At 37.7% G+C, this 132,755-nt stretch overlaps 2 protein-coding genes across 2 annotated transcripts; one reads left to right on the forward strand and one right to left on the reverse strand.

Annotated features, from left to right (window-relative positions):
- The first annotated feature begins 17,418 nt into the window (after nucleotides 1–17,418).
- On the forward strand, nucleotides 17,419–91,833 carry ATXN7 (ataxin 7). Its single transcript, XM_070936841.1, is given in 14 exon segments — nucleotides 17,419–18,165; nucleotides 18,168–18,218; nucleotides 18,221–18,265; nucleotides 18,268–18,378; nucleotides 22,375–22,443; nucleotides 52,046–52,150; nucleotides 76,449–76,704; nucleotides 77,907–78,166; nucleotides 79,236–79,318; nucleotides 81,259–81,524; nucleotides 83,216–83,414; nucleotides 83,983–84,104; nucleotides 84,928–85,897; nucleotides 86,965–91,833. Coding segments are annotated over 14 exon segments (2,613 nt in total). The 5' UTR covers nucleotides 17,419–18,107; the 3' UTR covers nucleotides 86,983–91,833.
- A 2,960-nt stretch (nucleotides 91,834–94,793) lies between these two features.
- PSMD6 (proteasome 26S subunit, non-ATPase 6) lies at nucleotides 94,794–105,479 on the reverse strand. The gene is made up of 8 exons (XM_070936848.1): nucleotides 105,216–105,479; nucleotides 102,406–102,611; nucleotides 100,223–100,368; nucleotides 98,360–98,579; nucleotides 98,139–98,247; nucleotides 97,155–97,323; nucleotides 95,504–95,581; nucleotides 94,794–95,133 (listed from the first exon to the last, which is right to left on the reverse strand). The coding sequence occupies exons 1-8, from the start codon at nucleotides 105,358–105,360 to the stop codon at nucleotides 95,037–95,039; spliced, it is 1,170 nt and encodes a 389-aa protein (XP_070792949.1). The 5' UTR covers nucleotides 105,361–105,479; the 3' UTR covers nucleotides 94,794–95,036.
- Nucleotides 105,480–132,755: the final 27,276 nt, after the last annotated feature.

Here is a 132,755-nt window from a genome sequence, read left to right on the forward strand (position 1 = left end):
GGCTTTATGGTTGTGGAGTTTTCGTGACTACAGCGTGAGTGGTTTTTGCATTTATATATATAGATTATTAGTCAATATATTCTATTAATATTACCTATTACTGTAGTACCTACCGGTATTATTCTAGTACAATTACCTATATACTAAGCTTTATACTATTACTACTATGCATCAACATTTCTTTCTTCAGCCTGTTCTGCTAAGTCCCCTCTCTCTGATATTTCTTCTGTTTCCCTTAGTGGCCAGCATGTTGAGTTCTTGCATCTTTTTTTACATTGTACTTTGTCTTGCTGGGCCTCTACACTTATTCTCCTCTCTTTTGGACCATCCACTGCTTCTGAAGTAAAAACGCTTTCTTTACAGAGTAAAACACTGTTTTACTCTGTTTGCTGGTGGCTTAAGATACTTAAGACATATCTCCTCTGTACTTCTCCTGTCTTCCCATACACCCATGTCAACGTTGCAGCTTTATTGACAACTTTTGTGATTTCCATAGTTCCCTATTGGCTTCCTACAAGCAAAGTCAATGGGGAAGCCGGCAGGAAGTCAGACATCATAGTCATGTGAGGTCCTCACTTAACAATGCATGCAGTCCTTGCTTAATGACAGCAATCTGGACTGCTGGAATTTGCCATTGCTAACAACACGATCATATAATATTCATATTTAACAACCATGTCATGGAGCAACAGCAATTCCAGCCCCAATTGCCACAATAAGATAAGAACTACAATAACAGTATAGGAAATGTGTATACATAAATAAAGCAGTCAGCTCAATGAACCTCATTTCTACAATAATCTAAATTATTTGTTGAGTGCTGCAACTGAAAAGTCCGATTCTTCCAGCTTCTTTGTGAAAAAAGAAAAGGATCCTTTTTAACTTTGTGAAATCAGATTCCAAATGTAGTTCAAGGGAGAGTCAATTCCAGAGAGAAGGAGCTAACTGAGAAGAGGCCATATGAAATATGAGGTGGCCACTCTGCCCTGTGAAAAAAATTAAATGACCCATCAGCTACATTGAAAGTTGCAAGTTAGTGTCATCTTTTGGACTAACTCTAGACCCAGTGCTTTCAGGATGTAGGTTGTCAGCATTTGAGAGGATCTAATTTTGGTGATAATGCTATTCTCTGTGCAGCAGAGGCATAATCTGGAAGGAATTATTTTCTATCCCAAGCAATGCAGGACATTCTCAGATTGCTTATAGACAGTACAGATCATCTCCAACATTCATCTCCATAGCAAGTGTGTCTTTTTGTGATGAAATGTAATGTTGCTGGAAACATGTGATTCTGGTACTTAGAATCTACAAATCAATTAAGGTTTTAGTAGCATCTTTTGATAGCATTGCTGTTTCTCCTTTTTTAAAAAAAAAGCTTTTTGTAGTTTATCCTGTTACCATTCCAGGACCAGAATCTGAGGAGTTGCTCAGCTAAAATAAAACCTCTTGCTCTCTCTTCTCAGAAATGATTGGTTGGACAAATACTAAAAGGATTCATAGCTGTGCTTTCTCTCCCTGAAATTAAACTATTACCGAAGCTTGCATACCTTCTGTGTTTAATACTCTTGTGATGAATAAACTGCATAATAAAATCTGAACCAGATATATTTAGTCTGAAATCTTATACCTTGTCTTTCAGACATTCAGTCAAATGATTAAGTGCAACATACATACTTAGCGCGCTGTTCCCTTTTAGGGGAACCAGTGATATGCTGAGTACAGAAAAGGAATGAGATGCAATACGAAAAAGAAATTAAATGAATCATACGCGCAGAAAAATAAAATACAGTTCAAACTAGTTTAACCATATATACCCACAGATGCATGGAGTAGTTGATCAGAGTCATGATGAATGGGTGCAAGTCAATATCTTGATAACCATGGCATATGGAAGATTATGAACTTGAAATGTGAAAAGAACATATGAAAAAGAATAAGAATTAATAAAAAAGAAACCAAATTGATGAAAGAAGTAACATGTTGTGTGCTTATGAAAACTAAGATAAAGGAAAAGGAAAAGGATGTGATTGATTTGAATAAAGTTGGAATCACATTGGAGTAGAATTGGTAAGTAGAGGCATGAAAATATAATTTATTTATGAAAAAAGATTACAAAATGTTTGTGAAAAAGCATAACTTAGTGGCATCCAGATTGTTGTATGTATGACAGTAAGGATTCCTAAAATGGTGGTAGCTGCATGTTTCCCTTCACTGAATTACAATAATAAAAAGATCAGAAATTTGGGGAAGCAATTTAATTTTATTAAACATTACATTTAAAAAGGATTAAAATAATGCAAACTAAGAAAAAGAAGTAAAAAGAAAGTGCAGAAAATAAGGAACAAAAAGAAAAGGAAAATAATGCAGTAAAGAAAATGAAAAATATTTAAAGAAATTATCTCCTCTTCATCACAAGTATGAACAATTTTAGTAACTTATCACCTCATAAAATACAACAAATGATCTCTTCTCCCTATATTCAATTTCTTATCTGTAAACATGCCTTAAAGCCTCATTGTTCAGGTCTCATCAGTAAAATCCATTAAGAGTTACCAGAGATAACAATATACCTATTTTAACTTTGATTAAATAAACCAGCTTGATATTCCTTCCTTTTATTTTTAATAATTTTGAATTTTAATCCCTTCACATAATGTCCTAGAATTTCTTTTGACTCCTTTAGTTCCTTTGGACAACATTCTTCAGATCTTTAATAAGTTCTTTTTAACCCCAAATAGGTAAGTTATCCACATCACTCTTGTTAATATGAAAAGATTTGTTACTTGTGCATCTCATTTAATTATGAAGACATCAGTTGGTTTCATTTGTACATTCAGCGTACCATCTTTTTCCACATCATTATTGTAGCCAGTCCTTTTAAAATCCACTTTCAGATCAGTCTCAACATTATCCAGTAAAATTTGTTACTTTTTTGTTAGATTCATTTCTCTAGAGTCATCTACAAGGTACACTGTTTTAAGAGGCAACTTTTGTTTTCTAAGAAGGAAACAAAAAGGCCAGGACACATCCCCTTCAGCAGCCCACAATCAAGTAGGATTAACCCCAGGCAAACAGTTAAACATAAAACAATACTCTAATCAAGAAACTATTGAAGAGAAAAACCATACCCCTATTAATACCAGCTACTGTATATAAACAGTGAAACCCATACTCAATAGCACTGATGATGTTATCTAGTTGGGTAACAAAACAGCTACAAGCAATCAATTAAGCTCGGAGAGCACCAATGACACTCTAGTTCAACTCTGAACCTGTCAGGCCTGCCTCCATTCAAAACCCAAGAAAGAAAACCCCCAACTCCATTGAGACAGAGAAGAGGTACATTTACTGAGTTTGAAATGATAGCAGCGAAAGCAAGGCAAGATCTGATTCAAAATGTGCGAAAGTTACAGATTGAAAGTTTCCCCAAGCCCTTCCCCCCAGGGTCCAGTGCTGAGGGTCCAATCAAAGTCCAGTATGATGTTGTGTGAAGCTCATCTTCAGGTATTTCACCCATCTGGAGTCCTAGGACGGTTGGCCTTGGCAGGGTGTAAACAACTCCACTCAGTAGCGCAATAATTCTTGAGAGCATACCAGTTCACATGGGACTTCATCTCACCAGCTCACTTCCCCAACCCAAATACCATGCCCCCCCCTCCCTATTACTATGGCAGCTGATAGCAAGCAAGCAGCAAACTTAAACCCCATGCTGACAGAGCCATATATATTCTCTTCTATTAGATTAATTTCTTAATAGAAAGGATGGAGAGTGAACATAAGATTATGGAAGCTATTAGGAAAAGAGTGAAAAATGTATGGAATGTATGTTAGTGGAATGTATGAAAAATTATGTTGGGTGGAATGATGAAATGAGCAGCTCGAGGACAGGAAATCGATTATTATTGTACAGATGCTAGAAAAGTGACCATGAGAAAGACACAGCATAGAATGTATACTGAAAAAGGGATAATTGCAAAGAATATAGTGAAGGAGGTAAGGAATTGTTAATGTGAAAAGAGGCAAAGAAAATGCAGAGGTGATGGAATGTGTTGGTAGATGAAAGGATAGAAAGAGATGAAGAGATGCAATGAATGAAATAGCTTTAGCTATATTTTCATTTTCTTAACTCATCTTAATTTTTGTCTCACTATTTCTTCTTCCTTTTCTGTTCTTTATATAATATATTGAGTGTGATGAGTACAGTATTTGTGTGTGTGTGTGTGTGTGTGTGTGTGTGTGTGCGTGTGTGTGTGTGTGAAGAAAAATATCTTTAGAAACTGTGACTCAGACGACTATCCTCAAAACTGGTTTTTCCTGTATCATAATAAATTTATGATAAATTCCCAAGAGTTGAGCAGAAACTGTATATTAAATTAAATTAAAACCTAGTGTTGGGTGTACATTTTCATACAAGGTAAATTTTACCACTCTTGCATTTACTGAATACATTATTTTATTGATTCCATATTATTTCTCTAAGATTATTAGCAGCCTTTGTTATTATTCAAGTGCAGTGCATAAATAGTATTTTAAAGTAATAGAAGGTCTTTATAATGACTCAGCTACCTCTTTCGTTGGGCAGTTGACTAAGCAAATAGGAGAAAAATGGACATCTCTGTCCATTAACAGGAATGGGTTATGGTTTTTATAGGTGCATGTTTATTTCATTATATATAGCTAAAACCCTTTCATATTTGTTTCATTACATCTCATGCAGATGTTTAGGGATGAGTGTTTGTAGTGTCATACAAATTTTGTCACTGTCCCTCCTTATCTCCCACCTTCCAAACACCTATCTTTTACAGTACAATGTTGAAAATGATAGTACCAATTATTCACATTTAATTAATATGGCACAGCCAGAAATGATTATTGGGCCTGAGTACAAGGGGAAGCAAAAATATGGACCCCTATTTGTACCAGGGATAAAAGATTTTAGAGGGCAAAATGTATGCCTTATGCCTTACAGATGCATAATTCATCTGAAAACCTCTCAGTCTTGTCTACTGTTAGAGTGTAGTCCTTAGAATTTAATATGAGCCCTAGGGGTGATCTTGCATCCAAGAGAAATTTTAAATTCCTGATTTAACAGATAAATACCAGTAATATAGATGTTGTTTTTATATTTTCAGTAACATTTAAAATAAGAGAAGGTAATTTTATACAGTTTTATTTATCAGCTGAAATGAAATCTTTGACATAATGAAATGACATATTTTCTGTAATGTTTATTTTTTTTTATTTTATTCTGGAGGGTAAATTACTCATTGTATTTCAGGTATGCAAAAAAAGAGTTAAATCAGATAAAGGGTAAAATAAATAGTGATCATTTCAGCAAATCTCTTACTACAGAGTGCATCTTGACTAGCTGTTAAAATCAGGTTAGATAAGATCAAACATCCTTCTGGAATCTGCTCAAGTAAAATTTTAATAATAAAGATTCTTAAGTAATTGTGTGGGAAAGGAAATAGTGGTTTTTGTCTATCTGTGTGTGTGTGTTTGCTTCTTTGTTTTAATATTGTTTTTCTATCAAATATGATAGAAATGTATATTTAAAGTTAAAATTGAATATGCATAGTGTTCTGGCCATCTGAAGATGGAATAAGTTTAAAAACAGAAGTACATCAGGCACTGTCTTGGTCTGTATGTTGAGAATGATGAAAATATATTTATACAAGAAAGATAGAAATAAGTGATTTTATTTCATCATAAGCTCTTTGTTTCACATGTATGGGTTTTGTATGTCATTGTGTTCCACAAAGTTCACAATCTTTCAGAGCTTTGGGAATTTTTGGCAGGAATTGTATGCACTATGTAAAGGTGGGGCTACAGTAAATTCCTCGCTTTTATATCTCACTTAGCAGCTTCTTTTCTGTAATTGTATCAATATTTGTTTTGGTAAATAACTCCATTACTATCCAACTCTAAGAATGATCTATGACTGTTTATTCAGTGATTGTTTGAAGTTATGAAACAATGATGCTTCCAGAACCTTAGCTGACCCACGTTTTACCTCTCGTGCCTCCCCTCACACACTTGTGCACCTTCCCTGACTCTCGCCACGCTCTCACACAACCTCCCCCCCAACTTGCACTGCACAATTGCATACCCTCCCCCAATCCTTTTGGTACTTCCCTCTGAACATCCTCGTTCTCCCCTGCCCAATCAGCAGCAGCCGCTTACCTGCCTATCAGCCTGGAACTGACTTTGATTGTGGGAAGCTGTCAGAAATTTACCTCGCCTACAACAGTAGGATTAGATTAATGATTGCAGCCAGCACTACAGGGATTTTTGTTGCTAACCAGTGCAATCATACCCCTTAATTATGGAAATTCTGGTCCCAAAGACTATCTCTATGGTTAACATGGACCCATTGCTACTGCATAATCTGGGAAACTTGTCCATTTTAGTCTCCACTTTTACCACCTCTTAGAAGATTTTGTTCTTTATTAAGCTTTCATTCTTGAAGCAGATCTAAGACATCAATCCTTGGGTACCACATCACATGCACAAATAAAATGTTTTCTGATTCTGAAGACCAGAGCCCCCCAAAAATGAAGAGAAAGAAGAAACTGAAGTCAGGGTTTTCAGTTCCATCCCTTTGGTATTAGTTCCGGTGCATCTGCAGCTTCTTTAATTATTGGCAATTCTCTCCCATTTACCTATCCCATTCGTGTGACAGCAAGGGACCAATAACACAAAATTCTCTTGTGTTGATTCCATTTTAAAAGATTTGGGACCATTGGTCACTTAACCAATGTTCTTATCTAGGATCGCCTTCCTGATCTCATGTGAGCTGTAGTAAGTCTTCACCAGATTTATTTGTTAGATTTTTTTTTTTAATCTGCCACCATTCCACTTCTTTCTGCATGTCCTGGGCAGGGTGCTATTATGGAGTGCAGTGATCTTATAAAAGTATAATTACCTCTTGTCCCTGACACAACTTCTCGATTATAGTACCACAACAAACATAGCTAGCATCCCCATCAAGTGTCTACAGTGATTTCTTGTGTATCTGATATTCCACTTGCTTTGGAGAAAGCTGCCACAAATTACTGAATCAGGATCAGTCTGTGGCCTCACTTATGTTTCATGTTGGTTTGTCTGTCTGTTAGAGGCATCCTTGCCGGCAGTTCCCTACTTGCCTTATAGAGATGGCTGTAGTTTTATTGAGGAGCAACCATTTTTAGGATACATGTGATTATGACTTGACCTTCTTGTTGTTGCTGTTTCCCTTCCATCTGTCATCCAGATGCCAAGGTTGGGAAATATTCTAATAATATTTCGGCATACATGGATTATGGCATGGCTCTTTGGGCTTGTATCTTTCCATACAGCACCTAATTTTTCAACTAATACAGGATTCAGCAGCTCTTGCTGTCCCTGCCCTACTTAAAATGGTCAAAGAGTCACAATTTCTCTAATGCTTAATATGTTAATTTTAATCTATCGCAAAGCATGTTTTAATGATTATCAGATAATCAAATCCCTTTAAAATTTGAGTGACTCATAGGAGTAGCGAACAATATGATTGTACGTATGAATTTTGTTTCCTAGTTTCAACCTCAATAAAAAATCTATTTCTGAATCCTCATTATTCCACAATGAGTTGATGCTCTGCAATTTTAACCACTGAAATGATGAAATGGAGGGCTCTTTTCTCTCTCTGCTGGAATACTGATTGATTCATGACATGTAGTACTGTAGTGCTGGCCAGCCTAATGTGAAATCTAAATTGGCAGGGGATAAAAACTAACGGGTATTAGGCTTTTAAAATCATTTAGATTTAACAGTCGTCCCCCTTCCCTCCCCCCCCATCATCTAGTTGTAGAAAGATATATTTTTGTAGAATGTGGAATTTTGGACAGCTTTAATTGGTTAAAAAAAAAGGATTGAACGTAATACATATAAACTGAAAAGAAGGAAGCGACAGAAGGATCCCGCTATATAAACATGTTGTTCTGTGCCTACAAACAGCTACTTAAGTTTTCTGGGCCTTTATATAAGCTGCCCAATACTAGTTAATGTACTGTATAGTCCTATAGATGCATATGGTACTTAAAACTACATGCCATTGAATTCAGTTAAACCTTCTCCTTATTGAGGAGGTAAGGAGGGTCATGGGTCCCATGTCACCCCTGGAAATTTCTGATCAGAAATCTGAAACTACTTGAGTAGTCTCTTCTGTTAAATACAACTGTGATTAAATAGATGTCAGGTATATTTTTCAGTTGGTGTATTTAAATAGGACCTTGGATGATTTACTCTGAACTTTTTAATTGCTATGGTTTTGATTATATGTTTTAATGTTTAATTTCCTATAACATAGCATTTTATTATATATCAAAAAGTGAGCTTTTCTTTTTTTAAAAAAACACTGATGTGATTGAGCATAAGTTATTTTCATTTCATATTGTGATAATTAATACAGTTATTTTCTTTCGTTCACTCTCTTGATGCTTGCTTTCTCTTGTATTATGCATACTCTTTGCTTTCTCAGTAGAGGGCATGATCTTATTAGAGCTCAAGAGGGCTTGAAAAATCCTTCTTAGGAAATATTCATTGACAAACACTGTTAAACACTACATCAAAACTCAATTTCTCACATTTGCTTTCCACTTAAATGCACAATGATCATTCAGTTACATTTGTACAAGTCCCACATGAAGACAAGTTGTTTCTAATGACTGCATATAATAATAGTAAAAAAAAAAGAGAGAGAGGGCAGATTGTTATATTCTAATAATAAAGAGTTAACTTAGCATTTCCTCATGAATAAGCCTGTGACTGATTGACAGATTCTGAAAACGTGTCCTATCTGATACTCTCGTTGAGGTTCCCCCCCCCACCCCCCTTCTGTTCATTCATGTCCAATTCTTGGAGACTGCCAGGACAAGTCCCTGCAATTTTCTTGGCAAGGTTTTTCAGAAGTGGTTTGCCATTGCTTCACTTTCTTTTTGTAATTGATGAGATGCATTTGTTACATGCCTATTCTAAGAATGAGACCGAGAGGACCTGTTCTAAACTTCTCTGTTATCTTGATGGATTTTATGTTGCATAATGTTCATAGTCTATTTCAAAAGTAGTCTACTTTCTTTTCTTTTCTTTTTTTGTTTCACTGCAGTGCTTCCTTCCTAATTAAAGTTCCAATTTTTGGTTTGAAGTTGTAGCTAGCTACTCATGATTTGCTACAATTCACCTACAAGACTTACGCTGGATATCTGCCATAGTGTACTCTGCCTTCATGTAGAGCAGGGGTGTCAAACTCAAGGCCTGGGGGGTAGATCTGGCCTCCGGGATACTTAGATCTGGCCTGCGGGGCCACCCTGGAAACAGCAAAAGACCGACCCATAGTGCCAGCATGCCAGCAAAAACGACCCATGGTGCCTCTGCCAGCTCAGGAGGACCGCCTGTGGCCGGAGGTCGTCGCAGCCTAAAATAGAACTTGAGAGCCTGTTTTCATTGGCAGAGCGCTCGGGCCACCACAGGCGCCCCTGACATGAGTGATGTCAAGCTGGCCATGCCCACCCTGGCCCCACCCACCCTGGCCCCCCAAGGTCAAACACAACCCTGATGTGACCCTCAATGAAATCGAGTTTGACACCTCTGTAATAGAAGACCTTGTAGGAGACGACCAGGCTGAACCCGAGGGTGGGGTCAAACTTGTCATCAGTCATGAGTTCTTGCATGCCCACAAGAAATCTAAATCCAACCCACCTTGAATTCCTTTTTATTCTTAACTCCCTTTAATTTCCTTAACCATTGTAGTTCAGATTCTTTTAGAAAATTTAAGCTTGCAATAAATCTTTATACTCATTTGAACTGCCTGAATCTCCTGATTTCCTAGCACTTGACAGAACTTTCCCAAATTCAAGTTTTTTGCAATGTGAGAAGCTTAGAAGCATTTTCTCACTTTACATTAGACATTGGCAACTGGTCACCACAAACGTATTGCTTCCACTGTCAAGTTGGTGACCATTTTTATGGATCATTTAATATAGATCTACAAGATAATTTTTTTTCCTTCTATTCAGACACATACATTCCTGCACAATACAACATTTAATAAAAGGTTTAGCTCAATTTAGTCCAAAGATTCCTAGGCCAATATAAACCAAATCTGGACTCTCAATGTCTACTTTTTATTTATATATATATTTGGGGGCAAGAAGCTAAAATAACTCATTTAGTGTCAGATATATCTGTGAGTTGGTTTACAAGCATTAGTGCTATTTTCTCATTGTTGCGGAATACAGTAACTTCTCTTAGTTAAACTTAATTAATTTATCATGTATTTCAGAATTGGAATTGGCCTCATGAAACACATAAGACATGTGTCTAGTGTTGCACATATCCACAGGTACATATAATAAAGCACAAGACATGTTACGTACAGAAACTTCATTATTTGACAATTTAGCTTCAGTGCATTGAAGCTGTAATATATTGAATTCTAATTAACATCAGCTATAAGTAGTCCTTTACTTACAGTACAACCGTAATTGTGTCCACAGTTATGCTTGTAAATGATGATATTTGTTAAGTGGGTCATCATGTGGCTGAGCCCTTTCTTGGAGCAGTCTTTAATTGAACATGATCATCAAGTGATCCCATTGTTCACTAGAGGGCTTTTTTTTTTTTTTGCCAGAAACTGGAAATAAACAACAATTGTAAACACAGGTTGTTTGTTGAGTGCCCAAAATGGGGTGGAGGCCATCAGAACTTCAATTCCAGCTCATAAGTAGCTTTTTTGTGGTTTCTTGTAACTTTGAACTGTCGCTAACTGGAGACTAGCTCTACTTATCATAGTAGCTGTTTTTAAAAAGATAAATAACAAAAAAAAAAAAAATGCGCAAGCAAATATCACTTTATTCAACAAGTTAAGCAGTGTGTTATTATTTGCTGTTTTTGCTATTAATTTCCCCTTAGGAAATGAATCTGTTTTTCATAGAAGAGCCGTGATGACACAATGGTTAGAATGCAGTATTGCAGGTTAACTCTGCCGACTGCCATCGGTTCGATCCTGACCTTAGGAAATGAATCTGTTTTTCATAGAAGAGCCGTGATGGTGCAATGGTTAGAATGCAGTATTGCAGGCTAACTCTGCCAACTGCCATCAGTTCGATCCTGACCGGTTCAAGGTTGACTCAGCCTTCCATCCTTCTAAGGTTGGTAAAATGAGGACCCAAAATGTTGGGGGCAATATGCTGACTCTGATTTTGTCTTCTCCAATATCCAATAGGAAATCAGAATAACTTCCTCCTCCCTCATTCAGTCATATGTTTCTTTTCAATTAAAACTTGACAAAGCTTCTCTTAAGTATGATTTCAGTGTTTGTTAACAAGAAGACAAACAAATCTCTCTCTGCTCAGGGGATTCTGGTTCTTTTGGCATTTTGTGTTGTCCTGCTTGATGTCCTTCAAAGCATCCCATTTCTGAAGACCGTCTTTTGTTGTATGCTCATTGAATAGCTTTGCACACTTGTTACTGCATGTACCATTTTCACAACACACTGAGTTTCTGTTGCAATTTGGACTATGGATTATTACATGCTTCAATACCAATTTATGCAGCTCTGGATCTTCATTTGAGTTGTTCATTATTTCAGTTTGAACAAATATATCCTAATCTTGTGGTCTTGGTTTAGATGCTTCCTCAAGCCATAGTAGACAGTGCAAATGAGGCAGACCCCACTTTTGGTATTCCACACTTAACGCTTAAACCAGTACACCTACCAAAGACACTATGTGCCCCAGTGAGGTACTTCAGGATCAACTTTCTCTTAAAGTTGAGTATTCCTCCAATTAAATCTGGGTGATCCAATAAATTCCAATAAAAAATACTGTCCTATTTCTAGCAAGTATGGATTGCATATCATGATAATGATAAATGAAGCATTGTCATGCTTCTGTATATACATCATGGCATCTTCACATTATTCCATATATTTTGATCCACAACAAATGTTAAAGAGAGAATGATGCATCTTCTAATGTTTCTAAAATCATCATCATCATCATCATCATCATTCAGTGTTATCAGTCAGACCTCTGTTTGATGTTGATCTCAAGGTTGCTTGATTCATTCATTTGAAACTCAGCCTCTCACCTGTAATCTTAGCAGTCATATCAGCCACATATTGTTGGACTATATCTCTTTCTCTTCTAAAATTATTAAACTCAAGTTCTCATATTTTTTTATTATTTTTTCCTGGAATCTCTATTTTTCTTCTCATTATATAGTATACTTTCAAAAATATACTTTTAATTCATATAGTAGAGTTAATTTGATGTCTTTAATGAATCAATTGTCAAGTATCTTCAGCGTTTACAGATGCATGATGAGATTACCCCATAGCCAATTACCTCAGTGAAAACCAGTAGCATATTTCAAATAAAACATGATGTGTATTTTGTGTAACAAATAATTTTCTGTCCCTCTGTGGTAAACAATAATATGTGTGAACTTTAAAACAATTGCAAAATAATTTGTGAGACCATAGATTCTCTGTAAAGTACATTTTTCCTCCTTTCTGAGTTAGATGTTAAAGAATTTCATCTTCTTGCCACTTTGTTTTGGCATAAGATAGCTATAAATATCGGCAGAGGGGAGGGCAAAGTTATTTTGGAATGTACAGCCACAGTTTCTTAATCATTTCTTGTATCTTGTACCCAAAGTATTGATGTAATGCTATGCCAGAATATTTTGAGTGATTATAAAGTTCAATAGGTATAAGAACTACTACCCTAGCAAAAAAAACATTTTCTCAAATTAGCTCTGTAAGTATTTGAAGTTATTTTATCAGGTGTAGTAAAACAGACAAGTAACCATATTAAATATTTCAATGTGTTGAGAAAACTCATTTATCAGAAAGAGTAAGACAGAAAAAAAAAGAAAGAAGCAAATATATAACACTGATAGTTTGTTACTATTTCAATTGTTTCCATGAAAACTACAAATAGGAGAAAAATCTTTTTCATAAAGCTCGACATTAACTTTTTAGTAAACAGCTTCTTATATTAATTAATCTGTAATTCCAAAATTTACTCCTTGTGTATTTCTTTTCACATTCACTTTTAGTAAGAGATTCTGTGAATTCTGGAAAACTACTGTTACAATAATAGTTAAGGCAAAAGGACTCCGTATATAACCAGGATTATGTTTAATATATGTTAAATCTGATTGAAGCCTACATACCGTAGAAAGTGTAAATATCATATAAAGTTCCTGTCGCGATCATTTGTTTGACTATTTCTTTTTTTTGATGTATTGTTTTAAATAAATAAAAAAAATTAAAAAAATAATAATAGTTAAGGCAAATGATGTAGCAATTCCAATGGTCAGGAAATTAATTCTTATTTTAATTTCTAGTTCAACTGTTTTGAAAGTCATTAATCAGCAACAATGTTGGTCAAGTTATTAATTAGCACATAGTCATGTCAATTGCTCAAAATTCACAAATTGATTACAAACATATATTCCTACATTTGTCAAAGAGTAATCATATTCCAATTCTTCTTTACTAAGTGCTGTCTAAACCTTTCAGTGAAACCTAAAAAGAGTCAGAGTTATATAGATGGTGAATCTCTGAGACCTGACTCGCATTGTATAGGAAGCAAGACCTTTCTTGTAAGAACTGGGACATTTTAGAATATCCAGTTAGGTTAAATAGTACAATAAAACAAGATTATATATAACCTATTATATATAGGTTAAAGAATAGTAAAATAGTAAAAAAGAATTTACTTTTATTAAAAAGTAGATAAACAACAAAACTAAAAAGTGGGATGTTTGGAAGGGGAGTAAAACAAAACCTTTTTAATGGAAAAACTTTTTAAAATAAAGAATAATGATCAGAAACCATGTTATACTTGTGGTAGAAATAACTGTAAATGCAAAGGAGTTATACTACAAGCCAAACTCATTTGAATAAAATGAATATTTTCAGAAGAACTATGCTGCTTATTTCCAGAAACAATTTTCATAATATGAGAAAAAAAATTCAGTGTGAATTGCTATAAAATACTGTAAGGAAAGAGTTCTTAAGTTAGTATTCCAGAGTTGGCCCAGTCTTTTTTGACAATAGCATATTCTTTTCTGCCTCACAGGTTCCCTTTGCATCAATGCCTCTTCTCAGCTGTAGGCAGTGATCACTGACAATTGTCATTCAGGGAAGTTCTCCCTCTCCCTCTCTCTCTCTCTCTCTCCTTCTCTCTCTCCCTGTATCTCTGGCTTTGAAAATGAATGGCTGTATTTTACATATCATTCTAACCCATGGTTTGTTTATACCAGTGGTAGCGAACCTATGGCACGCATGCCAGAGGTGGCACACAGAGCCCTCTCTGTGGGCATGTGCGCTGTCGCCCCAGCTCTATTTTGGGTCTGCCGCGCATGCGCACACATCTCCCACTGACCAGCTGGTCTTTGGGTCTCTGCTGCGCATGTGCGGGTCACGCATGCATGCACCCACGCCTTGCTGTTTGAGTGGGGTGCGGGCACTTTGGGCACTTGGTGTCTAAAAGGTTCACCATCACTGGTTTATGCAATGGTGGATTATCATGATGTGTGATAGTAGCTGTTACGTTTGTAAACTGTGATTTATAATTCTAAAATTAAATTCAATACACCTGATTAAAAGTCAATTGAAATAGAGTCTTGTAAACTTGTAATATATGCTGTTCATACTGATTCCTTCTCTCATTCTCTTCAGCTGCTTTGCTGGCAGAATAGTGCTATCTAACTCTAGCTGGCATCTCACTGCTAATGTATCCCATAAGACTTTAGAGTTTGGTAATGGACCTTGGCATTCAATATTTGTTAAGCTTAAACCATTACACAATTACCTGTACACCATGAGATTTGAATGACATCTTAATAGTTTTAACTCACTGTATAAAAGACAGTGAATTATCTGAAAGGATAGTTCATGTATGCAGTAACTTAATTCCAAATATTTGAATCCACATAAATGGCAAAATATTGTAACTTAAATTGGACATAAATATGAATGCTGCTCTACACAGTGGTTGGTTACACATTGACTTTATTGTGTAGAATTATCTGTGGTGTGGATTGTGTTTATCAGCTAGAATTTCTGAACATATGATAGTACATAGAGATTCATAATGTTGTGCAGGGAATCCATGTAACAAGCTGCCTTATGCAAGTGTCATATGAGCAAGAATTTATATGCTTACTGCATGAAATCTATTTCAATCTGCATTTATTAACTGGTTATAATGTATAAATTAGAATTAAATCTTTCTAATTGAGATAATCTATTTTGAATAATATCACATTTTTTTGTGTTTAGGCCCTTAAGATAGCCCTCAAACATTCTTAAAAGTTTGAATAATATAAAATCCATCCTTTGAATTTATGCTTGTTATAGACTAGTGTCCATATACTCCAAAACATTAATTTATTTAAATTGAATCTTATAATGATTCAAGTCTTGTGATATTTTGATGTATCTTAAGCATATTTTAAATACCTAGGCAAAAATCCCTCTATGTCTATCTCACAATACTTAGGTAGTAGCTGCTAGGGTTTCTCTTCAGATTGTATAAACCATCTTTTTTTGTTCCTTAAACTTTATTTTTAAATTGTCAGTTCATTCAATTATACTTGAATGCTTTCAATTTTCTCTTAAGATTGCTTTGAGTATCATTTAAAGCCTGTTAACTTCTAGTGGAAATAAAATGCCAATTTGCTATCTTTACAATCTTGCCCATTTTATCGTCTAGTCACTGTTATTAGAAACTACTAACAATTTTTGAGACAAAGTAAGACATATGGAAATATTCTATTTTGATTTCTGTTCATTTAAAATGCATTCCTGGTACAACCGTCGAATGCCGCATAAACTATTTGTTTCTCAGTAACTAATCATTGGAATAAGTGATATCTTTCATTGGATTCAATGGACTTTATTTTTGAGTAAATCTGAAATCGGGATCAGCCTGAGCAGCAGATTAGCAACTGGATATTAACATCTGAAAATAGAAATACATTTTAGGGCAGTCTTGTCCGACTTTTCCCCCCAGTTTTTGGTACAATTTTGATTCCTGATATTAGGAATAATATCAGGAATAGTTAACTGCCGAGGAATAATAAACAGGCAATTGAGTCCCATTCCATTTCTAGAAGAAATGTTTGTAGAAATGCCAATCAAACTTGTTCTTTGAGATGCACCATGGATTTCTTACAGCTCCACAGAAGGTGTTGAAATTAATTTCTCATAATCTATCTGTCAAGTGAGGGAAATATATATGCTTTGACTTCTTTTGTAAGTGTTTAAGGAATCACTTCATTTAATCTACTGGAACAAAATACAGTTTAAAAAAGATAAGTGCAGTTATTGTGAAGCCTGCCAGTTTAAGATCTATGGAGATTCTCTGTCATCCAGGTCATGGTTGTCCCCAAAGTGCTTTTTTCTCAAGAGGTAATTGGACTTTCTGGTTTTTCTTTGAAGACCTTTCGCTTCTCATTCAAGAAGCTTCTTCAGCTCTGACTGGATGGTCCCTTTCCCATCATCCAGTCAGAGCTGGAGAAGCTTCTTGGATGAGAAGCGAAACATCTTCAAAAAAAAAACCCAGAAAGTCCAATTGCCTCTTGAAAAAAAGCACCTTTGGGACTCCCAGTTTAACAAACCGCCATCTTATATAAAGTAAAATGTATTTACAAAATCCGTCTACTCTGAAGTAGAAAAACAGCAAAACTTCTTAAATACGGTACATCTGACAAATTGTACCCAAAAATGTCGTCAGATTTCATTTTCCTATTAAGAACTTCCCGCAGCGAGGGGGCAAGCGGGTAATAATTCTTCCTAGTCATCTTTAAAGCTTTTACTAGGGAGTGGGGGGGGATTAAAAAAAACACAATTTTTTGTTGCTTTTGCTGCTGCCTTTTAACCCAGGCGCCGGATTTGTCAAGCCTGTTCTTCGCTCCTGATTTTGACAGATGTAAAAAAAAAAAAAAAAAAAAACCAACCCTCGGTGACTTTAGCAAGCAAGCAGGAGCCTAACTTTTTTCTTATTGGCGGATCGATGCGAAGCGATTTAAATATTAAATGAGACCTTTTAAGGCAAGATCGTCGATGACATTAGTGGAAGGAAGGTGTCCGCGAGTGCGTGGGGGGGGGGGGCGACGGTGGGGGGGGGGCGGGAGATGAGTTGCATAGATGAGGTTAGTTTCCTGCTTGTTTCCTATTCAGCCTCCGTTCCTGTGCTTGACGTGAAAACTTTTAAGGTGGGAGGGAGGCGTCTTGCGTTAAGGTAGCCCTGAAACGAACCAAGACTATTCGCGCAACCAAGGGCGTGGGTTCAATGTGTGTGTCAAGAGATGATTTAAAAAAAAAAAAAAATGGGAGCGACTTCTTCGTAAAACGAAACCATCGGACGTTGCGAGGAGGGGCGATCGCCGCCCGGACTTCCTGGGCTGCGGGGTGGAGGGGGGTGGGTGGAGGAAGCCCGAGGTGGTTCCTCTCTTGTCCCTTTAAGACCCTGTCGCTGCGAAAGGAAAGGAAAGAGGCGGGCGCAGTTGTGATGCTCCCGGACTTTGCGAGACGCCTAAAATAAACAACTTCCTTTCGCTGTGGAGTTTCGCGACTTCGGGGCTGCGCGAAGTGCGATGTGGGAGAGGGCGAAGAGAGACGCTTGAGTTGGGCTGTTGGCTCCCGGATGGCCGTCTGGGGACGCCTCCGCCTTGAATTTGGACGGCGGGTTCCCGACAAGCACTTTTCCTGGGGGGCTGCCGAGTCGGGATCTCCGATGCCGACGGCCGCCTTAGCGTCGATCGCCTTGCCTCCCTTTCTTTAGCGCGCCGCGGGGAGGAGGAGAAAGGAAAAAAGAAAAAAAAAATGCTGGTGCCCTTCCCGAGCTGAGAAGCCAACCCGGGGCCGACAGTTCATCCGGCTTGTCGGAGAGATTAATGGGAAACAAAGGCGATGCGAGGCCTCGCGTTGTTATTCCCGGCGCGGTGCCCGTAGCGGCAGCCCCAGATTCGGAGCTCGGCGAGCGGGCGATTCTTTGGGAACTTCCTTAAGCGGCGGTGCCACCTTAAAGAAGCCTGATGACTTTTCTCGTTACATTGTAGCAGCGGAAAGAATGTCGGCGCGGGCCGTGGCTGACGTCAGAGGGGAGCAACGCAGAGCGGCGGCGGCCAGCAGGCAGCAGCGGCGGCCCCGGCACGGAGGAGGCAGCGGCGAGAGCGGCCTCGGCCCCGCCACCACCACCACCATCCCCGCCAGTACAGCCACCGCCACCAGCGCAGCAATGGCGACCGTCGGGGAGCGCAGGTCCTTACCTAGCCCGGAGGCAATGCTGGGGCAGCCCTGGAGCCATTGGGTCGATGCTGCTAAACTTCACGGGAACGATGGTGAGCAAGCGAGCGAGCGAGCGGGAGTCCCTTCTTTCGTGGGGGAGGGGAGAGGGGAGGGGTCCGGCCGGCAGCGAAAGGGTTAATACAGCTGGTTGCCTAACGCTCTTCTGCCGGAATTGTCTGAGAATCTGTCCCAGAGTAAGAGGTGGGGTGGGGGACCCCTAAAGGAAGGCAGGGAGGGAGAGTTAGCCAAGAAGGTCCTGTTTATGCCTCTTACTCCACCACGCACTACCCTGTCTCTATCCATAGGTTTATACATAGGTAGGTCACTCGGGGAAATCTTGCCCAGGCAGGTGGCAGTGCCTAGCTGACCTTGGGTGATCATAAAATTATAAAACAAAAAACGTGTGCTCGATTGATCACCTCAGGGATGGGAGACCACCAGGAAATCCCAGAGCTCTCGGGTAGTTTGGGATTCATGTATTTATTTTGAAAAAGTCCTGGAAGAAGACAATGGTAATTCATCTTCACGTTCCTGCCAGGAAAACAGCATGGAGGGATTTTTTTTTTTTTTTTTTTGTATGAAAGCAACAGGAGTTCAGCTTCACTGGAAGAAGATTTTATATTTAAATATAAGGGCATTTTCTGTTCTTGAGGTGTTCACTTAAAAAGAAAATGATAACGCTAGATCTCAGGTAAGTCCCGCAACTCATTTATCATGGCAAGCAGGAGAGCAATTGTCTGTTTCTTGGTGTTTTTATTTCTGTTATGATGACATCCCATAATGCAAGTTTGTTTCCAGTGGATTTTGGAAGTCTATTGTACTCTTTCTTCAAATCACACGAAGTAGAAGACTTATAACTGTTCCTGTCCTCTGTTTAGAAATCAGTGTAATGAGACTCCAAGAGTATTTAATATAACATTAGCGAACATGATTTTATTTAGTCATAAGAGCTATAGCCCATCACCGTTCTGCAGGACTCTCAATGGTTTTATAGAAATATACAACCAAAGATATCCACGGTCAGTATTAAAACAGTATAATCTTTAAAACAAAATATCCGAATAACAGATATTTTCAACTTCTTCTGATAGCAGTTAAAAGTTGGAGCTGAGCTAAACTTAAACTCTAGTGGGAGGCCTTCCAGACCCCTGAGCTTCCCCTTCCCCCATAGTCTTCTGAAAGTGGGAAATCATTAGCTGCTTCTGGGTGAGATAAAATTGGTCAGCCTGATCCTAATGAGTGAAACACATTCCTGAAAATAATGTGATATGAAATATAAAGAGCTTTATAGGATACAACTATCCCTTTAAATTTGGTTATTTTTATTTATTTAAATTTGTTATAGCCGCTCATACAAAACCAAAAATATCCATGAAAACAGAAAAGACATAAAACCACGCACAGAAAGCCCAGCCTAAAAGAATCTTAAAAGCAATACAAATCAAATAAAACGGGGCTCCCCAGAATACAGTAATATTATAATGTATATTACATACATTCAACCAAAGCCAGGTTTCAAGTGATTTCCAGAACCGTAGGAGAGAGGATGCTGCCCTTCTTTCTGAGGAAATGCTTCTCCAGAGGTTGGGAATCATGACCAAGAAGACACATTTCCTTGATCTCACAATATGACAACAATTAATAATAGTTTAAGGCAACCAAATGCCAATAGGAAGCCAGGACAGGATCCAAAGCTGTTTGTACTTCTCCCGGAAAGTACCAAATAGTACCCAACCTGCTACATTTTGGAGAAAATGAAACATCTGAGTGGTCTTAAAGGCAGTCCCAAGTAGAGTGCTTTGTGGTAATCTAAGTAGTAATGAGGCCCTATGTTACTGTAGCAAGATGTCTTGCCTCAGTTGCCACACAAGTCAAAGCTGAGCAAAAACTGCCCCAGTCATAGCCTCCAGCTGCTGTTCAAATAAGAGTCTTGTGTCCAGGAGGACCCCAATTCCACAGGCCTTCTCTTTCAGAACTTAGTGCTTCCATATCTAGATACGTCACTGGAGTAGCCAGAGAACAGAATGGCCTTCAGTCACCAAAATAAGACATCAAAAGCAGAGCGTGGCCCAGGATAAGTTTCATCAACATACTGATGGCACTGGACCACCAAATGATTCTCCCACTTTCATGTTACATTTGCTATGCTTAACATTATGCTAACTGTGGGTTATTTGGTATCAACAAGCTTAGTCCTTTGGGTTTACACAGTCCTCCTGTTTTTACTTTTGTTAACTTTGCCACATTCAGTGAAGCAACAAACTAATTAAAAACATCCAAGTTAAATTTAAAATAAATCAAAGTGATTTCTAGGTAAGCTTATTAATGTTAACTTATAGTTCCTGGTTCAGAACTACAACTAAAAGTGGAAGCAAAAGTGTCCTACCTGTTCCTTAGCTACAAGGGAAAAGGAGATGAGACAAGATAATGTAAATATGGGCAGGAAGGTTAATGTGCTCCTATAAATCATTCTTATGATAGAAATGATATTCTGGATATGTTTTATTCTGGATATGCTTGTGAATACGAGTTAAAATATGGAAAGTATTAATACATCCAAATACTGAATGAGCTATTTTTTCAGACTTAGAAATTTATCAAAACTATCAGACCACCTGGAGTAAAGAAAGTTGTGATGTAATACATAATATCTATCACATGCATCTTTGAGCAGCGAATATAAGAGGAAGAAATATAAGGCAGTTTGCCATACAACAAAAATGCAACTACAACCTGCAAAACTTTATTTGGAAGAGAATTAAGAAACTAAAACTTTTCTTCTCAAACCTGCATAAAACATGCAACATTTCAAATTGGCCATATTGTCTCGTATACTCTGGCACCGAAGAGGTATGTCTACCTCTTTAGCTTGTGAAATCAAGGCCTCTTGCTAGGTTGAAAGTACTGCTAAAATAGACAATATATTTAGGAACTTTTCTTTATGCCTCACATCCCGTGTCCATGTTGAAGGCATTACCTGGAACGTCAATACCACAATTGCTCTGCAAACCTATTGGTAAGACAATAGCTGACAATAATCTGCCAGCATGTGGGACAACTGATCAAACGCCTATTTTCCATTGAAAGCTGGTGAACGTTCAGGAGCCCTACAGAGCTGGTCCTTCCATCTTTAGCTTTTTCTACCCTACAGATTCTAACACTTTACAGCATTGACAGTTTTTGAGATAAGCACACATTGATCTTGGCTTCAGTGAAGGGTAGATTTAGTTTGACCCTGAGAAGTTTGGGGAAAATGCACCTTATAAACTTGTTTCCCCTCAAATTTATGTTGCTTATAGGATTTGAGGAGGAAGTTTGTGATAGGATGTTTGACAGTAGGAATTCTAATTGTCCTTTTGAGAATAAAAACAGTGGAGCTATGAGGTGAATCTGCCACTTGTTAAATAAATGGAGGATGTTGATTTGATTTCATGGTTGTATCAAAGTCAGGGCCAAATTTTGAAAGAGAGCATCTTTCCAGATGATGATTATTGCCTAATAACATTTTTAGGCCATTTATAGCCATTCACCAGTGTATAGATAAAAAGAGCATATAACACTAATCAGTTTTAAAATACCTGAATGAATATGTTTGAACCTAGTGTTGGAATGGCTAGGGATGTCACTCTAATTCATATTCAAAGGAAAGCATTTCAAAGCTAAGGAGCCACTGCAGAGAAGTCTCTCTTCTGTTTCCAAAGCAAAGTTGTATGCAGAAAGTTGATTTTTAGTTCTTATAAAATTCTTTTTGTAACAGATGTTTCTTTTAGTATTTGACTTCTAGACCACATGAAATCCTTTGTTATCTATGTTTGTTATATAATACTTGCAAAAGCATCTATTACATGCTTTTTGTATTTAAGAACTTTTTCCTATCAGATGAATTTAAACCATTTTATGTAAGATGGGGAGACACGCAAAAGACAAATTCGTTTTATATCATTATTGCACTGAATGCTTTGGATTTAATCAGACTATAATTTGCCATGTAGATGACACTCTAAAAGGAACTCTATAACATTTTTATTTTGTTTGTTACATCCTCACAGGAGCAGCCTTAGAAGAAAATTTCAAGGAGTATGGTAAAAACCGAGAAGCGATGCGACTTTGTAGGGAAGGTGAGTTTGATGTAGACATATTTCCCACTTCATATGACAACCAGTGAAACATACATATATGCACAATCTTATGTGGGCCTGAATTTGCAACCCTACATTATTACAAACTTGCACTTCTGGAGATTATTGGAACCTTGTATTTGTCTGAAATAACTAACATATATTTATGTTAGTTATTGCAGACAAATAACATACATTTACATTTTTCAAAATTTCTAAACATTATTAACGTTATTTTATTTATGAGTTATTTAATGTAATTTTGTATTACATTAAATACATAATGTAACAACAAAAGCTAATAGAGTTGATAGAACTAACTGGTTTTGCCTTTTATATGCTAACTTGGAGTTTTCATTGGTTTGCTCGTCTTATAATAGATTTGGCTCTATGTAATTCTTAAAAGGTCATGCCGAATGCTGAAGCTGCTTTTCACGGGACAGTTGGTTGTTTGCCTAGCTACGTGGTATGCAAGGAACAGATCAAAAAGTAGAGGAAGAAAAATTCTGCATTTTTGATTAAATGTTATTTTTTTCCAGGATCTAGTTTGAAATGGATAAATCTGTTCGCTATAAAAATTGATAAGCGGAACACCACTGCAACAGCTGTCTTGTAGTATAGCTGTCTATGGGAAGTATTTAGAGGCATAGGTTTCATGTTTAATAGATATTTACAGCATTGCTTTCTAAGAACTCGTTTAGTTCATTTTTAAGCAACTTAAATTGACAATCTACCTCACATTTCAGTTACAGGTTTCACATTTAACTTTGGTATATGTACAAATGTTAGATGAATCAGTGCCCTAAGAATAAGGTTTAGATTTATTCTTAATGCATTGAGTCATCTTAATTCATAAAAAGTTAAGAGGGAGGAAATATTTATCAACTTCTGTAAGTCTCTTGTCATTTTCCCATTTATCTTTTTCAGCTTTAAAAAGCTCCTTGTGTTGCAGTCATTTACTCCATCCTCCTGATCAAAGTATTATTCCTTTTTATATATAAAAATCAAAATGATCAATAGGCTCCAAGTGTCATCATAACATAGCCTTATATAAAGGGATTATGATGTTCTACTGGTTTCTGAGTCATGTAATTTTTGCAATATTTGTGAAGTTTTCATTAATCTATAAACTGATGTTTTCATGAAGATGCCTGAGCTATTCATTCATTTCTATTTTGGACCTTATCTCTGTATTTGCATTATATCCCACTTTGGTTTAGGAGCTTAAGATAAACATAGCGCGCTTCTTCCCATTTTCCCCAAACAGCCCTCTGAGGTAGATTGGGCTGAGAGTGACTGGCTGAAAATCCCAGAGAGTTTCAGTGGTTAAAGATAGACTTAAATCTGAATCTCTCCAGTGCCACTCACTTTCACCATTATATAGTCTTTTATTTGTTTATGTTTTTTGGGCTGGTTGTATGTTGGAAGATACTTTCTTGCCAGGTTTAATAAATAGAATTGAGTAGCACTGCAATAGCTAAGTTATTTTTAATTTCTCTTACAATCTCATCTTACTTACATCAAAAAAGGTTCTTGCAATGCTTTTGAATGGATCTTTTGCATGGTCAGTACTTCTTGAACCTTACATCCTTTCTACAATATTCTTGCCAGTTTAGCTTTTATGCAGCCATACAAAGTTTTTTCGCAGGGAATGTTTATTTTTTAAAATATGTTTATGATTACAAGAAATTATGAAATGAGATTAAAGGATATCTAGCTGCCCTGTAAATTTATGAAAATGTTGTCGGCCTTAACGCCTCTTGAAATGTTATCTAAAACTTTGTTCTATGCTAGAGAAAAGTGAAAAGTCATTACAAAAAAAGATAGATGTGTGCTCTGCATAGTATCTCAGTAGATATATTTTCCCCTCTTAATTAAGGGCAGGTTGAGACTAGGTACATACACAGTGGAGATATGAGCCATATGTTCAATTGTATAGAATGTACATTACATACCCTTTTTAAAGCTGTATACATAACATTTGTTTATATTTTCAGCCTCTTCAAGGGATATAATTATAATTAGATGGTCTCTTGGTATTTTTGATCTGTAACAGTACACTTGTTGCCCTCTTGATATTTGATATTTCTTCTTCATCTTCTGAAAAGCTAAGATGCAAAATAGATCATGGACAAGCCTATTAGCTATCACATGGTTGCCTTATTACCAATTTTGCAATTTGTTACATACTAAAATATTTACACTCTACATTATGTAGAATAGTTCAATATAACTATTTTGCTATCATCTGGGCTAAGAGAAAAAGCATTTAAATCCTCCCAACTAAAAAGTTCTCTGCAAAGCAGTAGTTGTAGCCTCCTTACCCAACAAAAAAATCTTCCCCTTCACTGTTTTGTGTCTGAAACATGCTGTTCGGTACTTACAGTATTTAAAGGAAAAGGGTTTTCTTTGCAAATCATATATATTTATCTGTACAAAGTATTCTAGTTATCACAAATACTACTTTTGCTGTCATTTCACAAATGAGTCTGTGGGAGATGTAGTTCAGCAGAATGGGATAGAATCAGGATTGTTTGAGAAGTAAGATTAAACTGGCTTTTCAGACAGACAGAATATCAAGCAATGATTTCCATTTAATTACATTGTTCCTTTTCAGTTTGACAAGTTAACAGCAAACAAAATTACTACTTCCTGCTCATTGGACCTGTAAGTGAGGGTTGATTCTGAAGGTTCTTATACAAGAATTCCATAGAAATGTGTGTCTTGCATTCAGTAAAATATTGGAAATGCAGCCGTGTCTGCGAATGCTTAGAGCTGCAAAAGAGAGACATCAAAATATGTTTTGAACATAAATATGAGCTTCACTGTACAAGAGTAACAATTTAATCTGAAGTTGACCAGCCGGATACATTTTCAAGCCCATGCTCCTTGTCATAGTTCTTAATAACTACCTTGGATTTCTTTAATATCTAAATAAGTTAAGATACCCTCTATTATGGTTCTAAAGTCTTTTTCATCTTGTCCTCTCCAAATGTATTAGACAACTATCGTAATGCCTATTTAGTTACCCATTGAGGATAGCTGCTGTATAAAGACAAGTGGCAATTTTGTAAACACAAAACAGTTGTTAGGCCATATCAAATCAAATCTTTATTATAGTCATAGACCAACATAAGGAGGGTGGTAAGTAACTAAAAAGAAGCATGAAGAGCCTAAAAAATATAGATCATGAATGAAACTAAAAAAATAATATATACATACATACACACACATACATGTGTACAAAAATGTTATACACACACATACATACGTGCATACAGAAAATTAATACATAAATTTAATATACACACATATAACACACACATTAAAAGTATATACAAAAATGAATATCTAAAAGAAGGGATAGGAACATTAAATGGATGTAGGGGAGCATAAAAAAACTGCAGTTTTTATGAAACACTATCAAGTTACAAAGCACGAATCTAATTTATAAAGTTGAGACTCGGGTACAGACCATCATTGGACAAATTTTGAGCACTGTTGCACAGAACCTGGCAACACTATATGTTGTGGTAGAGCTGGTATCTGAAATCAACAGGGCTACATAAAATTGTTTTGTGCACCTTGGATATTTATGTATTCGTAATGAGATGTGGTGTACGAACATCTCTGTAGTGCAGAAACTGGAGAAATACATGCTCTGTAGTTTTCTGTGTGTCCATGTTGTGGCCTGTCAGCGGCCTGTGCAGCTAGTAGCTGATTCCAACAGCGAGGAGGCTGGTGTGGTGCGCCAGCAGCCTGTGCAACTGGCACTCGAGTCAGACAATGAGGAGACTGGAGAAGATGTGGTGCCAGAGGCGGGGATTCAGCCAGGGCCTTCAGAACCTCCAGAAGCTCCTTAAGTGAAGAGGATGAAGCGGAGGAGCCTCTTCTCGATGCACTGATGCGCAGAGCTGCCAAAAGGCAGGAGTGGCTCCTCAGGAGGAGGTTTCCTCGAGAGTAAGGCTTGGGGCTAATTGGCCACTCCCTTAGCCTATTTAAGGAGGAATGCCGACTGAATCAATTTGCAGGGAACAACTTCGTTCACATACCTTTGTGTCTTGTCTTGCTTATCTTATCAGCTTCCTGCAAATTGCTTCTGGGCATTCTGCCAACCACAGTAAGCTTTCAGTATTATTCTTTGAATTCTTGGCGGCTGTTAATGCAGTTAATTAACAGCCGTTGTTGTAAAAAAACTGGTTTATTTAGTAAACTAAGGTTTGAACGGACTTCGTGTGTGCTGCGTTCTTTGGGGTCCATAGCTGGGGCAGAACAGTCCAGAGTCACAAAGGTGTCGTCTTTCTGAGTAAGGAACTTTCCTGTATTGCCCTTCAAAGAGAGCTGTGGGGAGGACATGACACCATGCGAAGTAAAGGGCCTTCTGTGTTTTGGTACTTTAAGTTTAGTTAAGTATGCCGTAATTTTCCAGACGATAACAGTTGAAAAAAATGTTTATTTGGGCTTATTATTTGTGTGTTACAGAACTAAAAAAAAATATTTCTGAACAAGATGTAATCTCATTCTTTCAGAATTATTTTGTCAATGCTCTGATTTCGATTCTGTAGTTTTTTTAATCTACTGAAGGGAATGGCCATTAGCAGTTAATGCTGTGTATGTCAAAGCAGCATCTCTTCTCTCTCCCATTAGAAGAAACATGTGTATCAGTTTACAAACCAAGTAGTAATAGATGATTGGTAACATTTTTTGCTCTAAACAACAGGATTCTGAATGACTTTTTTAAAAAAAACCATAATGGGGTGATTTTGATTTTTATTCTGTGCTTTTCATATATCTTAGCATTTCTAACTCCAAAAAGTTGCTATACTTTTAATTTATTATTAAAACTTTTATGCTGCTCATCTCGTTGAAGCGATTCTAGACCGCTTACAGTCATACAAAAATCATATTTAGCAGGATGCTGCATTGTATGTGATATTCCAGCTGTTGGCTATTATGTTTCCCTCTTTAGCAAAAAACCACTAGTAATATATTTAAAAAAAAAAAAAACCATTTTGGCGTTCAGTGGTTAACTGGATGCTAATAAGAAACCCACAAGCAGACATGAAGAACATGTTTTTCTTCCCATTCATGTTTTTCATAACTGATATTAAAAGACTTACTAGAAATAATATATTAGGGTGGTTGAATATGGGGCAAAAGTATTATGAATTATTGCATTATTTCACAAGTACTAAGGATTCCCAGAAGATACATTAAAAATAGCGGTAAGGGAAAAATTAAATACAGAAGTTATTACACACATACTCTTTTGTTTTATACCTTCTTTTGTTTAAGGCCAACTAAATTCAGAATATGCTTTAGAAAACAAATTACCAGTGTGAGCACATTAACTACAAGCATGTAGTTAAGTGACACTCTCAAAGGACTGTTAAGACCATTTTTAGTTCACAAATTGCTGCACAGCATGGATCAGATATTTTTGTAGAAGCTCTCTTAAATAATGACCTAATTTTGACCCAATTAAATTCCACTTTTTTGTTTTGAATTTGAAATAATTATGTGTATGCCAGCAACAGTATCCTTAATGAATAAAATGCTTGATGGTAAGTGTTTAACACTTCACACATTAAAGCTACAGTTCAGTGAAAAAATAACATTACTAGAGTTATCGTCTGTTGGATTATTTTCTTTATGAAATAAATCAATCAAACATTGAAGTCAGACTATATTGTACATCATTGTGGCCCACATGAAGGTCTGATAACCTTCAGAGACAAAACTTCAAAAAAAAAAAAAATTGAAAGAGAGCAAATATTTATTCACAACCAGTCTATACACATAGATATGTTACTTTTGTAATTATACAGACCTTATCAGTATTTTGGTGTCTTGCATAATTTCTAAAATTTTGCTTTAATTTGTTAAATAAATTGATAAAATTACCCCACCTTTCATCTCCAATGGCTGAAACAAATGATTGCATTGAGGTTAAGTTTGGCAAAAAAAGAAAATATACCACTGACTTTAATACAGGTAGTCTTGACTTACAACTGTTCATTTAGTGACCATTTGAAGTTACAACAGCACTGAAAAAATTGACTTATTACTCTTTTTCACACTTATGACCATTGCAGCATCGTCATGGTCACATGATCAAAATTCAGGCACTTGGCAACTGGCATGTATTTCTGGCAGTTGCCAGGTTGTCCTGGGGTCATGTGGGGAAGCTAAATTCACTTAACAACCGTGTTACTAACTTAAAACAACACCTGTGGCAAGAAAGGGTGTAAAATGGGGCAAAACTCACTTAAATGTCTCACTTAGTAACATAAATAATGGGCCTAATTGTGGTCATAAATCGAGGACTACCTCTAATCAAATTTTAATCTGTACATAAAACAAAACAGTGATAGGACCTTGCAGATTTATGGTACAAAATCCTTACTTTGGAGATATTTCCATAAGATAATTACATTTAAAGCCATTTTTTTAAGTGGGAAAGATGAATTTGCTTATCTTGGTTTTATTTTTCAGACTGCCACCTATTTTTTTCATTTCACATTTGGAATCTTTATAACTGCAGCTATAAATTCTGAATTTGTCACTAGATTCTCAGTGCAGGGCAGGAGCAAATTCTGAGTATGTATATGCCATGAGACTTGTTCACCCAAAGGTGGAGCTCTGTCATTACTCTCCCTATAGGCTTAGTCTTGGCAAGACACATTCTGACGGTGATCCAGCGTTGCAGCACTAACTAGGAAATTTGAACATAAAAAGCTGGGGCCTTTTAAGGTTGCACCCCAACTCCTTTGTTTGTTTGATTGATTGATTGATTGATTGCTCATATTTGCGTAGCCACCCACGTCACAGAGACCTGCTTTTGCAATCAGACAACTGGCTTGTCAAGGCAGAGTGGAAGTTAGAAAATGATTCCAGCTTCTAAGTTTAAACCATGAAATTTAGGATGAACACAAAGCTAGGATCCTGGCATAACTTGTTATGAGCTTTTATTTGGATAAGTTTGCTGTTGACTTGCTCCAGGTAAGAAATTCTGGTCTACATTCTACTTTGCAGATGCAACCTGTCTCCAGATTGTACCCACCTCCCTCCCCCCTTAAACCTGCTCATCTTTCCCAGTACATCATGATCCACAGTTTAAGAACTTCTGGCTTTTAATATTTTTAGATTGCTTTATAGCTATCAGATTGTAAGGTACCGTAATTATACAAGACAATGAAAAGGTCTTTGGACTTGGTTTTGAAGATGGTATTCACCCATACCTTTTATAGAATTGATGTGGTTATAGATCTTTCATGACAGTGTAGTTGGCTTCCTATAATATGTATGATATTTCACTGCTGTGCTTTGCGCTTGAAATCTTTAGAAAAGAATTTAGTTTACACACAGTTTGTGGCCTCCTGCTTAGATTAGCTTGTCAGAAATTAGCCAGGACAAAACTACACCTTGGACAAGATAGGAGTATTTTGATTTGGCACAAATGCAGATAGCAATTTTGAAAAAGTGACCTGAAATAGTTGCAGTGTTGGAGTTGCTAGCTAAAATAATCTAATGATAGTATGCCTACAGAGGAAACATTTATTTAATACCTAGAATTAGTCAATTTCCTCAGTAATATTTATGCTACAATCTGAAACTATTAATCAGGTGCCTTTAATCCAACTGTTTCTAAATTATACTGAACTACAGTATATTGTATAAATGTTTGTTTGTACAACGGACATTTGAGAAGGCAACATTTTGATCATTAGAGACTATACTTTTAAAGTAGCTCCAAACCCAGTGATGTCATGGATGAGGAAAGTGATGGAATTTCAATAGGCATGTAGTTGTGATGGTAGTATATTCTAATTCTCATGGGCTTACTGTGTGAACCCAAGACTAAGTTTACAGTTTTTAAAATTAAGTTGTGGTGGCATGATAGAGCTCAGTATCTTAAAGCACAAAAGGCAGTATATGAAGAGATACGATTAAAGTAAAGACGGCTTGCAAAGATAAAAAGATATGAAAACATATAATGAATGATGCTGCATTAAACTGACAATATTTCCTAGGTATATTTCCTTTTTTTAATTACCCCAAATCATAATTTGGGAAGGGGTGTTGCTGAGCTTTGAGTAGTATTGCTTTCTCCTATCCTGATTGATAAGCATACATGCAGGCGTTTTCTGTGAAAAGGGAAATTACAAGTCTGAGAAATATATTGATGAGGAAGAGGAGAGAAACTGAAAGAAAAAAAGGATTTAAGAAAATAACAGAGTTGGAAGAGACCTTGGAGGTCTTCTAATCAGATCCCCTGTTCAAGCAGGACACCCTATACTTGTGATGGCGAACCTATGGCACGCGTGTCAGAGGTGGCCCGCAGAGCCCTCTCTGTGGGCACACATGCTGTTCCAGCTGCTCCAGGTTGTCTTCGCAAGTGCAGGAGCGCCGGAAACCCAAAGACCAGCTGGCCGGTGTGCAAGGTCACCAGCCAGCTGGTCTTCAGGTTTCCGGCGTTCCAGTGTGTGCGTGTTACGGTTTGGGCACTCGGTGCCAAAAGGGTTCGCCATCACTGCCCTATACCATTTCAAATGGTTGTCCAATCTCTCTTTAAAATAGCAATAGCACAGACCGCTTCATAGTGCTTTTACAGTCCTCTCTAAGCGGTTTACAGAGTCCGCATATTGCCCCCAACAATCTGGGTCCTCATTTTACCCACCTCAGAAAGATGGAAGGCCGAGTCAACTTTGAGCCTAGTGAGATTTGAACTGCCGAACTGCAACTAGCAGTCAGCTGAAGTAGCCTACAGTACTGCACCCACAACTTCTGGAGGCAAATCATTCCACTGATTAATTGTTCTAATTGTCAGGAAATTTTCCCTTACTTCTAGGTTGGTTTTCTCTTTGATTAGTTTCCATTCATTGCTTCTTGTCTTGCCTTCAGGTGCTTTGAAGAATAGGTTGACCCCCTCTTCTTTGTGGCAGCCCCTGAGATATTGGAACACAATTTAGGGGAGTGCCATCCTGATTTAAAACCCAAACCATACAGAATCAGGCTACATAAAAAATCACTTTTCTCCATAAATGTTCATAAGATCTTTTACATATGTTGTTTCAGGCCTAAGATGAAGTGAAGTGATTAAGTAGTTTGAGGAATGCCTTTTTAGAAATGACATCTTGCTTACAGTTGGGCTGGTGATTCTTTTCTTCACTATTTATGCTTTTTTAAATCTGAGCCCTTACTTTGAAAATGGCATATTAATTCTCAGATTGCTATAAGTAAACTTTCTTTTCTTTTATTTGGATTCATAAAGAAAGTTTATGGATGACAAGCACGTCTCATTTGTGATTGTTGCAAGCAGTCTTGAGGGACCTTTGGCCAGTGCACTAAATATGGCCTGTGCAAATTCCCCATCCAATGTTCCAGTTACTTCTTTCACTTTCCAGATCACTCTCTGTTTGCATTAAAGAAAATGTACCTCTAATGTTTAGAAACGTTATGAGCATCCAGTTGTAGATTTTCCTCTTCTACCTGGAGAAAGGTGTCCTGTCTGAATTCTGCACCCAAGAATTCCTGAGAGCTAAGCTGCTGATTGACTCAGCACTTTAAAAAATTCTTCTTAGACATACACAGATCTATTCCCTTTCTGTAGTGAAAGAAAACACTGATGGCATAGAGAAAGACCACCTAAGAATCAGAGAGTGGCTCAAAATCATAGAGCTTTGGAAAGAAGAACAGTACGCTCTCATTGTACCAATTGTCTAAAGGTTCTCCAACCTGTTGTGGATGTGGAAGAGCAGGAGAGCTATCCAGTTTTAAGCCAGATTTGATGTCCCATTTTTATTCTGTCACATCTTTCTGAACTGATGATGCTGATAAGCATCATTGTTAAATAAAGGTCCTTAACTTACAACAGTTCAAATCCTCAATTTACAACAGTTCACTTAGTGACCGTTCAAAGTTACAACGGCACTGAAAAAAGTGACTTTGGACCATTTTTCACTGTTGCAACATCCCCATGATCACGTGATTTACATTCAAATGCTTGACAGCTGACTCATATTTATGATGGTTGCAATGTCCTGGGGTCATATGATCACCTTTGGCAACCTTCTGGCAAGCAAAGTCAATGGGGGAACCAGATTCATTTAACAACCATGTTATTAATTTAACAACTGCAAGTGATTCACTTAACAAATGTAGCAAGAAAAGTCGTAAAATGGGGCAAAACTCACAACAAATTTCTCACTTAGCGATATAACTTTGGGGCTCAATTGCCATAGGTTGAAGATTACCTGTATGCTTCCACATTGATATACTACATTGGCATATTTGTTGGAAACAAAGTCATAAAAAGCAAACCGTGCTGATTAAAACAGCACAAAATAGAATAAACACAATAAAACTAAGACAAATTTTAAAGAAAGGGTTTAACGGAGCAAAAATCAGAAAATTCTCAATTGTGAAGAAAAATACATGTTCTTCTGTGTCTGAAACAAGCATGATATTTCCAAGTTATCCTTTTACTCCTCAAATGAAGTTTGGTTTAATCTGTTATGAACAGGGTGGATTTGATTTAAATCGAGTTGATTTAAAACACAATTTAAATCATGATTTAAATCACTAGTAAAAAGGCTTGATTTAAATCAACTCGATTTAAATCATAATTTTTAAAGAGCAACTGTCATCTCTGCTACTCCTTTGACCCACTGTTGACTCACCGATAGTCCCAGTGTTGCAGAATATACAGCCTCATGCTACATAACTAAGCTCCATTTCATGCTGAATAAACTAAATTATTTATGTATCTTAAATACAAAACTATCTTACGATAGATTTTTACCCGAAAAGTTTTTTATTAAAATAAATTCAATAAAAATCAAAAAAATCCAATTTAAATAAAAAAAATCCGATTTAAATTAAAAAAATCTGATTTTTTTGATTTTTTTAAAAAAATCATTGATTTTTATCCACCCTGGTTATGAACTTACTGGAATATATGTTATTACCCAACGTAATGTAATGATAGTAACTTTAAACTTAATAAGATTCCATGGGAGGCTATAGAGGGTTTTATGATAAGGATCATAAGTTATGCTTTCTTGGAGTTCTGCCTAAAGTGAACAGTTCTATGAGACAAACACTTAGAAGTATGAGGTATGTGAAATACTTCTTTATGGAACAATAATATACTAGTATAGTTCAAAGTGCTTGGCATGTGTAGATTGTTTTAAGATTTAACCCTCTAAAATAGATTAATATTAAGTCTATAAGGTAAAAATACACTTTTAACAGTATTAAAAATTAGATATCTGTTTCAAACTGATGCTGCAGCTACTGAATAGATTACAGTGGTTTAATTTAGACAATATACTTGTGCAAATATGGAGAAGTTCAAAAACTGGGCTCAATTTTTATGTGGTACTAGGTACCGCATGAGGTAATTTAAAATAGGGCTGTTGGGTAACAGACTTTAGCTATAGATGATAAAGGAATTTATAAAAACAAATCTCTAAAAAAGAGAAAAACCTCTCAACATATTTGATAATTAAGAGAGATGACTGGTAGTTGTTTACTTAGAAGAAGATAATTACTTATTAGACTGGTATTATAAACTTTCTTACAGTGTCAAGGATACCGATGATAACTGGGAAATAGAGTTCTTGAAATCTTAACACAAACTAAAATATTGGGCATAGTATAAAAACAGCTGATGCTTAGGTTTAATTGACTAATTTAGAGGATGGGCTCTATAGAAAGCATTTTACTGACAACAAAAGTAGTTGAGTTGAAATATTTTATTTCAGGCTTCTCTCTTACCCTTAATGTATTTGTTTATTTGAAAGGAGCTGGTTATTAATCAGATGCAGGATTTCCAGAAAGCTCTTTAAATTTTCCTGTTGTTCCATCTAAAAGTGACCCCCCCCCCCCAAAAAAAAAGTACCAGGAAGTACTTTTAAATGTGGTTGAGGGCTAACTGATGGAGAAAATAGTTCCACCATTTGGCTTTAGTGCTTTCAGTTTTTTTAAAAAAAATCTCGAAAATATTCTAACCAAACTTGCTTAAATGTTGTATTTCATTCCGCTGTCATCAGTGGTTTCTCAATGGATTTGTTCATTAATTAATTGTAAATAATTCACAGCCTCTAACTTTGTTGTAAATTAATCATGCGTAATAACCAACAACAGCTAAGAAAATCTTCTGAAAGATTTGATCCAGGATGAAAATATGAGCAAGCTGAGCTATGGAAGTCTTGTTCTGGTGTCTGGAAGCGATAGCAAGAGGACTGAATTTGCCTAAACAAGAAAGAGTTAATTGTTAACGCCGTGGGAATCAAGATTGTTTCTCAATGGGGTGCCACTGCCCCTGAGAGAGCAGCGACTAGGGCTGATTAGGCAGGTGGAGGCAGTGGCCAAGCAGGCTTTTGTCCAGCTTTAATTGGTGTGCCAGTTGCATTCCTACCTGGAAGACAAAGTTCATACAACAGTGGCTCATGCCCTAATCTCAGCTGGAATACTGCAACACATTCTACATTCTGTCTTTGAAGACCCACCTGAGTAAGTGTAAAAATGCAGCAGACCAGTTACTGGCTGGTGTTAACCTGCTAAGATCACATTACACCTTGTTTTTTTAGGCCCTTATTATCAGTGGGTTTCTGGATGCAATTCAAAGCGCTGAAAAAAGACTGCCTTAATTCATTTTGTGAAGAGAAATGGTAGCTAGGAAGTACCTTTTCTTGCTGCTGCTCTGACATTGTGGAATTCTCTCTCCTATTAGGGTTTGTTCCATCACTTCTAAAATTCCATATGAAAGCCAAAGAAAGACCTTTCCCAAAAAGTTTAGAATTGAACATTTCCTACCATCATTAATTGATTTTACTTTGAATTCTTAATATTGATTTATTTGTTGATAATGATTTTTGTTATGTTCTTTGCTTTATTTCTCATCATCACTACTATTATAATTTATCTTTTTGTTGCTTGGATTAATTATTGATTGCCTTTATGCTGCATTAAGTACCACAAATGGTTTTTTTCCAATTGTTGAATAAACCATTGTGAATTGGTATAGAGCTAGAATAAATAAATACGGAGCAATAGCTTTCTCCATGAGATGGAAAGTAAATATCCATTTCAACTCATTTTTATAATCAAATAAACATAATTTAATTGATTTCTCTGTTTTTTTACCATTGTACTTCTGTCTGACTTCTCACTTAAGAGTTCATCCTGTCCCTCCTGAATGATAACATGGACTCTAGTCCATGAAAGCTTATGTCATAAGGATTTTTTATTGTTTTAAATCAGAATACTCTTAACAGACATTTAACTGTAGCTGAAATTTAATTAAAAATATTCTTAATTCACCTTCTTCTTCTCTCTCTTTCTCTCTCTCTCCCTCTCTCCCTCCCTCCCACCCTTTCTCTCTCTCTCTCCTTCCTCCATCACCAAAAAAAAAAAAAAAGGAATTCAGTATACATGCCAGAGGAGTCAGGGTGAGCATCTTTCAACTGAATCCATAAAATATACATTCGTAAGCAACTATATAATTGTCATAATTATACTTGGAACAGTAAGGAAGAATGTTCTTATAAAAATCCCTTGCTGCAGCTTTTTAAAAATGTTCATTGTCTCCTTTCCTATTATTATATTACTACTGCTGTTCTTTCTGGTTTGCAACTGTATGCATGTATTTACAAATAAAATTGAGTTGAGTTCAGTATGGCTTGCTTTTCGGTATGTGTGGGTAGGATTATAGACTTAGGTATGTAGGAAATTCAGCTGTATCATCTTAACCTCGTTCAGTAAATCTCATAAGTAGATTATTACTCCATTTCTTAATATTTGGTCACACAGGGAGGAATACAGACATTTATGTTCAAGTTTCCCTCAACTTACTTTAATGCTAGTTTAGAAAGAAAAGTTAAAATTATTTTCAAAATTCATGTGTAAATATTTATGAACCCAGATTACCTAATCGAAATTCCTTATTCAGGGGCAGTATTCCATCCATGTGATAACCCTGTTTTGAATCCTAAACCCATTCAAATCAGTCAGTTATAATAGGACTCTGTTTACTTATTTCCCACTGCAATCCCTATTTCTCGCTTGTACATAATCTGGTAGTCTTGTCCCTTTTAAATGTTGGTAGTACTGCTGCAAATGTAGCATATCCTGTCAAAATAGAGCTGAATAGATATTTCTTGTATTTTTTTAAAAAAAAATACGCCAGCAATCGTTTATATACTTATATACCACTTATATACCACTTTTACAGTGCTTTACAGCCCTCTCTAAGCTGTTTACAGAGTCAGCATATTTTCCCCAACAATCTGGGTCCTCATTTTACCAACCTCAGAAGGATGGAAGGCTGAGTCAACAGTGAGCCGGTGAGAATTGAACTGCCGAACTTCTGGCAGTCGGCAGTCAGCAGAATTATCCTGCAGTACTGCATTCTAATCAGCCTCGGACTGGGGCTCGACCAGACCACGGCCCTAAATACTTTAGTTCTTTAGTTCATTTAGTTCATTTTTTGTTTGCAACTGCATTACTTTTATTTTATTTTAGTTTTAGAACTTTTTTTTCAGTGCGGTTTAATTACTAAGAACATTGTTTAATTTAAAATAATTAATCAGAGTTTTATTTAAAAAATAAAATATATAAACCACAGATATTAATTTAAAAAGCTATAACAGCATACAGATTTGGAATATTTTCATATTACTTTCCTAAAAGGTTATGGGAAAATAAAAGCATCTATATCTAATGTCAGAAAGATAACAAAGTAAACACTTGATGTGTCTTATTTTAGGGCTTGTGTGGAAGAGACCCAATAAGGATTACAGTATGGCATTTCGATGAATCTGGAATCTTTCTTTCAGATATAGGGAGATCCTTCATATTCAGCCAGTGAAAATTATTCCTAAACCTTTCTCATATTTTATGTTGCCAAACCAGGTCTCTTCAAACCTATATTTTTGCCTATAATTTGTTTACAAAAATTTTTAGTGCATTCATACTTTATTGATTTCACATTAATCTATCTAATTTTATCTTGTTTGTCCATTGTTCTAGCCTTTCCACATGGTTATAAACGGGTGGGTTCTAAATTTTTTTACTACCGGTTCTGTGGGCGTGGCTTATTTTGTGGGCGTGGCTTGGAGGTCATGTGACTGGGTGGCCATGGCTATGTGTATAGGGACTACTCAGAGGGCTGAAAAAGGCATTCCTGACAGGTCCTCGCACTTTTGACTGGTCCTCACACTTATGACCATCCTCACATTTATGCCCGTGCAGCATTCTTAACAACCATGTCACTCATTTCACAACTGCTTCTCTTCACCATGGTGACAAGATAGGGCAAAAAACGTAAAATGTGAGGACAGTTGTAAGTTCGAGGACTGGTCAAAAGTGCGAGGACCAGTCAAAAATATTTTTTTCAGCCCTCTGAGTAGTCCATATGCACAAAAGGACTACCCAGAGGGCTGAAAAAAGTGACTTCTGACAGGTCTTCGCACTTTTGACCAGTCCTCGCACTTATGACTGGTCATTATTTATGCCCATTGTAGCATTCTTAACAACCGTGTCACTCATTTCACAACTGCTTCTCTTCACCATGGTGACAAATTAGGGCGAAAAATGTAAAATGTGAGGACAGTCGTAAGTTCGAGGACTGGTCAAAAGTGCAAGGACCAGTCAAAAATAACTTTTTCAGCCCTCTGAGTAATCCATATGCACAAAAGGATACAGCAAGAGAGAGGGAGGAAGGAAGGAGAAGAGAGGGAAAGAAGAGAAGGGAGGAAGGAAGGGAAGGGAAGGGAAATTAGAGTAGGAGTGAGGGTAAGAGAGGGAGGAAGAGAAAGTAAGAAAGAAAGAAAAGAGAGAGGTGGTAGGTTTGAGGAGAAAGATTGCTGTAGAATAAAAAAGATGAAAGGGAAGAAAGGCAACCCCAAACAAATATAAAGATATTAAGATAAAGAATGAATTGTTAAACTTTAAAAAATAAAAGAGAATAAATATGAATAAATAGCAATAATTAGAAACACACATACAAACATACAATGCATTTTCTTTGAACAGAGAATTTGGCCGGTTCACAAATTTAAACAGTGTTTAGTCATTTCAATTAAATTTACAATTTCTATATTTCCTTTTTGCCATATTTATTCCTCATCTATTTTTTAAAAAAACCAATATTACCCTTCATCCTCATCTCTAATCTTAATCAAATTCAATTTTTCCCTTCTATTCTATATTATACCCCTTCCCATTGTCATCTATTTTTATATCCATCCTCACATTGGTTAATTATGTAATATTAGTTGTTTAATACAAATTCAACATTTTAATATAAATCAATTAGTTATATAACTATCTTTTTTGTATATTAATCAATATGAACATGAATATTCCAATTATTTCCATGCAATCCAGTTTCTTACAAATCAATTAATTATATTTACCAAGAATAATAAACCAAATAATTTCCTCCATATATTCCTCCAAACCACTACTTAACCATTTCTGCTTTCAACACAATATACAATTAATAGTATCTCAATTATTACAATTCCCTAGTTAAATAGAGCTTTTTTCTTTTGTGTTTTAAAATCTTGAACTCTCCTCTTTTGCCCTAAATTTCCCATTGTTTGCCCGAATTTTTTTGGTGAGCAAAAAGAAAAAGAAATCTCTCCCTGCCTCATTTTGTCACATTGCAGCAGAGCCTGCTTTACTTTCAGTTTCGTTTTTTCCCTAGCATAGCTACTCATTTGTTTTAACACTGATCAGCTGTAGGGCGGCCCTTTGAAGCCCCGCGGCAAGAGTTTAAACAGTTTTTTTTCCCCTCTAGCCATCAGATGGGACTCAAGAGGCAGCAATAGATTGGGAGTGGGGCCAAATAAAGGGTAAAAATAACGGGGTGGGGTGGAGGGGCGGGGGGGAGAACCGGTTTGGTGACGTCATATCGTCACCGCTACCGGCTCGCGGGAACCGGTGCGAACCAGGAGCAACCCACCACTGGTTATAAATCTTTTTTTTTTGTTACAACTCTTGTTAATACTTTTGTCTGCATATCACTTGTATATTTGATAAATATACTCTATATACCTTCATCCAGGTTGTTTATTGGATGATCATTGAATCTTAGCTATGAAATATTAAAAACAATATTCATCAAATATATGGTGTAAGACATTGGTAAGAAGCAGATCCTCTGCTGCTACCTAATAGCATAAGATCTCTTTTTAATAGACTAAGTGGAGACAAGTTTTGTGTTAATCATAAGTTTCCACCAAATTGGAGAGTACTCATACTGATTTGTGTCGTTTGTATAAAGATCTTATTACCCGATTATCACAAATTAAAGCACTTGTGTCAATTTATATCATTTGTGTAATCATTACACAAACATTAATTATATCATTTGAATCAGGTAATGATATTTCTATATTGAAGTCATTACTATACATATATGATGCAACTTACATCATTTAGTGAGTTAATGTTCATTGTATAAAATGATACTACAGAAATGATGCTAATTGCTGTGGAAAATTGATCTGTTCCATGTCTAATCTGTTCTATCGGGATCTGGTGAATTGAGATTTCATTGTAATATTTGCAAGCACAAAAAATAATTTTAAATCTTTGTTTAGGGAAAAATATAAAGTAGGCAGTGAATTTTTTTAAAGCCTTGATTTATCTGTAAATATTTAAAACTATGATCACTTAATAGCAGTTACTTTAGATTACATTTTTAAATAAAGATGCTGAGAAATTCAGATTTGTCCAACTTTCTTTTTCTAAAAACCTGAAGCCTAAATACATAGGGGTTTCATGGTAATAGTTATTGGAAGGAAAAACCCCTCTGATTTTAGAGTTGTTTTACAATTGTATCTCCTTCAGTTATCAGTATTTATTTATTTTTCAGTTTATTATAAAATAATTTAAAGCAATTAGATCATTGTTAGTAGCTACAATTCCAAATAATTCTTATTTTTAATTATGACTAGACAACCCATGACCCCCCCGGGTCATCTTTCAGAACATATTTCCTTACCAGATTCCTGATTGCTTCAACAATGATAGAACTCATAATACATTGCCTTCACTGAAGAAGTTGGGATGGATTCAGAAATGTATCTTACTTGCAAACAGCCCATGTTGAACTGAGTAGCACTGTCAAACATCAGCAAAAGAAATGTTTTATGACATTTTGTATTGTGTCATAAACTGTCTTATGATAATATTTATGTCACATAGGTCTTATAGTTTTTCAAATTTCAACTTCACAGGAATTATGGGTCCCATATTTTTTACTTCTTTTGTAAGTTATCTGAGGTACCTTGGTTCAAAATGTTTTGCCCTATGGTGTTCCATTTCACACAGTTAAAGATTACAGGAATCAGAGTTTCAGTACTATATAGATTACTATTATTCAAGCAGTTTGTTTTATATTACTTTGAATTAGTATGTATTTTATTTTTACATATGTATACTCTTGTAATATTCTTGCCTTAAATGTTCAAAAAAGTGATGAATAATTCTGGTATGTAATATACATATGCTGTGCTTTGCCAGCAGCTCATGAAATTTGCTATGCATATTCTATAAATATTTAAAGCAATTGTACATTTGGATATATTGACTGTTGCAAAGCTTCTTATAAACTCTTTTAATCAAGTGAGCAAATTTTAGAAATGGTTTGTTGGAGTTCTGGAAATATATAAACAAATCTAAGGAAACTTTTTGAAGCATCAATTCCAGTTTTCACCTCAGCAGTTTCAGTTTATTTTTCAAAATACCATCAAATCATCTGTTGTAAAAGAACAGATGTTTATATAAAACCAAGCTACACATGGCTCTCATTATTCAGTTCCCTTTCACTGTTCAATTTAACCAACTAATGAGATTGTGAATATATGTGAATTAGTTTGTTAGATGTGGTGCTTACATTTGTCTTCTTCCTACCATGAGGACTATTCCCATTTTCTTCCTTTTCTCCTTATTCGGGGGCAGATGTTATTGAGCACCAGTTTTTGAACTTCTCCATATCTCCTTATGCATGTCCTTCTCACTTGGCCATGATAGATCTTGCTAGGTCAATCCAGTCAAGAGTCTTGCTGGTTTCTCTGCTATGTACAACTCTTTCGTGAGGCAGGTGAGGCATGTAGTGGCATTGCGATCCAGAGACATCTGCAAGGATAGCATGAGGGATCCTCATAGAACCAAGAAGCCAGTGTAAGTCATATATGATTCTATCTGTCTATTTGAACAAGGTATTTTGAAAAAGGCAAAATACCGCAAGGAAACCATATGGAGCCTTTCAACAAGGCTAACCCAGTAAGAGCTTCTATGATCAAACAAGAAGTGAGATCAAATATGTGCTAATCCCAGCCTTAAAAGATGTACTTTAATGCATGCATAGAAGGTCATCCATCATTTTCTTTATGTGTGAAAATAAAAATGTCAAATCTGTGGCTGTGGCAAAAACCTCTATATGTATAAAAAGATTTATTCTCCGAATTGCAGATACATGAAATCAGAGATAAAGAGCGAGGATAATAAGAGCCACATTTACTGCATAATTAGAGTAGCGGGTTTTCGCCGAAGAGCCTTTTGTAAATAGTATTAACAGGCTCCAATCTTACAATGTGAGATACAGAGACAAGAATCTTAAGAGTTTGATGTGATATGGAATTGTAAAATAAGATGAGGGGTTTCTTTTTGAGATAATGGATAGCTTTGTACTCTTCATAAATTGTATAATTATGCAATCTGTCCAAAGCAGAACAAACTGCATAATGGAGTCACTTTTGAATGGTAGCAAAACAAGTCTCATATTTTCATTCAAAGTAGTAAAGCTCAGCTGGTAGTTTCACCATTGCATTGCAGCATCGAGGTACACCCAAAACTTACTCTTTAACTTGGTAGCAATAAGCTGGGGCTGGCCATGTGGTCAACTGATAAAACATGGATTTTGGCACTCCTATTTTCTCCCATAATGTTTTCACAATTTGAGCTATGTGTGGTCCTCATTCATTACTACCTCATTCATTTAGTGACCAAAGTTTCAGTGATGCTGAAAAAAGTGACTTATGACATGTCCTTGTGCTTATCACCGTTGCAGCATTCCTAGGGTCATGTGATTGTATTTTGGGCACTTTGGCAACTGGCATATATTTAAAACAGTTGCAGCATCCCAGGGTCACATCAGATTATTAATATCCCTTGGGATGATGCCGAAGATGCTTTGAATGATCAAAACTGCTGGAAAATACTTGCTGCCCAGTGTGCTTTGATGAGGACCTAATGACAATGATGAGGGTAGCATCACCATTTATGACCTGCCCAGATGACTTCTAACAAGCAAAGTCAACGGGGAAAGCCAGATTCACTTAACAGCCATGTTATTATTTCTTTAACTGCAGTGAATCACGTAAGGGCTGGGCACAAAAAGTACCGGTAATTAAATTGGGCATTGCTTAGTAAAGGAAGTTCCAGTCTCAATTGTGATTGTAAGTTGATGTCTACCTGTATAGGAGAGTGGTTGATGTTATAACCCCACACCTAAAATAATTTGGAGACAGGAAAAGAAAGAGTTTAGTTTTGCACAAAAGCACAGAACGATGTTTTAATTGAAGAGTTAATATCGGGGAATTTATTTTAATTATTTATTTTGAACTTTTTCCCCAAAAGGCTTTCTGTTTTCACACTCAGTTTTATAATCCAAGAAAAAAAAAAAACCCCACAGAAATAAAAAGGTGGGGGGGAGGAAGAAGAAAACAGACAAGGCAATTTTTTGTAATGTTCCCATTTTCTTACAATGACCAGCTGAAATTCTTAGAATTTCACATGTTTCTTGCTGTTCCTTCCAATTGCCGATTGCCTATATAGAACATTCCAAGAAAAACTGGTAGGATGCAGATTATACCCTTATCAGTACAAAGAAAGAATGGTGTATCTGTTCTTTGCAATTCAGTTGAAATGGGCAATATCTATGAGGTGGGGAGAATTAGACTGATAAAAGCAGCTATGAGGTAAAAATCAAGGTTTTTTTTAAAAAAAGTTTTTCACTTATGAATGCTTGTGACTGCCAACAAATTTCAAGATCACTTACTTTCTGTACATTGGAAAGTTATTTCTTTTGTCTAGTCCTAATTACCAGTCTTGCTACCAGGGTGCTAGGAATACCTAATTTTAATTGCATCTAATTCTATATTGAACTGACAAACGGCTACCCAATCTTTTCTTGAACAATATACAGTGATAACCCACAACTTTAGGAGGCAGGTTGTTCCATTGCTTAATAGCTCTGATAGTCAGGATATTCTTCCTTAATTCAAGTTTGGATCTCTCCCTGCACAGCTTCCATTCATTGGTTCTTCTCTTACTCTCTTTTATGTTTTGGGTAAGCAGTCATGAAGATCATCAAGCTGCAAGCCATGAAGGATCATCAGGTTCTTAAATTGTACCAGGAAACATACAACAAACAATAATGATATTATATGACAACATTGGGTTATCCTGGTTAATGTGGGCATTTTGCACTTGTTGCAGCTTCCAGGCTTAGGAGTATGCATTCTCAGTAAACTTAATTTTAGCAGGCTGTATTAATATTGTAAAACATATTACTTCTCACAGCAAACTCTGTAATCTCTTCTGAGACTTCCACAACAGATGTAGAAGTGGCAGAAAGAAATGTGGTTTTGATTCATTCAATTTCCTCTGATTACATATGTTATCAAAGTACAAATTGATCCCAAGAACAAAAAGTGTTGGTATAAATATCTAGGTTGACATATTAAAATAAATATATATTGAAGAATTTCCTTCAGTAAATTGTCAATCATAGATGAAGGATTAAAGTTAGAATTCTAAGGAAATACAAAGACATGCAGTATTTATTTTCCTTACTAACTAAACAAATTGCTTCCAAAATATTTTACCAGCATCCCTAGATTTCTTAAAATAACCAAGCGTTTAGTAGCTTGTTCACTGTATCATGTTTGTGAAACAAATATAAATAATAGATAATCCCTAGTCGTGTGGGAAATGTTTCAAACTTGAAGTGCTTTGTTTCCAGCATAAAAGAATTTCATACATTCCTGGTTGTAATCTGAACTAAAGTTAATAGAGTGTACTGTATTCATTATTGTTATAATTACAGCTGATTAAGAAAATACAGGTATCTGCTAAATAGATATGAAAAGTAGATCTCTCCAACACACTTCTGTGTTCTGTTTGGGATTTTTTGCCTCAACCACAGTGATGTTAGAATCTATGCTATACCAGTGCTAAATTAGTTACAAAACTATGAATATTATGTAGGCTGTTTTGTTGAGTAAATTGAGAATTGAAATTATTTAGCTCTTAATCATGAACAATAATTAGTGTGTTCAGTACGTAATAAAAAATTGATCAGCATGATAATGCCAGTGCAGTTATATCAGAAGCATGAAAATTTGGAATAGATATGGATAGCGGGATGGATGACAATATTTAATAAATATGGTAGATTGCAACTACATAAATGAGCTCTCTCAGGAACGTCCACCTCATGTCTCCTTTAATGCACTGATAAAGAGATTCAAAGTATTCACTTCTGAATTCATAAATTGAATTTAAGTAAACTGAAATTTAGAAAACTGTAAATTCTAAATTATGATTTGTTTAGTTTTAGAACAAACCAACACTAAATGTTATTTTCAGATACTAGTTTGTTTATGAATTAATGTTCAAATAATCCTCAGTACCTTTGGGCAAAGGACTTGTGTGTGTGAGAGAGAGAGAAAGAGAGACAGAGACAGAGCGGGGGAGAGAGAAACTGAAACAAAGTCAGAAGTGGGCATTTATTCACATATCAGGAAAACATACTTTCTTATTGCATCTGAATTCAGAATGTGATTATCTACAGCAGGGGTGTCAAACTCAATTTCATTGAGGGCCACATCAGGATTATGTTTGACCTCGGGGGGCTGGGGTGGGCGTGGCCAGTTTGACGCCACTCGTGTTGTGGGCACCTGTGGTGGCCAAGAGCTAAGGAAGGACTTTCTTCAGACCCTCTCTCACTCTCATTATAATCCCCTTCCTTCCTTCCTTCCTTCCTTCCTTCCTTCCTTCCTTCCTTCCTTCCTTCCTTCTCTTTTCCTTACCTCTTCATTCTCCTTTTTTCTTCCTTCCCCTCTTTCCTTCTTTTTCCTTCTTTGCTCTCTTCCCCTCTTTTCTTCTTTTTCTTTCTTTTTCCTTTTTCCCTTCTTTCCTTTCCCCCCTTGGATATTCAAATGCAAAATGGAAAACATTTCTCCTTTTGTTTTGTTTTGCTTTTAGTTTGTTTTGCTAGCCCTCTGCCAGTGAAAATGAAGCTCAGGGGGCAACATGCCTCCCCCCCGGGGGGGGCATTTTCAGCCACAATGGCCTCCTGCAGCCCTCTGCCAGTGAAAATGGAGCTTGGGGGAGACATGCACACGCCCCTTGAGCTCTGTTTTTGCTGGCAGAAGCACTGCAGACTGGTCCTTTGCTGTTTCCAGGGCAACCCCATGGGCCATATCTATGCACCCCATGAGCTGGATCCGGCCCATGGGCCTTGAGTTTGACACCCCTGTCAAACACATCGGATCGGTCGTCGCCTGGGTCAATAAGGACCGCGTCAGATGCTATGGCTTCTGGACATCTGTCAAAAAAGGGGCTACAGGGCTCAGTTGTTATTGCTAGAGAACCAGGGCATGCAACTGCAAAGTGACTGAAACAAAAACACAAAACTTGGACAACCGAAGAAAATAGATAAATCATCAAATATTATTACCAGGCAGAACCAACAGCCAGGGGATTTCAAAAAAGAATGATGTAACTGTGGAAGGAAAAACACCCAGAAAGTGACATAACTGAACAAAGATTAATGGATCAAAGACACTTCATCATCCATAATAAAGTTTTCACAGATGTGGAAATGCAACATCTAGAAATATTGTCTAAAAAGAAAACAAGTAATGATGAACAAGCTGAAGAAACTGCTCCAACACCTCAACAAACTGACCAGACAATGGAAGAAACCAACATGCTGAAAGAAAAGATTGAAAACATAGAAAGAAAAAGATTACCTACCATTCGCAAGGTGCATAGCAAATGAGTGAAAGATCTGTTAACTGCCATGAACAACATTTTAACGTTCCTCCCATCCAGCACAGCATATGAAACCAACCAACTAATGTATAGCACAGCCGCCGTTATAACTACAGAACTGGGTTATAAAATGCCAAAAAAGAAACCCACTGGAACATCAAAATGGAAAATTTGACTTGAAAATAAAATAAAAAAACTACGAGGGGATGTCAGCAATCTGAAGTACTTGAAAGAAGGAAAACTAAATAACAAAAAGCTGAAAAAATACAACCTGGAGGAAAAAACAATAACAGAAATCATGGAAGAATTAAAACAACGTGTAATAACAACAGCAAAGAAAATTGAAAGATATGAAGGACAAATTAAACAATATAGTGAAAATGTCCAGTGCAGTTCACCCATGTACAGAAAAAACTCTGAACTTTTGGAAAGAACTGTGGGAAAACCCAGTGGAACACAACAAAACTGCCTCCCGGATCAAAGATATTTAACAACAAAATGGAAAATATTGTAATAACAACTGACACGGTTGCAAAACAAGCAAAGAAGGTCAAGAACTGGAGTGTACCTGGCCTGGACCAACTGCATGGACACTGGCTAAAACACCTGACCAGCCTCCATTATTGCATGGCCACTCAATTTGATCAAATGCTTCAAAATACAAGAAGCGAAGAATGGTTAACAGCTGGTCAAACATACTTGATAATGAAAGATCCAGAAAAGGGCACAGAACCAAGCAACTATTGTCCAATTACTTGTCTACCAACAACATTCAAACATTTTACAAGAATACTGGCAAATTCAGTATTCAATCATCTGATGGAAAACAGTTTGTATCCAGTAGAACAAAAAGGAAATTATAAAAAATCAAAGGAACAAGAGATCAGCTGCTCATTGACAAAATGGTACTAAAAAATGCAAAATGAAGAAAAATGAATTTAAATATGGCATGGATTGATTACAAGAAGACATTTGATTCATTACCCCACAGCTGGATTAACACCTGTCTGGAAAACTTTGGAATCAGCAAAAATATTTGTACATTTTTGAAAGCAAATATGCAAAAATGGAAAATAATTCTAACCGCAGATGGGGAGAACATTGGTGAAGTCAACATCAGATGATTATTCCACTGACAATAATCCTACAAAAAACAAAACTGGGATACCAAATCTCAAGCCAACATGGCAAGATAAACCATCTACTATACATAGATGACTTAAAAATGTATGCAAAAAGCCCCACTGAACTTAAATCAATACTCAACACAGTTCAACTGTTCAGCAACGACATCAAAATGAACTTTGGATTTGAAAAATGTGCTATATTATCCATGCAGCAAGGAAAAATGGAAAAAAATAGAGGAGTAGAACTGGGAAATGGAAACATAGTAAAAGCATTAGCAAAGGATGATGGTTACAAATACTAGGCATATTGTAAGTAGATAACATCTTGAATGGAAAAGTCAAAGAGTCAACGCAAAAGGAATACATCAGGAGGGTCTGCAAAATATTAAAATCAAAGCTGAATGCTGGAAACATAATTAAAGCCATTAATACATGGGCAGTTCCAGTGATACACTACTCAGCTGGAATCATCAACTGGACTTCGGCTGAACTGGAAAACTTGGACTGGAAAACATGCAAACTTTTGAATATGTACCACGCTTTACATCCACGAAGTGACATCGACAGGTTGTACCTGCCAAGAAAAATAGGGGACAAAGGACTATTGCAAATCCATCAAACTGTAGAAGAAGAAAAACGAAGTTTGAATGATTATGTGAACCAAAGTACAGAAAAATTGCTGCAGGCTGTGAAAAGGGAGAATATTATAAAAACAACTGAAACAAAGGCAGACTATAAGGAAAAACAGTTGGATGACAGATTAAATAGATGGAAAACCAAAGCTTTGCATGGACAGCACTTGAAAAACATTGAAAGCAAATGTGATGACAACTTTACATGGCTTAAGATGGGAACCATCAAGAAAGAAATGGAAGGTTTAATACTCGCTGCTCAAGAACAAGCACTACAAACTAATGCCAAGAAAGCGAAGATACAAAAATCCACCGACAATCCAAACTGCCAACTTTGCAACAACAAAGACAAAACTGTTTCACATTTAATATGTGAATGCAGCAAAATTGCACAAACTGATTACAAAGCTAGACACGACCGAGTTGCTAAATTAATCCACTGGTCATTATGTAAAAAATACGATTTACCTGTATCCAAAAAGTCATGGGAACATACCATTATAGAAAATGAGAAAGTGAAGATCTTGTGGGACTTTCGAATACAGACGGATCATCATTTGGAACACAACATGTCAGATATCACAGTTGTCGAAAACCAAAGCATACAGTTTATTGACATCGCAGTACCAGGAAATGCCAGAGTTGAAGAAAAAGAACTGGAAAAAATCACGAAATTTTGTGACCAGGCCATCGAAACTATGCGATTATGGATGAAGCATGTATCAGTGATACCCATTGTCATCGGGGCACTTGGTACCATGTCCAAGAATTTTATAAGATACATCAACAAATTGCCGCTTCCTGCAATAACACCAGCAGAACTGCAAAAAACTGTGCTACTTGGAACATTGTACATCTTAAAAAGGTACTTGGTTGACACCTAGGATGCTGGCAGCAACCCGTATCAACCATTAGAACCAGTCAATGGTATTTGTGATGCATTTTTGAATATTCAGTTGACTGAGTTTCATGTTTAGTGAATAAAGTAAATAATAATAATAGGACTTAATTACACACACACATATATATAAAAATTAGTATATACTGATCCCTCTTTCTAATTAATTATATCTGAAACTATATATATAGTTCCAAAACGTGCTAACATCAAACTTTAGGCAAAAATATAAAACTATATTATTTTAGAATATTTGAAGAAAGTATAATGAATTACACTATAGGGCAGTGATGGCTAACCATTTTGCCATCGAGTGCCAAAAGTGGGGGGACTGCAGGGGGGGTCATGCATGCATGTGCCTACACCCATAATTCTATGTGCCCTGCCCCACGCGCATATGCGTGCCCCCCCTGCGCTCCCCCCGCTTTTGGCATGCAATGGCATGGTGGGCCACCAGACTTCCAGTGGAACTGGAAGGCGGGAAACGGGCCATTTCTGGCCTCTGGAGGGCTTCCGGAGGGGTGGAGAATGCCATTTTCGCCCTCCCCAGGATCCTAGAAAGGCTCTGGAGCCTGGGGAGAGCGAAAAACGGGCCTTCCAGTCCCACCTGAAGTCGGGAAACGGGCTGTTTCTGGCCTGCAGAGGCCCTACAGGGGGTTGGGGAAGGCCGTTTTCGCCCTCAGGCTCCTAGAAAGGCTCTGGAGCCTGGGGAGAGTGAAAAACGAGCCTTCCTCACCCCCCCCCAGAGGCCCTCCAGAGGCCGGAAACTGTTTTCCTGACTTCCGGTGGGCCCAGAAAACCTGAAAGTCAGCTGGCCGGGACACGCATGCACGCCAGACCTCAGCTCATGTGCCCACCAATATGGCTCCGCGTGCCACCTGTGGCACACGTGCCATAGGTTCGCCATCACGGCTATAGGGTCTAGGAGAGAAAAGTCCATTTTATTCTATGTGTGAGATTTAAGATACAGAAGTTTTGAAAAACCTCAAAAAATACTTCGGTTTTAAAGTCTGAAAATTGGGATTATATTCCTGTACAACTGCTTGGTATTTCTATAAAGTAATATGCAACAATGTTCCAAATATTTGACTGTTTGCTGAACCACAACATATATAAAGATAATCTCAGGTTGAACTAGTCTGCTGTTGACTGCATCTAGGTATTTGTCTTGGCAGAGTTACAAAAATAGCCTGCCATCGCATTCTTCCAAGATTTTTTTTTAATGGACTTCCCAGTCTAAGGCTCCAATTGTGGCTTCCAAGGCAGGCCCTCATCTAAATACTGAGACAGAAGCTACGACGACTTGTTAGCAATTTTTAATTTGTCTTAGTTGTAAGCTTTGAAGGCAGGGGATCTTAACCTGGGGTCTATAACCTTGGGGAGGGGGGACTGTCAGCAGATGGTTGCATTCACAGACATCTAAATGAACCATATCTTGTTAATGAATTATTGAATTAATAAAGAAACATATTTATTATTATATTCATATTTGTAATTTCTAAATATTGTGATAACAATATTTAGAATTTGGACATAATTGGTTTCCTTTGTAATATCACATATTAAATATATAGTATATATTTTATAAATATAATTACATTTTTCTGAGAAGGGGGTCCATGAGGTTTGCTAAACTCTCAAAGGGTTGTTCATGAACAAAGATTAAAAACTCTTTTGTAAAATGTAGCTTGGAATCTCTATCCCGAAGATTTTACATAGCATATTATCTTAGCCATGTGACAAGTAGTTTATAACATTTTTAAAGAAAATCTAATTTAAAACACTAAATGGTATTTAATGTTTATTAATAATAAAAATGCTAAATAGGAAGTTAGTGAAGTGTGGAGGTTTGTTTGCTTTTTTACATTTATTTTTCTGTTCATTTTCTCTCACTTTCTCTAATAAGAATTACACTTCTGGGACATTAGATGGTTTAGTTATAATATGCTGATCAGTCAAACTAAAAGCTAATTCTTCTGCTTGTGCTAGGAAGCAAAGCCCAGAATATCCATTGTTACATACAGGTGTTTTATAGATTCAAAAATGGATAGCGAAATGGCTGGCATATTATTTTAATAAATATTCTAATTAACTTCCTACATTTGTGCAAGCTGGATGACAAACAAACCGGCCAACTTTCAGTATAGCTTCAGTATGTTATTTTTGTACTAATTATTAATGATTCTGCCCAGGCGTGTTTTGTTTAATATAGTATAAATTTGTTCCTTGTTCAGTTATTTGTGAATTATAGCAAACTAATAACAAATACCTTATTTATGGTGAAGAAGAAAACATAATACATTTGGTAAAATATGAGAAAGTCTTATATGATGATCTTCCTTGGAGGTCCTTCTATTTTTCTCACCATTCAGAAAAAGGGAGTAAAAGAGACCTGGGATAGAAACTTTCTAGCTCCAGTTGAGGGGGGGAAATTATGTAGTATAAATATGTTAATTTGGCATATTCATGTTTAGTTCTAGGAAATTGGTTAACGTGTTTTGCCTGTGTGGTTCGGCTAAATAATTTTCAAAATATTTTCAACATTTTATTTCCAGTCTTGGTTTTTAAATATTTTTCCCTATTCTTAACTCTCCTGTATACAGTATCTTATCTTGTTAAATTATTGTGTTTTAAATTGGAAATCACAGAGCTTTTCTGAGGAGCAAGGTGACTTTTGAAATGCTTATATAAATAGTTGAATAACTGCATGCTCATTTTCTCACTTTGGGCTTTTGCTCCCTGCTGTTTTTGAAATACGATATCAGGGTTTCTATTATGGTAACATCAAATATTACTTTTACATAAATTGTATGCTGATTCTGATTAGTAGTGAGATATATTTTTTTTTGTCCTTTTTATTTTAGATATGCCAATATTTGGTCTTTGCCCAGCTCATGATGATTTCTATTTGGTGATGTGTAACCACTGTAATCAGGTCGTAAAACCACAGGCATTTCAATCACATTATGGTAAGTACCAAACCGTTTTTTAATTGTCAGGGTTTGAAGATTAAGCTTCGCAGCTTTTAATTATCTTTGTTTATTATCTTAAAAGCTGATGGTGCATTTGCATTATGTAAATATATAAAACTATGAATAATTCATGTATGTATTAAATTATAAGAAATAACTGGACATTTTTAATGTTTAGAGAAATGTTAGCACAATAATTATAGTACTGTATTATTTAGCCTTTGCACATTAAAACTAAGAATGTTATTATTTACATTTTTATTATAAATCAGGCTTGGATTTTGGCCTTATAACTAGTATTATATGCTATCAGGATGGAGGCTGGTTTTGGTAATTTAAACCAGTTGTGCAAATAATACTTCATTAAAAATGTACATTTGAATGCCTTTTCCACTATATGTTCAAACTTTGTTTTATGGGGATTCTAGAGAGAATATCCTTGTCTGCAAGAAAATGTTATACATAGGATTTAATATGCACTCAGTTATCAAAAGTAATCATATCTGGTTAAGAGGAGTATTCAGTTGTCCTTTCAACTTTATCTTTTGATTTGTGGTTTATATTCTGCTGTTTAAAAATGACCTAGTGAGGCTCAGCTAGGTGGCAGCACTTACCTGTTCTGGTTGATCTGAAAAAGCTGAGGAGAATCAGACTCAGTTAGCATTTGGGCTGGAGAAATTCTTAAGCTGTAGTCTGCATTAACACAGAAATGTTTCTGAAAAATACAGAAAGAAAACAACAATTGAGTTTTCCTTAAAATATAGTATATAAAAGTTCTAAACAAAATTCTCAAAAGATGTGTCAGAGCTCTTTACTGATGCTTAGATTTTGTAATCAGATTGTGAAAAGTTCTCATTGGAAAAATGGGAATACGGGAAGAAATTGACTTCTACTTACAAATTCCTTTATTTTTTTTATTAGAATTCCAATTCCCTCATTTGATCCTCCTCTATTTCCTCCTCTCCATTGTTTCTCACTTTTCTTCCTACTTTTTATACCATGTCAATCTAATGCTCCATGATATTAATTTAGCATATAATGGGATTTAATAAGTGTATATGCCTTTTTGGCTATTTATCTCATTCATTTTCTTTGGTCAAGTATTTACACACACGTGGTTCTCCTGTTGTAAGAATACAACAGGAGAATACAAGGTTCTGTTACAACCCCTGTAACAGAATAAATTTTATTGCACTTCTTTTGCAAAAATTATGATTTACTGGTGACTAGCCATGTCCACTTTGGAGATCATTCTTTACGAGCATCTATGACAATATTTCAATTTCTAGATCTGGAGTGGAGAACTATGGGCTTTTTATGACCTGTGGACTTCAGCTCCCAGAATTCCTGAGCCAGCATGGCTGGATCAGGAATTCTGGGAGTTGAAGTCCACAAATCATAAAGGGACTATAGTTCCCCATCTCTGTTCTAGAGGAAGCCACTGAGAGACTCTTAACATAGGTATTCATGTAAAATTTGATTCATACAAACCAGTGTTAAAAGCAAGATTACGGAGTATACAGTAAAACTAACACAAATAACTACAGCATTTTATCAGCCACTGCTAAATGCTAGTTTATGGACACAAGGAGAAAGAGCATGCAGAGTACTTTAAAGGAAGTATTGTTTTTATAACAACCTATTACAAAAGCAACTCTTTGTAATATATGTTTTTTGGGTTATATTGAAAACATGGCTCACATCCTTTTTTCTATAACTTGACAGCAAGTGAAATTTGAACTGGCCTTACAGTATAACCTAAGAATTTCTCACTTTGCGTAATATTATAATGGACACAGAGTCCCAGGCCTTGTTTACTTATTTTATTGGAAGGGCTACCCAATTGGCAAAATTTCATTAAACAATGTACTATTTCAGTTACAAAGTAATTGGTTAAAGTGACTTACTGAAACACTTCCTGCGCTGAAGCCGAAGTGCAAAATGCTCCTGGGGAAATGCCAGAGTACTCTGTGTAGCGGTGATACAATTTCATACAGCTCTGCCAAGAAGAAATTAAATCAACCATTGCTAGAACTAGAGATTAAATCCCATTGCTGGAATCTGGAGTTGGTGAACTAATGTTTGAAGACCGGATAAGCATTTATATGGAACCGACTCAAGTTTTAATGGTAATTTGTTAAACTATACACAGTAATTAACTCAGGCCTTTTGTTGGTAGTCAGCCACAACTTGTGCCTGTCTGGCACTAGACAGATAGGCTGAGATTACTTGCTGTGAAGAAAAGGAGGAACAAACAATTTTATTTTGGCAATTAAGTCACAGCAGATGGGGAATCTGGTGTTTCAGTTACAATTTAAACCACAATAAGTTTTTTAGAAACTATTTTTATACTAATTGCAATCTACATGTATCAAATAAAACTGACTTTTCTCCTTGACTATTATGTTGTCAGTAAGACTTTTAATGGACACTAATACATTGTGATATTATGTAGATTGACACTGCAACTGTGAAACTAACTTAAATGTACCTGCAGTTTTAGAAAAACTTGTATTCTTCAAATACAAAGTAGAAGGGAGTTCTGGTGGCTCAGCAGACTAAAGCACTGTTATTAACATCCACTTACATCTGTTGCCTGCCATTACTGCAAGTTCAAATCTCACCAGGCTCAAGGTTGACTCAGCCTTCCATCCTTTCTAAGGTAGGTAAAATGAGGACCCAGATTATGGGGGCAATAAACTGACTTTGTATAAATATACAAAAGTATGAAGGCTATTGCTTAACGCATTATAAGCCACCCTGAGTCTCTGGAGAAGGGTGGCATATAAATCAAATTTTAAATAAATAAATAAATAATAAATAAATAAATCAATCAATCAATCAATCAATCAAAATTTTGTCCCAAGTGAAATGATCAGGACCTCATCTTTTTCTTCTACATTTTGCTCTTCTTTGTTGAAGATGATCCTATCCATCACCACCTATTAATGCTGAAGACCTTCCTCAGTACCTATACATCTCATCTCATGAATTGTTTCTTCCCAATATTTGTTCCTCTCAACTCAGCAGTAGTTTATATAACACAGTAATTTATAGAATATTTAAATCATGAAGAAATCTAATGTAGAATCTAACACTTCAAACCTCATTAAAGGGAAATATATATACTTTCTTCAGTATCAGATTGAGACACCTATTGTCTCCATTAAAGAAAAGGTTTGATGCTCATCTATCCATACCTTAGCACAAGATCAGAATAAGTACTGTGAAGTTGGGCTGTAGCCCAACTTCACAATATAATCCTCCTTGATCTCTCCGTGGCCTTCAATACCATTTATTTTCTACCTCTTTCTGGGCCAATTTAGGGGATTAGGAGTGGGAGACATGCTATTGAGTTGGTTCTCCTCCTTTCTCTGGGTCTGGTTCAAGTCAGGGTTGACAAGGGAGGGGAGATTGAACTTGAGGCCCCTTTGTAGGATGTCACAGGGCTCTATTCTCCCTGCTCTTATTTAATATCCACATTAAGCTGCTGGGTGAGATTATCTGTCGGCATGATGTATGCTGATGATACTCAGTTATACATCTCTGCCTGGACCAAACAGTTGATGCCATTGAGATTCTTTCTCAATTCCTGGAGGCTGGCGAAGGGAGGTGGGGAGGTTAGATGGGACAGAAGAAGCTTAGCTCAACCCTGTTTTCGGTGTTTCACGGTAATCCATATAATACCACTCCTCTGTGAGGTGCACTGGCTCCCAATGGGCTTCTAAGTACAATTCAAAGTACTGGTTGTCACCTTTAAAGCTTTACATGGCTTGGGACCTAGGCTGTTTATGAGACCGCTTATCTCCCATTGTCTCTGTTCGCCCCATCAGATTTAGCAAGTAAGGTATATACTCGGGGTTCATTCTATTAAGCAATATTACCCTGTTGGATCCTCGATTTATGCCTTATCTGTGGCAACACCTCCCTGATGGAGTAACATCCTCCCAGGTTGACCCTGAACCTCTTAGCTTTCTGTAAGGCATGAAACAACTTGTTCCCTCAAACATTTGGGCTGGGTAGTTAGGAGAGCTTTGCTGTTTAATGTGATTATGTATTCTTTATGAGTTAGATTGTTTTTGTTTTGTCTAGGGTTTGGTTTTTGTTAACTGTTAACGGTGATGATTTTAATCCTTATATACTTCCCACTTTTGGTAGATGGGAAGCCTTATAAATTGTTTAAATAAAGAAATAAGCCTTTCTCTAAATCAGAATTTATCCCTTTTCTAATTAATATTGAAGTCTGTTTAACATATTCTACCAAATAAATCTGGGTAGCACTGTCTCAAAAAGGCTATCAAAGTTTCTGAACTGAACTACGTCATATAAAGACTAATGTAAAAGGTTAAACATAATTCCTTTTTTAAGTGAAAACCTCATTTGCTTTTGAAGTGTTTCTTAATAATCATAAAAATCATTTGGGAAATACTTAGTACTATATGAATAATTAAATAACATTCTCCTTCCTGCCGTGCTCATAATATTCTTTTGAAAACAGTGGAAGAGAACGTTTAATATTGAAAGCACTATGAGTATGCTTAAGCTAAAGGTACTACTTACCATCAAATATTGTAGAAGTGGAAGAAATATAGCATGAAGGAGTTGAAGTAGGTCTCTAATGAAAAAAGATAGAAATATGTAAAATTATATTGGTTTGATGGGAATTGATGGGAGAAAATATACTGTCGACTTGTTTGAAATTTTCATTTCATTGTACTACTGGTTTAGGAGTACGTTGTACTGTATGTCATGAGAGGATTGACATAACGAATTGGCCTCAAGCCCAGAGTTACTAATATATATAGGATAATGAGTGATTTCCGATGGGATGGAGGGCAAGGGGGAAACATCTCTGAGTTTCTAAAGATTGAGTTTCAATAAGAGTTGTTAAACTGTTGCTTGCCTGAAGTTTTACTATAAGATAACTTTAGATATTATCTCTTAAAGCAGGGGTAGGGAACAATGGCCCTTTATGACTTGTGGACTTTAACTCCCAGAATTCCTGAGCCAGCATGGAATTCTGGGAGTTAAAATCCACAAGTCATAAAGGGGCCATCGTTCCCCACCCCTGTCTTAAAGGTTATAGCAACTGATCTAATGCAGTCTCTGATAATAGAATTTATACTGTCCTTTTAAGAATTACATGGCACAGTTGCTGAAAGGAGGCTTGTTTTAGGAAATGAGTCTGTTGAAATTGATCATTCTGGTGCAGCCTTTTTCAACCTTTTTAGCCTGGGTGGGTGAACCTTTAAAATAATTTTCAGGAGTCAGGAACACTTACATAAAAATCACAATAAATACAAAAACTTCAGTATACAATTCACCTCTAACCCACACAATCCATAGTTTAACTGGAAAATTAATGATGGTAGTTGTATTAATTATTATCACTGGTACGCTCCCAAATTATATTAATTATTAAAGGAAATTTGCAGAAGGAACAAATAACTTTTTGTACCTCTTAGAATTCTCTTTGGTTGCACAGTTGAATGTCAGAAAATTGCTAAAAATCAGCAGCATAGTTTCTACAGTCTCCATAATTTTGACAGAACAAAATGAAAACTATTGTATAAGCTCTGAAATAGGCACAGTTTTAAAATGAGCAATCTTCCAACTCCTTTATAAAATTTGTGAACACCTAACAATTTTAGCCCTGGCCACTTTGTACAGTATCATTGCATGCTTATTGGTTTGTTTGTTAAAAGTTCTATATTGTTTATTTAAAAAAAAACTCCCAAAGAATTTACAATAACAGCAATATATATAGGTGGTTGTTTGTAACTGCATGCAGTCTTGAATGGGGTGGGATGGGGGGTTATCCTACTGTATGGTCTGTTGAATTATTCTTATTAATAAATCCCATTTATTTCACATATTTCTTTTCTATAAATTATTCAGAAGGCTATATATACAGTAAACAAAACAAAGCTGCTTCCAGAAATTATTACAGTATTTTAATGGAATAGTTGGGTTTAAGGGACTGGAGGCTAAAACATATGAAGAACGGTTGCAGGAACTGGGTATGTCCAGTTTAATGAAAAGAAGGACTAGGGGAGACATGATAGCAGTGTTCTGATATCTATGGAGTTGCCACAAAGAAGAGGGAGTTGAGCTATTCTCCAAAGCACCTGAGGGCAGGACAAGAAGCAATGGAAGGAAACTATGGAGAAATTTCCTGACAGAACAATTACAACAATCAGTGGAAAAACTTGCCTCCAGAAGTTTGGAATGCTCCAAAACTGGAAGTTTTTAAGATGAGACTGGACAACCATTTGTCTGAAATGGTATAGGGATTCCTGCCTAAACGGGGTTGGACTAGAAGACCTCCAAGGTCCCTTCCAACTCTGTTATTCTAAAATCTTTTTTTTTTTATGCACAGGATGGAAAGAGGAGGAGCCAGGATGTGAGGATCATTCATTGAGCAATTAGCTGCTTCCTACCTCATAAGCTTCTTTACTGAGGCTGTACATTTTGTTTTCATTGCTAATTCTACAGTTGGCAATGTGAACACAATCCTAGATTACCCTGTGCTGTTTGCAGCAATTATAAACACCAAGTGAGGAAACATGGGAGGAAATATATATATATATATATATATATCCTTCTTTCATAAAGTTCCTCCTCAATCACATTTGATCTTTAAGGTCTGTCATCAGCACATTTGGTATGTTGGGATTAAAACTAAGAAAATGTCAATATGTCAATACTTTAGTTAGACTATAATTGGATTATGAGTACATATTTTTACTGAGCTGCTGCAAGTCAATATAACCATCTTGGGCTACATAGTTGAAGCATCTTGCTACTGCTTCTATTCCCAAAATTTCGATTAGCCTTTGAAATATATTGACATGTAATTTCTCTTCCTCAGATATGATGTGTTTCCTCAAATTTCCATGGCTTTTTATTATCTATTTCTAAAATAACTATCATGGTCCATTTACCTTATTTTTTTCTCTACCTTAAAACTATATACCTTATTTTCCTGTACTATTTACCCTTTTTTCCTGTATTTTAAAACACGAGTTTTATCTATGACAATTACAAAGATAGTCGGGGGGAGGGGAATCATATCATTCCATGGAATGAAGTGGCTCAAACAACAGGAAAAGTATTTCAAGCAATACAGCCACCCTAACCATTCAACAAAAGTGGATTTACGTGATAACCCTAAAATGGATTGCATAGCCATGCATAGAACGCATTTCTGTATTGTTTATTGTGTCTACAGCATCCAGAACTTCATCACCTATTATTTAAGATCTCATCAACAGTACTATATTTCAAAGAAAAGATGCAGCGTACATATTTTGTGGAACAGTTAAAAGACATATTTTTTGTTGTTAGTTGCGAAGTCGTGTCCAACCCATCGCGACCCCATGGACAATGTTCCTCCAGGCCTTCCTGTCCTCTACCATCCTCTGGAGTCCATTTAAACTCATAAAAGACATCTAAATTAATTTGTTAATAGTGTCATGATCAGGGTGGATTTGATCAGGGGGACAATTTAAATCATGATTTAAATCACTAGTAAAAAGGCTTGATTTAAATCAACTCGATTTAAATCATAATTTTTAAAGAGCAACTGTCATCTCTGCTACTCCTTTGACCCACTGTTGACTCACCGATAGTCCCAGTGTTGCAGAATATACAGCCTCATGTTACATAACTAAGCTCAATTTCATGCTGTATAAACTAAATTATTTATGTATCTTAAATAGAAAACTATCTTACGATAGATTTTTACCCCAAAAGTTTTTTATTAAAATAAATTCAATAAAAATAAAAAAAAATCCGATTTAAATTTTAAAAATCTGATTTTTTTTAAATTTTTTTTTAAAAAATCATTGATTTTTATCCACCCTGGTCATGATAGAGGTTGCAATATGCTGCAGTAAGCTACTCTATAATATCTCTGATATGTAGCAAAGACATATTTGATACATATTTGACTGGTTGCTACCTATTTGCATCAATTAGCAGTACTAACTCTTTTTCCAGTTACGGGCAATGTCATCACTGTCGCCTAGGTTTTCACAGTGGGATCCTTTGACTGTCAGTTCATTTGCAGTGTGTGCATGTGAAGTAGCATGAAGAACAATGTACTGGTATGTGATTTGTGTAACTACACCCTAGAAAAGCTGGAAGTATTTAGACTTCACAGTTTCCCCTTCTCAGCATGATAGCTTAAAGTAGGTTGCTACTAGCATTATTCATGCACAGTGATCTTAGAACAGCAAAGTTGAGGGAACCAGCCTTCTCTTCAGTGATGCACTTTGAGCTTGCTCTCTTCTCTGCCCTTTGTCATAATCTTGGATGTTGTCAGATGGTTGACATGGAAAGAACACAATTGCTGTTATTTCACTATATTTTGTTCTCTAGAACAGACATGCAGAGCATGGGACCACCTAGTGCACATGCACACATCGTTAGCCATTTCTTTCATTTCAATCTTCCTAAACAAGAAATAATCCCATTTACTGACAGCTGAAATTTAGTTCAAATAATACTCAGATTTAAATGCCTTCTTAAAGCTGCTAACTGGAAAAAAAGCAAGATAGAAGAGAAATCTGCACTTCTCAAACTGAGTTTATATATTTACTTTATATTTATACTATCACACACTGGACAAATATCTGGCAATCTTTCCTGTGTATCATGTAATAAAAAGTAAAAAGAACAAAAGAAAGCCATATCGTAAGTTACATAAATTGTGTTACCTAATTCTATTAATCTAAAATTTTAAAATGTTACATTTTCACAGCTTTCTTAAGTATTAGAAAGGGAGGGTGCCATACAGATCTCCAGAAGCTGTTCCAGTGGGTAGAAGTTTCTCCCCCTGAATGTCTTAGAATTTTACATTCATTTTTGAATTTACCAGTTCTATATGTTAGGTTTTCTTTAAAGGTAGATTATTAAGAGGAACATTATAATTCACATGAATTTATCTACTGGTTTCATTTCTTCCAATAATATCTGATATAAGTCATCCATAGTTTGCAACTGGTCTCTTAACGACCGTTCAAAATTATTATGGACTTCAAAAATACTAGTGATGACCCATCCTCAAAGTTGTGACACATACTGTGGTCAAGTGATCACATTTTGGACACCTAGCAGCTGGCATGCATTTACAGTTCATTGCAGCATCCCATGGTGACATGACTGCAATTTTCAGGATTATTTGCCATTTTCCAGCATAAAAATGCAAAACAAACCCTATTGGACATGCTGATTCATTTACATGATCATTATAAAAATAGTTGTAAAATTGTACCCAGTAACATGATGCATTGATTAACTTACAACCAAAATGTCTGGGTCCATTTCCATTGTAAATCAAACATTACCTGTGTTAAAAAAAATAAACTGTACAATTTTGAATGATCCTATATAAAAAAAATATTTCTCAAAGAAAGTGAAAAACCTCTTTGTAAATGTAATGCCAAATATTGGAAATTTGTAGATCATATAAAAGATAATATAATTAATTTTTACAAAAAAGAATAAAGTGTGTGTAGTCCATTAGATTAGATTTATGGTTCGATAAAGTCACTGTACCATAAATATTGCTTTTAGAAAGTAGTCTCAGAACAAATTTATAGTACAGCGAAATTTCAGTTTTTGAATGCAATGCACAGAATTCCACTGTATTTACTTTAAATAATAGATGCAATGGCATTATTAAACAATTGTGTAAATGCCATTTTGTAATGAAGTCATCACAGATGAGGTATTCCTCAATTTAATAGAGAATTGGGAAACCTGAACCCAACTTCTTTTTTACTGAGCCATTAAAACAAGATTTCATTATAACAGAAAGCATAAATACTGGTATCTTAAAAGATTGGCAGTGGGTAAAATCCCAAAGGTGCTTTTTCAGGAGGCAACTGGACTTTCTTATTTCTTCTTTGAAGACATTTCGCTTCTCATCCAAGAAGCTTCTTCAGCTCTGACAGAATAGTGGGAATGGATTGCCTGTTAGTTCAGAGCTGAAGAAGTTTCTTGGATGAGAAACGAAATGTTTTCAAAGAAGAAACTAGAAAGTCCAGTTGCCTCCTGAAAAAACACCTTTGAGACAACCATGACCTGGATGACTGAGAATCTCTACAGACTTTCAGTGGGTAAAATGTTTCTTAATATAACTATATCTTCATCTAATTCTCCCTACTATTGATTTCTGAAGTACACCTTTCTCCCTATTTTCCTGCTTTCCATTAACACCAGGACCTCCCTTTAAGTCCTTCTCTTGTACCTTTTTCAAGCTTTTTCTTTGTCCCATTACTCTCTCCTCCTGTTGTAACTTCCCCTATTACCCTAACAATAGATACCCCAATAGGAACTCCTGATATGAAGCAATTATGAGTTTTGTCATCAGCATATCCAGGTTATTAATGTTTCTTCTTCCTGTTTTAAAACCACATGAAATGATAAAGTGAACATCTGTCTCCCTCAGATTTCTGTGTTTCCCAATATGGGTGCCAGCTGGCAGCTAGAATGACTGTCATGCCATGGGTAACCTTGCTGGGATTATGTATTCTTGGCATGTACTTCTGCTGTCCTTCATTCTTCCCTCCTAAGAACAAACACACCTGCCACAATAAGACAGCACAACAGAAATGGTGGTGGTGGTGGAATTATACCTGATAGCTAAAAATCTGATTTATTTTCAGACTGAATATATTATGTACAGATACCAGAAAGAAAAGTATGGCTCTCATGTCTGTTTCATGATCAAGCAGATGTCTTTCATTTTTATGATTTTTATTTATCTGAGTCCTGCTTCCTCCATACCACACTGCCTAAGTTTGGTTACTGAGTAGTGTGCTCATTTCCAAAATAAACTAGAATCCTATTTCAAGATTATTCTGTAATTAAGCTTTTTCCATTGTAGTTGTATAATTGTCAGGCCCAGAAGAGCAGGGCCATACCATTAAATTCCAATTAAACTGATCTTTTTGCTCATGCCTATGCACAGGAATCTAGTCAACTAAGGTCCCAAATGTGATTTTCAAAAGACAACTGGACTTCCTTGGTTTTTTCCTTGAAAATGTTTTGCTTCTCATCCAAGAAGCTTGGTTTGGATGATTGAGAATCTCCAGAGACACTTAATCAACTAAGGGTTAGCACTATTTTGGCACTAGATAAGGATTAACAGAATTCAAGAGGGGTTGAACGTAGAGACTTTAGGCTGATTCCTCTTTTGACTCCGATCCCAGGTTTTGCCACTCCTTCTACAAATGTTCCGAGGCAAAAAATTAACTTGAGCAAAACCAGCCTTAGCTTCAAAATGAGTTCATGAAACTGCCGTTCAAGTTATTTCAATTGTTTGACAACTGTTGATTCATCTAATTTATTATGGAATTGACATAGTAGGAGGGGTGTGTGTGGGTATGTATGTTTTGGGCCAGTAGTATTACAGTTATCGGTGAAATATTCAGCCTTTGTCACGGAGCTGTTCTATGGTTTTGTACATATCAAAACATCTGAGGAGGATTTATAAGTTATTTAGATACAGCAGGAACCAACAGAATATTATTTTTGTTCCTCTGATTTTTCTGATTTTGCGGCTTTTCCATGGACCAGCAGAAGTTCAGCCAAATGCAGACAGCTTGTATTGCTTTCAGAGAACTACGTAGAATGTAATTATAAATAAATGTTACTACAGCAACATTCAAACACCTAATGCACCTTTCTGACAACTATAGTTGCCTTTGACTCGATATTTTGGTTTCTAATCACATTGAAACCGCATCCAATCCACTTTTTAACTGAAACTTTAGGTAAAAGCTTTATGCTTAGGGTGCAAATTATTTCTCAGTTTTAGTAATTTTAAATAAAATTGATGCTGTTCTTATGTACTGTATGCTATACACTAGCCCCTGAGGACAAGAGTATTGGGAATATTTAATACCATACTAGCTGAATACCTGTGCTCTGCTACAAAACTATGTGATGGGCTTGATAAATCGACACTTAGAGTTTGAAAATTAATGAGTAGTTATGATCGGCCTCTCCTCTCCCTTTCTCTCCCTCAGGCTAGCCCCACAGAAGCCTCTCCTCTCCCCTTCTCTCCCTCAGGCTGGCCTCATAGATCCTCTCCACTCCCCTTCTCTCCCTCAGGCTGGCCCCACAGAAGCCTCTCCTGTCCTCTCCTCTCCTCTCCCCTTCTTTCCCTCAGGCTGGCCCCATAGCTCCTCTCTTATCCCCTTCTCTCCCTCAGGCTGGCCCCATAGAAGCCTCTCCCCTTCTCTCCTTCAGCCTTGCCCCACAGAAACGTCTCCTATCCTATCCCCTTCTCTCCCTCAGGCTTTCTAGCCCCTTCTCTCCATGAGGCTTGCCCTACAGAAGCCTGTCCTATGCTATCCCATTCTCTCCAGAGTTATTTTCAAGTTGGGAGGTGGAGTAGAACATCTAACTAATTAGCATCAGAGAGTGTTATAATAATATAGGAAATACTAATGCTCTGATGGTCATTTCAAAAAATCCTTTCTTAGTGAGCACCTAGAGGAATATATGTGGCAAATCTCAAGTTTGTAGGCTTTATAGTTCTGGAGATTTTGTGATTAATGCGTGAGTGGTTTTCACTTTTATATATATAGATTAAGATTTTAAAATTTCAAAAAGTTAATTCTTGAGAACTGTGACCTTTTGTGAGTAAAGTATATTTGCAACATTTATTTTAGTGAGAAAATAAATCAGGAAATTTTCCTGGAGCAAGGAGCCTAAGGAATCAATGTGCAACTTGAAGTGCACACAGAATTTTGCAGCGATTTTGCTATACAGTATCTAGCTTAACCCCACTTTTACAGAGAAAAAAGTCTTTTAGCAAGAGCAGACAGTATCCAATTCATTCCCTCTTCTCTCTCTCTCTCTCTCTCTCTCTCTCTCTCTCTCTCTCTCTCTCTCTCTCTCTCTCTCTCTCTCTCTCTCTCTCTCTCTCTCTCTCTCTTGCACACAAACATACACACGCACACATACATAGGCAAACACTATTCTGGAAGAGCCTTGAGTTAATCAAATTGTAATTTGGCAGGGGTACTAGAAAATATTCTAGGGAACTAAAACTGCTTAAATATGATGCTGTAGAACTGTGAAACTATCCACAAAATTAAAGCAGCTATCACATGAGATACAAAAATTGGAAAAGAAAATGTATCTTCTGCTATAATGTAGGGAAATGCATTTTTTATGCTGTTATTCCAGAAATCCTTTGAGATATACTAGAAAATCCAGTGAAAGGGGCCTATTCATTTCACCTGATTTCTTCCATATGTAAGCCCCATTTAATTTAACCCCATATTCATTTAATCTAAATATTCTTAAATATCATTGTCAGATTGTATATTATGTTTAAATTATTGTATATTATGTGCAAATTTATGTTGCTTGCTCTTGTGCTAATCTTTAGTGTTACTCTAATATTCAGTACAAGCTGCCAGATGTTATTAACGCCAGTTAGGTTTTATCTGGGGAATAGTTTGGAGAATATATATGTTCTTATATTATTACTGCAGCTTATGAGGAAGGGCTTATTGGTTGTTCTAGTAAAAATATTAACCCAGAGCTTGCACACTCTGAACCTAATAGGAGTGCAAAATCGTTGGGGGGTAGCATACAATTTTAATAAGTTACTAGACAACTGTGACTCGTTGGGTCATATATTTAAAGACATTTCTTGACCTAAATAGAGAATAGGAATGACCACAAGCAGGTAAAAAAGTCAGTCGGGGGGAAGTGGCCTTTTTGTCAGCTTCCCCATTGAATTTGTGGGAAAATAGCTGTAAGCATTAGACTTCCTTCCTCTTCCTTCTTTCCTTCCTTCCTTCCTTCTCCTATACAGTATTCCTCCCTCCCTCCGTCCCTCCACAATGGCACTAATGCACTTGAAAAGTTCTTTAAAATTCAGGGAGATATTTAGAGATGAAAGTAGCCCATATTAAACTGTATAGCATGAATACCAGGAGTTGATCACAGGAAATGTCTTATGATATCTTGTATTACATCATAAAATGTTTTATGATAATTTTGTGTCATAAAATATTTTATAAAATTTGCTAAACTTCAATTTCCATGGGAGTCATAGATTTTGGACCCATTTTATAAATTAGCCCATTTGAGGTACCTTAATTGAAAAGGATGGAGTCACTGAAGCAGTAGGCGTGAGCTTAAATGGACTCCAGAGGATGGTAGAGGACAGGAAGGCCTAGAGGAACGCTGTCCATGGGGTCGCGATGGGTCGGACACGACTTTGCAACTAACAACAACAATTGAAAATGGTTTTTCCTATGAATCACTGTTTCACCCAGTTAAAGGTTACAGGCATGAGAGTTTTAGTACAGATAGTTAATTACAGCCATAATTGAACCCCAAATTATGGTCATATGTCATGCCAGTCATTAAGCAAGTCATTGCATGAGCCTATTTTACACCTTTCTTTTTTTGGTGGCTAGTCATTAACCAAACACATTGTCTGCAATAGACAGTTTTTGCTGGAAACTGGAAGTAAAAGCTGGTTTCTGAAAAAATATATTGGGAATTCCTGTTACATGACCGCAGGACACTACAAATAGCCATCAATGTAGGCTGGTTGCCAAGTGCCCAAAATACAATCATATGACTTTAGGAGGCCTTGGCTGTTGGAACTTCAAATCCAGTTCATAAGCATCTTTTGGGGGGTCCATTGTAACTTTGAACAGTTGCTAAGTGACCAGTCTTACCTCAAGGACTACCTGTAGTATACAAATTACTATTACTAATAAAATGATTTGCTATTTGATGTTATTTATTAATAATATGAAGTCTTATATGCATTAAGGATGATGACTTAATGTCATTTACGAGCAGTAAGATTGCTGCATTGTCCCTATAATTATTTATTATTTATTTTTATTTATTATTATTTTTTGCTACCTAGCTTGGAGGCAACTCTACCTCCAAATTATCCTCTTTTTTGAGAAGCCTGTTGAAGGAGTTGTATATGGTACGTCTGATTATTAAAATAATTTTCCTATTCACAGTCCCAGTGTAGATTTTAAATCAGAAACTGATATATTTATCATTATGGACTAATTAAAGCAAATATTATGCAGTGAAAAATTCCTAATCATTTTTAGTTCATGAAATGAATTCTGTATATTCATATGCACACAAAAACATGGTCAAATTGCATAAAATAATAACCCTAAGGAATGTTGGAAGTTTCCAATGGAATTAGATGAGACATATGGATTGTATACCAGAGCCGCAAAACAAGAAGTGTGAATAGTGTAGTGCCGTATGAAATTCTGTGAACAAATGTCACGTATGCAAAATTATGTTTATGGTATGTTTAGTCTGTGAAATGTGTCAATGCTATTATTCTGTTACTGTATTCTGAAAACATGGCAAGGAGATACATAATGAAGAATGATACATTAGTCTTGTATTATAGCTGCTCACTCCCAAATGCTTTAGCACTCAAACTGACGTACCGTTGATAGAATAGTCTCTAGATAAGTTCTTAAAATTGGATGCTGTTTTGTCTCACTGATCCTGTACAGTCCATTAGTTGTGTTATGCAGAAGTATCTCCAGCCCTGTGATAGACAGAAAAAATGTTAGACAGATATTTGGGCCGGAATGGGACAACTCGACGCGGACAGCTCTCTGCCGCCAGCTCACCACTGCCGAGTTGCCCCTATCAACTCACCACCACCAAGTCATCTCAGGACAACTCAACGTAGCTAATTCTCTGTGGGGACAACTCTGTGGATAGCCAGAGGGAGAGCCAGGCGAACAAGCGAGCTTCACATTTCCATACAGTCACATGCCACTGTTACCACTATGCTAAGCTCCAGGCCATCTAGAGTTCAGGCTGTTTGCTGGTGGCAGAAGTATTCTGGCCGTCTGGCAGTGTTGGGCGGGGAGGCAATGGAGGCCAGGCATTTCCCGTTTTCATACATCCCTCCAGAGTTTGATGTGGCAGCAGTAGCGACAATGGTGTGTGTGAAAATAGGACAGGCCCTGCTGCCTCCCCGCCATCCTCCCCTAAATGGCCAAACACTGCCACCACTGAATTGGCAAACTCCGAACAGCCTGGAGTTCGACATGGTGCTGGTGGCAGCAGTGGAGTGTGTGAAAATGAAAAGCCATTGCTGCTGCTCTGCACTCTGCCCTCCTGGTTGGTCCCCTGCTGTCAGCCCAGCTCTCCCTCCGGCTGCCTGTGGCAACTTGTCCCTGCAGAGAATTAGCCATGTTGAGTTGCCTTGCGATGTCTTGGCGTCAGTGAATTTGCAGAGGCGACTTGTTGGTGACATGCTTGCGGTGGTTAGCTGGCTTTGCTGAGCCAGCTGCACCAAGTTGTCCTAGACCCTATTTGGGCTGTAGCCCTACCAGATTCAGACATGGTTAAGGTTTCCTACCATTTTTTGGAGGGATATGGAAAACAAAGCTGGATCATTCCCTTGAATTTGTGTGCAGATTTCTGAGCAGCCTGGTGTAGTAATGCATTCTGCATAAGCTGCTGATGAATACTGTGTGTATTGTTCAAAAAACGATTTGGACTAAATGCTTTGGACTTTGTGTGGGCACATTATCTCTCTGTTATTCATTACAGCACTCATGTCTTTTTCTCTCCCTGGTTTCAAATAAGCCTGTAAAAAATGCCAGTGGTTTTAAGGGGTAGACTCATTAAAATTAATGCAGTTCTTGTAGCAACCACAACATGTTTCAGGCTTGAGTAGAGATAAGCTGGAAGAAGATAAGCTTTTTTAATGAATTGCTGAAGGTGCTGTACTCGTGTGAGGTCCTAAGCAGTTCTTCCTAATTGTTTTTGAAATGCGCACAGCCCTAGTAATCATTTGTGGCAAAATGATTAGAGTTATGACAGACGAGTGCTGGTATGAAAGAACAGGTATTCATATAAGAATGTACCGATAAGATAAATTGTCTGGTAAAAAGAAATATTAGAATTTACAATCGGAAGATAAAGTAATTTTATAGGACCATTATGAAGATTTGTTGTAAGGAATTATTGTTATTTTAAAACATTGTACTAAATAGTTTTGATAATTTAGTATTGCATAAAATTTTTATTATACTTTTTATGGTAAGATATTTTAATAATATGTGAACAATTTTAAAGAAACATAAAATTGGAACACTAAGTAATTATCATGGTAGATTTATGGAAGAACAGCCTTCTCAAATTCTGGCAGGTTTTTCTACTGGAGGAATTTACTCACACGTTCCTCTTTAGATAAAATTAGATTCCACCTCCCTGTTTTTACTAGTTATCTGCCAGGACCTTTGTGACTCAAATGCACATTACTGTTATTAGCAAATGTTACATAAAACTAAATACGGGAGTCTGTTTGGAGCTCGTAAGCAAACTTATCTTATTAAGCAAAACCTTGGAAGCAATTTTGCAGCAAAACACATATTTTGTCAATGAGAAAACAAAACACAGTTGCTTTCCAGAACAGCCTTTTTCTATGGCATCGGGTTTGAAAAACTCTGCTTAACTTTTTGAGTGCAGCTTTGAAAGACATTTGGCAGGAAGCCCAGTTCTGAATGGAGTTTGCAGAAGGTTGGTATAGTTCTGTACTAACGTGACATGTAGCAAAGAGAATTACACTTGATAACGTTTTTCTGACGTTTTCTTGTTCTGACAGAAGTGGAAGCTGAATAGCAGTGAAGTTAGATGGCCGTTGCAGAGTTAGTTTGATCAGAGTAGATAATCTCAAATAAGGGATTAACCGCTGCAAGCAGCTCACATTAGCCATTTTGAAATGTAATTTGGCCAAAGTTCAAAGCAGAAGGGAGCTGAGTTTCCTATTAACTCAGACAAACTGCTGAGATTTGCATGGCAGTTTTTGGAACATAGTAGATTTTTTTTTTTCATACCGTATAGTAAAAATGTGTAATTGTTTACAGAATTGATGCTTGCCATTCTAAATTTAAGATTTCTGCACACTTTAAAATCTTGAATTTATTTTGTTAGTCATATTTGTAATTAAAATGCACCTATAATCAAAGTTCAGATTTTGCTCCGTTTCAGACCTACTTTTGCAGAGGTTTTAAATCTGTGCTTGTATAAAAGCGGAAGCTGTTGTAAAAGAAACAACAAAAGATATAAATAAAATGACTTTGCACTTAGTAAATCTTTTTGTCCTGAAATTTGAGTGCTATTTAATCAGTGTATTGATAAACAGAGAATTTAGCAGTTAAGATCACATAAAACGCTTTTTCAGTTCAATGGACCAATACAGTAAATTCAGGTCTTTTTATTTACAACATAAATAATATTTTTCTTGCAATGAAATGCAAATTATAAGTAGTTAGTCAGGCTGAACATAACCAGTTATATTTTTAAATTTTTATGGCAGAGCGATCTGTCTTTAATACAGAATAAATTCAAGTGTGTTTTAGTGCTTCAAAGTAAGGTTTGCATGCTAAAATTATTAGACATTTATTATAGTGACTTGGTTCCATAATTCTCCTCCCCACCCCTCACCTCAGGTAACTGTAAGATTTAGGTACAAATTTGAAGTTAAAACATACATGCTCTGAGTCTCTAATTCTTGATGTTTACTCTGAATTATTGTTTAATTATATCAGTGACTTAGAAAGTGTCATTCATGAAAGCTATATGTCATCCCAGGTTGATATCAGAAATAGGTAAGTTTTCTGCCAAGAAGGATACAGGTAGTCCTTGACTTACAATGGTTCATTTAGTGACCATTCAAAGTTACAACAGCACTGAAAAAAATAACCGTTTTTCACCCTCACAACCATTGTGGCATTCCCATGGTCATGTGATCAAAATTAAGATGCTTGGCAACTGACTCATATTTATAACTGTTGCAGTTGTCCGGGGGTCATGTGATCACATCTTGTAACCTTCTGACAAGCAAAGTCAATGGGAATCCAGATTCACTGAACAATTGTGTTACTAAATTAACAACTGCAGTGATTCACTTAAAAATTGTGGCAAGAAAGGTCATAAAACTCTTCACTTAACAAATGTCTCAGCAATGGAAATTTTGGACTCAATTGTGGTCATAAGTTGAGGACTACCTGTGCTGCGGAAATAAAATCTAAGCCTATGCTTTGCAGATTGAAATAGGACATTTGATGATACTATAAAATGGACTAGATTATACTGTTAAATTGGCTTGGTTTATGTGTGTTTTTATTATTATTTAACAATTAGGATGTTATCCAATAATGAGTTGTGCAGTGATCTAGAAGGAAAAGAGTGTGCACACAGCTGTTGTTAACTCAAATCTGGCTTTAAGGGGTTGGCTGATGCTACATGGGTGCCTACGTACACTCCAAATCACCTTTTTCTTTCAAATGTCCTGATACTGAATCTGTTTTATATGTACTTGGTTTAATTCACAACTCCTGAAAAGGGCGTCAAAGCAGTATGTATGTATGTATTTCTCTTTAGCCAGGTTCTTCCTAGGTAAACCAAGATTTTTATGCAGCCTTAGTTCAGTGAAATCACAATCCACTAGTTTCTAGGCTTTTTTTTCTGGCAGCCAGCAAACACTCTGCTGCCCATTGGGAGACTAAGGAGACTAAGATAGATCTATTTCGAACTTATAAGTCCTCATCAGTTAGCCACACCCTCATTCCATGTATTCCTCCCTTTCCTACAAAAAGGAAAGAAAATAAATACTGTACCTTTACAGGGAGGATACAAAAAAAAAAGGCCAGAAACTAGTAGATTGTGATCACACTACGATCACATGCTGCGATCACACATTGCTCCTAGAAGCATGAAGCCGAAAACAGCAGCCTGAAGATGACAAATGAGACTTCGTCGAAACGTCGCCAAGACACTTCCAATTTTACGCGGGAGAAATCCCAAATAACCAAAGACCTACATATATATATTTCGATTAATAAAATATGTCCACATGTCCTCCATTTCTTGTGCCCCTTCCACAACTTCTTATCCTGCACATCTCCCACCCAGTCATTTTTCATTCTGGAGAGCAGTAGCCGTAGACTCAGTGGTCTTCTAATTTGTTTGGGTTTATGGATAAAGCTACCTATAGTTACTCTGACATTTGACTCTGGGTGTGATCCAGAGTTCAATAAGAAAGAGTTGTTTTTTTTCTTTCCTCAAGATGACACAAGCTTAGAAGAGCACGTTACTCCCTTGAAACCAGAGTCGATAAAAATTGATGATTTTTTTAAAAAATAAACAAATAAACCCAGATTTTTTTTCATTTAAATTGAATTTTTTTTAATCAAATTTTTTTTTAATAAAATGCTTTTGGAATAAAAATCTATCTAAAGATAGTTTTCTATTTAAGATACATCAATAATTTAACTTATTCAGCATGAAATGGAGCTTAGGTGTGTAGCATGAGGCTGTATATTCTGCAAGAGATGACAGTTGCTCTTTAAAAATGATGATTTAAATCGAGTTGATTTAATCAAGCCTTTTTACTAGTGATTTAAATCACGATTTAAATAAGTGTTTTGGTTTCTTCAGTAAAGTATAGAATTTTATTAACCTTCTGCGTAGATTGATTGTGAACATAGCAATATTGTTACTGGAAAATTCAATATCAGGACCATTCAGAACACTGGTTGACTCATCCAAGAATAAAGACAACTATTGACATTTGTGCCAATCGAAAGGTTATTTTTCATATGAATTATTTGCAGTGAAAATGTTGGCATTTAGTAATATCTCGACCAATGCTTCATTTATATAGAGGAAAAAGTCATTTTAAGACTGACAAAATACAAAATGTTAGTAACTTGCCGGTGGATCAAGCACTATTTTCAACTGTAATTTATTAGGATTTAGGATTTGTCAAGTATACAGTGATTAAGAAAGTGAAAATAACCAGCATTTTTTTCTGTTTTATTTAAAGGATTTGTCATGACTAAGGTTAACATTAGCTACATCAAGTAGCACAGAATTTTTAAGAGCCTCCAATTATATCTTAGCAAACACCATCGTTAAAAAAGGACATTTTATACCTTAGTTTTTTAATCTTTGTAGAAGGAAAGAATTTAGGATATAGAACCTACATATATTGCATAGCTCATACTTTTGTAAATACAGTAATTATCTTACTGGATATTTACATAAGAAGGGAGCTCTTTATAATAGTTACAAAAAAAATTGGAATATCAATGAGTATAATACACCCCAACCCTGGAATTATCACATACTATTTCCTCTTGGAGTAGATAATGTTACACATTGCAGAAAAGGAGTAAAAAATAGTAAATGAAAGAAATTAGATAAGAGGAAAAAAATGAATCATAAAACTTAATCCAGTTCATACCAACACCATTCATTAAACCCCCTCATCTTTTTATCCTTGTAAAAATATTCATTTCATGCTCCTTACCATTTATTCTTCTTATATTAAAATCTGTGCACAGTGATCTTACAAGATGATTTAATAGGCATTGACTTTAACTGCTGATCCTAGTTTTGTCAATCACGGTTATATTTGGCTACTTTTTACTAAGTTAGTAACCAGTGATAGTTTAATTAAGGCAACTTGCTTTAAAAAAGGACTAGAAAAGCAGTAGGGGTGACATGATAGCAGTATTCCAGTATTTGGGGGGCTGACATGAAGAGGGAGTCAACTTATTTTCCAAAGTCCTAGAACAGTGATGGCTAACCTTTTTTTCCTCGGGTGCCAAAAGCGCCCGCGTGTGTGTGACAGTGCACGCCCGCGTGCCCACACCCATAATTCAATGCCTCCCGCGTGCCCTGCCCCCCTGCGCATGCATGCGCACCCCCGTGTTTCCCTGCCCCCCTGCACATGCATATGTGATCCTCCCCCACCCCCCGTGGTCCCCCCCTCCACACATGCGTATGCCCCCCCGGCCCATTTTTGGTCCCAGGGGGCTTCATGGAGGCCTGCTAGGCCCAAAATGTGGGTGGGGGGCGCACTGTATCCACCCGGCCCCCCATGCATGTGCGCACGATACCCCCCTGGCCCCCTGAACATGTGTGCACAACCCCCCCACCCAGTCCCTCCCCCTGCACATGCACGCGTGTCTCTGCAGACCAGTCAGTTGGCCGGCGGGAGGCATGCACGCATATGCAGTGGAGCTGATCTAGAGTGACAGCTCGTGTGCCTGCAGAGATGGCTCCATGTGCTACAGGTTCGCCATCACGGTCCTAGACGGTAAGAGAAGAAATGATGGGTGGAAAATAATCAAGGAGAGAAGCAACCTGGAATTAAGGAGAAACTTCCTAACAGTGAGGATAATTAACCAGTGGAACAGCTTGCCTCCAGAAGTTGTAAGTGCTTCATCACTGGAGGCTTTTAAGAAAAGATTGGACAGCCACCTACCTGAAATGATACAAGGCTTCCAAGTTCCCTTCCAGCTCTATTCTGATTAACTTGAAATATTTCCTACTCGTAGAATGGGGGTGGGGAAAGATAGCCGTTTTATGACTTGTGGACTTCAACTCCCAGAATTCCTGAGCAAGACATGCTGGTTTAGGAATTCTGGGAGTTGGAGTCCACAAATCATAAAGGGGCCATCGTTCCCCACTTCTATCATAGGAAACGAGTACATTTGGGACACTATGCCACCTTTGCTTTTGCTAGTCTACATAGACTTGGATCGCTAATCTGTAAACTGTCTTGTAAATCAGCATACTGTCGCCTATATGCCATAGTCTAGGACTAATGGTACACCAAATAGATGTTATTTATATTGGACATTTATAGTCAAATCCCAGAGGACTTAATAAAGATTTATATCACTTTTACTAGGGGGAAAATTGAGAACAGTTATTCAGAAAACAAAACTATAATCAAAAAGCATGGTTTGTTTCTCTAAATTAAAATATCTTTTAGTATCTCAGGATATTAAAACTGTGAAGTTGTGTGAATGAATTTTGTTAGCTGTCAATTTAATAATAGTGGTAGTAATTATGATTTTTCTCAAAGCCAGATGTTCGGCTGGATTTGGCATTTTTAGCCACCTATCAAGTCCTTCCAAGGACCTGGGATAGGCAGATATTTATATTTGATATATTAGAGGTATCATTGCAGGATGTAAGCTGTTCCGAATAAAGCTGCCTTTTGCAATTGACTGATGGTGAATTTATCAATACCGATGGTGTTCAAGTGATGCTCCAGTTGTTTTGGGTTTGCACCCAAGGTGCCTATCATTAGTAGTACTACCTTTGCTTTCTTTTGCCCCCGTCATTTTATTTCTATTTGCAGATCTTTGTATTTTGTTATCTTCTCCAATTCTTTCTCTCTATTCTGCTGTCTCTGGATACTGCCACGACAGTGCCACATCCACAATCCAACCTTTTTTGTCTTTCTTATCAAAAGTTGTAAAGTCTGGGATGTTGTGTGTCAGGTGCCTGTCTGAACTCTAAACTACAGCTTCTTGCTTGTAGACAAATGGTATTTCTTGCAGATCTTCAATGAACTATTGTTGCTACTTTGTCATGCCATTGTTTGTAGTCAGTGTGTGCAATCTTCTTGCAGCCGCTATCCAGGTGATCCGCTGTTTCTTCAGCTTCTTTGCAGAGGTGGCATTTCCTGTCTGCTACTGTTGTTATTATTATAGTTCATCATATAGTCAGATAGATTTGGCATATTAAATACACTTACTGAGTCCTTACCAACAGCAATAGACAGATATTATACTTGACTAGCCCAAAAATTCAGGGGATTATGATAGTTGTAGTCCAAAATAACTAACATGAAACTATCTGCTCGTACTTTCAAATAATCTCTTCTTACCCACTGCTACTTTCATAATGGAATTAAGAGAAATATTTGTTAGCAGAATAATTATTGAAATTAAAACCTACCTAGGTACCTCTTCAATACAGTAACCTATGGTTAGAGTTGTAGGCTCAGATAGCTGCAGTCTAAATTTTAAATAATTATCCAGCGTATAAACTCTATGATATAAATTAACATGTATTTTATACCCAGGTGTTCTAATTTGTATAACCTCCCAGTCTGTTCTTATAACCCAAATTCACTTTTAAAGTATCCTGTTATGAAAATATTTCAAAGCCAGGATCCACCACAGAAAAAGGTGGATTGCATAGTATTGATGCAGAAGGCCCTTGCAAGAAGGACTCGTGTATTCAGAATGCGTAAAACGAAGCAGACACGACAGTACACCGTAAATATTTAATGGGAGTTGATCCTGGAGACCCCTCTAAAGCAAGGTTTTAACCCCAAGTACATTGAAATAGGAAATTATTTGGAGGAAATTATTGCAGTGCATTGTGTGATCATTAACATGTCTCATTTTGCTGTTGTTTTGGGTGTTTTTTGTCCCAGAAAGAAGACACAGCTCCTCCAGCAAACCACCTCTGACACCTCCTTCCTCTTCAGTATTCTCCTTGTATTCATCTCTGTCTTCAAAAAATAAAGGTAGCAGCGGAGGAGGGAGCAATCGCTCATCCAGTGGTGGAGGGGCAGGTGCATCGTCCTCATCCAGTTCAAAATTATTGAAATCACCCAAAGACAAGCTGCCAATTGGTGGAAACAATAGGCCAATGCATCTAATCCATAGCAAAGGTCTCCATGACAAAATGTGAGTTGTTTATTGATTTGTTACCTGCCTTTGTTCTGAAAATAGAAAAGTTTCAGCACTGAGACAAGTACTCTGTTTCTAACTCTGCCGTGTCCATTTTTAAACACAGTATTTTATTTTGGTCCTTGGTTATTTTCCAACCGTAAATTAGGATTTGGGAGCAATGCCATGAAAATCTCTTCTGTATGATCCTTCGTCTTTTTTTTTTCCCTGATCAGTAAATAACATTGTATAGCTAGCTGTACCACACGCATTAAGAATTAATAGGAACTATTAAACCAAGGCAGACACTGGATTTGCATGTTATTGTTAAATGAAGCAGTGGCTAACCCTAAAATCGAGGCAGACAGAATATAACTGCACGATTAATGCTGAGAAAGAAAGGAAAGGAAAAATCACATAGGAGGAAGAAGAAAGAGAGGGATTTGTTCCTCAAATAATAAGTCTGCACCATTGGTCTATGATCCAGAACATAGTGGCCAAAAATAAGAAAACAAAGATCAGGTAGAGCTGGATTGAGGGTGGAATTGTTGTTTATAAGGTTGAAAATGACATAATTAACCAGAGCTGCGCAGTGATCATGTCAGCTTGCTTTTTGACTCGGATCCAGTGCTCCAGAAATAACTTCTTGTCAGTTCGGAGACAGTCTGTCATGATACATTCCCACTTCCAGAAAGTGAAAAATGAAATGGCAGTCTTCCTGAAAGGCTTTTCCATGGTGATGAAAAAGGAAAGCCTCGTTCAGACACGTAGTGTGCCTTTCTGTCTTCTGTTCTGGGCCCAGCCAATACTGTACGGCAAGGTTTCTCTTTAAACACCTGCACCCTTTCTCAGACAGCCAATTACCCAGAATAGGAAGAAGAAGGGTATGGAAGGATATTACCTTGAATAATGTCAGATTGCTCTGACTTGCCCTGGGTTGCATAGAAAGATAAGCATTTAGAAATGGTGTTATTTATGTGTTCATTTTGAACAGAAGATAGCACAATCTTTGGAAGCGACTGGGCCCTGTCTTCTTTCTTAAAATCCCTCCATATCCCACATCCATGTTGTTTCTGCAGTGAAATCTTGTGTTTAAATGAGAAGGACAGTTAAATTGGGATGAACCTGAGCTGTACTGTATATTAAATCATGTCTAAATAAGGGAGGTTTTACTGTGTAACAATTACATATGGCTTTGCCTTATATTTTCTCTTCACTAGCATGACTCCATCTGTCAAAATGGAAAAAATACATCCAAAGTTAGATGGTGCATTACTGAAGCCTGCTGTTGGTCCAACCTGTTCTACTACTGTGAGCTCCTCAATAAAGACTGGCCTTAATCCCTCAATACCAAAGCCACCCTTGCCTTCCCCTGGACAGATACTGAATGGTAAAAGTCTTCTCTCTGTGCCTCCATATACAGAAAAGAAACAAGACGAGAGTACAAATAATAGGAAATTTTTACACAAAAGACTGTCAGGTAATTCTTACAATGAACGTCAAATGTAGAATATTAAAATAAAAAAGACATGTGCATTTTTATAATAAAGGTAAAAGTAAAATGTATGTTTCTGAAGTTATCCTGAACTCTAGAAATGGTGTAGACAAGTTAATCATTACCATCTTTGAATAACCAGAATCCAGAGTGCCATGTGAAGTGATCTGCATGCGTGTGCTGTTCATCTCACCTTTTCTGATAGCTGCTCCTTCCCCATTTGGAATCCTTCTGATAGCTATTGACACACTTTTGAAAAGAAAAATCAGCCATATATATTCTTAAAGGATCCTGGCCAATAGCATAAAGCATGTATTTAATCATACTAACGATGCAAAAGGTAAAGCATTAACATTGGTAGTTAAGGTAAAAAGAAGCACCCATGGATTCTTTGAATTTTACAATATGAGCTTTGAGTTGATTTTATGTCTCAAGGGGCTGTTCTGTTGAAAATTTCAATAAATTTGTAACCTGTTCATGAATTCTGCAATGCTATTTAGTCTCCTATATAATAGGGGCAGTATATATATAATAACAAATAGCACAACTGCACAGAAAAGCACAGTGTATTTTCAGATGTTGTCCTACTGAATTCATATTCAATATTTTTGGAATTATAATGATCAAGCTTCATCTTAACCAATAACATTTGGCATATGCACCAGTACAAAGGTATATTAACTCAAGCGTATTCTGTGCAGCACTACAATCTTTAAAGATATTCTTATATGCTTAGCTGAACTTAAAATATTTTTGTGGCAACGATAGTACTGTTGCAATATGATGCAACTTTTACAAATGCTAACTCAATTAATTGCTGTTTTTTGCTCTTTCTTTTCTAAGAAGAATGTCTTCTAATTGAGAGTCTTCATGCAAATTTTACCTTCTTAAATTCTGTTACAGACTTAATCAGGTTTTCTAAAACCAAAAAACTCCAATGTTATTATTGCTACATGGTAACATATATGAAAGTTGAAAGCAATTTGGGGTTTAATTATACAGTAGCACAAACTGATGTGGTCCAAATATAACACTTTCACCTTGCCTTTAATAGAGAGAGAATTTGATCCTGATATCTACTGCGGAGTCATTGACACAGAAACCAAGAAACCCTGTACCAGGTCGTTAACATGCAAGGTAAGATGCCTATATTGGACCTTCAAAGTAATTTAGCCTATTTGAACAATCAGCAAAAACAATCTGAGTGTCTTCGGTATAAACTGACTGAGTATTTTTAAAACTGAAACATCCTTTTGAAAATACATTTGAATAATGCAGATGCTTCTATAAGATTGCTTAGCATATTGTAAAAAGTTAAGGCCAGTGTCACAAGTTTTTGTTCCCGACATTCTGGTTTTTTTAAAACTGAAACCAAACATTTAGCAAAGAACAACAAAAAGAACCTATATGTGGCATGTATACAGAGAATTCTCTTTAAAAAATAAATTTGTAAAATAACATAAAACATAGAAAAAGAGTGTTTTCAGTAATACCAATTTTAAAATACATGTGATCATTGATCTGGAGTTCATTCATACTTCTCCCATCCATTGCTAAATCAGTACTTCATTCTTTATATTGATTTTTTTTACTTTTCTTAGTTTGAAATTATAAGTAGAACTAGGTCTTCCACATGCACTACCTCATAATTATGATGTATGCTAAAAGTAATTTGTAAATCACAACACCCATTAATTATATGGACAACTGTTCAATTTAAATAGTATAGAACAGTGTTTCTCAACCTTGGCAAATTTAAGCTGGATGGACTTCAACTCCCAGAATTCCCTAGACAGTCACAAATAATGTCTGTTTCTTGGACAGAATTAATTATGTTTAGCACATACCATTAGAGAGCCAGTTTGAGGTAGTGGTTAAAGCAGCGGGCTAGAAACCTGGAGACTTCTAGTCACGCCTTAGGCACAAAGCCAGCTGGGTGACCTTCGGCCAGTCCCCCTCTCTCTCATTGGGAAGGAAGCAATGCCAAACCATTTCTGATAAGTGAAAAAAACTGCAGGGATTTGTCCAGGCAGTTGCCAGGCATTAACACTGACTCAAAGGCACAAAAAAGAAAAAAAAATGCATACCATTACAATATTTCTGCTTGTTCAGGTTCTAAATTTAGAAACTGTGTAGTCACTGCAGATATATGGGGACATGAGCAGATGTCAGCTCTTTGAACATTCTTATACTGTATATAACTGCCACATGTAATGAATTTGATTTATCATGAAATAAGAAACACAGTATGATTATAATTTATTAATTTAATTCTATTTTAAATGCTATATTTTCATAAGAAAGTCGGACAAGGCAGACTTAGATCTATTACACTAAGCCAGAAGTCTACTATATATAATAGATATTTCCTATCTTTTTCTTCCATGACTTTTTTTCCCTTTAGTACTCACCCCAAACTCAAGGTTGATCTAGAACCTTGTAATTTGTAAAATTTATATGCTGTATTTGTAAAAATTACATGCTGTATAAAGATACATGCTTGGTCCTGAATAGTACTAAGTAAAATAGCTAGGTTGTTTGCTTAGTCAGAGCTAATGTGAAGTAATGATTAAGGCATTGGACTACAACAGGAAGACCCAAATTCAAGTCCACTCTCAGTTTTACACTGACTTTGGGCCAAACATTATCTTACCACATTGCTACAGTGGGGACAAATGAAAGACATTCCTTAAGATTCCCTGATGTGCCATGGGCTTTATTTTCCTAAAATAAAGAATCCATCCATTTGAGAGAGCCAGTTTGACCTAGTGGTTAAGGCACCAACTAGAAACTGGGAGACCATGAATTCTAGTCCTGCCCTAGCTATAAAAGTTGGCTGGGGCACTTTAAGGCAGTCATTCTGTCTCAGCCCAATTCACCTCACAGGGTTGCAGGAAAAGGAGGAGGAAGATGTGTTGGATATGTGAGATTCAAATAAATAAATTGTGGGCCTTTGTTCTTTATTAGTGGCTTGCTGAAGAGTCTAATCCTTTTTGTGCACTCAGTCTCTCATGCCTCTGCCTAATTTCTACAATCCTTTTACAGCCTGAACTAATTTAATATTTTGTACTTTCTAGACACATTCCCTAACTCAGCGAAGAGCTGTGCAGGGTCGGAGGAAACGATTTGATTTATTACTAGCTGAGCACAAAAGCAAAACCAGGGAAAAAGAATTACTCCGCCATTTGGATCATCATCAGCAGATGCCCCTTCTCAGGGAACCACATCCCTCACCTTCAAGGACTTCCCAGGAGCTGCACCAAAATTCTCATGGAGTTATTCCTACAGAATCAAAGCCTTTAGTACCTAATAAACCCAAACCTCACACCCCCAGTCTTCCAAGGTAAGTGTCCTGAACAGGTTGGGGATGAGTGTCTTGTGACCTCCACCCCCAAAATACCATCCCAATGGTGTGCTGATGGTACCTTGTGAGGATGGGTGTCTGTTCCTGAACAAATTCAAGAAATTAGTGATGTGCTGAATTATTTCCATCCAAATTGTTTGCCACTTTTATCATCAGTTCTCTTCAGTCGGTGACACTACTACATGCTTTTGTGTGGCACTTGCCCAAACACTTGGTCTTACCTCCACTTCTAAAATTGGCACAATAATAAATTAACAAAGATAAAATGATAAAATGTTTTCAAGATAATGATACAGGCCAATCAACTGTAAGCAAGTGCTGCATACCTATCCCATCTAGAGCTTCCAAAAGAAAGATGAATAAAATATAGTGAGGGATGTAAAAACAAAAATATTTATCTGATCTTCCTGGTTCTTTCTTTTTGCTGTGTCTGTAATAGTTGATCCTTTTAATTTTCCTATGATACACAGAAGTAATTTCACAGTTGGCTTGAATATGCTTGTGAGATGGGAGGATGGAAATACTCCCATTACTTTTACATTATAAACAATTGGCTCTGTGTAAAAATAAATTACTGGAAAAACTATTGAGCCACAATAACTATCCCTGACCTTTATTGTTCAGGGGAAGTTGTTATTCTGCCATGATTTTTCATCACTGCTGTTTTATTCTTACTATGCTATTAGTAATTAGTCTTAAAGTGACTATAATAGCCAACCAACACTGTCACATTAAGTTCATGATCGTGACCATAGTCTAGGAATCCTAGAATTGTAGAGCTTGGAAAGACCCACAAGGATCATCTAATCCAACCCTTTGGATAATTAATTAAAGCATCCATGAGAGATAGCTCTTATCCTGCCTAAAAACCCCAAAGATGAATGGAACAACCCATAGGTAGACTGCTTCATTGTTGCTCAGATCTTACCATTAGATCTATCAAATCTACATTGCCTTAAAGTCAGTTCTTTTAAACTCCTGACAACTGCCTCGACAAGTCCCTGCAGCTTTCTTGGCATGATTTTAGAAACGGTTTGTCATTGTTGCTTTGTAGAGTTGAGAAAGAGTGATTGGTCTAAGATCATTCGGCTGATTTTATTCCTAAGGCAGGACTAGAACTTACAGTTTCTCAGTTTCTAGCCTGGTGCCTTACACCAAACTGATTCTCAGTAGGCAATTTTCCAAAGCACCAGAAGACAAGATAACAAAGAATGAATGGAAACTAATCAAGGAGAGAAGCAACCTAGAACTAAGGAGAATTTTTTTAACAGTGAGAACAATTAACCAGTGGACAGCTTGCTTTCAGAAGTTTTGGATGTTCCATCACTGGAGGCTTTTAAGACAAATCTGGACAGCCACTTGTCTGGAATGGTATAGGACATCCTGCTATCAGGGGGTTGGACTAGAAGACCTCCAGAATCTGTTATTCTGTTAATGCCTTCATCTCTTTTTTCCTCTTGATATTTACATTGGATTAGTGTAGCATTTCATTGGGCCTTTAAATTTCATTTTGTATTCATAAAACCTCAGTATGACAATTATTTTATGTATAGGTTTACAAAGGAGATAAAATGTTATGATGGAATCTATGGCACCTATTACTGATGTTGTACAAGCTTGCAAATCATTTTCTAATATTACCTTTATTCAACAATTCCTCTTGTCTGAAGGCCTCCAGGCTGTCCTGGCCAGCACAGTGGGAATGCCCCTAGTGAATCTCCATCACTCCATGAATCTCCACATGCTCCCTTGCCTGCAGCTGAGCCAACATCTCGGTTATCCAGTGATGAGGGAGAATGTGATGAAAAAGAAGAGCCTGTTGAAAAACTGGATTGTCTTTACTCGGATCATCATCCTCAAGCAGCTGCTGTATGTTTCAGTCAATACTTCCTGTGTTATATTTAAAAGCTGTATATTAGCAGCTGCTTTAGTTGCCTCATTAGAGAAGATGGAAATGCATGTAAGGGTTTGTTGCAGATGACGGATACTGGAGTTGGTCATGATTGGTGTAATACACATTAGATTATTCTGGGGTTTAATATATTATGATGGCAGAATAGAAGAAACTCTTCACTGGACATCTAGTATTCTAAAACAGTATTTCTCAATCTTGGCCACTTGAAGATGTATGGACTTCAACTCTCAGAATTCCTCAGCCAGCAGTGCTGTCTGGGCAATTGATTAAAATTCTGGGAGTTGAAGTCCACATATCTTCAAGTGACCAAGGTTGAGAAAGAAGATTTACATATGAAATTCTATGAAGTGTGAGTTGTAGTGGCATATCTCTAAGATCCTTTAGGACGTTTATTCTAAGTTACTTGCAGATATTAAGTTTCATTTTGACTTGATTTTATTTGTTAAAGCATTTTTTGTTGGTTAAATACATCTTGCAGTTACTAAAATTAAAATCATATTCTTGTTCTCCTTGCCTTCCCAGTTTTGCACATTTGGTAGTCGACAAATCGGAAGAGGTTACTACGTGTTTGATAAGCGGTGGAACCATATCCGATGTGCGCTTAATGTCATGGTGGACAAACATCTTAATTCACAGATGTGGAAGTGAGTTGACACTGAGGAGTCTCTAATTTATTTCACTGTTAAATGTTTTTTATTTGCATGTAAAAACCAAAGATGTAAAAAAAGTTTTCTCAGCCTTATTAGCAATTTCTAAATAAGTAGAAATTAATTTTCTGGAACTGGGATGAATATTATGATAATTTCTAAGAACAACAGATGTTAAATGTATAGAATATTGGATGGGCAATAGCAAGAAATTTCCTTTAAAATATTGCTACAAACTTTGATCATTTCTTGGAAATGAAACTGGTTTTTGAGGGCAGAGAGGAAAGAGTATGGAGACAAAACAATTGAGTCCTATTTGATTAAAATTTTGTTTAGATATTTACGGTTTCGTTGCAGCATAAAAGTTATCTTATTCATCTTTACAGGTACTGGATAACAGGAAGCATACTATAGTATTTGTCAGATGGTGAAGCTAACATGTAGCCTTCTAATAAATTCTACAGTCCAAGGGCCTAGAATTACTTCTTTCCCTTCTCTTTTGATTCACAAATTTATAGCAGCTCTTTGCCAGAGTCCACCAGGCTTAAATAAGAAAAAATTGAGCCTTCCTTCCTGAATTCAAAATTTAGCGCTTGGTTTTTTAAAGCAAGCATCTATCCTAAGAAGAACAAACCGTAATGAATTTAGGTTTAAAATGTTTTTCCAGAGTTCTATTTTACACCCACATGTGTCTGCAGAAGGAAGTTGGCTTATGCAAGTGTCTTTGCTTTATCTTCTGAGTCATGTTCAGTTGACCTTTGAAAACAGGCAAAATAATATGGTCTTTGAAGCATATCCTTTGATTTTTTCTGCTTTCCAGGAAGATTCCTCCCGCGACAAGCAACTCAGCATCCATCCGTGCTCCCCACCGGACAAGTGCCATGCCCGCGTCACAGTACGGTGTCAGCACGACCAGTTCCACGTTACCCACAACCGCTGTGTCCCCTCCAGTGCTTGTGTCTCCCTCTTGTTTATCTCTTAGTGGCAAATCAGTACCATCCCATGGGACTACGCTCAATGCCAACCCTGCTAGTTTTGGTGCCGCAGAACCTGCCTGCAGTATGCAATCGAGACAAGGGTCTACATCCCTTTCAACACCTCCAGTGCTTTCCTCAATACCTTCACCTCTGTCCAGCAAACCTCAGAAATTTAAATCCAGCAAGTCTTTTAAGCCTAAGGAAATTTCTGCTAGCAGCGCCAACTGTAACAGTAACAGTAGCAGTAGCAACAGCGGTAGCGGCAGCTCAGGAAAGAAGCGTAAGAACAGTTCCGCGCTGCCGGCAGCTTCTTCTCATTCCACAGAGTCCTTTAGGAAAAACTGTGTCGTGAACTCTGGAAACTCGGGGGCTTCTTTTCACTCTCCTGTGATGTCTTCATCCCACAGTGTTGGCCTCAACTGTATGACTAGTAAAGCGAACTCGCTTAGCCTCAAGCATGACCAATCAGGGAGGGGGCCTCCCATGGGGAGCCCCGCAGAATCGATAAAACGAATGAGTGTGATGGTGAACAGTGGCGATTCTACCCTGTCGCTGGGACCGTTCATTCACCAGTCCAGCGAACTGACTGTAAACTCACACGGCGGGTTTTCACACTCACATCCTTCCCTCGATAAACTCATAGGAAAAAAAAGAAAGGGCGGGCCTGGTTCAAGTAGCCTAAGCAGCAGCAGCAGCAGCAGCAGCAAAGCAAGCAAGATTGCCAAATTGCCACCGGTGAACAACATTCACACAAAACACACCGGTGCAATCCCAGGGACACAAGGATTGATGAACAATTCTATTCTTCATCAGGTATGAAATCTTAACTTGGGTCAGACTTACAACAGGCAGATGCATCGTGGTGCCATTCTAAAACTTTGCTTATATTTGGAAACAGAAAGTGTAATTTGCAGGGGGTTGGACTAGATGACCTCCAAGGTCCCTTCCAACTCTGTTAAAGACTTGTTATAAAATTACATTTTAGATACCTTGGCTGTATTCTTTATCTTTGTTTGTTTTTTTATTAAAAAAAAATCAACGTATATTTCACAGTAACTTAACTTGGATGTAATGCATTCCATATTTTCAGAGTTGTTGAATCTTCCAAGTGCAGCATAAATGTCTTGAGAAGAGAAAGGACATAATTTGCTAGTGCCCCTTTTTTGTTTGGCTTTTCTTTCACCAGCTAGAGAAGGGGAAAGATTCATGTGGATTTGTGGATTTTTCCTTCTCTTGGCCATCAGTAGATTCTATATCTGAGAAACTGCTGAAAAAAGTGAAGAAAATCACTGTGATAACTATTATTTTATTAATTACATGAATTAATCCCATGAACATTATAACTCCATAGATCAGTAATTTCTGAAACCGGTACCAATACTGCAACCAGAATGACTATGGCCTGGTAAAGGGGGGGAAAAAACTTGTGTTGATATGAGAAAGGACTAGCAAATCATAATAAATTAGGGGAAGGAAACCATATTGCTAAAGGAATATATTGAATTATGTTTTTAAAAAGTCATGCTGTTGATCAGTAAATTTACTAATGTTTTACAAATCTTTCTGTTATTTTTGACCCTTTTGATAGATGGTTGTATTATCTTTGGGCTTACGAGAAAGGATCAAGTAAATGCTTACTGGACTTAATGAACAATAGCTGTACTTACCTGTAACGAATTGTCCTATATAAAAGCATTTCATGTTGATCAACGGAAATAAGCAAAAGAAACCTTGTTCTTCCCCATTTTTGACTGTTACCTTCATTCCTAGATTCTCCCAAAGCATGTTCCTTGTATCCCAAATTGTGTAACTAGGTATGATTTGAGTCATTATATTTATATTTTGTTTTTCTTTCTCTCCATCTCCCATTTGTGTAAAAGCCAAAGGCACGTCCCTAGCAGTTGACAGTACCATGACAGAACTGGATTATTTTCACTACAAGCAGAAAAAAAAATATCTCCATCTGGAAATTCTGGACTCCCTGATGCCTTTTGAGTTCTCCCAGCTTCCCACAGTTCTCAGGTGTGGAAATCTACTAGTCTGTCACTCAATCAAGGAGAATCCCTGAAGCCATGTCTGTAGCAACAGAGATTGGAAATGGACACTGGATTGCCGTTCAGCCACAGGATTATTCCTATCAGTGTTACCAGTGGTCTGGACTGCTTGCTACACATCCCTGTGAAGGTTTTATTTACAGGAGTACATCATTTTTGCCACTAATTCAAACAAGATTGGTTGGGCAAAGCAGTGTTTGGGAAAGAATATTTACTATGGACTTGTGTTTTCTTTTCTTTACCGATAGTGTCATAAGCCTAATTAACCGCTCTTTTGGCACTGTCCTAGTGAAAACCCTTCCAGAAGGGGGCACAAATGTGTTAGGCACAATAAAACAGACAGAAAAGCCCTCCAGAAGGGAATATGGCTTTAGTGTTTTATAGCAATGTTCCTTGATTGGAATACAAATAAATAAAAAAAAATAGCACAATTTAGAAATGAAAGTCTACATTTTGCCCAGCCTTTTATAAGTAATTTGGGATAAGAAGCTGACAGGAGTTCTTAAAACAAAACACAAGTTTGGGGTCATCACTCAAAAACTAAAAAGCATATTTAAATTGTGAAACCACATGGTACAGAACAATTTTTAATGGGAGTTGTCCACCAAGCGTAACTGCCTCATCTCCTTCATTCCTTCCAGTGGAGGTTGTGTAGGGCTCCTGTATGAGATCCACTGAAATGAATGAAGGTTGCGCAATGGCATTCTTTGGAGGAGGATGGTACCTGCTTGATTCTGAAATAAAATTGCTTTGATTCTGATACACAGACCGATGCAAAACTCTTGAATCCAAAATGGTGAATGACCTCTAAAACTTATTCCCAAAGAATATATTCTTGACCTATACTGTATGCCATACGCCTTTGTTGTTTTGGGGAGATGTGGGTGGGGAAGGATGAAAAATGAAACCAAAAAGAAAAAAAAATCCTTAAAAAAAAACTAAATTGCAATCATCTGTAACACTAAATTTTCTGTGCTATTTTTCTTGAAAGATTTTTCCAGCAAGTTGATAACTTTGTTCACACAACCAAATCACCTTTTTCTGAAGTCCACCTTCAGATTTTTTCTGATGACTGCATTAAGTGCCAGTTCAGGTTCTGAGCTCAGTATTAAATTTACCCCTTGCATTACCAGTTTATAACGGGGGAGAGGGGAAATGAGTCATTCATTTCCCACTGATACCTTTTTCTTTTAAGCAAAGGGGGGAGGGAATTGGAAGGGCTTTAACACTACTATGTGATCTGGTTGATTGTAAGAGTAGTGAACCTTGAAAAACAACCTAGAATTTTACGCATTTTGTTTGAAAGGGAGAGGAAACGATCAATCCAAACCATAGGACATAATCCATGGGGAATTTTCCTTCTGCAATTCTATAAAAAATGCACTTCCTGTCCTTTTGTAATAGGGTGTGTTTTGGAGTATAGATTCAGACTGTCATTTCCTCCCCAGTGAGTGTTTTACTTTTGCAATCACATTCAACAAGGCCAGATTTTTTAGCATGTTGCATTTTCACAGCTTTTTGGAGATGCACCTGCAAATCTGTTGGACTTGTGGACTCAACACCCAACCTTCCAGGCAGTTCAATTCCATCTCATGCCTGTCACTTGAGAACCACATAGTCAAAAAAGTTAACACTTACTGAGGGAGGAAACAGATCATCTGAATCTACCTGCAACAGGGCTTGTGAAGATGTCCTCAATGAAATACGCCTGTAGACTGCCTTAAATGGGCACCAGATTTTGCTGAGATTAGACAATCTGAGCCTATCTAATTCACACAGCCCAGCCTCTCTCTCCCTACTACGGTGGTGCATTGCACATCAGGGATTCTAAAGCCACCACGAGCAGTAGATGCTTGGGGTCTTTTTTGTTGTTGTTGTTATTGTCCTTGGTTGATTTTTACCTGTTGAGATTTTCAAATCAACATGAAATTTGCTAGTGAATTATTTAAAAACACAGTGAAGAAACAAGACTCTATGCAGACAACTCTAAAGCCTTGAATTCACAAAAAGATCATGTTGGGGTGGGGTTTTTTTTTAAGTAAAGGAATAATATTATGGAAACTGATGATTATGCAAATATTAAAAGTGACTGCATTCTGGAGAAAGGGGAATTTTAAACAACCCTTTGGTAGATAGAGAATATTGTAAAAAATGTGAAGACCTCTTAATTGGCTTATTTGGAAAGTGGGAAGGAACAACCAAAGTAATGTATCTGCCTGGCAGAGAAAGTAGACATAGGTTCCATCCCACGTGTTAGGTATTTTCAATCACAAGTGCAATTTGGTTTTTACCTTTGAAGGCTGACCTTTTCCATGAGTTAAATCTTAGTGGCTTTAAGTACTCGGAAATATACTTCTTTTATAAATATTCTGTTACTCTGAGCATATCAAAGCAAGTCCCAAACTCCTTAAAACATGCAGATCTCTGTGGAAAGTTCAACAGTGTTTAATTTAACTAGGTTGCACAGCTATGGACCCAATTCCCACTGCGAATGCCTGGGCTGCAAGCTATGTTGAAAGCACTGGGAACTTCACACAAACACAGCCATGTTGTTGCACAGAGCTTGCCCAGTGCATTCGGTAGGGCTTAAATGCATAAAAGGCATTCTAAGGTGGAATTACGTCTTGCATATGGCTCTTAAGGCATATAGTTTTATAATTTGCTATGAATAGAAACGGAAGATGTTAATTTATGCCTGCCCTCAAAGTGTAGACTTGCTTAACTATTAGGCAAACAATATTCCATTTTTGGGAGCTTAGTAATGAATGGAGTAATTGTTTTTGAATCTTTTATTGTCTGACAACATTCTCATTGTAAATAATTAAGGAACTTTCAAATTTAATTTATCTTGCAAAATTTGCAGTGACTGGGTTGTTAGAATGATTTTAATTTAAGAGATACGATTTTTATAGACTTTCCTGCTTCTCATTATGACTCCTGCAGTTTTCTTAACCTAAAAAAATAATAATAAAAAATGTTGCAATGGTGAACAAAGAAATATACAAAAAAAAAATAATGAAACCCATAATTTTGTACCTTTATTTTGGAATTTCTTGTTCTATTATAAATATTGAAGTATCCCTATTTCAGAAGACATATTTTGTTAATTGATTGTACATATTTAAATATGTATTTTTGCACAGGTTGTTTTTTTTTCTTATATCCAGTTTTGGTACAATTGAAAATCATCTAGTATTTATTAATTAAAAAAGGAAAAAAAGCAAATACCCTTTTTTTTATAATTTGAAGTGGTTCACTGCCAAGCCAATAGCTAACATGCCTACTTTGCAGTTTTTAAGGGATGCCTCTGTCTGGGGAGGGGGGAGGGGAGCATTCTGTCTCTTGTCTTGGGAGTTGCTCCGTACAAGTGAAAGTCCTGTGCCCCTCACCCCCAGCTTCTCCAATTCTTAGCAGCGAGGCGAGGTCACATCAGGTGGCATGTTGTTGACCTACTCTGCTATATACAGCATAGCTTAACAATTGCCTGATTTCCAGAAGACTACATTCAGTTGTGACACACTGCTTTTTTTTTTTGTTTCATTTTAGCATTTGTGTGTATGTGTATGTGCACACCTCTGTGCCCGCATACGTGCACACAGGTGTGAGTCTTTATATGGTTTAAAAACTAATGGAAAAACTGAAAGTGCCTGATTTATATATCTAGATTTTAAGCTTGGACTGTTCTTTAGACAGCTTCTCCTTTAAAGACTTGAATGTTCTGTTAAAAAAATAAAATAAAATAAAGTCGAGCTTGCTTTTCCCACCTCCATGTGACTTTTCCATTAATGAGGGAGAGAGGATGCAGTGGAATGAGAATAAAACTTGCAAATGATCCAACCGAAATACAGTCCTCGGTTCTGTAAACAATGCCAAGGGGTTCTTCTGCACATAGGTAGGTTTTCAACGTACTTCTGTTGTAATCAGATAGAACTTTTTTTTAAGGATACAGATTGTTGACATTTTGTATTACTGAAAAAAAGTTACCTCTCAAAGCAATTTTACAAGCTACCTACACAAGCCACTACCACTGTCCTACACACAATCCTCACTGAAATGAATTGGAGTTTGGCAGTGGTTCAAATCCCGGTTCATTTCAGTGAAGACTTCTTGCCCCCACCCCACCCCTGCCCCCCAGTGAGCTTGTGCTCAATTGTGTGATTTTTTTCCCCAACCATTTTCTGGTAAGTCGTCTTCCGGCAAGAGTTATTATTGCCAAGTATCCTTTTTTTTTGTCTCTTGTCTTTTGGGGATTGGTAATTGTAAAGTGAAGGGGATTGGACTTGAAGATTGTTCTGCTTTCCTTCAGCAGAAAACCTATGTTAAATGCTTTGTGCAAAATACTCTACTTTTATGAAAGGTGTTTATTATTATTATTTTTTAATGAGCACTACATAATGTCAATGAGAATGTAGGCCATGGAAGCTTCTTGCTTTGGAGTTGAGCCTAGCTCCATAGAGAGGGTGGGGGAAAAGCAATCTCCTGTGTAAAATGTGTGGATAGTTTGATAATTTGTATACATATTCAAGAGCATCTGCTCGGAGCTGAACTTTTTGTGTTGGCTGCTGTATAGTACATGAACAAATGTCATGGGGTAGAAAAAATTACTTTGGATATTTAAAAGAAGAAAATATATAGTCTATTTGTTTTGTAACAGGTTTCTGTAAATAAAATAATTTATACTATTTATAAAAAAAAGTTGTGCTTTTGCTTCATAACTAGAAAAGTAAGCTTGCAGAATAAACAAAATGTGACTTAAACCAAGATAATAAAAAAAAAAAATTAGGTTGTCTTTATGAGATGCACAATGTTTCTGTTTCATAATGAAATCAACAAAACCTGGACTGAGCTAAGAGACGTGTAATTATTTCTGTGAAGAATCCCAACCGTATTTCTAATCAGGTAGATGTGGGCATCTCTAGAAACTTACATGGAAACAGGGTTTAAACTTTTGTAAGGTCTTATACAGCTGTCTGCATCTTCCTATCTCTACCTGTAAATCAAGTAGATGCAAAACAGAATACCTCCTTGACACCTGTAACAGATTTATCAATATGAAGTAAGCAACATGATACCAGGCTGAGTTGTTTCTTGTCTGCTCTAAACATCAGGACACATCAAGTCACCTGTACTGTATCTAATTGCTAATTTGAGGCTGTTTGGAGAGCAGTAGAACAGGAAAAAAGAACAACTTGAAATGACAAGTGAATAAATCTATCATCTCAAATTATAAATTATCACGGAGAACAAGTAAATCATTGGAAATGGACATGGAGGGACTATCCTTTGTCTTCACTTAGTGGGTGTTGAAAATTGAAAACTGCTTTTGTTCAAGACCAGGACAGTAAGTGAAATGTCCTCCAGAAACTAGAAAACGAGAATTCATTGTACCAACTTAATTTTCTCCTGGTTTTTCTGGTCATTTCATAACCCAATGCAAATGCAATATAAAAGGTTAAAAACTCATTTAATTTTACGTAAAATTTGTAATTGTCTTAAAGAACACACTGACAATTATTGGTTTCTTTCTTTCTATATCTAACCTTCTCAAATAGTATAGGCACTGTTCCCAAGTACTTTGTAATGAAAATCCAGCAGCCAAATAATGTCCAAGTATCTTCACCATCCCTCTCATATAAAATCATTGGTCCTAAAAATCACTGTGGGATCCTTAGTGAATGCATTGTAGTTATGTCACAATAATGAGTATTTAGTTGATGGCAAAACAAAATGACATTTTTCCCATTCGATTTAAAAAAAATGTGTTTAATAATTTGATGGATTATACGAAGTGTAAATCTGATCTTTCCTCCATCTCAACTATTTGTCTAGTTTGAGATGACAGTTACTAGGAATATCATATCTCAGAAATAAGAATTTTGAATTAATAGCTTAAGAACCCACAAAGATTCTCAAAAGTGGATTTTTTTTCTTCTTTAAGCAACTGCTGAACCTACATGATGCTGCCATCTGCTGTTAGTACTAGAACTCAACTCACTTAAAGCAGTATCTTGAAGAACCATAATGGGTGGACATTTTCCCCAGAAACTGCCCAAACATTGGCATAAAATATTAACTCCATCCAAATTCTGAAGTGTTCAAAACGTCTTGATAACTGCAATAACAATCATTGCTGCTCAGTCCTCACAAATAGCTGGAACAGTTATGGCCAAAATAATACGTTAACTACTGAATGATCTTCTGAATGATCAAACTGATCAACTCCAAGGTCCCAAGAATCGCATCTGTCAATCAATGCCTGTTCAAATTTTCTGGATGGAATTGTTGTGAAGAAAATACATGTATCAAAAATGTACCACTGTCTTGTTAGGTCATGTGTAAACACAGGAAGCACTTAAAAACATTTCTAGGTAACGAAGAAGCCCACATTCTAGGTAGTGCAAAGAAGCCCATGGAACAGAAAGCCAAATCAGGTTCATCAGATGCTTGAATGCTGCTACCTGGAGCTAAATTGTTTTATTGACCATGTAGTTTTGTTGGTTGATCCTATCAGACTACATTAGGACTGAGATCCAAAAGATTTCTGTGCCCTTCTTAATAATGCATACACGTAAGAACCAATGCATATTTATGCATACTTATGCAAATAGGATATATGTATTTGTAAAGGCCAGTTTGGCCTAGTGGTGAAGATACCAGGATAGAAACCAGGAGATTGAGTTCTAGGCCCACCTAGAAGCATGAAAAACTGGCTAGGTGACCTTGGGCCAGTCACGTTCTCTCAGCCCAACCCACTTTACAGGATTGTTGTGGAGAAAACAGGAGGAGAAAGGAGTATTAAGTACGTTTGCAGCCTTGAGTTATTTATAAAAATAAGAGAGGTGGGTGTAAAAATCCAATAAATATAGTTGTCTGACAATAACCCCAGCTCTGTTCTTGGCCTGTTTCCTTAAATGCAAATAAAAGTGATACTGAAAGTCTCTGGCAGCTTCTTAATATGAGAAGCAAGACTTGATTACACAATGTGAGAAGCTGTTCAAGTCTCAAACACTTCTCAAAGACTCCTGAGCAATATGGAAAGGCCTTACAAACCTGTAATTCCAGTCCAAACAACAACAACAACAACAACAAAAAAAGGGGGGGAGGATTGTGGTGTCACCAAGAATAGTTGGGCTTTTTCATATGTTCATAAATAATATGGAACTAGGAGTATAATTATGGCTGTATTTAACACAAAAAGAAGCAAATGAAGGTTTCACTTTATTGCAAAAAGGTATAATGAAAAATGGGGTTCCAGATCATTAAAAAAGTGACATACCTAACATTACATATGGTATGAAATTGGCTAAGGGGGAAAAAAAATTATCATGTTAGATTTTGGGCTTATCCAATAAAGCAAATATTGGAGAACAGATAAAATATCTTTTATCACCTAGCATAATAAGGTTGACTTGAATTAATGATTGTTGTTAGATGAGGTCTATGAATTTCAGTATCTTTATCTGAAAAATTAATGGAGTATAACACAATGATCTACTTAATCATGCCAATTTGCCAAAGTGTCCTGCTGGTCCTCTCTCCATTGTAAGAAAAGTTGTGAAAGACCAGACTTGCATTCTCATTCAAAACACAAAGGCCAAAACAGCTCAGCCTCTGGTTAACAAAAAACACTTAAGCTTTAAATTAAACTCCATAACTCAAAAACAAAACAGTCAACCGTACTGTACATTTAATAAATGACAATGATCGGAAAACATGAATATTCATACAGTTCAGTTGTTTACACAATGAAATAAGGCTGCAAAAAGCCCTAACTACATCATGGTTACATTTCCTTACCTACAGTACAAATTATATAACATAGGAATAATTACTTCCAGAAAAGTTCTGACTGAACGGTGCATTCCTTTGTTTTACTTTTTTTTAAAAAAAAATAATAATCACATATTAATTACTCGAGAAAGCTTCTGCACTCTGTTTAACAACAAATCTCCTTTTTTGATGGTTTCTTGGTACTGCCAGTTTTTGCTGTCAGGCCTACAATAAGAAAACAAAAGAAAATGTATTGAGAGATTGTACCAACACCAGTTGGCCTTCAAACTGTCATCCTACATAAGAAGTCTATGAATAAGACTCTTATAAAGCATTTTCTTTACAACTATCGGTCTTCCCTTGCAAGATCATAACCAGAAAAAAAGCAAAAGGTATTTGGGGCTACATATGCATTTGAAATTTGGCCCAGATGAGAAAATAACTGAAGGTATACCTTAGAAACACATTTGACAGGATAGCAATTTACAATCCGCAAATCTTGTAATGTTACTGTTACAATTATTAATAATTACTGTTACTGTCCGAATAATGCCACTTCCTTAAAAGAATATTCAATAAGAAGCTTGACAGCTACCTGTTGGTTTCTACGATTTCATTGACTTTGTCTATCTTGCAGTGTAGTCTCCCAGCAGCGATAAATCTTGAAAGTTCCCTTGTTTGGAAGATAGGGAAAAAAAGATCCTCAGGTTGATGATTTCGGGACACCATCTTAACAACCCCCACTGCAAAGTCCCTTTGTAGCAACACACAGCTAAAATGTCTGATGTTTTAGGACCAGTCTAAATTAGCCTTGCTTCTTCCTTTTAGAAAGACTGGGTGGAGAGGAAGCCTGCCATATTGACCTAGTGCAGCCAATGTTAACACCATGGAGTCAACAGTCCCTTTTTCCTCAAAGACATGTCAGAAAATGTTCAAAGCTGCAGCTAGGGTGTAATTAAATGCTGCTCTCCTGATTGTTTATAGCTTTGAAACTTAAGACCTGCAATTAGCAAGCCACATGGGAAGGAAAATTGCTTGGTGGCAGCACATCGTCCCTGTTCGGTTTTTGCTGCTTAACCTGTGAATGTACAGTAGTTATCTACACTTTTAAAAATAAAGGGCTCTGTTGAGCACCACTGGTGATGCACAGCGCAATAAGGACATGCTATAACAATAGATTATCCGCAATGGCTTTTAACTTTGATTTTGTTTTTCATAATTAAGGAACATACCAATAGGCCCTCACTGGGTAACCAAAGGATGAGGTTAACCAATAAAAGCTTGAAAATATGAAACAGTACTCTGATCTGAGTCTAGTAGTTCAAAGGCAGCCAGAACAATTACTGCAGAGTAGGCTGTACATATTCTTATAGCCTTTTGTTAACCAAATAGACCAAAACAATCTCTCATCATACCCTCCCTATGCAGCATATTGTAAAAGCTGTAACTTGAATAGATGGTCAACTCTGCTTGTGTCCTACAAAAGATACTGTCCTGCAAATATTTATTTATTTATTTTATTTTGTTGCATTTCTATGCCGCCCAACTCCCGAGGGACTCTGGGCAGCTTACAACAAAGAATAAAACAATGCAAACAATGCCATAAAAAATGTTAAAAAGAAAAACATTAAAAATTTTAAAAACGTTAAAACACATGCACTCCAATTCGTGGCCGGGTCTTGCAAGGTCATTATAACGAGATCAACGGCCCCAGGCCTGCCAGAAGAGCTAGGTCTTCACAGCTTTGCGGAAGGCCAATAGGGTGGAAGCAGTCCGGACCTCAGGAGGTAATTGGTTCCAGAGAGCCGGGGCAGCCACAGAGAAGGCCCTCCCCCGCGGGCCCGCCAGCCGACATTGTTTAGCTGACGGGACCTGGAGGAGACTGACTCTGTGGGATCTTACCGGTCGCTGGGAGCTATGTGGTAGAAGGCGTCTTGAAGACAGCCTGGCCCTGAGCCAGGGCTTTAAAGGTAATGACCAACACCTTGAATTGCACCCGGAGACCAATAGGGAGCCAGTGCAGCTCGCGGAGAATTGTTGTAATGTGGGTGTATCTAGGCACACATGCCACTATGGACAGAATCCAACCACTGAAAGTAACCTTGGCATCTTCATTATGAACCTCTTCAGCTAAATTACATTAATCCTAACTATTTAGAATTTTAAAAGAAATTGATGTGCTATCTTCCATTTCAATATGGATGTAACACTAAATGCAGATCTGAATATTTTAAAACGATACTTACTGATCTATGAACTCTACGCAGACTCCAAAAGCATCTGCCATGTAACCAAGGGTGAGTGACCGATAAGATTCTAGAAGCTGACTGTAGGCGTGGATTCTCATTTCCCGAACATAGTAACGATAATGTGGTGCAAACAGCCAATCTTTCTTCATCTCTTGTTCTACACTGGCTGAAATGGAAAGACAGCATGTAAAGGTGGCAATGCTTTACAGACAATAAATCAAGTCTGAAAAAAGCATGTGGAAAAATGTACTGTGGTCTGATGAGACCAAGGTTGAACCTTTGGGCCATAATTCCCAAAAAAAATATGATTGGCTTAAAAAACAATACGGTGTATCATCAAAAGTACACCACACTTACAGTGACGCAGGATAGTGGCAGTATTATGCTTTGGGGCTGCTTTTTTTCAGCTGGAACTGGGGTTTTAGTCAAGGTGGTGGAAATTATAAACTATTCCAAATATCGGTCAATTGGGGGTGGGGGGGGGAAACCTTCAGGCCTCAGCTAAAATACTAAATATGAAGAAGAATTTCACCTTTCAACATAATGATCCAAAGCACTTGGTTTGATTTTCCCCCCCCCCCCATCTCAAAAACCTGCCTTTTAACGGGTGTGTAGTCTTTCTATATCCACTATATCTATTCTAGAAATGCATCCCCCCCACATCTGAAAACCGAAATCCAATCTCATTTGCATCACTGCCATTCTCCTGCCATCTTTCTTGTTTGCCCTGCCCACTGGCCTGTAAAGACGAGAGTGGCCACATCTGCAAACAGCTTCCGTTCATTTTTGTAGGAAACCCCCACATTCACTTCTGCCACCTACCTACCATTGGGAACGGTTCACGCAGTTTTGGAGCACTTTGGCCTTCCAAGATGAGATATGAGCATCAGAGCAACTCAGCCTGTTACCCGATAAGATTATTAAGTGTTCACGACCATTTAGGGTTTCACAGAAAATTCATAAAGCTAAAGTATTTCTTACCCAACGACTGGAAGAAAACCGAATACCGACATTCATAGAGGGAAAATAGATATTGCCGCACTTTGGGTAAACTGTGCAACACTTCCAGAATCTCAGCTCCTTTGATAACCTAAAGTAGGTCAAAGGAGAAAAAAAAAGGGGGGGAGTAGTAGAAATCAGAGCAGAGCCATAAGGAAACACAGGCTCTGTGGCTTCTCTATGCTATTAACAGTTTGCCTTACCTTCTCTCTCAGGTCCGGCCTTTCTAATGCAATCATGCTGACATAAACTGTGTAGGTTACAAAGGTTCTGTAATCCATAAGTTCGTAAGATGTAAATGTCGAAACGGTATCCAGGAAAAGTTCGGCTGCCTGCTTGAAGTCCCGAATGGCCACACAGTAAAGGCCTTGGTAGACCTTCAGCCGATTCCGCCGATCCCAGTCTCCTCCTTCTTCTATAAGACTTTCGAAGAAAAGAGAAATACCCTTTAATCTGCAATCCGCATTACATCTGAAATATACTGTAAAGTTAGTAGCTGAATGCTGGTAGTCCTTGACTTACGACAGTTCATTTAGTGACCAAAGTTACAATGGCACTGGAAAAAGTGACTTATGACCGCTTTTCACACCGTTGCAGCATCCCCCCCCCATGGTCATGTGATCAAACTTCAGATGCTTAGCAACTGACTCATATTTATGATGGTGTTGAAGGGTCTTGGGGTCATGGGAACACTTTTTGCGACGGTCTAACAAGCCAGGACAACAGGGAAGCCAGATTCACTTAACAACTGTATTACTATCTTAACTGTACTGATTCAGTTAACAAATGTGGCAAGAAAGGTAATAAAACGGGGCAAAACTCAGTTAGGAAATGTCTCACTTAGCAACAGAAATATTGGGCTCCGTTGTGGTTGTAAGTCGAGGACTATCAGTAGACAAATCACAGATACAATTCTGCTGCACAAAACATGACACCTATATAGTCTCTGCGTTCTGGCACGTAACTGTTTTTGCTTCTGCTCAGAGCGAAGGTACACATTCCTTCAATAACAGGTTCCCAGTTGAAACTCTTCTTTCTACCATCTGCACACCTGGGCTTTTAGCAAAGGGAATAAAGCAACCTATTTCTGCTTCACCTACCAACCAAAGGATGACCTGTAAGCTATAATGGCACATCATACAAGCAATTAGTTTTTCAAAGCTGTTTCCAGAATACAAGTTCCGGTAGTCCTCAATTTACAAACAGTTGCTTAGTGACCAAAGTTACAACAGACACCCCCCCCCCCAAAAAAAGAGACTAATAACCTGGTTTCAAAATTCTGGAGTCTGCCCTCACCCCACCCCCGTCACATGATCACATTTTGGGCACTCAAAAACCACTGTGCATTTATGGCCATTTGCAGTGTCCCATGGTCACGTGACATCAATTTACATTTCCCCCCCTCCTCCACAAACCGCGGTTTACTTCTGGTTTCCAGCAAAAAAATGGTCTATAATGAACAATAGGTGCTCTTAATGCCTGCGGCATTTGCTTAACTGTTGCAAGAAAAAAAAAAGTCATAAAATCGAGTGAGATCATGTGGTGACCTAAATTATAATCATCACAAATGATGACCAAAATTTTGGGCTCAATTATGATCGTTAAGTCAAAGACGACCTGTAGGAAAAATGGGGCAGAGGCATTATTAATGCAAAAGCATCACTGTCCAAAGACAATAAATATTTTATATTTTAAAATAATTTAATTACATATGAGCAACTTCTACATGTCTGCTAGCTGTTATATTAAAAATGAACAAAATATAACAAACCCATCAAATAACGTTCTTCAGAAACAAAGCACATTTCAGTTTTTAAAAGTAAAGCTACCCTTCCTAACTCTCATATACTAGATTTCATTTCCCTCCCACACAATATCTTAATTTTTAAATGATATAATTGCATTTTCCAGCTTTTCTGACATTTTTCATTGATTTAACATTTCTGAATGTCAGCCTTTATGTGACACAAAGTCCCACTGACTTGCAATCAGGCTGTCCGACATTTATGTTGAAATGCCCTAGATAAGAATTTCTTCCAATTCTCTCATTCTAGCAGGAAATATACCTTTTGGCTTTTTCAGTGTTCCGTGTAATAAGGTCATTGTCCATATAAAACAAGCCGATTCGCAGCAAGTAGAAGACAATATCCAGACGATGTCCTAGAGCAACAGTTTTGTCATAGGTCTTCCGAAAGGCAGTTAGAGCAGCTTCCTAAAGGAAACACGATAAGGACAGACAAGACAGGTGCGTATGACTACATACAGCAATAGCAGATAGACTTATATACCGCTTCACAGTGCTTTACAGCCCTCTCTAAGCAGAGTCAGCATATTGCCCCCAACAATCTGGGTCCTCATTTTACTGACCTCAGAAGGATGGAAGGCTGAGTCAACCTTGAATCGGTGAGAATCGAACTGCTGACAATGGGCAGAATTAGTCTGCAATGCTGCATTCTAACCACGGCTCAAATACAACTTTCCCTAAGGATACCAAACATGTTTTATACTACCATAGAGGTATTCGTCACTGCTTTAATTGTAATTGATCAACACTATCACCACAAATCAGGGTGGATAAAAATCAATGATTTTTTTTAAAAAAAATCAAAAAAATCAGATTTTTTTTATTTAAATCGGATTTTTTTGATTTTTATCGAATTTATTTTAATAAAAAACTTTTGGGGTAAAAATCTATTGTAAGATAGTTTTCTATTTAAGATACATAAATAATTTAGTTTATTCAGCATGAAATGGAACTTAGTTATGTAGCATGAGGCTGTATATTCTGCAACACTGGGACTATCGGTGAGTCAACAGTGGGTCAAAGGAGTAGCAGAGATGACAGTTGCTCTTTAAAAATTATGATTTAAATCGAGTTGATTTAAATCAAGCCTTTTTACTAGTGATTTAAATCATGATTTAAATTGTGATTTAAATCAACTCGATTTAAATCAAATCCACCCTGCCACAAATGATTTCCCAATTCAATGTTTATGCTTATGTTTCAAGTAATGGTCAGACTTCCAGTAGTTTGTTTTACTAGAATTATCCCCCACCAATTTCAGAAAACCCAAGGAAAAAGTACAGAGAAACACAACAAAAATTGCTACCTATTGCCCTTAACTCTCAAAGCAGGCAAAAGTTTCCTTCTCTCAAAGTGCATAGTAACAGAACAATAGGCCAGCTGAGTGGACTTGAAAGACGAGAAGGTTCAGCACAAGAAAACAAATGGGTTTTCAGTCACAAAGTCACATACCAGCTTAGTATGCCAACTAGATTGTGATCCAGGAACTGTAGCATGCATTTCTGCAACCCCAGACACATTACACAATCACAGAGTAGGAAGGACTACTTAGGCCCTTCCTCAGTGAAGGAATCCAACTTAAAGTACCCTAGGCAGATTGTTCTATTTCTTTCATTTCCCATTGAAACAGCATTAATGGTCTCTATTTCTTCACCCACAGGAATGAGGTATTTTTTTTAAAAAAAAAAAAGACAGAAAAAAAAATCTATACATAGCAATCGTTAACCTTTACTTATTACTGCATTCCCAGCTTACTGGATACCAAAAGGTCTCCAAATTCCTCCAGACCTGACATTTAAAGTAAGAATCTAGTTAAAATGAAGACAAAATATATGTATTCTTTTTCTGGTTAGCTAAATACGAATATCAGGTTACCAGCCAATTCCCTCCATGCAGTATTAACAAGTATTTTCTATGAAACAAAACTATTAGCAAAGAGGTAGGGAATCTATAGCCTTTCAGAATAACTCAGTAATCCAGTGAGAATCTGTGGAAAGATATTATCTGACACACAATCTTTCTCACTGAGCTTCCTAATATAAACCAAAGTTATGTTATTGTATTTTGTAACATTTTGTTATTGCCCCCCTTTATAATAGCAGCTTTTGAAAGCAATATAAATAAGTTGTTTGGTATTAGATATAGCCAGACAACCTTGGGTGAGATCCCCAGAAACTAATAAGCAGTACTAACAAATTGTAATTTTTTTAATGTGGCTAAAGAAAATCATGAAATATTGGATTGGAGACTAATCCTACTAACTTAACTTTAACTAAATGTAAAACAAATCAAATGTAGGTTTCCTTCTAGTCTATTTGTTTTTGAAATGTGGCCCTAGCATAGAATTCAAAAGCCATGCATGGCCCTCAGTTTCAAGGCATATTTAATATCCTTTTCAATATGGACATCACTAAAGGAAAATCCAGATTTAAACCCTTCACTTACCTTGTCCCCAATTCGGCAGAGATACTCAGCTTTGGCCATCATGGCATCACGGATTTCACTTTCTCCCAGGTTCTTCTCTGCATCTTCTAATTCATCCTCCAGGCGTTTCAACTCGTCCTCATTTGCTTTCTTCATCTTATTCAACAAATCTGTATCTACCGGCCAGTCGAGAGATTTGCAGAGGCTTTCATAATATGGAGCCATATCTGAAAAAAGAATCACCAGAAAAAAATATGATTTTTTTTTTTTTATCTTCAATGAGAACTAGAGCAACAAAAACATAAAAGGAAATGAAGTAAGCATTGTATCCGGCTAAGGTTATCATAAAGGACCAGTGAAAAGTCATGATTAGACCGAGATGCTTCAAATCTTTGTTTAATCGATTGTGACTGGAAATTCCATAGTCTTGCTTTTTCCAAGTGAAAAAAATACTCCCTGGAAGTACATCTAACAACTTGAAGTTTTTCTGTTACATTTTACTGCATGTGTAAAGCAGGGCCGCACCCTCACAAAATTCAAAGTATTTCTTCTGAACAAATATGTAAAGTTTATGTCACACACAATACTATGCATGATCTCTCTCAGAATAGACTTTTTATATCCAAGTAATGACATGCACAAGAGGTCAATTTCATGAAGGAGTCTCTGTGGACTTTACTCAGCTAGTTGTTGCCAACTATAGGAGGCAGTACTCATCTCTGTTTCAAGACCATTGAGCCAGTGCTGTCCAAAGACATTTCTGTGGTCATCCTTCCCACCGAAGTGGTACCTATTTATCTACTCACATGTGCATGCTTTCAAAATGCTAGGTTGGCAGGAGCTGGGTGAGGATGGGAGCTCACTCTGTCATGTGGCGCTTGGGTCTTGAACCCGGGCTGCCGGCTTTCAAGCCCAGTATCTTCACTGCTGAGCCACAGTGTCACCCCAATTCATGAAGAAAATTAGCTAAATAATAATACTTAGAGCAGAGGAATAAATACACAATAGTGTTTCCTTACAAGGGAAGTGTGGAAGAGCAGACGACAAAGACAGAAAGCAATAATCTCAAAGATAACACAGGAGATAATTATATGAACTAGTTGCTGCAATATAGAAATCTGAGCAACAGGCATTCAACAGGTATAGTGTGTGAGAAGAAATTTAATGTAATAAATAATCAGTGCTGATATATATAATGCCAAAAGCTAGTCAGAAGGGTGTCTGATAAATAAGTATCCACAAATGTTGTTTTGCTTTGAAGAAAAACAATGAGGCGTGGAATAAAATTGGATCTAAAAGACAAAGGTAAAATTCAAAGTGATAATTGCAAATGTGTTGAAAATGAAAATAACGCATTTAAGATAAATGCATTTAGGGGGAAAGAACCAAGTGCTCAAGTATAGGATGAGAGATCTACCTGCCCTGCTTATAGCATCTGCAAAAATCGTCTGGGAATTACATACCTGAATACAAGCCAAATATCCATCAGCCACGTGACATGGCTGCTAAAACGATCGATTACATTTCTTTAGCAGAAATATGTTTTCCCAACCCTGGAAAGCAGCCATTCTACTTTGTGGTGCTCAGACCCCCATCTCCAGTGTATAATCCAGAATCCAGTTCTGGGCATTGCATTTGCAGAAGGACTCGGAGAATCCAAGTGCAGAGAAAGACAATAAAGATGATGAGGGGACTGGAAACCTAAGTCAGAAAAAACTGAGGCAACATTGAAGAAAAGCAGTGGGAAGGTAGGTGGTCGCATTTTTTTTCCCAAGCACCCAAAGCGATGTTACACAGAACAAGGGCAAAGTTTGTTCTTTATCATTCCAGGGAAAGGAAAACTAGCAGGTACAATTTTGAGACACTGAATGGCAGGTTTGACAGCGAGACCTGACAGCGAAAAGGGAGGCACATATTCCCCTCGTTTAGATGGGTTCAAAACAGAGACCGAGATGGATGCTTCGACTTAATACAGGTAGTCCTCGACTTACAACCACAACTAAGCCCCACATTTCTGTTGCTAAGCAACTTCTGTTGGTTAAGTGAGTTGTGCCCCCATTTTTACGATTTTCCTCGCCACAGCTGTTAAGTGGAATTATTGCGGTCGATAAGTTAGTAACCCAGTCATGAAGTGAATCCGACTTCCCCGTTGACTTGGCTTTCGTCCAAAGGTCGCCAAAGAGGATCCGAGACACAGCAACGGTCATAAACACGAGCCAGTTGCCAATCATCTGAATTTTGATCACGGAGATGCTGCAAAGGTCGTAACTGTGAAAACCGGCCGTAAGTCACTTTTTTTTTTTCAGCGCCGTTGCAACTTTGAATGGTTACTAAATGAATGTTGTATGTCGAGGACAACTTCTTACTCCTCTGAGCATATACAGAAAGTTCCCCACTCCCTAGTCAGCAAGAGGATTAAGGCAGGGTTTCCAAACTGTAAAAGGTGTGCCCCCTCCTTTGGGCAGGTGTGAAAAGAACCCTTTTATCAGTAAGAGAGTTGGAAGGGTCCTTGGAGGTCATCTAGTCCAACCCCCTGCTCACGCAGAAGACCTATACTAGGGATTCGAACCGCCGAACTGCCCACCTTTCTGGTCGACAAGCTCAGCGTCTTAGCCACTGAGCCACCTAGGGTTGACTAATAAATTTATAACTTATTATAAATTTATAATAAATCCACCTTTCTTATCTTTAAATTTAAGCTTTCAGGTTACTTGAAGGGTTTTTTCCCTCTCGTTCATTTTGATGTTTGGGTTTTAAAGGTTGCCCCCAAATAGAGGCGGGAGGGCAAAAACTCCCGGAAGCAAAAGCTGTCGGTCTCCCCGTTTTCTTACCGTGCTGACGGATGGCGGCCATGAGCTCCTGGCGCACGGCGGGGTCCGGGCTTTGCGGCTGCAGGCTCAGCAAGAAGCGGAGCTGCGCGATCCGGAGGTCGGGGTTCTTAGGGAGGCCCTCCTCTTCCAGGTTTTCCAGAGGCATCCCGGCGAGGAAGGAAGGCGAGAGAGAGATAGGAAAAAAAAGGCCGGTCGGTGACAGGCACGGAGAAGAAACCAAACAGCCAGCGAGCAGCGAAGAAGAGACTATAGAGTGACTCAGCCCGCCACCCGGAAACGGAAGGAACGCTCCAAGAGGCCGCTTCCGACATCCGTCTGGGCGCGCCACCAAGAGTTACGGTCGCCGTGGCGTTTACTCACCTCTTCAGGTTTTATGCCCCCGCGTGCCCCATGTGCGTGGCGTGCGATTTGCGACGGCTGGAAGGGTTAAAAGGGGATGCGGTCCTCGTAAAAAGCTGAAGAATAAAGCAGACGCGAGAGAATGCGTGGATTGAGCACAAAGAGTTCAGTTTCCAAATGGCTTTCAAGCGGCTGGTTGGGTTACCCATTTCTCCCGGCAAGGTGTTAACTTGTATTTTGGGGCTAACTGCAAAGCGCGAGGGGGGGAAAGGAACTATTCGCCTTCCGGTTATCCTTTCTGCCCCTTTGCTTCATCCAGTTTAATTCCTACCCTGGTGGTTCCCTGGATGTAGAGGGAGAAGAAAATGATCATCCAGGCAAAAGTCCGGTTTTTATCGACATCTCTTCCTTTCCTGCATTCCTTCCTTGATGGAAATGAGGCCACTTGCACGCCTCCCTTCGCATCGTGGCTGTCACCGATAGATGGCGCTGCCTCCGTATTTAATCGGCGGCGTTTAGAGCCGGGATGGTGTTTCCTGCTGGTAGAAATCAGGGATTTAATGGATTTTGTTTTGCATAAATGGCAAAATCACCAGCATGTGCGATGGAAAAAGGTCACCGAAGAGGCTGCGTGCCTTTGCTTATTGCCTTACTTTTTGTTTTTTGTTTTTTGTTTTTTTGTTTGTGTTTTGTGTTTTGTGTTTTGTTTTGTTTTGTTTTTAAGAAAGAGGAGCCCGAATGTCCCTTTGGTTTGTTTTCACCCTGGTTTTTCTGCAAGCTTGTTCCTTGCTCACACGTTCATTTTGATGAAGGAACTTCACATGCGTGCGGGTGTTTATCTGCTCGAGATCTTCTCTGGGGTTATTTTAATGTACTTTGATAATAGTTGTATGATTGCCAAGAATTCCCGTTCCTTGTCCCTGTAAAATGGGACAAAGCTCAATTAACAAATGTCTCACTTAACAACAGAATTTTGGGGCTCGGTTGTGGTCATAATTGAGGACTGCCTGGTACCAGTACGGAGGTGGTTTCCCATTGCCTTCTTTTGGACTTTCCAGTCTAGTCAATGGAATGTAATGGGAATGAGAGTAGAGTAGAGTAGAGTAGAGTAGAGTAGAGTAGAGTAGAGTAGAACAGAACAGAACAGAACAGAACAGAACAGAACAGAACAGAACAGAACAGAACAGAACAGAACAGAAGAACAGAACAATGATGAGAGAATAATTGGAAGGTACCTTGGAGGTCTTCAATCTGCCCCCAACTTGATCCTTCAGATCTTTTAAAGGCGCATCCTTTGCTACTGGGCCTGATGCCATAATTGTTGTTGTTCTCTTTTTTTCCCACTTTTCCCAGCATTAAAGAGCTCTCCAGAGCTACATTTTTACATAATGTGTCCAAAGTATGATAATTTGACAATACCAATAGCGCTTAGATTTCTATACCGCTTCACAGTGCTTTACAGCCCTCTCTGAGCAGTTTACAAAGTCAGCACATTGTCCCCAACAATCTGGGTCCTCATTTTAACAACCTCGGAAGGATGGGAGGCTGAGTCAACCTGGAGCCATTCAGAATCGTACAGGCAGACTGGCAGCCAGCAGTCAGCAGAAGTAGCCTTCAGTACTGCAGTCTAACCACTGCACCGCCAAGCCTCAATCTAGTCCATACAGCTGGAACGTTCTGGTGGTATTCTACCATAGCTTCCTGTTGTTGTTCAGTTGCTACGTCATGTCCAACTCTTCCCGACCCCAGTAGATGATAGCACGACAGTTCCACCTGCGCCCATCCTCCACTGTCTTCTGGAGTTTGTTCAAATTCATATTCTGTGACACTATCTAACTATATCATCCTCTGTCATCCCCTTCACCTTTTCCTTTCAATTCTACCACAGCTGGCGATAACTAAATCCGACCTTATTTGTGCAAGATTAGGCCGGGTTGGTCAGGTGTTAAGAGGAAAAAAAATTACGATTCCTTAAAATAATAGTGTAAATTTTCTCAGTGTATCTATTTCATAGCCAGCTGCATCTGAATTTGTTAATTTTTATACATTTTTCCTAACCTTTTGGATGGTATAGCTACTTTAATGAAAAGAAGGACTAGGGGAGACATGATAGCAGTGTTCCAGTATCTCAGGGGCTGCCACAAAGAAGAGGGAGGCAAGCTATTCTCCAAAGCACCTGAGGGTAGGACAAGAAGCAGTGGGTGGAAACTAATCAAGGAGAGAAGCAACTTAGAACTAAGGAGAAATTTCCTGACAGAACAATTAATCAGTAGAATGATTTACCTCCAGAAGCTGTGGATCGGGGTGGGTTCCACTTACCTTCGCTACCGGTTCACATGGGAGCACTCGGGGCGCTTCTGCGTATGCCCAGAGCGTCCATGATGACATCTGGGTGAGTAGGCGGAGCCTCCTGCTGCCGCTACTACTGGTTCACAAGATCCGGAGCGAACTGGTACCCACCACTGCTGTGGATGCTCCAACACTGGAGGGTTTAAAGAAGAGATGGACAGCCATTTGTGGTTGTCCAATACAGGGGTGGGTTCTACTTTACCTTTACTACCAATTTGCAACAGGACAGCGCACGCTTCTGTGCATGCCCAGAAGCTTCCTGATGACATCCGGGTCAGTGGGCGGAGCCTCCCACCAGTTTTACTACCGGTTCTTGCGAACCGATCCAAACTGGGGCAACCCACCACTGGTCCAATGGCATAGGATTTCCTGCTTGAGCAGGAGTTGGACCAGAAGACCTCCAAGGTCCCTTCCAATCCTGTCTTACATTATAGAGTTTCTGTTTTGTTCGCAAATGAAGCCTCTGCTAGATAATAATTCTTTTGAGCCTTTTAGACTAGTTAGAAAGGATATATTATAATCTGAGCATTAAGGCACATTCTCAGAATTCAATTTTGTATGCAATGGTCTGGTGCCTATGGGTTGGCATCTTTCCAGCTTTACTACTTCTCTCACTAAGATTCTTTTTTTCTTTATCCTTACATTGAGTCACTTCATTAGTGCAGAGCTAATGTAATTCTCCCACTGCTTTTCTCTTACACTTGCACATTTTTCTGTCTCTGTCTCTGTCTCTCTGTCTATCTCTCTCTGTCTCTCTCTGTCTCTGTCTGTCTCTCTGTCTCTGTCTCTGTGTCTGTCTATCTCTCTCTGTCTCTGTCTGTCCCTTTGTCTCTCTCTCTCTCTCAGAGAGAGAGAGGAGGAGGAGGAGGAGGAGGAGGAGGGGGAAGAAAGATAGATAGAAAGAAAGAAAAAGAAAATAGATCTCTTTGCAGGAGTCACACGAAATGCATCTTTATTTTTAAACTGGTTCTCTATTTCCTTTTCTTGTTCGGTGGCCATGATTAACTAGCTGAGGAGTAAAGAGAGTGAACCACAAACATTAAAAGGAGAAAGATTAATTTGCTGTTTAAAAAAAGGAGCCAGAATCAGCAGTATAGTTTGAGATAGGCATCAGTACAGAAAGTTATAGGGCTAATCTTATCTGCCTTATTTTGGAGATCGTTTTAAGGATGTAGGACAAATTCTTGGAGGGAGAGGAAAGTTGAGAGCAGAGATAAAAGAAACTATATAAAGTACTAGAGAAGGCATCTGTCTACTTCTATGTAGCCAAGAGTTGCAATCCAAACCAGATTGAAAATTCTTATGCAAAATTTTTGCAGGAATTTTGTTGAACCGGGATCTGATTTCTTATGTATGATCACAGTGCAATCAGGGTAGCTTATAAAAAAAAAAGCAAGCAAATTTTTTAAAAAAATAGAGACAGAATTTACAGACTCAAAAAAATAAAATAGTCGTAATGTGATGGCATAAAGATTAAAGTTGCAGTCCTACATATTCTAAATTCTAAATAATAAGAAAGTCCTGCTAAGGATAGACCTGTTTGTACTGTTGTGTTTTTTTCAAAACAAGGAATAAAAAGAGTTGCGCCTGGTGCAAAAAATGCAGCATAGATTGAAAGTGTCTATTACTGCATGGCAACTCCCTGTTGCTTAAAAACAACAATATGCGACTCATTAGGCATTGCTAGAAATATTGTGGAAAACATGGATAACACATAGACTTATTCTAGAGGGATGCAGCCATCATAAGGGAAGCAAAGAATAAAGGACTTAAAAGGGTGAAGAGAGGATGATGGGATGATTGGCATGTCCAATGCCAATGTTGTAGGTAGGTATTTTAGATTAGGTACTTAACGTCCTTGAGTTATGACCACAACTGAGGCCAGAATTTCCATTGCTAAGCAAAGCAACTAACTAAATCCTACCCAATTTTACAATCTGTTTTCCATGGTTATTAAGCAAATCACTGCAGTTAAGTGAATAGCGCAGTTAAGCGAATCCATCTCTCTCCCCCCCACATCCCATTGACATCATCATAATCGAGCTGGGGAGGTCACATATGGTCATCATGTGACCCCAGGATGCTGCAACCTTTGTAAATACATGCCGTTTACCAAGTTCCTGAATTTTGATCATGTCAAAATGGGGATTCTGAGACGGTCCTAATTGCAAGCCTAGCATAAGTCCTTTTTTTTACAGTGCCATGGTAACATCAAGCGGTCACTAAATGAGTGGTTGTAAGTCGAGGATTGCCTGCAATGGGACTGTAAAACATAACTCTCTCCTTTCCTCCACCGCTGAATTTCCATACTTCATCACACTGTAATCAAAGCAGCAAGACCATTGGGCAACCTTTACTGAATAAAGGAGAAGTTACTCTGAGGTCGTGTGGTTTTCCTATTTTGAAGTTGTTGAGATTGTAGCACTGCTAAGACTTCTGGAATAAAAGAGAGTTTGTTTCTGTTCCACTTATGCTGAACTCTGCTTGGGAATAAGAAGAATTCAGAGATGGAAAAGCAAAAAATAAGAAAACGAGCAACTCTTCAATAAGTACAGTGATACCTTGGTACTCAACTGCTTTGAAACTCATAGAATTTGTACTCAACACATTTGGATGTGAAAATTTTGTCCCGGTACTCATTGTTTGGTACTCAACACACAAGCTAGAACTTGAGGATGTTGGCTGCCTTGTGACTTCTTATTCCTTGTGGGAAAAAAATAGTTCAGTATTCATCATTTTTGGTACTCATCGCGCTGCCCAGAACCAATTAATAGTGAGTGCCAAGGTAACCACTGTATAGGTCAAACTAGCTAATATCTGACTATAAAATATTTTTAAACGAATAAAAAAGATGTTGCATTGGGCAAAACATATCCTGATGAAACTCCGCATGTTTACTCCACCAATGAAATATTTTTCACAGCCCCTTCAATTTTTCATTTTCATACAACTGCCGCAATGGTGTGACCAAATAGACAAGTCAGGCGGGGTGGAGTGACTGACCATGCAATGGATCCATTGGCACCACAAAGAATCCCACTGCTTTGAGTAGGATTTGGATGAAGCCTCTCTTCCAAAAACTGAGTAAAATCTAAGAAAACATGTAGGGGGAAAAAAAAGAAGAAGGCAGAGAAGAGAGTGCCAATTCAAAGGCAGCTCCAGCAGCACCAGTGAAGAAAATTAGTCATCTGGGAGTGTCCCGGGCTGTGGGCTCACAGATCCAATTAAGATCCTAGAATCCAATTCTTGCTGCACCATTGCTCATGTTCCCAACTTAGAGGTCCCCCCAGATTAATTGCTGGGCCTGATTATTGCGTCTGTTGAGCAATGAAAGTGTCACCAGTATTCCCCACGTGTTTCTTTCTTCGTGCGTTGACTAATGGGAACATCAGGGTAGTTCCAGAAGCAAGAGACTTTCCATTGCCCAGGTGCTGCAGAACTTTCCACTTCCTCAGATATTTGTTTGTTTGTTTAGCAAATTTATATAACCACACAATGCACACAATGCATAGGCGACTCAGGCGGGCTTACAAAATGGCCTCTCTTCAGCCAATGTAGAAATAAGGGGTCCTTGGTGCTCTCTGAGCTTGGTTGTTTCCTTGCAGATGTTTCATTACTCGGGGTAATGACTGATTGATTGACTGACTGATGATGTTACCTAGTTTGGGTAATGAAACATCTGCAAGGAAACAAGCAAATTCAGAGAGGCACCAAGGACCCCTCGTTTCAACCCTGGCTATAAATATTCTCCTTTCTTGGCAGTGTGAATGTACCTGGGTGCCAAAAAGGTGTGGGAGACAGCACGAAGGCCCTGTGCCTCATGAAAGTGAATGCCAGCTGCTTGTGGAGACAGTGGGCCACACCGTACCCCCTAACAAATAAGGTGCCCGTACAGCTGCCAGCCAAGCACGGTGACTTCAGCAGTACCTTCATTACCAAGAAAGCTGACTATATTCCTCCACATTGGCTCGATGACTCTCAGTCAGTCTGGTACCAGGAAGATCAGTAGCTGCAGAGCCCTCTATTTCTTCAGAGTGTTGCCAGGCCCCTTCTCTGGCAGCACAGAAGCTTCTTCAACCAATTCAGATGCCAGAAGCTGTGGGAGTTTACCCTGACCATGGCTTGAAGACCTTACACCTCACCAAAGTTAAAATCTGCCAATCAAGTGTCATGCTCCTGAATGTTTAGGCCATTCAGCTGCCTCCTCATCAGAAGCTGGGTGAGGGGAGCTCATAGTGGTGCACCCTCATAAAGAAGGGATTTAAACCATGCCACTACAATTACCTTGTAGAAGCAACATGGGTGTCTGGCCTCTTGCTTTGTACCTCCTGTCCTTTGATCCTGATTCTACTTACTTGTAAGATTAAATTAACAGAATCTTAAAAATAGAAATTAGGGAGAATCTCTCCTGAGTCTCTTGCTCCAGTCACTATACAACTGCAGGCTATGCTGTCTCTTATCTGTTCCCTAGGCAGAGTATCTGAGCCCAGTCACCCAAGAGCTCTCCCAGATACCATTACGTTGACTTTTGCTACCGTGTATAGTGGAGTACAGTATTCCTTTCACAATTCCAACACCCTTAATTGGCATTTCCGAGGGTTCATTTTGTTTCTCTGACTTTGGGCAGCTCAACCTAGCTTTATATCTCCACCTGGACTCCCGATAAACTTGTCATGCATGTGAATATACTTATGGTTTTCTTCCTGGCAATTCCTCATCTTGCACAATCTCCTAGTGTCTTCTCCTCACCTCCCTGCTTCTATTTCTCCAACCAAGCTCTGTCCCCATGTCCTGGTCTCTTGACTCCTTGGTAAGCCCTGCAAGCAGGTACATTCACCACATCTATTTCCTGATTGCCTTATACCCTGGCAGTCTCTATATTTTTCTATCATATCTCTCTCTCTCTCTCTCTCTCTCTCTCTCTCTCTCTCTCTCTCTCTCTCTCTCTCTCTCTCTCTCTCTCCCTCCCTCCCTCCCTCCCTCCCTCCTTCTCCATCTATCCATCCATCCACCCTCCTATCTATCTATCTATCTATCTATCTATCTATCTATCTATCTTCCATCCGTCATTTATCTATCTAATTTTGAAGCCACCCATTAACCTCACAGAGGGACTCCCTCATTCTTACCATGAAGCCAGAGCACACAAAAATGAAACTATTCTCTATATCTTCTCTACTGTTGTGTGAAACCACAAAGAAAGAAGCAGTAGGAAAACATCATGAAATGAAATGACAGTTATCTCTAATCCCCTCTCTCCCAGCTTGTAAATTTCTTTGAATGAGGCACAAAGCGTAAACCTTCCTGAAAATACCCTTCCATTACTAAGGAGAATTTTTTTTAAAAAAAAAATCCTCACCATTTCTTTTATCTCCATGAAAGGAGGAAGGAGTGAACTAGAGGCAAAAAGGAGAAAGAAAAAAATAGGACAGACTGTAGCGTAAGGAGCAAGATTTTTGTTTCTTCATTTAGTTTGTCCCCAAAGAGTCAGAGAGCACTGAGCAGATTACAGCTGCCTATAAATTATGCAGTCTGCTCTTCCCTTCCTCCCTCCCTCCCTCCTTCCTTCCCTCCCTCCCATGAAATATACACCCTCATTTCATTTAGAGTAATGACAGTATGGGAATGCCATCTTATTATTCATAAAAATTAACAAGAGTCCTGTTGGATCACTCCAGAAGCCCAGCTAAGTCAATATTCCGAATCACACAATATCCAGCCAAGTGCCTAAAGAAAGCTCGTGTATATGATTCCCCTCTACTGTATTTATGTTATGCAGTGCTACCTGTTAAGATTAATGGCTATAATTTGGGAAATCAAGGGTTTTGGGGCTGAAGGCCAAAATATGCTTTGGCACAAGCGAGTGAATTAATGTCGCTGCCATCCACAACTCTTTATAGCATCCACGTCCTTTCCTGAGATTGCCTGGTTGACTTCCACAGATGCTACTTGATCCTGAGAAAAAGATTTGTAGGGTTTAAAGAATTAGGTTTGTAGTCTCGTGTATTAGAAAAGATCTTTTTACCTTTGTAGAAAGTTAGCACCCACCTCTCTCCTAGAAGAATGAAATATTTTGAGAAATATTTGAAAAGGCAGAATATTCTATTTCCCTGGATGAGAAATGCAGAAACATGGTTTTTTAAAGCAGCCCCCACCTTTCTTAATAGCCCTCAGCAGATGTCAGCACTTAAGAAATAAAGAGCTTATTGAAAAAAACCAAGTATCGAGGTAGCTCTATTCATAGGCAAACATTCCTTGCAGCAAGGTCTGAACAAGATAGGATTAGCCCTCTGTCACAATAGGAATTGCCCAACACCCCTTCATTGCATCAGCAGTCCAAACTTCAACCAAACCTGGGAGCTCAGACAACCTACAGAGCCAGCTATGACCCCTACAACAGCCAATAGAATACATGTTCTTGCACAGGAACAGGAAGTTCAAGTGCAAAGCCCAAGAGAAGGTATCAATACCCCCACCCTCTCAACTCCATGTGGTCAGAATTACAAACATGTGCTTCTGTTCATCAATAAATGGGCCCGTTTTCCAATCAGCCTCCTGCCTCCATTTTGTCTCCAGTGCCTTTCTCCCAACTTGGAACTGAACCAGGTGGATATTTCTTCCAACAACTTCAACCCTAACTAAATCCTATTTTAAAATTATTTTTACCTTATTCATGCACCTGATCGCAAAGAATGTCATTGTTTAATTCTATGAATTGTACAGGATAGCAATAGCGATAGCACTTAGATTTATATACCATTTCACAGTGTTTTACAACCTTCTCTAAACGGTTTACAGACTCAGCATATAACCCTCAACAATCTGGGTCTTCATTTTACCGATCGCAGAAGGATGGAAGGCTGAGTCAACCTTGAGCCTGGTGAGATTTGAACTGCCAAATTACAGGCAGCCGACAGTCAGCAGAAATAGGCTGCAGTACAGCACTCTAACCACTGCACCACTGTGGCTCATACCGGATGCCTTTTGCTTCTCGTTGCTTTGCCTAAAATCACCGAATCAGGACATTTGGGACATTTGGGTGACTGGTTGTGAGTTGAAAAGGAAGATTAAATGTCTCTGGAGATTCTCAGTCATCCAAGTTATGATTGTCCCGAAGGTGCTTTTTCATAAAGCAAGTGGACTTTCTTTGTTTTTCCCTGAGGACATTTCGCTTCTCATCCAAGAAGCTTCTTCAGTTCTGACTTCTTGGATGAGAAGCAAAATGTCTTCAAGGAAAAAACAAAGTCCAGTTGCCTTTTGAAAAAACACCTTTGGAACAAGGAAGACTAAAAGCTTTTTGCCCAGAATGTGTGGACAATGAAATTCAAAAGAGTAAGAAAGCACAACAACAAACCTAGAATTGTTTGCTCTGCATCTCCATAGCTTTGTATCATCTATTCTAGACAATTGGACCCGTGTATTTCATTTACTACATAGTCAATAAAGGTGTAGTAATCATATTGATCTTCTGAAGCTGCCCTGCAAACGTCCTTCAATTCAGGGGAAAGGGAGCATGACCCAAATGATATTCAAAATCCATTTTTCATTCTTGTTTTCTTCTTTCAGTTCATGCTTTTAAAGACACTGAAAAATAACACTATGCCCTGATTTATGTTTCATGTCTAATAAATGTATATCTCTGGATCATTTTTTTAAAAAACCCAAAGGATGTATTTCATGCTGAAATATTCTGAGAAAGGCTTCTAGAAGATTACTGTCTGTTTAAATAACTAATTATTGTTGACATTTTACAATCCAGGGAAGTGTTCACATCCAAAAATAATACTGTTTAATTGTTATAAACTTAGATGTGCTGAGCAAAACGCTCTGTTGGCATTTTAACTCTATTGGTTTTGATGGAGTTAAGCCAAGAGAGTTTAACCACATTCTCTTAAATCCACAATTATATTCAATCTAATAATCTTTTTGAGGAGGAAAAAAAAATCGTTCCTTTGTAATAGTGCAATTTAACACAGATGAAAGTTGGCAAGGATAAGAGATGGAGGATATCTATCAGGACCTGTCATATGACTTGATTAAATCTTATTAGATCTTATTTTTATGAGATAGCTTCATAACTTTCATTCAGTTGAGACAGTCAGCGCTTTTGATTTAATTTTATGGCTGCAATGTTACTGATAAGATTTTCTTTTCAACTCTGGGTGATTTAAAACTTTGCATACGTTTGCTAAAGCGGCCTGCCTTTAGTCTACAGGCCTTCTTCGTTGCTTTCAGAAGTCCATGGCGAAGGCCAACAGGAATAACTCTGGCCCAGTAGTAGCTATTCAGATTGTTGTGTATGTATCTATTTTGTGCGGGAAATTCAAATGCACAGTGAATTCTGATTGGTTCTTGGTTGCCTCTGGAAAGTATATAAAGAGGGCTGTTGCCTGTGAGTTTTTGCTGAAGTCTCACCCTGAATTAAAGAGCTGATGTTACTAGCCTGCTTGTGCCTCTCGTTATTCCCGCGCTACAACACAGATCTATCCTTACTCCTTGGTATCAGCAAAATGCTACAACTATAATCTCAGATTTTACTGAGGCTGAAATGTTTGGTGAACAGGATACTTGTCAGAAAGGGCAAGGGCCTTGCCTGTTTCTAACCCGCTCCCCTCTTCTACAGGTTTCTATGCAAGGGCCTCAGTTGCAGTAACCAATTTCTTATCCATCCATCCATCCATCCATCCATCCATCCATCCAATTTCTATAGCCGCCCATCTCAATCCAATTGATTCTTGGTGGTGATCAATATCACAATTAAAACCATAAAAACAGTTGCAAAATGTACATATAGGCAACTGAGAATTACACGATAATTACACTAAAATTAACAACGCAACCAGATAACAGGGCCTCAAACACTTTCAGGCTCTGATCTTTAGAGTTTTATGAAAGACTAACAAAGCCAGGGCCATCTTATGCTCCAAAGGAAGGATATTCCAGAGGGGAGAGGCTACTGCCAAGAAGACACACCTCCTGATCTCCACCAGCCAACATTCTTTGACTGACGGGACCTGTAGCATCCCTAAAGTACTAGACCAAAAAAAAAAAAAAAAAAACCCCATCCTTGGAGACAGTTTTCCTTTTATGTGGCACTTTTTCATCTCATTGCGGCTACCTAAAATTTCAGCCTACAGCAGATACAGAAAATAAAACAAGAAATTGCTTTTAGCACAGTAATCAGCATTCATCAATAACTCATGATGAGATGGCATCCATCTCTTTGTGTGAGTTTCTATAGATACCTAATGTGTATGATCAGTCACGATTATGTCATTTGGCATCACGTGTGATTGTTGTTGAGTGCAGTGAGCCCCAAACCTTAATTTATAATCTTAAACTCCATCATCTTGATGTGGGTAAGCAAAGGGAGGGGAGTAGGTGTTTTTGAGGATTTCTTTCCCCTGCTCATCTAACTCATATGTGGGAGTTAGCTATGCTTCTTCTGGAATTGGCCCAAAATGGCATTGTTGTGGGGAGTCATTGGTGTGTTTTCTCCCAAGAAAGGAGTTTCAGATTTGTATTTTTATCTCATTCTCAAAATGATTTAGGGTTTATTTTAGTGATGTCTTGGAATTCCATTCTTGCTACAAAGCGGAGGGAATGTTGCGATTGTGTGTAGACCTTTTCGGTAATAAATCTCTTTTCCGATTATGAATATGGAAAAAAAAATACAAGGTAAGAGTTCCCTCCTTATGGAAAAGTTGTGCGAAGTCAGAAAGGCAGTATAACAATGCAACCAGAATTTTTCCTTTTGGGCCTAATGGAAAAAGAACTGGAGAAAAAAGTTGGAACTTTGTTATTACCCGTGTTTCCCCGAAAATAAGACTGGGTCTTATATTAATTTTTGCTCCAAAAGACACATCAGGGCTTATTTTCTGCTTAGATCTTATTTTGGAGAAGGATACAGTACTAAATGCACCCATCTGGCTGACAATCTTAACTGGGGCTTATTTTGGGGGTAGGGCTTATATTACGAGCATCCTGAAAAATCATGCTAGGACTTATTTTCCGGTTGGGTCTTATTTTTGGGGAAACAGGGTATATATGTTGACTGAAGCAAGATATTGTATGCACAAAAATGGAAGGACACTTCGATTCCCACTATGGATGAACGGTTGCAGAAGTTGATGGAGTTGGCTGAAATGGCAAAATTGACTACTTTGATTAAAGAAAAGAACAATAAGTACTTTTGGTTCCACATGGAAACCACTTCTGACCTTCATGTTTGATGTGGAAAAAAATGAAAAGGTGACTTTGGGTTTTACCGATTAAACTGATAGATCTTTACAGAAATGGCCTGTTCATATTATTACAACAACATAACTTTACAACAACATAGTACGATTGACTTGCAGGTGTGGCGCAATGTGCAATAAGTTCACATTCTGCAGTAGGATTGTGTGTTTGTTGGTAGGATTCAGTGGGTTAGGGATTTTTCCTGTGAGTTGTATTGGGTTGGGGGGGTGCACGAAGGGAGGCTCAGCCAATCTCATTGTACACATGTTGTACTCTGACAATAAAAGTTTGAATTTGAATTTATTATGAAAAAGCAAAAAGTTGTGATTTGATGTTAATGCCTTATTTTACTGTAACAGAGAGAGTCAGAAATCAATGCTTCTTTTACTTTTTTTTATCTTTCCTCACTTCTCTTTACCCCCCCCCCTCCAAACTTTTCTATTTAACCATATTTTTTGGAGTATAAGACGCAGCTTAGTTTTTGGGGAGGAAAATAGGGGGGGGGGAAATCTGCCTACCAGGAATTCATCTGGCTAGCGTCCTTAGTCTGGTCAGCTTCAGCACATTAGTTTGCTGGTTTTTATCCCCTGCTTGGAGATAAAAAAAAACAGCTTCTAAAGCACAACTGATCTTTTTTGTAGAGAAACAATGAGAAAAGCAAGCAAACCACAGAGATCGCTTCACGCATTAGTGCCTCGTTAAGGCTGGAAAAAAAGCTTCACAGCTGAGAGTCAGAGGGAGCGGGGGAAGATCACTGAAAAAAAGCTTCTAAAGCACAGCTGAGAGTCGGAGGTAGATGCTTCACTCGCAAGCACCTCATTAGGGCTGAAAAAAAGCTTCGAAAAAGCTACATTCAGAGTATAAGACGCACCCAAATTTTCAGCCTCTTTTAGGAGGGAAAAAAGTGTGTCTTATACTCTGAAAAATATGGTACTTTGTATTTTGTATTTTATAATACGTTATAATAAAAATGTTAATAATAAAAAAGAAAGGCAGCACAACATCAGAGAGATTTCAGGGCCATCCACAAATGGGGAGACTGCAAGCAAATGATTGAGGCCCCAGCTAGTTTTTACATGAACTGCACAACACCCATAAAAAGGGGGATGGGATTTTGATGACATGGTTATGGTTGCCATTTTGCCTTTTTTTCATTCCCTCCCCCACCAGACGCCCCCCTAGAGATATTCATTTGTCAGATGTAAATGCCTTATTCTATAATGTGTAAATAATATATGAACGGGGTATCAGGGGTTAACTTATTCTTCACTTCTTAATGTATTCATGATTCACCACTCCCACATCTAGCTCCACCCATTGTATATATAAGGAGCTGTTTGCCCCCATTTACTTGCTTCTACCTATGAATATTCAGTGAATATAGAATGCCTATTGTAAATAAAAGGAGATATATTTAAACCTTTAACTCTTACTAAATTTATTGAGTCTGATCCTGAAAAATATTGAAACAAGCTGGTAGCAGAGGATGGTTAATTGACTCAATAAAAATTAAAAATGTCTAAGAAAGATAGGCCCAACACCAGGGCATACAGCAAAGAAATAGAAACAGAACAAGAAATAATCAACGAATCCACAAATGCGATTTCGAGAGAATCTGAAGAATACACCACTGAAGACGAAGAAATAATAGATGAAAATGATGATGAGGAGGAAATCGAAATAGAGAATAACGAACTCAGGTCAGAAATATTAAAACTATTGAAAAGCCAGAAGAATGATGAAAGCCTCATCGCGAACCTCCAAGATATGCTGAAGAACAGCGGAGCAGCGAGAGAGAAGCACATCACTAATGAAAAATCAAAAGACACCAAAATAGTGAGTGATATGACTACAGAAAATGTTGTTGTGAAGAAGAAAACCGGTGATCCCGCGTGAAATTTTGAATGGCAGCCATCTTGGTTTCAACAGACCTCCAGGGTGAGCGAAGCAGAGCCAATCAGAAAGCTCAATTCAAAATTTCTGGCGCGAAAAACATCAGACAACGAAAATGAAAAAGAAGACTCTAACACCTCTGAAGAATCAGAATCGGAAAGTGAAGAGGATTCAACAAACAATCAAATAAAATCAGCAATGAAAACGCTTTTTGCTGCCTTTGGACCAAAACTAAAAATAACAAAAAAACTGACGAAGAAGCGAGCGGTCAAGCCAATGCCTCAAGACCTGCCCGCTCCCATTCTGACTACGAGAGCGACGACGCCCGAACCCAGAGAGCCCTGCCGATACCGCCCCACACCACAGACCGAAGCAAGCACCAACGCCGTCAAAAGAAGAAGAAGAGCAGCCGCCATCGTCAAGACTCCCAAAATCGAGCCAGAGACCAATTCGTCTGAGGAGGAGCAGAACGAGCGAGCCGCAACGAGGAGAACCTCTCACGACGACTCCGTGGAAGAAATGAACAACGCGCATGCGCAAGACTACGCAGACGGTCCGGGAAGACATGAACTGGCGAGGAGACCGTGCAGGCTCGTTGCGAGCATCCCCACGCCGTTTTGTAACTTTCTGCATTTGCGAGACCACGGACTACCTCAGGTTGTAAGTAATGGACCTAATAATGTCGGAAATTTACCCAGTGACTTCCCAAAGCTAAGGGTAGATGGCATTAATTTGCAAGAATGGTATCAGCAGCTCCAGGTTGTCTTTATGAAGGAAAACTTACTGTTTTTTATCACTAGTCCCCCAAAAAGACCTTGGACTCTAAAAATAGACTGCTTACACCATAGAGCATTTTTCTTATTAATATCTAGCGTGTCTCCTGCAATGTATCATAGCATTAAGCAAAATATGACTGTGTCAGAAATTATTCAATGCATGTTCAATTTGTTTTACAGTGACAGTGTAGCTACCACCACAAGGATGTCTAAAGATTTCTTTTCATCTAGGATAAAACCAGGGGTTTCCATAAGTGAGCATTTAATATCTTTAAACAAAATAAGAGCTGAGCTGCATTTAAGGGGGGAGGTGATTTCAGATCAAACAATGAAAAGTGTTATTATCAACTCACTTGATCCATCATGGGACAATTATATGTCACATTTAGACACAATCAATCTAGGATACTTATCCATAGAAAGTCTATCCAATAAATTAATAGCAGAAGACAATTCAAGAAGGAATCGTTCTAACAATCACATAGAACACAAAACATATAGGAAAGTAGCTTTCCAAGAAAAATATAATGAAACATTTAAATGTCATAACTGTGGATCCAGGGAACACAATAGAAGGGATTGCCCCAAAATTTCAAAAGAAAGACATAGGTCAGAATATAGAAACAAATACAATTATAGACAGTCTTCCATGGATAGACATAGATACAGAAGCCCACCAAATTACAAAGACAATAGAGGGGGCAGAGATAATTCAAAGGATAGAAAATCTGGTTCATTGAATGGATTAAATAAACAAGACAACACTAACACACAGCAGAATGAAAATAGTAATTGGCTTATTGATTCTGGAGCAACTAATCACACCACTAATAACAAAGATATATTGTCTTCATTTGTAGAAGATAAATTTGTAATAAAGGTAGCTAACCAAGAAAAGGTTCAAGTATTAGGCAGAGGGAATGTAATACTGCCAGGTCTAGGAAAAATAGAGGGGGTATTGCTAATACCTGAAATACCTCATAACATACTAAGTGCCATAAAACTAAGTAGAGATTCTGATATTAACATAGTTTTTTCTAAAGGAAAGGCGACTTTAGAGAAAAATAAAATAGATATAGGCACTGTAATAATTAAAGGAGGCCTACCTTATCTGATAACAAAGGAAAAATGGTTACACAACATTGATTCAAATATGGGAGATTGTATTGAAGTAGATGATGAAAACATTAGCAACAGTGACAATGATGAATGTAAAATATCTCATGATCACAAAGATGTACACAATGAAAAAAAACCAAAAATAGGCAAGCCAATTCATGATGAGTGTGCTCACATCTTACATAGGAAGTTAGGACATGCCAGTTTTCCTGTAGTACAAAAAATGACTGAACACGCAGAAGGTGTCAAAATAAAAAATTGTGAAAACTATTTGGAATGCTCAGTATGTAAATCTACAAAACTAAAGACTAGCCCCAGACCAAGAAAATCCACCAGATCAACCAACCAAATTTTTGATTTAGTACACATGGACTTAGTTGGTCCACTAACTCCATCAATCACTTATAGAAAACGCTACTTCTTAACCATAGTAGACGATTATAGCCGTTATGGATTTGTCTATACATTAAAACACAAAGACGAAACCTTCCAAAAATTTAAAGAATTTTATAAACGCATAGAAACACAACACAATATCAGAATAAAACAAATTATGACAGATAGGGGATGTGAATTCATGTCTAAAGAATTCTCCCAATGGTTAAAGGACAGAGGAATGTTACATTACACGTCTAGTCCATTTTCTGCGTTCCAGAACGGGATTGCAGAGAGGAAGAACTCAACATTACAAACCATGATTAGATGCACATTGGAAGATGCTGGCTTAAGCAAACAATTCTGGTCAGAAGCATTACATTATTCCAATTACACACAGAATAGAACCTGGTCCAGCATTGTAAATAAAACACCATATGAAGTAATGTATAATAGAAAACCAAAATTGGCACACATGCACATATTTGGGGTCACTGCAGACGTACACATACCTAAGCAACTGAGAAGAAAGGGAGAAAACGTGTCCAGAAGACTCAGATTTATGGGATATGAGACAGGTACTAAAGGGTACAGATTCATTGATAGTAATAACAAATTTATAGTCTCCAGAACAGCTGTATTCCATGAACAGGCCAACTGGTCTAAAATACATCTTAATGAAATATTTCCAAGTGACAACAAAGATACAAAATCTCAAGAGAAAGGGACCATAGAAAAGCAAAACATCAACAAATATAAAAACAAAACCAAAACATGGACAAATAGCCAACACAAAATAAAGACAGACACACTAACTAAAAAGGAAGCAAGATATTTGCATGATAACAATAGTAAACCTGAAAAAACAATTAGAAACACCAGAAATCAGATGCCAAATAAATATAAAGACTATATAATGCATATGGATGATGAGCCAAAGACACCTAATACATATGAGGAAGTGTTAAAACTCCCTCGTGAAGAAAAAGAAAAATGGGAATTAGCAATGAAAAAAGAAATGGAAAGCTTACAAGGATTAAATGTATTTACACCTGCAATCGCACCAAAGGATAAAACAATTATTGGTACCAGGTGGATATATAAAATTAAGAACTTAGAGGGAGGCAATACCCTATACAAAGCTAGACTAGTTGCACAAGGTTATGCACAGAAATATCCGGAGGATTACACTGACACGTATTCCCCCACAGTAAGAACCGAGAGTGTCAAAACAGCTCTAGTGGTAGCATCAGCACTTAATCTCGATGTATTCCAATATGACATACAGACAGCGTACCTACACGCAAAACTAGATAAGGAAATATATGTAAGAGCACCCCACAGTCAATACACAAACAGAAATGATACTTGGTTGTTAAACAAGAGTTTATACGGGTTAAAACAATCTGGTAAACGATGGTATGATTGCTTAGTAAAAGTACTTAAAACCATGGACTTCAATGCCACCACTGCTGATAACTGTTTTTTCGTTAAAAAGGGTGATGATTACATGGAATTTGTATTGATCTATGTGGATGACATTTTATACATAGGAAAACATAAAGAGAGAAGAGAAACCTTTGTAACTAAGCTAAATGAACATTTCTCATTGAAATCTTTAGGCAAAGTAAACAAATATCTTGGTGTTCAAATTAATAAAACAAAAAGAGGATTCAAACTTACTCAGAGAGATAAGATCATAGAGCTTTTAAATAAATGCAATCTAAGTAATGCCAAACCTTGTGATACTCCTATGCAAACTGACTTTCTAAGAAATACTGATGAATCATCCCCTGAATTCAAAGATAACACATTTTATAGATCAGTCATAGGTTCACTTCTTTATATATCTAATTGGACAAGACCAGATATCGCTTTACCCCTCAATTTATTATTCAGACATGTCAGCAAGCCAACAATGTACCACTGGGAAGCTGTTAAAAGAATATTAAGATATCTGAAAAGTACACTAGACTTTTGTTTAATGTTGGAACCTAACGATAATAAAGAACCAAAACTTACATGTTATGCAGATGCAGACTGGGCTGGAGACACATCATGCAGAAAAAGTACATCTGGTTATATATTCCTCTTAAATGACTGTCCAGTTTACTGGTACACTGGTAAACAAGAATTAGTGGCCACTTCAACGACAGAAGCAGAATATGTTTGTTTATCTAAAGCTGCAAATAACCTTGTGTGGTTTAATGATTTGATTTCAGATGTTTGGAAAAAACCTGTTTTACCTTTTATTATGCATGAAGATAATAAAGCAGCTATTGAAATATCCAGATCTGACGCCATTGGACAAAGGTCCAGACACATAGATATAAAATTTAAACATGTGAGACAATTATCTCAGGATGGATTTATTAAAGCTGTGCATTGTGAAACTTCAGAACAATTAGCTGACATATTGACAAAGCCTATACCTGCCAAGCAGCATAAATACTTAACTTCTAAATTGTATGTTTTGTACTGTCCTGAATCTGAATGTAATTGGTGTTGTGTAACGAATCGGCATTTAGAGGGGGATTTGTCAGATGTAAATGCCTTATTCTATAATGTGTAAATAATATATGAACGGGGTATCAGGGGTTAACTTATTCTTCACTTCTTAATGTATTCATGATTCACCACTCCCACATCTAGCTCCACCCATTGTATATATAAGGAGCTGTTTGCCCCCATTTACTTGCTTCTACCTATGAATATTCAGTGAATATAGAATGCCTATTGTAAATAAAAGGAGATATATTTAAACCTTTAACTCTTACTAAATTTATTGAGTCTGATCCTGAAAAATATTGAAACATCATTCAACCAAAGACTCCTAACTATGAAAGTTCAAGAATTCATACCCCACTCTTCATCATTTCACTGCTGGGAGAGAAAATAATTGAAGCATGGCTAAGAAAACGCAGAAGACATTTTCAGCAGAGTAACAACGGAAACACATCCTTGGAATTCACCCAGTAAGTTTGTGGACACTCTCAGTAAAAGTATCTGGGGCTGCATCATAGTGAAAGAGGCCTAAAGATGTGATTGGCCTTAGGATCACGGTGTCTTTCTTCTTCTCTTGACGCTAGTTTTGGAATGTTACTTTTGCTGTGAAGAATCATTCCCCCCCCCTTTTTTTTCCCCTGAACACTTTAAATGATGATTGATTACAATCACATCAGTTGCATCCACAGGTTAGTTCATTCCAAACCTTTTACTGTGTAATTAAGTAGAGAGGTTTTGCCACATTTACTTTTAATTGCTTGCTTTTCATCCAATCTGGATGATTCCAAAGGTCTTTGGAGCTCTCACTGATTGCATTTGCTTTTCAGTTGTCCAAAGGAAAATGATTTTTTCTCTCCTCTCTCCACCCCAAATATAGGGTGGTCCAAGGTCCATCTTTTCTCCCCTTCCTTTGCAGGATCTAAACTGTATTTTAGATCAGGGTCTCCAACATTGGCAACTCTAAGACTTGTGGACTTCAACTCCCAAAGCTGGCTGAGGAATTCTGGGAGTTCCAAGGTTCCAATTCTTAAAGTTGCCAAGGTTGGAGACCCCTGTTCTAGATACTGATTCTGTGGCCAGTAATACCACTGACATACATATACAAGACAAATTCCTTGTGTCTCCAATCACACTTGGCCGATAAAAAATTCTATTCTATTCTATTCTATTCTATTCTATTCTATTCTATTCTATTCTATTCTATTCTATTCTATTCTATTCTATTCTATTCACACCCCACTTTAATTTTCAAAACATTTAGCCTGTGATTGTAATGTATTTTGTAAGATTCCTTGAGGGAACTTGGTTTTGAAGAACGACATGAACATTTTAAAACAAATATTAAAATAGAGAAAATGTCATGGAGAATATCTACTTATATGGTCAACCGGAATGGAAAACAACTTAATGGCACATACTCAGTGTTGATACTCTAGTCTATACTTTTATTGTCATAAGCCAATATGCAACTTGCATGGGTTGACAATACACAGAATGGTTAGGTATAAATTCAATTAATAAATCAATTTCATATTTCACAATTAGGACAGCCCTGAAAACTGAAGGAAGAATTTTTCCAATAAGCTACTATAAACAGAAGTTATACTTAATGGTGGGATCTCTGTGAAATATTTAATCTTTTCTCTTGGAGTGTGGTGGCTCACGTAGTTAGGACTTTGGGCTGGAGGTTAGCAAGCCTGTGTTCGAGACCCGGGTGTTGCTGCGTGGCCGTGTGAGCTCCAATAATTAGCTCCAGCTCCTTGATGGGGACATGAAAGGAGCCCCCACGGGCATACTCCAGGCAACGATGATGTCACCAGCTAATCCTGTCAACCCAGAAGAATGGCTGGTTGATGAATTCTGGGAGTTGAAGTCCACAAGTCTTAAAGTTGCCAAACTTACCCAACCCTAACCTAGAGTCTGCTTCTTGGTTACCAGATAGATGAAGACCAGTTCTTACCATCAGTTCTCCCTCCAGGTTCAACAAGTGGAGTTTCCATTGTTCTTCGCTCTTTCGTACCAAAATGAAACCAAACTGTTCCTTCACTCTGCTAAGAAGACAGGAGCGCCCCCACCCCCCTCAGGAGAAGTGTTATATAAATTCTATTTAAGTTCGGTCTTTTATCACATTATCCCAATGTGTATGCTAATCTCAGGAGAACAGCTGTGTCTTGCAATGCTGTGATAACAATAATAGCACTATCCTTTAAATTCAATCCAAAGTATTGTATTAGAAAGGTACAACAATTGACTCACCTGAAACCATAATGAATTATCCATATGGCTCAACCAAGCTGGAATTATCTTGTACCTCCTGCAGTTTGAAAGGTCATAAGGTAGTTTCTCCTTTCTTGGTTTCTGGGTTAAAAGGAAGTCTTTTCTTGGTAAAAAGTGGATTTCTTACCTTCGGGATCTTTGCAAGAATAATTGGCTCAGGGCACTGAGTTTATAAAAGCTCTTGGGATGTGCTTTGTAGAGGATTCTACCACAGGTATGGACATGTCTGGGCAATTTCCAGTGTGGCACTTTCCATTGTGCATCTGTGACATTGTGAACCTTTGAAATGCTGCAGACAAAGCACGTTTATATTTATTGGGAGCATTTATAGCTTGCTCTTTGCCCAAAAAGGAGTCAGAGGGGCACAAAGATTAATTCTAAAGAAAGCTTTCTGCTGTCAGGCCTACAACCCAAAACTACAGGAAATGGTCCAGAAAGTAAAAGAGATAGGGAGGGAAAAAAGAAAAACTCAGGGACTAATTCTTCATACTCTGAAGCTCAACAATTACCAGTACGAACTGAAACGGGCTGCTGAAAGTTCAAGAATAAGGTTCAGCAAGTGTCTAGGAAAACCTAAACAATTTTCGAAAGGTCTATGTGTAAACTCTGCAAACAATTAGCATGTGTCAACGTAATATTTTTTTTTTATTTTTCGATTTACATTCACCAGCTTTCTACCTTATTCGAGAATAAATGTGAGAGTTCTGTGTCCTCAGCGGAGAGAGGTGGGCTGGCTTGAAAAGAATGAAAGCAATGTTTGTTCTCTTATTTGCTTGGGAGTTTTGTTTGATAATGATAGCTCCATAAATACGTTCCTTGCTCATTCATATATAATGATCAATTAGATGCCATATCAAGCTGTTGTTGACTCTTCATGACCACAGAGATTGGTTTTCTCCATGACGATTTGTCCCTAACCTGGTTTTTCACATCTAACAACATTGCACTCATCACTATTCCTCACCAACTCCTCACGATTTTTTTCTTTCAACGACCCTGTAATCCCTTGCATTGGGATGGAGTCAGGGGAACTGAAAGGAGCTTGAGTGTTTACTGGACAGATGCCCTTCCTGACGCCAATGTGGAGTTTGCACCATACGATTACTCATTGCTCCCAGATAGAGAAACATCTGCCCCTACCTAGGATCGAACTCACAGCCTCCTGATTGTAAAACAAGAGCTCCATCTCTAGGTTACCATGCCGCTCACCACTATATCATCATCATTATCCTCTTTTTTGTTGTTGTTGTTAGTTGCGAAGTCGTGTCCGACGCATCGCGACCCCATGGACAATGTTCCTCCAGGCCTTCCTGTCCTCTACCATCCTCTGGAGTCCATTTAAGCTCACGCCTACTGCTTCAGTGACTCCATCCAGCCAACTAATTCTCTGTCATCCCCTTTTTCTTCTGCCCTCAATCTTTCCCAGCATTAGGCTCTTCTCCAGTGAGTCCTTCCTTCTCATTAGGTGGCCAAAATATTTGAGTTTCATCTTCAGGATCTGGCCTTCTAAGGAGCAGTCAGGATCTCCTCTAGGACTGACCTGTTTGATTGCCTTGCAATCCAAGGGACTCCCAGGAGTCTTCTCCAGCACCATAGTTCAAAGGCCTCAATTCTTTGGCGCTCAGCCTTTCTTATGGTCCAACTTTCACAGCCATACATTGCAACTGGGAAAACCATAGCCTTGACCCCATAATCCTTTGTGGGGTGAAGTTGGGGCAACTGAATGGAGCTGAATGTTTACTGTCCGGATGCCCTTCCTGTCACCAATGCAGAGTTTTTTTTCAGCAGATATATTCTCAGTGTGCCCAGAGAGAGAAATAGCTGCCTTTGCCTAGGATCGAACTCACAGCCCCCTGATTGTGAGGTAAGAGCTCCACATCTAGGCCACCACACCACTCTCACTCGCCACTATATATGTATATGTAAATAGTCATTACATTATTCTTTCTGGAGAAAGGAAATTTAAGCTCTAAAAAATGTTTAAAAAATAATAAGGGAAGGAAGACAAGAAAAGGAGAAGAAAACATAGCTCAATCTTGTTTATAGGTTATTGTTCATGTTTTCTCTCCACACCTTTCTGTTCTTGTCAGCTACCTAAGGTGTATCCTGTCCTTACGTTATCATTCATTCTTTAAACTGCTCACCTTTGTTTTTGAAGATTTTATCTTTGTTGGTCTTTCCCCTTTGTCTTGACTCATTCACTCTTCCTTCATATATTTGTTATGCAATTCATTGCCTCCATATGATAAATCATCTTAACATCAACAATATTTTGCTTCCCCCTCCCCCCCCCCCCCGTTTTTTGTGCTTTTGAGTTTTCAAAAACTTTTATTAATGTGCCAACTCTCTATTGGAGGTTTCAATCATCTTTGTTGCCCTCTTCTGTACTCTTTCCAAACAGTCAGCATCTTTTTTGGTCACCATATTATGAAAAAGAGAGAGTGGAGAAAAGAGCAACAATTAGGAGGATTACGAGCCTGGAGGCTAAAACATATGAAGAACGGTTGCAGGAATTGGGTAGGTCTAGTCTAATGAAAAGAAGGACTAGGGGTGATATGATAACAGTGTTCCAATGTTTGAGCGGATGCTACATAGAAGAGTGGGACAATCTATTCTCCAAAGCATCAGAGGGCAAGACAAGAAATGATGGATGGAAATTAATCAGGGAAAGAAGCAACCGAGAACTAAGGAGAAATTTCCTATCAGTGAGGACCATTAACCAGTGGAACAGTTTGCCTTCATAAGGCAATTACTGGAGGCTTTTAAGAAGAGACTGGACCAGTGGTGGGTTGCCCCCAGTTCGCACCGGTTCTATAGAACTGGTAGTAAAACTGGCAGGAGGCTCCGCCCACCGACCCCGACGTCATCAGAAGAGCACTCGGCCCTGCTGCGAACCGGTAGTAAAGGTAAGTAGAACCCACCCCTGGACTGGACAGTCTTGTCTGGAATGGTATATGTCAGTGTGTAAGAAATTATGAGCTGCAATAGCCATAACAACAAGTCAGCCAATGGGAACTGTTTGGTGACTGAGAACTATGTCAGACAGTTCGGAGCTTGGGTATGGTTTAGCTTCGCTGATATATATTATATATGGATTCTGAGTTCTGGTTCTAGCTTCTGCTGCATGGGTATTGTATATAAAGAAGTTTCTTATATAAATGAATTCTGCTGAATTATTTACTTGTGTGCTGTTGGATTGCTGCAAACTCTAAGAGTATAGGATCTCCTGCTTGAGCAGCGGCTTGGACTAAAAGACCTCCAAGGTCCTTTCCAACTCTGTTCTTCTGTTATTTTGTTATACCTCTTTTGAACTGTTCAAGCTCTATTGCATTCAAACTACATTAATTCAGCATCCATTCACTCTTGACCCTAATTCCCCCTGGGGCTTCGGTTGGCTCCTGACCTTCGCACCTTCCGCCGCGAATTAAAAACATGGCTGTTCACATCGCCCAGCCTGGACTGAGGTTTTTTTTGATTATTTTAATGGGTTTTAATATATGTTTAAAGTTATACATTTGTATATATTTATACATTTGTGTATTTTATGTATGCATATTTATGTATTTTACGTTTCATTGGGTTTGTTTTTATTTGTTGTGAGCCGCCCTGAGTCCTACGGAGATAGGGCGGCATACAAATTATATTAAATAAATAAATAAATCCTCTTGTTTTACTACACAAGATACCACCTTGGCAAAGCATTCATTTTACTTCCTTATTTCTCCTAACATACCCAAACTCTCATTTCCAAATAGCCAAAAGGATAGAAATATGCTATTATTCAGTGGATTTTTTTTTTTTGCTTCTTTCGACAAACATTCATTCCTTTTGTTTGCTCAATAGACCCGTGATGGCGAACGTATGGCACGCGTGCCAATGGTGGCATGCAGCACCCTCTCTGTGGGCATGTGAGCTGTTGCCCCAGCTCAGCCGTGCATGCACATGCACCTCCTACTGGCCAGCTGTTCTTCAGGTTTCTGCCACGCATGCACGCGGTACACGGGGGAGGGATATGTGCATGCATGGGAGCGGGGCACACATGGGGTGGTGCGTGCGCATGCACAGGACAAAGTGCATGCACATGTGGAGGGGGCGCATGGGGGATGCGTGTGCATGCATGGGGGACTAGGGTGCATGCGGGGGGGCTGCATTCGCATGTGTGGGGTGCATGCACAGGGCCACTCACGTATTGCATTTGGGGGGGTTTGGGTCCACATGCCGCTTTGGCCACTCGGTCCGGAAAAGGTTAGCCATCACTGCAATAGACCATCTAAAATAATATAGGCACGATAAAAGAACAAGAAGGAAAGTTTTCCTAACAATACCATTTTGCATTATTTTTCATCTATTCAATACGTTTTTAGTGGTTTATCAAATGTGTTTATGTGCATCTTTATCAGGAAAGCACGTGAACATTTGAAACTAGGTGCATGATTGTGACATCAAAACTAGCGTTCTTTTAAAAAAAAAGAAGTCATTTTAAGAATGTGTAAAAAATTGACTCTATTGTATATGTATCTAGGTGAGGCTTGTTGTTTGATACAAGGAATGACAATTTCTACCTTGCCGTTTTGACAATGTAGTGGAAATCCATGTCATTAGTCCCTATGATCCATTTCAGCTATTAGTCCTTTTTGTAAGTATTCTTCACGTCTTGTATTTGAATCAATGATTAGCCGAGAGTGCTTCGGTTTTTATCTTCTCTTTTGTCACATGCTGAAGAACTGCCATCGATCATCTTATTTCTGCCTTGATCGTTACCCAGAGTATGTTTGGATGAGTCTATTGATTGCATCAAATTACATCCTGAAGTTTCTAGTATGTTATGTTGATGTTATGAAACAGAAGAAGAGCTAGGCCATCGAAATTTCTCTCTTTGCAAAGAGATGCAACTAAGAAGCCCACCCACAGGGCTTAATTGGAGCTGATCACATCCACTCAGCTTTTCATATTAGGACACATACTGGCTTTGATAGTGAAGACAACATGTACCCATTTGGGTAGCTCTTAATAGGCTTATCCTCCACGAAGTTATTGACTTCTCTAAGGCTTTGGTGGCCGCTTTGAATAAAAACCGGAAGATATGCTTTCTGTTGCAAGTTGCATCTCCTTCCCATCTAAACTATCTTCTAATAATTCAGACCATACAGGTAGTTTTTGACTTACGACCACAACTGAGCCCAAAATTTCCATTGGTAAGTGAGACAGTCGTTCAGTGAGTTCTGCCTCATTTTACGACCTTTATTTCCACAGTTGTTGAATAAATCACAGCAGTGGTTAATTTGATGACACGGTTGTTATTTATTTATTTATTTATTTATTTATTTATTTATTTATTTATTTATTTATTTTATTAAACTTGTATGCCGCCCTCTCTCCCAAAGGACTCAGGGCAGCTCACAACGATAAAAAACACATAAAATTCAGTATTCAAATATAAAAACCAATACAATCCCCTTTAAAAACCCCTTCAGTCTAATCCGGCCAGGCCAAATAGCCATGTTTTGAGGTCACAGCAGAAAGAGCGAAGGTCAGGGGCCATCTGGAGCTCCAGGGGCAGCTGATTCCACAGAGTAGGCACGCCCACAGAGAAGGTCCACTCCCTGGGAGTCACCAACCGACACTGTCTGGCCGACGGGACCCCAAGGAGGCCCTCCCTGTGAGAGCA

This window comes from Pituophis catenifer, unplaced genomic scaffold (assembly GCF_029215685.1).
Source record: "Pituophis catenifer annectens isolate HBS135680 unplaced genomic scaffold, rPitCat1.0.hap2 SCAF_2, whole genome shotgun sequence".
In the NCBI taxonomy this organism is placed as follows: Eukaryota; Metazoa; Chordata; class Lepidosauria; order Squamata; family Colubridae; genus Pituophis; species Pituophis catenifer.

Coding starts and splice junctions, on each gene's coding strand:
- PSMD6 (XM_070936848.1), bottom strand. CDS start 105,360: ATGCCTCTGGAAAACCTGGAAGAGGAGGGCCTCCCTAAGAACCCCGAC. Junction 98,580..100,222: donor AACACTGAAAAAGCCAAAAG/GTATATTTCCTG, acceptor TTTCTTCGAAAG/TCTTATAGAAGAAGGAGGAG. Junction 97,324..98,138: donor GGTTTTCTTCCAGTCGTTGG/GTAAGAAATACT, acceptor TTTCCATTTCAG/CCAGTGTAGAACAAGAGATG.